Raw genomic sequence first — 144,179 nt, 5'->3', positions numbered from 1 at the left:
CAGTGTGAAAAAGTTCCCAGAAGCACCTTCCCTACTTTTGCACCACATGCTGTTTGCCTTACTGTAAGCTATTCCACAGTGCACTATTCTGAGGGAAATGCAATATAGCAGCAACCTTATGCTCTTGGAGGATTCTGTTGTGCCAGCCAGGGGCATGTTTAAGGAAATGAATAACCACCTCCTCGACAAACTAGTTCTGGGACTTGCCCCCCTCACCTCCCCACTAGACTGGTGCCAAGCAGGCCTTACATTTGTCCCTTTTCACATACCTCATACACAGGCCTTCCTTCAAAAAAGGCCTAAGTCATTGTTTCTTCTTTGGGAGCATCTTATTAGGAGAAAGCACTGCCAGAAAACAGCCGCTGGCAGGCTAATGTTAATTCGCCTACTGAAGGGTCATGCAGACAAAGTCTAACTTTTAAAAGTGACTTTTCCTAAATGTTTATCAAGAAATCCAACTTCACCATTTAATTAGATTTTTAATAAATAATGAAACAATGGTTTGATCATCTCTGTAGCTTACCCAAACCATAGTTAGCAGAAATAGTATATTATCTGAACTTTATGTTTCGTTTTAGGAGCAGCTAAATTCCTGTACAGTTAAATAGATTTTGGGTGCTAGTAACCGTAGAAACATGGCAACACTAAACTGCTGCATTCACCACATATATTTGTTTTCTTTTATTGAGGAGGTTAAAAAAAACAACCAATCATATTTCATAATTAACAGCAGAAAAACGACTTTTTAGTTCATTACATAATCTAAGAGTGCCAAACAATATGTTACAGTCTATTACCATACATTAAAAGAAGATATTTGTGGTGAGTTAAAGCGATGTCCACACATTAGAGATGTTCAAATAAGGATTTATTTCAACAGCACAACCTAGCGTCCAACCATGCTAGAGGGAAGCCGGTAACTGCCACCTCCAGAATGTCAGGACACGTACATTCTCTAGAACACGACATCAGAACAAAACACAACATATCCTCTTCTCTTCACATTGATAAGATGAAATAGAAATTAACCATGAAACATAAAAAAATGAAATTAAAAATGAACTTTACCCCATAACATAATCATCCAAGTAATTAGGAAGTTTGTGTATCCTTACAGGATGTTTACGTGTGACCGTCTCCAACTCAAGTGCATCCTGCAACCCATCCTCCCCAGACACCTCATGAGCACCCCCACTTGTGTCAGCATCAAATGTTCCAGCATCAACGTTTACCTTCTTCTCATCACTCATAAAAAGGGCACCAGAACATCCTTCCTCCTCCCTCCCAGCACACACACCACCTGTCTGATACAGTGCTACATTTCTAATATTCCACTTCTCTCCTCCTTCCACTTCAATCTGGAACTTACCAACCTTCACCACACAGAGAGGCCCCCTAAATTTTGAAACACCCCCCTTGACCATACCAGACCTGACTTCGACCCAGTCTCCTCCATTTAATTTATTAGAGTCTTGTGAGACCACAGCCTTCTCACCACGAGAGGCAACCCATTCCTGAAGCCGTGAGGGAATCAACTTCGAACCAACTGATCGCCCCCTCATCAATTGAAAAGGACACTTTTTGATAACACTGTGAATTGTTGAACGATAAGCCCACACCATATCAGAAAACATTTTCCTCACACATCAATGATTAGCAAGAGCTAACTGTACTGTGCCCTTAATCAATCTATTAATGCTCCCCACAAGTCCATTGCCTTGAGGATAATACAAAGAGGTCCTTGAATGTCTCACTCCACAATTCTTAAAAAATGAGCACACTTCATTTGAAGTTAATTGAGTACCATTGTCAGTAATTAGAACCACGGGAAAACCCTCCTTCAAGAAAATCTCATCCAAGACCTTTATCGTCGTATTTGTGGTCACATCACGCACAAATTTGACCACTAACCATCTTGAATGCACATTCACCACAACTACTGCAAATCGCATCTGAAGCGGGAGTTCAGACAAAGGACCAATGAAATCCAAACAGATGGTATACCAAGGCCTCCCAGGATCCTCAATGTGTCCATCAACCTTGCCTACACCAACCTTCAACCTTTGTTCACTCTCCTTACACAGTCCACACTGTTTCACCCAATATTTAACTTGGGCATCCAACCCTGGCCACCAAAAAAACTCCTTCAACCTTCTGCTTGTCATCCCTTGAACCAAATGACCTTCATGTGCTAAGGAAAACAATTTGAACCTCAAACCACAGGGTGGAATAAAACGCTCTCCACGCATCAATACAGTGTCCCCACAAAAAGACAACTCATCCAAAACACCAAGAAACGGTCTTACCGACAACGGAAGAGAACTTTCTCTCCTAGCTCTCTCACAGACCAATTTAAAAACCTGCTTGACACAAGTATCCTCAGCCATCTCAGTCACCCATTCTTCTTGTGTAAATGTACCCAAACCCTATTCAGCCACATCAAGGACAGTCGCAACTGCATCCCCAGTATCACTATTCTTCACTGACTGAGCGTCAACTCTTTCCCAGTCAAGGGATAATCTAGATGAACAATCAGCCTGGACATTCTTCCAACCTTGAACATAATCCACACGATAAATATACTCTTGCAGCCTTGCAGAAAGTCTAGCTAACCTTGATGACCCTTTTCCTGCACCTCCAGAAGACAAGATCTTTAACAGAGGCTTATGATCACTCCGCAACACAAACTCCAAACCCCACAACTACGTCCTAAAATACTCTGCACCCCTAACAGCAGCCAAAGCCTCACGTTCGATCACTGAATAATTGCGTTCGGTCTGAGTAAAAGTTTGCAAAGCAAATGCAACAGTCTTTTCTTGACTCCCATGTATCTGCGACAACACAGCACCTAAAACCATCACAAATTTCATTCTTGATATTGTCAAAACAACGTGATTGTTCAGTTTTCCAAAGGAACTTACTCCCCTTCCTCAACAATTTTCGTAGCTCCTCAGTCTTGTCTGCAAACTTGTCCACAAACTTAGAATAGTACTCAACCAAACCCCCAGAAAATACCTCAATTGGTCCATATCTGCAGGTGCTGGGGCTAATCTAATGGCTTCCAAAAGACTCTTATTAGGTTTGATGTTCCCCTTTGAAAGAGTATGCCCCAAATAATCAATTTCTTCCACCAAGAAGGTGCACTTCTCCCAATTCAAACTTCACCCTGTCTCCCCAATGGCCTTGAGAACATTCCTTAGTGTGAGATTATGTTCAGCAACAGTTTCACCCAAAACCAGAATGTCATCCTGAAAGAATAAATCCTTAAGATTATTAAAAATCTTCGCCATCATACATTGAAATACACTCACAGCAGATGCAAGACCAAAAGGCATGCGGGTAAACTGAAAGGTGCCTCCGGGAGTCACAAATACTGTAACAGGCTTGGACTCAGGATGAAGTCTGATCTGATGATAGGCATTCCTCAAATCCAATTTAGAGGGTATGTGTCCACCACAATGTTTTGATTTACAGACCTCAAGTCAACACATAACCTCACCCTTCCATCAGATGTCCGTGTGATGACCACCAGAGCAATCCAAGGAGATACCTCAATGGGTTCAATAGTACCCTTAGACAACAAATTGCTGATCAAATTTTTTACTTCATCCCTCACAACAAACGGTATCTTACGTACTTTGTGTTGTTTTGAAAGGGCATCATCTTTGAAAACTATTTTATGCACATAGCCTTTTAAACATGCTAACGTTTTTTTTAAATACATCTTTGGCTCCCTCCAAAATATCCTGTAACTGCACATGCTCTACCACAAGAATTTGATTGGATGCTCTTGGACTAATGACTATGTTGAGATCAAATTGATGCATCCATCCCAAAAGGTGGACCTTCAACCACTACATACATTTTTCCCATGACCTTCCTTCCCTCAAATTGAATTCCCTTAAGCATGTAACCCACCAAATGAATTTTCACACCTTGATACCCACCCGAAGAGATATCTTTAGGAAACAACTTCTCATTCTTCCAATGTTGTCTAAACAGGCTCTCAGGAATTATGGTGTACAATGAACCAGAATCCACCATAAGACTAACCTGAACCTTACCTATAGAGAAAAGAGCTGTAAGTCTAGAATATCTACGCTCACTTCCATTCTCCATCATGCTTTGTTCATCCCTCACCACAAGTATTCTGTCTTCACAAGGAGACTCAGAGTACTCTCCCACAACATTTATTTTCGTCTTGACATCCTTAGAGGATTTCACACTCTCTTTACACATACAAGCATAATGTCCCCTGCGGCCACACTTGCAACACTCTTTATTAATGGCAAAGCACTTCTTGGAGTCAGCCAAATGATAAGTACTCCCACAACAAGAGCACTCTTTCCCTTTAACTTTGGCAGGAAACACTTTCTTTGATACCATCCCAATTTCCTGCTGAGACCCCATAGAGTCCCCAGACAAAACCATAACCTCCACAAGTTTCTCTTTTTTCTCCAATTCCTTTATGCAGCGTTGGGACACTTCAATCATTTTTGCTAAGTCAATCGCCTCTTGTGAAGTAGGATTCTTTGGGTCCCATAACCTCTCCTGAATCTTTCTATCTCGGCACTGAACAAGGAGTTGATCTCGTATCAATTCTTCTGTCATGGTCTCAAACCTACACTTGACAGATAACTCTCTCAAACTTGACACAAAATCATCAATGGACTCATGATAAAATGTATATCTGGCTAAGACTAAATTGGTCTCTTTGGCAAATCTATTTTCCAACCTCTTAATAGTTTCCTTGCATACATCATCCATAGGTTGACCATTAGGCCCTAAAACAGGAGGTAAGTATTTAAAAATTCATTGACCTTCACACCCCAAAGTGCTCAAGAGAATGGCCTTTTTCCTTTGTGAAAAAAAAATGTGTCCATCAAAAGCAATAATATAGTTATCAAGCACCTCTACCCAATCTTCCCAAGGAAGAACAGGTGCCCCAGGAAGAGGTAGAAATGAAGGCGGTGGAGAAATGTTGGTCTGAGCAGCCATCTCAACTGCACCGTAAAAATCACTGTAGAGATATAAATTACCGAGAAATAAAGTCTACTAGGACTGTGACTATTAACAAGTTAACAACAGTTCCAGCGAGTAGACGGCAAGAAGAAAAATAAATGGACCAGTTTGAAGTTGCATGCAGATTAGCCAGAAAATGTCAAACTTTGTTGCACCACTCAAAACTGCTTCAGGAGAAGAGTAATCCGCCACAGAAAGTGTCAAATTAACTCACAGAACAGAGTGTGAATCCGCCCCCTTTTTTGCCTTTTATTTGGTTGCTCCGAGACACAGCACGTAAGCATCAGGTTAACGCCCCTCCTTTCCCTCCAGGGAAGAAATTACAGGAGGGTGAGCGTCACGTCAGGTCAACGCCCTGACGTTGTGTACACTGTAACGTTCATACTCTGCGGATCGCACCGCCCCTTCCTCCTTCCACAGAGAAAGGCACACACGATACTCAGTGCGTGCCCACCAAAATGACGGCTCCTCTCTACACTTCCTTAGGAACCAGTCAATGGCGTCGTTCAGCTCGTCCAACAGTTGTCGTGTCCGGGCATCCAGCCAGGAAACCAGTGGTGAACAGCGTTGCTCGCTCACTCTGACAGCTGGGAGGTCCGTCACCGATCTGATCCGCCCCGCCACCGCTGAAGGATGCCAACTGTCAGTTGCTCCAGGTTGACTTAGGGCGTGCTCCCGTGCACTCGTCGCCAAAATGTGGTGAGTTAAAGCGATGTCCACACAGTAGAGATGTTCAACTAAGGGTGTATTTCAACAGCACGACCTAGCGTCCAACCATGCTAGAGAGAAGCCGGTAACCGCCACCTCCAGAATGTCTGGACACGTACATTCTCTAGAATGTTACATCAGAACAAAACACATCAATATTTAATACTGAATCTGTCATCATAATTAGGAGGACCATAGTTATAATGCGTTCAAAAGTTTATCACAGCCATCTTTTAAGACAGAGGTGTCCATATCTTTTCCCCTAGCCCTTACTCTTTTACCTTTAATATGTATAGAGGCTTTCCTCAAGATAGTTAATTGATAGATATCAAGATAACAATTGACTATAAAATAGTGACTCAAGATTCAAATTAATCACTCCATTGCAATGCATATTTGAGCCACAATCAAGGCCACGAACAGTGGATAACACTCAGCTGGATAACACTCAGCTGTCTCCTAGATGGTTTGGCCGCCTATGGTGAATAACATGAATTGCCGATTATTTTAAACTGCAAAAACAATTTTTGCCCATATATGTTTCCATTTTGTGCATGAAGCAAACATGTGAAAAATCCCTATTAGAACAAAAATATTGATTAACGTTTGGGTGTGCCCAGCCGCTTCTTTCTAATAACAGCCACAAATACTTTAAGGCTGTCCTCGTCCTTCTATATTCCCAAAGGAAAATATCACAAATAGAGTCCAGTTTCATAAAACAATTAATTTCTATTACAAGAGGGTTTGCTCTAAACAAATCTAACACTCTTGGAAAAAAATGCAATCTTACTTATACTACAATGACCAAACATTATTATATGTAAATTATGCATATATTTCAAGTCTTTATGTATCTTTTGTAATAATGGATCATAATTTAATGTCACTATTTTGTCCACCTTATCACTTACTTTAACCCCCAAATAAGTAGCGTTGTCAGTCTTCCTCCGGTCTAAAAGCTGGGTGATATGAATGCAAACTACATGAGCCTTCCCATTACTGAGAAAATATCCTGAAAAATCAGAAAGTTTGAGGCTTGTAGTTCAACTTTCAGCAGAGAAGTTTCAGCATCTGTCATCATAAATGTGATGTAATCAGCATATGCCAATAATTGTGGTACAGCCATTGGCGACCAAAAGTCTGGTCTAATTGTTACTCACTAGTCTTTGTAGGAAAGGTTGCAGGTATAACGCTAATAAGGGGAGGGAGCAAGAATAGCCCCGCCTTGCTCCCCGAATTATAATGATGTTACCAGACCCCAGGCCCATTATCTGCAATTTAGCTATGGGGTTGCTATATAAACTCCGTACAGCTGTCTTAAAACATGGCCCAAATCCCATCATATCCAAAATCCCCCAAAGATAAAACAAAGTGACACGAGTAACTATTTTTCTGCATTGGGCAGGATCATTGCAAAAGTGCTAATGTATGTCTCCACTATTTCAAATTAAACACTCAAGTGATATGGTCCTCTGTTCCTCTTTCTGGCACACAACCATGCTACAATGCGGAAAACAATCTGGTATTGATCCTGCTCGGATGCGTAACCTTGATTTTGAAATACCTTTTAGAATCACCATTTATTGACGAGGTTGGCCTGCATGAGCTGGGTTTGTCGTGGGTTTACCTTCTTAAGAAAAACACTACACTAGTAGCTGTCCAAAAGTCAGGTGCAAAGTTGGACTTCACTGAAAAGTGCTTTCGATAAAAAATGATAAAAAAGCATGCCAATACAATTGCAAATGATTCTTATCAGTTTATACCGCAATCCCCAGCTCTGCCAATCTAGTTATTCCCTGTGTTCATCAGTAAGTGCTTCCATCCTTATTTAATCAAGAAATGTCTTAATCATACCCTGAGAGGGGAACTATCTTCTTAATGCGCTGACTGATACAATTCCTTAAAGACTTGTACAGTACCAAATGGAGAATGTACACACTGCCCATCCTTGTCCTTAATTGCGGCTATAACAATGTTCACCTCTTTCTGACACATTTTTAAAACAAGTATTTTCCCTATGTTGTCAGTGTATTGATAACTGTCTGCTCTTTGTGTTTGGAAACTTTGAGCAAGGTTTTGTGCATCAAGACTGCTCATTTTGGTTTTAGCTGCTGCTATTTGCTGAAGAACTACTTATCTTCTTGAGCCAACTCAGCTGAAAGAGCTAGCTCATTGTAACATTCCTGGGCTTGATTTAACTGACATTTCCAGCGTTTAAGAGTAAAGCTCAGGGTGTCTTCCCCAAAACTGGTTTTGAATGTAAGCCATATAATCCCACATGAAACACTACCTTTATTCCAAGTAATAAATTCTGGGATCCAGTTTTTCATATGTGTTATGAAATCAGAATCCAATAATAGACTGTTTTCAAATGTCTATTTGGAGTGGAGGCTTGGATCTTGTGACACACCACATTGCAATACCAGAGGGTTATGATCAGAGCATACACTAGGTTATTTTTCTACCCGGGCATCACATAAGAGGCTCGATAAAACCAGGAAAGAATCTTATCTGGTATATTTCCTATGGACTATGAGAAAAATGTAAAGCCAGGATCCAGGCTGTTCAGTTGAGCCTATGGATGGGTTTGCCCAGGTACTTTCAGAGGGTTACAAAAAACCTTATAAACCTTAGGTTTCTGCACCACATAAGGAAGGATGTGACACTGTTTGAGCAACATTTATATGAAAGTTTAAGGTGTCAGAGATAACCAATGGTCGTTGCTTCAGTTCTACAGCCAAGAACTCAAAACTTAAAGCATCATCCATATTGGATCGATACACTGAGCACACTGTAAATTTTTGTGTTAAAACTTAATACTCCACAATGGTGCTTCTGCTCAGATTATTGGAGGTTCTTCTGTTGATGGGGCAAGGATTTCCTTTAGTTACGATGGCCTCCCTACTCATAATAGTGCTCTCCATTGTATATATGTACATTCAATATCCTATGATTTCAAGCAAGCATTTTTTTTAACATACAGTACATGCGTCTCTTGAAGACATATTAACTCTGCCCTGAGCATTTTTATAATCTAACAGATATTGCTTCTTTTTGCCCCATCATTGTTCCCCTGGACATTGACTGAATCTATTTGCATTTTATTCATGATTCATGCACATACATATTTCTACGTGTATTTCTATATATCATACAGTGTCTCTTCTCACCACTAAGTCCTCATTGCAGGTTTACTACATCTTTTGTGGTCTCTCTTACCACCCTCGGTATTCTTCTATCCGCATCAGCTACATGTATTAGCTCATGTACCCCCCTCAATTTACCACTTTCAAATAACACCCCCTCCCTCTCTCCTTGTCTCCCTTACGCTTCCCCAATCACAAAAACTCTCCTAATCATTATCTTCTTCACAGTCAGTGCCACCCTTTGTCCCTCCTCCCCTATAATACGAAGCCAAAATGACATAGACAGAGACGTGGCAGATCTGTAAGATGAAAATGCTACTTACTCCCCCCATTGAACTCTATATAGCTATACAGCTTTAAGTAGACATTGCAGTAGTAGATGCTGCCAAAGGAAGAGAAAAAACCCTAGGAAGGATTAAACATTATTGTTGAAGTCTGACGACAGTGTCCAAAAACTTTTTTGCCTTAATCTCAGAATGGAAAATATGTATCTTGTCTTTACTGATAATATTTAACTTTGAGGGGCTCAACAAAAACACTTGTCAAACTTTGCTCTGGTTCAAATTGTTGTGACTTCCAGTGATGCTCTCTTGTTGTGTGGCAAAAATCTGGTCTCACGAAAAAGACATGGCCTTTAGCCTCCCTCTTTGTTTCTAGTTGTGCTTTCTCAAAGTCTTTTCGTCTCAGTAAACAATTTCTAAAAAAAGACCAGCAGAGCCCTCAGATTTTGAACGTCCTCCGGCTCACTGTTTCAACATAACCGGAAATCTGTGTGCGCACTGAACTTCCTGTCTCCAAATCCAGCTCATTAACTCAGTGAATGCAGTCTGAAGTAGCTTTATCACATGAGTGCTGGCTTGTTCTCTCACAAATGCAATGTTAGGTTATAGGACCCCTGTATGTGCCTCTGTCTCTGGGATTCTTTTAAAAATATCAGTACATGTCTTAGATGTTTTCTGGATTACCCCGTGCAACTCCCTTGTGGCATCTCTACCTGATGCGTCATGATCCCCTGATAGACTGCCTCAAGAGTGTGAATGTCACCTTTCTCTCATATATTCTCTGGGTCTGAAGACGTTACAGGGGAGGAACCTCAGTTAGCAGACTGAACCATAATATAACCCTACTTCAACTCACTCATCAACTTGTTTTCCTGACTGTGCTTGCAGAGTGTTTGAGCACTGTGGCCAGAGTCCTCCTCACTTCAAGAAGCAGAGTCACGGTCAACACCTGTTGAATCACTATGAATATCCATTTCAGATACACATCTGAAAGCAAAAGAAAATTGTTCTCCATTTTCATATATACTAAAGATTTATCAATTTTCTGCTTTCTATTTTTTAAGGCTATCAACTTGCTGGATCATGCCTTCTTTCATTTTTATTGTCTTTGCTTAACCATCCTGTAGATGCTTCATGACTCTATTCAGGCGCCTGACTAGATATTAACAATTTAGACAACTTATTTAATATCATAGTAGTTTCTATTAGTACCACCATCTCCTCAGTTCCAGCCTGCCTGTATCTCCCAAATCACAAGAACCATCATGCACTTGAGGGATCACAGTCTCCCCTGAAGCGTCAAATTGTCCATGAGAATCATTTTGATTTAAAGTGGAGCTGCATGGATGATCCCACTCCTCTCCAGAGTTGGACTGCTATCCAGAAGATGGGCTTTAGTAGTTTCCTATTACAATATCTGGGCTCTGATATACGAGCTAGGGCCAAGATGACACCAGACTGCCTGTAGTCGTAGCCGCCGTCTCGAGCTTGGGAGGCTTGGGCGGTTTCTGAATTATTTTGAAGCTATGGCATTGCAGTCCAACACAGCTCCTGATGAACCTCGTTGCTGCAAAAGGGAGCAGCCGCAAAAATGAAAGAGCTTGAAAGCTGGAGAACAAGTAGGAGTCTTTGTCTTCTGAGATATAGCCAGATAAAAAAATATCTCATGTCAGTAATCTGGGCCATGGCAGATTTTTTTTTCACATCAAAATTTTAGTTCACAGCAGGAGAGAAGTAAACTCGAATGGCTGAGGGAAGCTACCTCCATTTTCCCTCCCATTCACCATTATATCGTTTCATGCATGCACCATTTTGAAATACTAGGCACCATACCTTGTGGGCCTTTGTAGAGGGTGATCTATTTGATTTTAAAAGGAGAGCTTTTGTCTTTCAATAAAGGCTATTTTGACAGGTTCAGCTGCAGGTTCAAAAGCTGCAGCATTCAGGCTGCACAGGTAGGCCTGAAGCCATGTTTCTATGTCAGCCTAGTGGATGGCAAAACATGTCCTAAGCCCAAAGGTGATTTTAACTTTCCATGCATTGGTGTATTTTCCTGCACAGTGACGTTACTAGAAAGTTAAGTATGCCATTTTGAGATTAGCCAATTTTTCTATACTCTAGAAGTCGGAGCAGATGCACTGTGGAGAGGACAGCAGAATCACAGTGTGCCTAGTTTAAAAAAATCTACAATACCAGTCAGCAAAAAATAGAGGTGGGGTGATCACTTACAAAAAGAGTGATTTTTGACGCTTATCTCATTCTAGATGATCAGTGTATTATCAGTCCATTCATGCCCCATGGCTTAACCTTTTACACTGTTAAGATATGCAACGCTCCAGTTAGCTTGTCATAAATAAAATACACATCAGTTTTGCAGTTTCCCCAACATGTTACTCGTGCACAGTTCTGTCACACCATATCACAGTGGGCAGAGTCTTCACCAAGCACCTAACTCCTGTTCTGTGGGGACAACACCAATTTTGTGGGCCATGTGGCTTGCACCTCTCTCCTGAAGAATGTGTTCTGCCCCCTCACCTAAAACATGTATATTGCAAAACATCATAGTGTATGTGGACTGCCCTCCTTTCTCTTGCATGTGCCCTGCCCCACTCTCCTGATGTATGTAGCCTGGCCCCTATATTGTTTTTATTAAATCTGCTCTCTCTCCTGAAGTATGCAGTTTGCACACTTCTATTGCATGCAGCCTGCACCCCTCTTCTGTGTCATGCATACTGCCCACATCTCCCTGTGAATCTGGACTTCTCTTTTTTGATATATGTGACCTCTCCCGATGCACATGGATTGCACTCTTTTACTGTTAGATGTGGTCCGCATCCCTCTTCTCTTGCATGTAGACTGTGATGTTCTGGGGATGGGGAAGAGAGAGGGGAATGAGCACCGCTCACAAGTTTAACAGCTTCTGGCCTCTCTTGAAGCGCAGCAGAACCAGTTTCTAAACCCAAATAAATCTTGACAGCAATTGAATGAGCAACCGACAACTGCTTTGTGTAAAACAGAACTATTGTTTCTTGGCCCAATGCCATGCCCAATAATATTGTTTGCAGCACTGTGCAATCAACTTATTTGCAGATGTAGCTACATAGCAGAGTGTATATTTTTTTGTCTAGATAGCTCATCATAGTTTCCAAGTTTTTGTGGTAAATTAGAAATATACTCATTTAAATTCTTCAACCCGTGAGGCTGCCCAAAGCATAGACACTGCTGAAAAATGAAGTGTTTTTTTGTTTGTTTAATGCTATTTGATCTCTTAGGTATACCCCAATGCTGCTTGTACCATAATTAAAATGTCCTTCCTCAAAGGTGTGGATTTAATAAAATATCTACTTGTCCATGGGACAGGTTGCTTCATAAATCCACTTGTTCTGTAAAATCAAATCCACTTGTCCCTTTGGTGCCACGTAGTGTGCCGACAAAGTATGGCATAAATTTAATTATATAAGATGTCTGAATATAGACTCTCTGAATATGCCAGGGCTCATTCTATAGTAGGGTTTGGATACTAGCAATTTCCTTATATTGTCATCTTTCTGCAGATTTACATGCGTGGGCTGGAGGTAGGAGTAACTAATAGTTCCAGGCATGGAATGCCCTTCTGAGTCTGTGTAAGGCTCCCTAAAACTCCCGAAATCCCCTAAAACTTGCATGTTTTAGGGAGTTTCACCAGCTCCGCTTTAATTTTTCCCATACTGCGAAAGGTTGGAAATGTACTCCTCACAAGGGTAGAAATAACATTTTCTTCAGGGTTGAGAAAAAAGTAGTTCATGGGAAGTGAACTTGTAAATGCTCAACAGATTTCACATGGGGAAATCTACACTTGCATGTTTGCTCATTTTAAAATGCAGTACACAAATATTTTGTAGGATTATGATTTCCTGGCCTACTTATGTAAATTCTTGTGAATTCATGCAAGTCATAAATCTGCACTAATGCAAGGACATATACCATGGGTGCACTTTTGAGACTTTTTTGAAGAAATGGGTCCCTACTTAGGTCCCAATGTTAACCAAGACCTTTTGTTTTTATTATAAATGTGTCTATCTATCTGTTGACTGGCTTCACTGTGAGTGACAGCATTGTGCTGTTTCCCAAGGAACATATCAGCAATCAAAGTGGTTTATTCAGTGCCAGGAACGTTGTGGCATTGTGTGCATTTTGAGAACAAAATCTATTTTTTATTTTTACAAATGTTTGTTATAATGGTGGGGGCCTGGCAGCTCCCACCGCTATAAAATAGCACAAAAACCATGTCAAAACAAGATATGCATTGACAAAACCAAAAGGCTGACCACCAATGTTAGACCTTTTGACTTTGCCAATGCTTGTTTATTTTCATGTCTTCTATAATTCTGTTGAAACTTGTAACCCAGATTACCCCTTATGAACATTTTTTTAGAAATACTAGCATGCATCAACATGTTTTACTAAATGATTCTTAAAAGAAATAGTACCTAAAATTTCACAGGTTAGCAAAACAGTTTTTCCCTGGTTGCATTATTTATGAACAATGTACTTTGAAAGCAAAGAATCATCAGTCTTGCTTTCGAGATTCTGCTAATATTTGCATCCAATCTGAGAGCATTATGGGAGCATCATATGTAGCCTCTTATTGTTAAATTTTGCAAACGTGTGTACACATTATTATACTGGATCCACTGTCAGTAGGGCACACTGGGACTTACAACCAGGGGTGCAGCTTGGCCAACAGGATTTGGAGGGGGTGAGCTTCAAATTTCTCAACACTTACAGTGGCATATCATGGTAAATGCATTATTTGAAAAGCACGAAATGAGGAGGGCTTAAGAAGCAGTGGGAAGGGAGAGCGGATTGTTAGCGGAACTTAAAACAAAATATTTTGTAAGATAACCAACATTTTTAAGAACTACAAAAAAACACACAGGTGGCAAGTAAAGCTTTATGAACCTATTGATTGATTGTGTGTGTTTTAGACTATGTATGGGCATAAAAATACTAGATGAACTCTGACAGGTTCCTCACCATATCCGACTGAAAGTACCTGTACCCAACTATTTATTGCAGAATATTTATTAGGAGAGTGTAACACCCCAACACCCCCTGAAGCAACATGCCTGCTTAAAACATTTCCTTGGAGTGCTCACCTTAATAGTAAAGGCTTGCATTAATGACCCATAAACAAAAGTCAGAACAGCATTAACATATGAACACAAATGATAGCTTAACTGTAGACTATGCCCTTCCCTGATCCATAATTTAATGTAAACTGGCAGCCAAAGGATTTGTGTTGCAGGGGGTTGGACCTACTTTTCTCAAGGACAAACTAAACATGAAAACTTTTTGTCCTTGACTGCAAACAATATGCCCTGGGCATCATGCTATAGAAATTCCACATTCCTGCTTACTTGTGGATCCCCAGTTACAGGCTTAGCCTCACAGCAAGGGTGACTCCAGTCTAGAGCACGCAAAAAGAGGTGTGAGGTCTTTGCAATTGTCTACGATCAAGAAAGACAAAAGGCCGGGCCTCACATAAAGGGCTCCCTTCAGCATGCACAAATAGCCTCTGCAAAAAGCCCTCCCTTACCATCTATCAAAGGCAGTGCTTCAGGAAGTGTAATCAGCAACTCCTTTCTAACAAAATATTGATTTAACTTCTAAAGGAAGCCCTGTCATCATCCTGCTCACCTATGTGTATAGATTTCCACTCTTCAGCCACAGGAATGAAGGTAATATACTTCCACTGTCTGGAGAATCTGCGTTCACCCACCGTCTTGTGCCATGTCACTATTAGGGCCATCCAAAATGGATCCATCTTTGCTTTCGTAATTTCATAATTTATACTGTAAGCTAAAAATGAGGGCGAACGTCACCAGACATCCACTAGAGCATTTGCACAATCTCCTTCTCCATGTTTGTTTTATTTATCAACATGTTGTTTAACATTGCTATGGACCTAGCATTACTGGTTCCACCAAGCACACCCTAAAGCTCTTCACATTTCTCTATAATTGCGGTCAGTCATTCATACTTCAGTCTTCATGCTTACAACCCCTGAGACGATTAGCTGACCTTGCTGAACCAGTGGTCTAGTGGTAACCTCACAGAGGCCACAATGTTTGCCTGATTATGAGATAAGAGAAAAAGAAAAGAAGAATAACAAACTCCTCTAGTTAATATTAGCCACTTCTGGTTTAAATATGCAATGTTTGTGAAGCTCTAAAACACAAAGGCCAATTGACAAAGCGTTATGCACCCTTGTGTACCAAATAACTGCTTTGTGCGTGTCAATTCCCAATTCCAATTCATAGAATCGGGTTTGAATTTTAGGAGTTGAAATTACATTTGTGAAAGTGGTAGATGAATCACCACATTCAAAAATATATGATAAGGGGATGTCTGTAGGTATTCCTGCAGAAATTCGGGTAAACACTCACAAATTGTTAGTATTCATTTACCTCTTACATGTAGTTTCAAACCTGGAAACACCCACAAATTGGAGGCTATCATGGTCAGGATTAGGAGTTTTTCCAAGATGAATGAATAAATGAATGCTATACATGTACACTGTAACGTTACACATGCAAGGTGCCTTGTTGCAAGTTAGGAACAAAAGTTAAATGCTCTCATTTCTTATTCTGAAGATACTAATAAACTGCATTTTCTATGCAAGTGCATTCACTGCACAGCCTTTCCTTATTGGGGACGTGATACATGTGGAGGATTTACTCAAAAATCAAATTTCATGTAATTTTGCATATCTTTAGTAAATTTGTGACATTTGTGGAAAAAAATCATACTCAACAATAAAACGACTTTAGTAATTGCCAGAAGCATGCCCCTCTACCCTAGAAAAGATCTAAAATCTAATAAAATACATTCTCCCACTCTATATAATAATTAAAACTTAATAAAATATATATATGTACACTCGTAAAGAGAATGCTAGTAAAAACACAGTTATAGACTTTTTAAAGAGGTTATACATTAATGCTCATGGATTTATGTCTTATATGCCAAATTGCTTCTAGAAACTTAGCAAACGCGCATGTCTGAGTCCCGTGCGGGCAACTTTAGAAAAGATGATAATTTGGCATGGTTCGATGGCACTCATGGGTTCCTAGAAGTATCCTGTGTTGGTGCAATAGTGTGAAACTGGTGTCCCAGGGTCACAACACCAATGCATTCTAGTTGAAAAGACAAGTTACTCTCGTTGGTAATTGATTCTCTCATGATGGGACTGAATAGTCAAAGCTTACTCATGAAGGTGGAATGGGTTAGAAACTCAGGTTCAATATAACACAGTAAAGAATAATAAGAATAATAACATTAGTGCCCAGCCAGTGTTTCACTTAAATGAAGGAAATATCTTTATAAGTAAAATGGAGCTATACACAAAACAGAAAGTGCTAGCCCAGTATGGCTCAGATTTTAATCCATGTATTATTATTGCTCATTATTGCAAGGTGCTAGATTTTATTTAATATTTGCCCAGTGTTCTTGGGGCTATTTTTAGCCTGTCTAAGGGGAACTTTGCTCTTGGGTCTCTAATTCTTAGCGAGTGCTAAACTCCCACTAAAGGGCTCTGCAGATGGGCAGCAAGTGAAACAAATTAAAGAAATGTGAACCCAACTATGGGTTTCTGAGGGCCAGGATAAATGTGTTTGACCCTACAAACATTCTAAGGACCGAATAAATGGCACCTACAAAAACGTAAACTTTGAGAACTCACCACTTGGAATAAAGGTTTCACCCACAAAATTAGTCTGGAGCCAGAACAGAAGATGTCACCCCAAAAAGTGTGGATCCCAAATTGTATAAAAACCCACTCAAGCATATAGGATACCACCCTAAAAATCCTTTACAAAAGTCTTAGAGTTGGTGATATTCTCATGAATTGGTGTCCCGTTACTGCTCTCCAGGCAGTTGGTGTGTTGCAAACTTAACAGCTTTACTGTCTATGGCCCTCATTACAACTTTCTTGCCGCCCACCAAGTTGTATCTGCTGCGCGGCCGCCAATGCGGCCGCACTCCTGCGGTGGCCATTTGGAGATCCCCGCTGGGCCGCAACACGGGAGCCGGCTCCAAATGGAGCCGGCGGTGTTGCGGCGGTGCGACGGGTGCAGTTGCACCCGTTGCGCTTTTCACTGTCTGCTATGCAGACAGTGAAAAGCTCCATGGGGCCCCCAGGTGTCCCACGACTCCCCTTTCCAACAGCCTTTTCATGGCGGTTCATACCGATTTTTGCCACACTTCCCAGGAAGTGGTCATCACAGGGGGAAGAACCCTGTACCTGAGTGGAGAACCAGGACCTTCCTGTTTTTCACCCAGGAGCAAGGATAAATATGGCAGAGCTGCACCCACACCTCAGATCCCTACCAGATTCCAACAAGGAAGAAGTACAGGAGAATAAGGGCTGCCCTACTGGACCCCTGCCCTGCACCTGGACACTGCACTCTAGAGGACTGCACCAGCTGCACACTTGGGCTTCACCACAAGAATGACTTTGCCTGACTTCAACTGGTTCAAGGAGGGACTCCCTATTTGTTACAGGTGAAAAATTGCTAACCAGAGTCCCCTGCACCAACTCCTGAAGAAACTGACCAGCTGACCACTGTCCAGTGGCCAATTTGGAGTTTGCACCAGGTGTATTCTGGGAGTTGTAGTCTGCAACCTCAAGGAGCAACTCAGAGCTTCTGGATCCTTGGGGTGAGCTGTGGACCTCAAAAGAACTTTAAAAGAACATCTGGAAGAAGATCCAGAAGTTTGGAGAAGTTTGGAGAACGTTTGGAAAAAAAGCTCCATAAAGGGACCAACCTTCTGCGGCAACTCTAGCCAGCTTGCCTCAACCGCGACCCGGCCTGACTTGCAGGTTCGTCCCAGTGAAGAAAACCTCTGAAAATGTGACTAAGTACGAATGTAGAAAGTTGACCGGGACCTCCCAGGCAGTGTATCCAAAGAGGGCTCTAGGGACGTCGGACTGAGATTCACGTTTGCCCTGGTCGAAGGATTTTCATCTTGAAAAAACGACTAAGTCCGAATTATCTGAGAAAGAGTTCCAGGAGGTCGGATTGCACCGGCAACTTGGTCCCGCTAAAGAAAATCTTCAAGAAAACGACTAAGCCGGAAGGTAAACTTTTGACCGAGGCCTCCCTCAGGGCTCCATTGTGGACGGCCTCAAACTTTGACTTTTGTCCCGGTCGCGGTGCAACCAGATGACCAGATTGGCACTATTCGTTTCTAAGCGCTAAAAAGCATTAATTCTTTAATAATTCATATCTCCGGTTCCCCGTATCCGATTTGATTTGTTTTGGTGTCATTTTAAAGATAATAATATGATCTATTTTTATAAATTGGTGTTGGATTTTTATTCTGTTGTGCGTTTTACTTATTTACTGTTTTGTGATTTTAAAGTTGTTTACACATAAGTCTCCTAAGTTAAGCCTTGTCGCTTGTTGCCAAGCTACCAAGGTTGAGTTGGGTTTAATTTATTGAGACCTAGCTGGACCTAAGTGGAGGCTAGTGGCCTATTGCTAAGTATAGGTACTTACCTGCCCTCACCAATAATCCATTTTCCAACAGATATGTACTGCCGAAATGTCCTAATATTATTCTGAATGATTTGTTTTATCTTATCTTTCATATACAGTAGCTCATCAGAACCTGTATTCTGCTTAAGAAGGACTCCATGTTTCATGCTCTTACATCTTGTTCTGTTCCACCATTTCACCTTTCTTCTGGTGGGTTGGATCAACTTAGTCTTGGCTAATTGTTTAGCTGATTAGGGAGGCAACAGTTCGTGCAGCGGTTTAGGTTTTTATCCCAATTACCCAGGATAGCACAACCTGACAACTATTTGTTAAAAGACAGTACTTTGGCATCAGGTAAAACTAGAGTTTACTCCAAATATGGGTATTTAGTAACCTTGAAAATCAACCTCTCTACACAACATTATACTTTTGTTTATGTGTAGCTAGCATCATCATGTTTTTTTAAGTTCAGAAGGTCCAGTAGAACACACAGATTTTAACTTCTTACAAGATGTAATTCCCACAAAGGGATGTTATCAGTAAAGAAAATACATTGAACAAGCACAAATGTAAATGTTCTACAATACATATTGGCCCTCATTTCAACCCTGGCGGTGGCGAAAGTGCCGCCAACAGGCTGGCGGTACTCGTCACCTTATTTTGACCATGGCGGTCCCAGCGGTCGTAATCTGCCAGGGCAGCGCTGCAAGCAGCGCTGCCCTGGGGATTTTGACTCCCCTTACCGCCAGCCTGTCCGTGGAGGTAAACACCCCCATGGAAAGGCTGGCGGTAAGGGGACTCGGGGGCCCCTGGGGTCCCTGCACTGCCCATGCACCTGGTATGGGCAGTGGCGGGGCCCACAGGCACAGCCCCACCGGGCACTTCACTGCCCGAATTTAGGGCAGTGAAGTAAGCAACCCTGCACATCAGCATTGCCGCCGGCTCTATTAAGAGCCGGCGGCAATGTTGATGTGACTTTTCCGCTGGGCCAGCGGACGGTAAGACTGTTATCGTCCTCTGGCCCAGCGGAAAAGTCCAAATAGGGATCTAGTGATACTGCCAACACTAACGGTATACTGGCGCCCGCAGCCTCGGCAGTCTTTGGGAAAGACCGCTGAGGTTGTAATGAGGCCCATTGTGTTTACTAGAACTCATAACCTTTTTTTTTACTGATGGCTGGCACTGTTAGTGCCTGCGTCTGTGATGCTTCTTGTGCCCTGCTACCAATTATGTTAGAATCCAATCCCTATACACCATATTAGGTTATGGACTGTAGTGCTTTTTTTTTACAAGCAAGGAGGTGCCTATATACGGCTAGCACATCCAACTCACTTCTGTCAGAGACATTTTTTGAGGCAATTTGTAAGTGAAAGTGGAACTAAGGATCTCATGTACAAAGGCATTTTGTGTTAGCAAGCCCTAAGATTCGATAAACCAGTGGGTTTGCAAATGCTTAGACCTTTTTTTTAAATGTACTAAACCCATTTAATAATTCGGAATCATTAAATGGATTTAGAAAACATTAAAGAATCACTATTTGGAATGGGCATTTTAAGGGTGCCCCATCCAAATGGCAATTCCTGAATGTATGTATTAAAGTTTTGGCACCAAAATATTAATATTTTATGACCAACTCAAAAGAGGTGGTAACCAATTCGCAGACAGGACAGTGTCCCCAAAGGATGCTTTCGCCTTATGAATAGTGAACTTTTTAATTTTTGTTGAGAATATGCAGTGATCGGATCACTGTCTAGTCTTATAAAAAGTTTGTGAATATTTTCATTTCCTTTTTAAATACATTCCTTTTTCTTTTTAGAAAAACAGGGTGAATTAAAAAAAAGATTGCTTTATTTAGAACTAATCAAAAACACAGAAGTCTGCTGATCCCAGCAGGCCACCATGCCTGTGATTGTATCCAAAGGTAATTGGTTTGCGACTTATCTCATTAATATTTATGAGGCTGGTCGATTTGCGAACCACTACTATTTGGTATTTTGTGAACCAACTTATTAATACATGGGTTGGTTTGCAAAATATCAATGCATTCGGTAGAACTGGGTGCCAAATTGCGAGCACTTATTCAGAATCCAAAATCGCAATCTTTCTTTTTTTTATTGTTTGCAATTCACGATATCTTATCTGGAATATTAGTGCCTTTTAGGACCTTTTTTTCTCTTTTTCCGTATGGCATTATTTAATGACTTCAGCTCATTTTCCGGTTTGTATGCAACCAGAATTGTGCGTGACAAATACACCAAGGCTGTTTTTTCGCGTATTGTTTCCTGATGTCATCACTATCTGGTGGCATTTTTCTGCTCAACATGTGTGATTAACTTATTTATGCATGCTTAATACAGACAGGGCTGTATTTTTAGAACGGTGCTGAAGTTTGGTTTGTACGAAAATGTTTTGCAAACTAGCAGTGACTATGTAACACACAGAACCACACACAAAAACACACATATGCATGCACTAAAACAATTTAACTGTTCAAACACATATACTCAGGTATACATCCATGTGCAAAAACACTTTAAATTAGCACAGTCACAACCACGTAATACGTGCATGCTTACCCTAAGTCTTTTAATGTTTGTACAGCCTTCCTTTCCAGTACAGTATAACACGCCCTTTCCAAAAAAAGAGGTTTGTGTCGGTCAGCAAAAAGACATGTCTGGGCATATTGCATTTTGTTTTAAAATCATCTGCCATGAGGATCACTTTTTACGACATCACTCTCTACGGTCCCTGAATGATGTCACGTCTTGGTCAGGCTATAGTTTAAGTGACTTCCAGATAAGGTTTATTGGGTGACAACACTTTAGGGTCCGGTTCCATACGTTACATCACTTCCAGGAAAGGGTACATGGGAGAGGTCACTTCCGTGAACTCTGGTGCCTGTTTCATTATGCAAACCTCTCCCTCTTGAGAGTTTGACCGAAGGCATACGTTGATACAACTAATATCTTCTCAGAGTAAAAGATACTAGGAAACATTTTGGATCTAGTCCAGTGAATGTGACTCTGAATCAGTGCTTAATTTGAGTCAGTGGTTTCTGGGACTTATTTTTGAGGGCTGGCACTTATTCTTGTGTCTCAAGCATTTACTGCGAGCAAAAGACACATATGGGAACGACAGAGGAAGAGAAAAACGAAAAGCGGCATAAGGGGAGGAAGCAGAAAGCTGTGGGAGTGAGCTGAAAGGGCAGGGAGCGGCTGTAAATGAATTAAAGAGGCCTGAAAGGGCTTCAGGATTACGCTACCTGAGTATTCCATGTTTGCACATGTATTGGCAGCAGCCGCATGTTTCAGAGGAGAGCTTTGGGCAGTAGCACTTTTTTATTTACAAATTAAATACTGCTCTGAATCATGAAACCATAGGCGGTTCGCACCGCGGCAGAACAAACAGGCACCCCTGAAAGTAGCTAACACCACATTGACTAGTTCAAATATCCCACAACTGATAACCATACACACACCACGCAACCCTGACCACGCCACCATATAACGCCCCCAACAAGCTGTTGCAACAAATACGAGCAGCCACAGCCACCTCAGTCTGAGCACACACTAAACACAGCAAACATTGCACAAAGCAACACCACAGCTCACCAGCTCACCAGCACACACAGCCAAACACCCCCACATCACCACACACCCCGTACTCCACCCGACACACACAACACATTCCCACCCCATAACATGTCACGCCAGAAGCACCCACGGTTCACCGACAATGAGTTGCAGATCATGGTGGACAAGATCATCAGAGTCCAGCCACAGCTCATGGGTGTCCAGGTACAATGAACATCAATAGCCAAAAAGACGGAGTTGTGGCAGAGGATTGTTGACAGAGTCAACGCAGTTGGCACATACCCAAGCACAAGGGTGAACATCAGAAAGAGGTGGAACTACCTCAGGGGGAAAGTCCGTTCCATGGCGTCCAGGCAGAGGATAGCCCGTAATAAGACCAGCGGTGGTCCCCCACTACCTCCTCTCTAGCTGACAACCTGGGAGGAGAAGGTCCTGGACATCATGTATCTGGAGGGCCTGACTGGCATCAGTGGAGGGCTTGATACTGGTAAGTCAGCAATACCCCCCAAGCACCAACCACCCATGCCCAGCATGCCACCCCACCACTCTCCAATCCACTGCAACCCACCCCACTGACCCCGCCCCAAACACCCCACACCCCTTCTCTGCATGCCACGCCACCCCACACCCACCATCCCTACTCACACACCCCGAATGCACATATGTCAACCACAATGTGAAGAACCACAGCTCCCACAATCCAATCTAAACCAATGTCTGCAGTGCAGCAGCTGTCATTGCTATCACTGGGAAACAAGTTGAGCCACTGCATGCTTTCACAACAGGGACACAACAACAACAGTCACACAACTAACATCTACCGTATCCACCCCCAGGTGCCCCTGCCACTGACACCCTGAAGAGGATTCTAGGCTCAGACAGCCCTCCCCAGGATGAAGGCCCCTCTACATGTCTGGATGAGGATGACTTTCCTGGGCCATCTGGGGCCACTGGGCAGTCCACCAATGGTAACCCACCCTGGACACACTGGAAGACCCTACCCATGTGGCAACAACACCACAACCAGACCCAGAACTCCAAACCTGTGCCCCAGGGACCCATCAATCAGAGTTGTGCTCCATAGCACAGCGGCCAGAGTCAAGGGCGCCTACCCAAGACAATGACGGCCCTACTGCTACTGGGAGTGGGCACACTGTGCCAAGGGCACAGTAACAGGGGGGCAGGGGTAGTGGGAGGGTAACCGTGACCCAAGGGAAGCCACACCAACTGACGGCCCAGGAGGGCCTCAACCAAGTCCTGGGTGTGTACCAGCACACCCAGGACAGAGTGGCCTAGATCCTCGCCACTGTGCAGGAGACCCAGCGTCTGCAGGGGCAATACCATCAGGAGTCCATGCAACAGTGCCAGGCCCACAATGCCACCATGGCCTCCATTGTAGGGGTGCTCAAGGACCTGACCACTGCCATGCATGTGTCCACCACCCACCAGCAGGACCCTACCACTGGCCACATCCCATCACAGCCCTCCACGTCAGTGGCAGCCAGTGGCATGGAGGCTCGCCACAGGTCTTGCAGGACACCAGCACCCCTACCCCTGTAGCTGAGGAACCCCTACGTAAGTGAGGACATCCAACTAGACATCCAGCCGGACATGGTGCCCAGACCACGACCACCGCCAGGAAGTGACCCTCTCCTGAACATTCTCCATTGTGTGTGACACCCTGTCGACTGTCCACTCCCACATCTCCGTCTACCCATGGCCAGCAGACTGGACCTGGACTACCTACAGCTGGCCTTAACATTCTGATGATCTCAGATGCCATGACCCCAATCATCACCTCTCACACTTGTACATCACAAATAAACTACAACTGAGCCCAGTCCGTGTCTACATGTTTATATGCCACGAGTATGTATGGAACTGCCAATATGTGTACAAGTGGCAACCCATCAGCCAGCACATTCATGGGAGGGTGACAGTGGGGGCAGCAAAATGCCGGGGGGTTGATCGTGGAGCAGGCAGTGGCTGGACATATGTGTCAATGGAGGCAACAGCCCAGGCAGGGAGCACAGAACACCACAACATTGTCCTGAAAGCAGAGCAAGGCAGGGACAATAATCACTGTAGGAGTCACAGATGCCAACTCCACACAAATGCAATGTAGGAACTGGTATCCAGGGAAGAACTGCCAGGCAGGTCCACAACCATATGGCCAGTACCAACACACATACACAACCCATACCAACCCAATCGTCACACCCTCACATTACCCAGCGCCAGACCTGGCCCCATACCCATTGCCACCAAAAACAATGTTGCACTGCCACCCAATGTCGACTCCCAGGAAGGATGCTGCACAGAAGAAACAATCCTGTGTGGCACACACATAGCACCTGCAGTGGCAACTCAGGTAACATTCCACATACACATTGATGACACCAGTGCACTAGCACAATACCTGCCTGACCATAGGCCTCACCTGCACACTGTGACTACCTCAGTCACGGGCACATGTGACACATCCCCCTCAACCAACCCAGAGTCAGTTCTGCAATCATTACCGTCAGTGGTCACAGACAACAGGTGGCATCAGGGACAATTGTAGTGGACACTTATCACACAGTTTGCACATTCATACATCTCAGCCGAAGTAATGTCGAATCAGCTCTGCCCTGGAGTCAGCTGCATCCTCATCATTCCCTTTTTCATCACTACCCATGTCCCCTTCATCAGCCACTGGCACAGCTGTCCCCTCTTCTGCATCCAGCAATGGGATATGACACCTCAGGGCCAGATTCTGCAGCATGCAGCAGGCCACAATGATCTGGCACACCTTCTGTGGGTTGTACAGCAGGGCACCCCCGGAGACATGCAAACACCAGAACTTGGCCTCCGGCAGACCAAATCATCTCTCAATGACTCATCTGGTACAACCGTGGGTCTCATCGTAATGGTACTCTGCAGCTGAGGTTGGGCGCCTCACGGGTGCCAGGAGCCAGGGCAAGTTGAGATACCCAGAGTCACCTGTGTGCATAGAGGGAAGAGGCATATCAGGACTGGGAGATCAATAGGGCAGGGACACAAGGGTGCAGTGAGCTGAGGAACACACATATGCAGGGGTACTTACCGATGAGCCAGGCCCGGTCCCTCTGGAGTGGTCCCATCATGTGTGGGACGCTGCTCTTCCACACAGAGCCTGGGTACTTGCCTGTCACCTGGGAGATGTACTGATCTGCGAGACAAACCACCTGCACATTGACCGAATGAAAGTTTTTGCAATTTCTGCTCACCTGTTCATTCATCCTAGGTGGCAACAGGGCAATGTGGGTGCCGTCAATGGCACCTATGACACGTGTGACGTGTGCCACAGCGTAGAACGCAGCCTTGACAGTGGGCAAATCTACACAGCAGGGTAACCGGATGTGGCTGGCCATATTTTTAATCAGGGCACACAGAACATTACTCAGGACGTTGCTGTCCATGGGCTGCGACATCCCACTTGCGAGGCCTACTGTGATCTAAAAGGAGCTTGAGGCAAGGTAGTGAAGGTATGACACCTGCACTGTGGGAGGTATGGCATTGGGATTGCGTATGGCAGGCAACAGATCCGGCTCCAACTGGGCCACTAGTTCAATTATAGTCACATGGTACAGGCGATCGGTCTGTATGATGTGACGCTTCCCCAGTGTGGCAAGGTCTACTAGGGACCTGTGCACCGGTACATTCCTCATCCTCAACCGTACACAGTACCTGGGAGCAGGGGAAAGGTGTTAACATGTCATGCAGCATAGACGTATGATGCACTAAATTCCATACACATCACACATTCTAAATGTGAAATGGTTGCTGTAGGAAGTTGGCTCTGTATATACTATTTCAAAGCAAGAAATAGTGTACACAGAGTCTAAGGGTTCCCCTTAGAGGTAAGATAGTGGCAAAAAGAGATAATTCTACTGCTCTATTTTGTGGTAGTGTGGTCGAGCAGTAGGCTTATCAGAAGGTAGTGTTAAGCATTTGTTGTACACACACAGGCAATAAATGAGGAACACACACTCAAAGACAAATTCCAGGCCAATAGGTTTTTATTTAGAAAAATATATTTTCTTAGTTTATTTTAGGAACCACAGGTTTGAGATTTACAAACAATACTTTAAATGAAAGGTATTTCAATCAGGTATCTTAGGAACTTTGACTTATCACAATAGCATGTACAGTTTTGACAAAAATGGCAATAAGCTATTTTAAAAGTGGACACTGCAAAAATCAACAGTTCGTGGCAGAGGTAAGTAAATGTTAAGTTCACAGGTAATTAAAACACTTACAGGGTTCAAAGTTGGGTCCAAGGTAGCCCACCGTTGGGGGTTCAAGGCAACCCCAAAGTTACCACACCAGCAGCTCAGGGCCGGTCAGGCGCAGAGGTCAAAGAGGTGCCCAAAACACATAGGCTTCAATGGAGAACAGGGGTGCCCCGGTTCCAGTCTGCCAGCAGGAAAGTACCCGTGACTTCGGAGGGCAGACCAGGGGGGTTTTGTAGGGCACCGGGAGGGGACACAAGCAGGCACAGAAAGTACACCCTCAGCGGCACAGGGGCGGCCGGGTGCAGAATGCAAACAGGCGTCGGGTTTTCAATAGGAATCAATGGGGAGACCCAGGGGTCTCTTCAACGATGCAGGCAGGCACAGGGGGGGCTCCACGGGGTAGCCACCACCTGGGCTAGGCAGAGGGTCACCTGGGGGTTGCTCCTGCACTGGAGTTTGGTTCCTTCAGGTCCTGGGGGCTGCGGGTGCAGTGTGTTTTCCAGGCGTCGGGTTCCTTGAAGCAGGCAGTCGCGGTCAGGGGGAGCCTCTGGATTTCCTCTGCAGGCGTTGCTGTGGGGGCTCAGGAGGGTCAACTCTGGCTACTCACGGGCTCTCAGTCGCCGGGGAGTCCTCCCTGTAGTGTTAGTTTTCCACAGGTCGAGCCGGGGGCGTCGGGTGCAGAGTGGAAAGTCTCACGTTTCCGGCGGGAAACGTGTGGTCTTTAAAAGTTGCTTCTTTGTTTCCAAAAGTTGCAGTTCGCTGTTCTCAGGAGCTTCTTGGTCCTTTAGATGCAGGGTAGTCCTCTGAGGCTTCAGAGGTCGCTGGACTTTGTTGGATGCGTCGTTGTTGCAGTTTTTTTCGAAGTAGGGAGACAGGCCAGTGGTGCTTGGGCCAAATCAGTTGTCGTCTCCGTCTTCACTACAGGGCTTCAGGACAGCAGTCCTTCTTCTTCTTTAGGTTGCAGGAATCTATCTTCTTCGGTTCTGGGAGCCCCTAAATACTCAATTTAAGGGGGGTGTTTAGGTCTGGGAGGATAGTAGCCAATGGCTAATAGCCCTGAGGGTGGCTACACCCTCTTTGTGCCTCCTCCCTGTGGGGAGAGGGCACATCCCTAATCCTATTGGGGGACTCCTCCATCTGCAAGTTGGAGGATTTCTAAAAGTAAGGGTCACCTCAGCTCAGGACACCTTAGGGGCTGTCCTGACTGGGGAGTGACTCCTCCTTGATTTTCTCATTATCTCCTCCAGCCTTGTCGCCAAAAGTGGGGGCAGTGGCCAGAGGGGCGGGCATCTCCACTAGCTGGGATGCCCTGTGGCGCTGTAACAAAGGGGGTGAGCCTTTGAGGCTCACCGCCAGGTGTTACAGTTCCTGCAGGGGGAGGTGAGAAGCACCTCCACCCAGTACAGGCTTTGTTCCTGGCCACAGAGTGACAAAGGCACTCTCCCCATGTGGCCAGCAACATGTCTTGGTGTGTGGCAGGCTGGCAAAAACTAGTCAGCCCACACTGGAAGTCGGGTATGTTTTCAGGGGGCATCTCTAAGATGCCCTCTGGGTGTATTTCACAGTAAAGTGCACACTGGCATCAGTGTGCATTTATCGTGCTGAGAAGTTTGATACCAAACTTCCCAGTTTTCAGTGTAGCCATTATGGTGCTGTGGAGTTCATGTATGACAGACTCCAAGACCATATACTCTTATGGCTACCCTGCACTTACAATGACTAAGGTTTTGCTTAGACACTGTAGGGGCATAGTGCTCATGCACCTATACCCTCACCTGTGGTATAGAGCACCCTGACTTAGGGCTGTAAGGCCTGCTAGAGGGGTGACTTAGCTATGCCATAGGCAGTGTGAGGTTGGCATGGCACTCTGAGGGGAGTGCCATGTCGACTTAGTCATTTTCTCCCCACCAGCACACACAAGCTGGCAAGCAGTGTGCATGTGCTGAGTGAGGGGTCCCCAGGGTGGCATAAGACATGCTGCAGCTCTTAGAGACCTTACCTGGCATCAGGGCCCTTGGTACCAGGGGTACCAGTTACAAGGGACTTACCTGGGTGCCAGGGCTGTGCCAATTATGGAGACAAAGGTACAGTTTAGGGAAAAAACACTGGTGCTGGGGCCGGGTTAGCAGGGTCCCAGCACACTTTCAAATCATAACTTGGCATCAGCAAAGGCAAAAAGTCAGGGGGTAACCATGCCAAGGAGGCATTTCCTTACAGTTGCCATCTGTCTGCATGCATGCGACAGGTGGAAGTGAGATCATCTTGCCGCGTAACATGTCATGACAGTAGGTGGTGACAACCGCCAAGCTACTCACCATTAGTTAACACTGTTACCTATGGGAGGCAGGAGCCAATGGTGATTGCCGACGGCGGTGACAGTGGTGTCCTCCTCAGCCTTGACCACCATTTCATGTGCTCATGCTAACTTGACTCCTGAATCTCGTGCACTGAAGATCTCCACTGCATGTGCTGCTGTTTCCTGATTCTGGTAGCCAAGATGTTGCGTCTAGCAGGAGACAGGGCCCCAGCCTTCACCCAGGAGGAATTGGAGCGGCTTCTGGACTGGGTCCTGCCGTTGTATGGACAGTTGCATGGGGCACCAGAGCAGCAGGTGAGTCCATTGTCATTGTCATGTATGTGAGTTGTGCGCATGGGGATAGGGACCTTGGTAGGTGGCAGTGTGAATGGAGCATGGACAAGGGTGAGGGGCCGAGGGCTATGTTGGCAGACGACTTGTGGGTGTGGAAGTGTGATGTGTGCTGTCCACTACTGTCCCAGGAATGCCACCCCACATGACTGTGTTCTTCCGTCTGTGTCATCCATGCAGGTCAGCACCCATCAGAAGAAGAGGATTTGGCGTGCCATTGCCAAGCAAGTGCAGATGCTGGTGGTCCATGCCTGGTGGAGCACCCACTGCAGAAAGTGGTGGAGGATATGCGACGCTGGGCCCGGAAAACCGCGGAGGCTCAGCTGGGGACGTCCTCCCAATGAGGGAGAGGTGCCCGTCGGCCCTGACCCTCCTAATGGCCCGCATATTGTGGGTGGCCCACCCTGAGGTGGATGGGCGCTTGAGGGCAGCACAGCAGCCACATGTCGGTGAGTACTAACTCTCACTTGTGACATGTGTTGACATGGTGGCTCTGGGTGGGCACCATTGGGTAGCTGTGGCGTGGATGCTAGGTACACCGATGTCCACCATGGGTTGTGTCCATCTGGGCAGGATTGACATCACAGGTGTAAGTAATGCCATGCAGTCAGTGGTAGCGGGGCAGACTCCTTCAACGAAAAACTGTGTGGCCATCTACTTGCTAGACCTGCTTACCAGCACATGGCAATTGGATCTTCAGAGCTGGGGTGCAAGGGCATTGTGAACAACCACTATGCCAGCGGTGTATCCATGACCTCAATCAGCTGGCAGGCACTGCATGTATGGTGGGGTGGGTGCACAAAGTGGTGACAGTGCCAAGGGGGCATGCCAACTAGCCGTGAAGGATCATCTTGGGTGTCCAGTCCTTTGTTTGCTTGTCTCATCAGCCATGGGTAGTGGGCAGGTACTGGACTTATCTGGGACCACCCTAGCATCATCCTTGTCTGCCACCCCATACCAGCACCGCCCTCCCTGTAGCTTTACACCCAGTTGCCCGTGCCTGCTCACCCAAGAGGGTGGGCATCTCCTTCGCCTCAGGCACCTCTGCCAGTGCCCTAGTCAGCCCTGCTGCCCTCAATGAGGAGGCTATTGACCACCTGAGGTCTATCTCTGTGGTACAGACAACTAATGTGAATGCCATCCAAGGACTGGCATCCCAAATGCAACAGTGCAATGCGTTCCTGGAAGGCAATAACTGTGCCTTGTCTGGTCTACAGAGATAGTTTCAGTCTCTGGCCTCCTCATTGATGGCAGCCAGTTTACCTTCTACTTCCGTCCCCCCTCCAGCTACCTGTTCTCAATCCCACATCCCTTTCCCCTCATCCATCCAAGGCACACCTACTGACCCACATGCATCCACATCAACAGACACGGTACACAAGGACAAACATAGGCACCACAGACGCCACCACCGCCATGCACACACTCAACACACACATGCAGACATGTCAACATCCACACCCTGCACCGACTCCCCAACCACCTCCTCCCTCACAGTCGACACAACACTCACACCTGCAGTCAGCATCACATCAGTCACTGTTCCTGCCACATGTGCCCTCACTGCCACCGTCACCACATCCTCTGACCCCCATTCATGCACCCCATACACCACTAGCGCAGACACCACAACTATCAACATACCCACATGCAGCACATCCACCCTACTTGCAGACACCACCCCAACTTACACTCACACTTACCTCCTGCCATCTCCCTGCATCTCTTCCCCACCTCCTACCCAGTACATATAAATGTGCACACTCATCCACCCACATCCACGTATATACCTCACAACCATACCCACTCCCTCCACTCCCAAACGTCTTTCCAGTGACCTCCCATTTGTTTCCAAAAAACATTTCCTACAAGAGTTTTCCCTGTTCTCCACCACTGACCAAGTTCCTGTTTCCCCAAGCGCCCTGCTACCCTTCCTCTGCCCCAGCCTTTTGCATCACAGTCTGCCACTGCCCATGCCCCTATACCACCTGTGACTTCCGCCCTGTCACATCCACTGCTCCTGCTGCCAAATCCAAGCCCACATCCTCCTTTTCCCAGGCCAAGCCCACTCCTTCCACTTCCAAGGTCAAGCCCATACCCCACCCCCCTTACTAAGCCCCCATCCTAGGGCAAGCCCAGGGGCCCCCCCATCTAAGGGTACCCCTAGGGGGCACCCCTCCAGGCCCAGACTGAAGGACCCCCCTCCTAGCCCATGGACCCCCCCATCACCCCTGAGGTGCCTGCATTCCCCTTTGATGCCCCTGCCTCGTGGAGGTCTGCACTTTGCAGTCAGGAGTCGAGTTGTGTCATCATCTTGTGCCCAGTGGGCTTGGGGCACTATGGAGTTTGGACTGACCCTTGGACCTGTATGTACATTTGTTGTTGCACATTTTTGCAATATATGGTTCTCATGCGACACCACACCATTGGTGTCATTGTTACCTACCTAGTCCCGGCTTTCATTCACCTTGTATGTGTGGTGGTGGTGGGTATTGGTGTGTGTGAGTGTTGGTGCAGGTGTTTGTTTGCTTGTGTGTGTGGGCATGGCTTCCCGTGTTGTGTGTGTGTGTTGTGTGTGTGTGTGTATTAACATTGTTCACTCCAGTGTGTGCTAGGCTTGTGGCTTGTGTACTTACGGATGGTGTTGTGGTCGCTGTCATTGGTCCAGGAGTTGCAGGGCCAGGTAGAGGATTGGAAGCAGTTGCAATTTGCATGCCATGGTGCTTACGGACGTGCCTGTGTTCCCCAAGGTGGGTGTTCCCTTTATATTGTTTGTTTCCGCCAGGCTTTTGGTGGTGGTGGTTCTGCCCTGGAAATCCTGGTGTAATATGGTCGTGGGATGCTGCCTGACCGCCAAGCTGGAGATGGCTGCTACCTGGTGCTCTAGCAGTTCTGCCTGCTGTGGTGGGCCGAACGGTGACTTGACTGTGATATGGAGGTACCTTTCCTGGACTTCTAATATGGCGGTCTTCAATGCTGGGCCCGTGGTGGTGCGGCCGCCAAGTTCACTGCGATGGTACGCTGAATGCCAAACTCGTAATGAGAGCCTTGGAGTCATTGAGATTTCTCTCTGCAAGTATCTGCTTCCAGCTTTTAAAATTCATGGTAGGCTTTTTTCACTCAGGCCCTGCCTTTAAAAATGTTATTAAAACAGGCTCAGATTTCTGCTTTTGGCACTGGGCTACAAGTACTACTCAGTCTGTAAATGGTCTGGCTAGGGGGCAATTAGAGGCGAGTTACTTCTTACTATAATATTTTGTTTAACATCTCAATGTCAAACCTATCACAAATCAATAATGCACATAGCGTACACACACTCTTTGTACACCTTGTAATGAGGAATACCATGTGCTGCTACTGCATTACCCTGCACTCTGAAATGTGAAAATAGAAAAGAGGTCCAAATTTCACACCCTATGAATACCAAAAGCTATGTAATAGTTATTTACCAAATGTCCAAATTTCACCTAACAGGCTGGAAAGTTTGCTTCACTTGCATAATGTAGACCTTAGTGGATTAAGGGACTGTGAGTGCCATGTGAGTGGTACATGCTGGTAGGATGGCTCACTGAACTGAATGCTCAATACAAAAGAATGCATTGATCTACACGTCACAAGTACAAATGACAAAAAAGCTGACTTAGCCTCCCATTGTTTTGAGGTTTGTAACTTCAGTACCAATGACAACACTTGTTATATGTAACACTTAAAAATTGCATAAGTACAGCATGAAGCCTTGTAAGCACAAGTGTGTACATGATCACAGTCTCTTCATTAATGGTCTTGTTTCAGGATGAAGGCATTATGGCCAGAGTATCAATTTGGCATAATGAACAGCAATATTACAGACAAGCAAGACCATCACCTTTTCAGTGTCATGGGGCAGCCTGCTTTAAAAATGACCATGAGATATTTTATTACTGATGCCCGGTGCTTAGTTTGTAAAAGAATAAGTGCTGGGTGTAGGAGAGTAGCATCTTTCTGGCATAGTTACCCCCACTTTGTGCCATGTGTCAGTGTGTTTAAACTGTAGTACACTGGGATTCTGATAATCAGGACCACAGTGTCTGTGCTCTCTCCTCCAAATTTGGTTGCTGGTAAACTTTTGAACCCCACAATTGGCATGCTGATGCACCCATGTAAGTCCCTAGTATATGTTACTTAGGTACCCAGGGCACTGGTGTACCAGGGGTCTCCCATGGGCTACATTATGTATTATGCCACCCTTGGGAGCCCTTGCAAACTGTGTCTCCAGACCTGCTATTGCAGCCTGCATGAAATGGTGCATGCACCTTTCACTTATGATATAAGGCTTGCCTTATATCGCTGTCACTGCACTTGGACACTGTAAGTCACCCCTTGGTTAGGCCCTTCAGCCAAGGGCAGGCTGCATGTTTTTAAGTGTGAGGGTACCCCTGCATGAGAAGAGGTACCCCTACAAACCTCAGATCCCAATACCTGGTCTTTGTAAGTGTGGGGATGCCATCTTAAGGTATGTAGTGGGCACTGGTCAATACGAATAGTCCAACTACATAATAGCTTCTCCGAACCTAGGCATGTTTGGTATCAAACATGTTGGAACCATGAAACTACACCGATTCCAGTGCTAGTTGCTTGATACCATGTACTCTGGGGGTTCCTTAGAGGATCCCCCAGTCCTGCCTGTACAGCCTCATAGGGTCTGCCTGCCAGCCCATGCAGCTGCAGACCCCAGAGATGGTTTTGCCCTCCTGCTGCTGAGCCTAACTCAAGCAGGGCAAGGCAGAACAAAGGGTTTCATGTAGAAGGGAGGTGTGACCTCCTCTCTTTAGAACTAGGGGGGAGATATAAGGAAAGTGGCGCTGCGCTGCACCCAGTGCAGCACCACTTTCCTAGCGCCCCTTAGCACCCTCCTACTGCCTCCATGTGTGCGCCGTATCTAAGATATGGTGCCACATGGCGCAGGGTAGGGGCAATAGCAGCAACATTTGTAACGCTATTGATGAACTGTTCAGGGTTAGCACCAAAATGTTGTCGCTAACCCTGAACAGTACATTAGGGCACATTGTAAACAATGGCGTGCCTCCTTTTAACACCTGCTCTGAGCAAATGTTAAAAGTGCCAAACAAAATGACACAAAGAAATCTCTTAGATTTATTTGCGCCATTTTTTCTGCCCCTCTAATGATGGAAAGGCCTCATTGCATACAATATGCCTGGTGCAGGCATAATGTAGCGCAAAGGGTTACAAAGTGGAGCAATGCATGCATTGCGCCACTTTGTAAATATGGCACAGGGAGAAGGCCACCATTGGACAAGGGTCACTCCCCTGGTGGTGGAAATTGTTTTTGGGCCATTTCTGCCCCCTTTGGGGGCATATTGGCCTATTTTTATTAGGCCAATCTGCCCCCAAGGGGGACAGAAACCACTAGACACCAGGGATTTAAAACAAAAATGTTTTACAGATGGGGAGTGACCCCTTAGGCAAGGGTTGCTCCCTCGGGGAAATTTTATATCAGGCCATTTCTGCCCACCTTGGGGGCAGATCGGCCTATTTTTATTAGGCCGATCTGCCCCTAGGCGGGGCAGAAACCACTTAGACACCAGGGATTGGTGTGTGTGTATTTTGTTTGGGGGGCAGCCCCTTGGGCAAGGGTCGCTTTCAATGGGTGCACCTTACTGTTGCCCATTTCTGCCCCCTTGGGGCACATTGGCCTATTGTTTGAAGGCCCATCTGCCCCGAGGGGGCAGAAAGCTCATCAGAGACCAGGGAAGGATTTTTTTTTAAAAAAGAGGGTGGGCGTGTGGCCATACCCCCACCCCAAATAAATAGGGACAAAGTTGTTCTGCCCACTGGTGGGCAGATAGGGCAATTACCCCCAATCCATTCCCTGGGGGGCCGTAAAGCCTGACAGATGCCAGAGAATAAAAAAAAAAAAAAATTGTGGGGTGGTGGCTACCAACCAGTATGGGCATGGTTATGCCCCCATCCCAACTGTAGGGGGTAACAGTCTTTCAGCTCTCCCCGCACATTAAAAGATTTGATCCCGAAGGCAAGTAAGAGGACATTCGATTATTTTGGGTTTTGATTTCACATTTGGCCGTGAGAGCTTGGCTAACTCTCAAAATCGGGTCATTTGGAATGATGAGGGCTGTCTTTTTTGGACTATAAGATGCTGCCATGTAGAAAAATCTACAAGACCTTGACACATCTGAAAACTAAACATCTGGGTGAGTCCAGGGTGGTGTGCTTCACATGCACCCCGCACCATTTTCTTACACACAATGCCCTGCAAACCTCAATTTTTTCTTGAAATCACATATTTTCCCCACATGTTTGTGATGGAACCTTCCAGAATCTGCAGGAGTCCACAACATTCTTACCACACAGCATTGTCTCATCTATACCGATAAACATTCTGCCCCACTTGTCAGCATTGATAATTTTTATGTGTCCACGTAGTGTTTTGGGGACATTTCCTGGTTTGCTTAGGATTTTGGGTAACAAAACCTGGTGAGAGCCCACAAGTCACCCTATATTGGATTACCATACGTGTCTAATTTTAAAAAATGCATAGCTTTGGTAGGGTTCCCTAGGTGCCGGCTTAGCTAGAGGCCAAAATCCACAGCTAGGCACTTTGCAAAAAACAGGCCAGTTTTCTTTGGGAAAATTTGATGGGTCCATGTTGTGTTTTGGGGCATTTCCTGTTGCGGGCACTAGGCCTACCCACACAAGTGAGGTACCATTTTTATTGGGAGACTTGGGGGAATGCTGGGTTAAAGGAAATTTGTGGCTCCTCTCAGATTCCAGAACGTTCTGTCACCGAAATGTGAGGAAAAGGTGATTTTTGCCATATTTTGAGGGTTGCAAATGATTCAGGGTAACAGAACCTGGTGAGAGCCCCACAAGTCACCCCATCCTGGATTCCCATAGGTGTCTAGTTTTCAAAAATGCACAGGTTTGGTAGGTTTTCCTAGGAGCTGGCTGAACTAGAGGCCAAAACCCTCAGCTAGGCACTTTTCAAAAACACGTCAGATTTCAATGTAAAAATGTGATGTGTCCATGTTGTGTTTCCTGTCACAGGCATTAGGCCTACCCATGTGAGTGAGGTAACATTTTTATTGGGAGACTTGGGGGAACACAGAATAGAACAAGTGTTATTACCCCTTGTCTTTCTCTACATTTTTTCCTTCCAAATGTCAGACAGTGTGTAAAAATGACGATTATTTGAGAAATGCCCTGTAATTCACATGCTAGTATGGGGACCCCGGAATTCAGAGATGTGCAAATAACCACTGCTTCTCAACACCTTATCCTGTGCTCATTTTGGAAATACAAAGGTTTTCTTGATATCTATTTTTCACTCTTTAATTTCACCAAATGAATTGCTGTATACTCGGTAGACAATGAAAACCCATTGTAAGGTGCAGCTCCTTTATTGGCTCTGGGTACACACGGTTCTTGATGTACCTTCAAGCCGCAACCAGAAGAGTCCAGCAGACGTAACGGTATATTGCTTTTAAGAATCTGACATCGTAGGAAAAAGTTATAGAGTAAAACGTCGAGAGAAATGGCTGTTTTTTTCACCTCAATTTAAATATTTTTTATTTCTGCTGTTATTTTCTGTAGGAAAACCTTGTAGGATATACACAAATGACCCCTGGCTGAATTCAGAATTCTGTCTACTTTTCCAAAATTATTAGCTGTCCGGGATCCAGCATTGGTTTCACACCCATTTCTGTCCCTAACTAGAAGGAAGCTAAAAGCACAAAAAATAGTAAAAATGGGGTATATCCCATCAAAATGCCAAAATGAGTAGTATCTCTAGGTCCACACTTGGGACGGATCTCTGCCCCGAGTGCATACCTAAAGATACTACTCGTAAATGATCTTTGTGAATTCCCAAAGTCATAAACTTAGACATTTTGTCTAAGTTTAGACCTAACATCTAAGTTTAGCTTTGTGAATCGGGTCCTCTGGTGGCAGGGGTCGAGCAGGGTCATCATTGGATCCCTCAGCCACTCCTCTACTGGCTAATCAGAGCAATCATTCTCTTGCGCATGCCCCTCAGGCAGTCCCTAGGTCATAGGCTTTGCTATCTTTAGCACTGAATCGCATGAAAAGGGACCCATCTCAGGTGGCGTTCATGCTACTGGTCCAGGTCTAAGAACCCAATGACCACCTCATACCACAAGTCAATCAACGGACATCTGTCTATCCCTCTGTAGGCTTCGGCACGTACCGCCTCCCTATCAGCATCTTAACATTACTTTTGCAAGATGTAATGATAAAAGAGCGTTTTTTACCCTGTCCTTAGGTACAGAGTATGGAGACTCCGGGTTATGAAATTAGTCCGGCACACCTATCTTAAAGTAGTCCGCTTAACCTACGTGCACCATGGAAACTCAGCCATGTTAGCTAAGGCGAGACATTCCCTAGGAATTAATCTAGAGAATCCTGTATTCGGTGTTTGCCAGCTCTTGCACCATACCGTAATTGGAGCCACAGAATGAGAGTCACACCTATAACATTCCCTAAATAGCTCTTCCCAGTCTCATAATTGCATATGAGCGTTGCTGTGTCCTGGAGAACTGAAAGTAACTTACGTAGAAGCTATTTTCAGCTCTTGGAAGAGTTTCACATTCGTATAACCTCAGACTCCTCCTGCACATACATGCTTATCAGGATATATTTGGTCATATACATATAATGTATATATTTATATATATAATAATATATATATATATATATATATGTAGATATAATGTCCCCAGTTTAGAAAATCATCAAAAGGGATACCCAAATAATTACAGTTTTTTACCCTAACGATCATGCCCCCTATTGAGTGATGCTTAGATTTGGTCTTTTAAGGGCTGCTTGGCATAGTGAAAAACTTGGCAATATTAACTTTTAAATCTAAGTCATCCATAAACTGAACAAAACCATCCAGCAAGATTTGCCGTCTGTTTGCTGTTCTCGCTATGAGAACAGCATCGTCCACTTAAAGAAAGAATGAGATAGGGCGCTTCCCTATTTATGGCATATCTTTCCCTCAGAGGAAAAGATAGTCCTCCAGACCATTTATCTAAATAAGAAATAGAAAGGGTGCCACAGCCATGTCTGGCCCCTCGTTTCGAACCGATCAGGGGCGTACACTATCCATCCTGTCTATAACAAACTTTAACAGACATGTCCCAGTCCAAAGCACTAATCAAATGGGCCAAAGCCTTCTATACCCCTATGTTCCCTAGCATAGTCAAGAATGTTGCACAATTTACAGCGTCAATAGAACAGGAGCGGTCCATAAATGAATGGCACGATTGGCTTTGACATACCCAAAATAAGAGACAAATTGAGGCATTTGTCGGCGTATCTGTGCTTGGCAGAAACCAAATTGGGTGTCAGACAGAATATTATTTTCTTGATCCAAAGCCTCCAGTCTAACGAGAAGTACTCAACCCAGAATTTTAGTAGTTGTTTCCAGTAGTGAGATGGGCTGATAAAAATGTTCACAAATCAGAACTTTTACAGCCTCCTTCCATGGCCCTGTGAGTAGGGCCACTATGGAAGCTCAGAATGTTAGTTATAAGTGCGCCCACAGTGCAACATTCTCTAAATATGCCATTTGGGACACCATTGGGGCCTGGTGCCTTCTCCTTGGAGCTCTTATTGACAGCCATTATGACCTCATTAATACCAATTGATTGACGTAAAAACGAGGCTGTGTCGATGTTGGGTATGAGGGCCCGCCCTCATCTACTATGGTAAAGTTGCTACAACTGCCTGCATTAAAAACCTTTGTCAAATGTTGTACCCTTACATCTGTTACATGACAGACAGTTGCAGCTGCGTCTCATTGCTTACCTCTTGCTACCCCTGGTGACTCCTTAAATCACCTGGTGTGTGTAGCATGCTGACATGTTGTGACCCAGACCTGAAAAGAAACAAAATAACAACTTATTCGTTTCTCCTTCAAGCAGAGCTTTTGGTATAGGCTTAAGGCAAGGAGAGGACGGGGCCTTTAAGAGAGTGTGCAGTGAGAGTCACGAGACAAGTAATGACTGGAGTGGTGAAAAGAAGCATATAGCTCGAGAAGTAATCACTGTTTGGAGGTGGTGGAACTAAACAGTCCTCCAGACTATAATAAGGTTGGTGGTATACTTATGGCATATAATGAGCAGTGGCGGCTGGCATGTGTTTAGAGAGGTCAGGTTTGCAAAATATGGGTGACATTACAATAATTTAAAAGCTCAAACCCAGGAAACTGCACTACATAACCCTGGTTCTGCTCTCATGCTGTGAAACAGCATGAGAGAAACATCAGGATTGGAGGGAGCGGCCTCTCTCAGCTGTGCTTTCTCTAACCCAGCTGTGTAAGAGAGCTAGGTTAGAGAAGTTTAAATTGCGCATGTCTGGCTGGCTGTTGCAAGACGGCTGGCTAAAGGGACATGTGCACTTTAACATAAATACACAGCTCTCTGCTGCCACTCAGCAGCATTTGCCCCGCCCTGTCCTGACACTCAGTTCAGGACAGGTTGCTGAAAAATAAAATGGTATTAAATAAACTTTATTACCATTTTATTTTGAAGCTGGTCTGGGGAATTTTTTTAGCGGGGCAATGCCTGTCCGCTCTCACGGAGGAGCCTCTCCTGATGAAGAGAACAAAGAATGGATGGTAATTAGGGCCAGATGTAGCAAAATAACATTTTGCGACTTGCAAATTGCGAGTACTGGCGACTCGCAATTTGCAAGTCGCAAAATGTTATGCAGAAAGGTGTCTCAGACACCTTCTGCGAGTCGGTATGGGGTCGCAAAGACCCACCTCATTAATATTAATGAGGTGGGTCGCAAATTGCGGCCCCATACCGAGTCTAGGCACTCGCAAACATGGAGGCCTGCTGTCATCAGCAGACCTCCATGTTCGTGACTGCTTTCAATAAAGCAGTTTTTTTTTTTTTAAGTGTAGCCCGTCTTCCTTAAAGGAAAACGAGCTGCACTTAAAAAAAAAAGCGAAACCTTTAGTTTCGGTTTTTTTTCAGGGCAGGTAGTGGTCCCTTGGACCACTACCTACCCTGAAAAAATATTTGTGGGTCCATTCACAAAGTGGAAGGGGTCCCATGGGGACCCCTTCCAATTTGCGAGTGGGTTACCATCCACTTGAAGTGGATGGTAACTGCGACACCATTTGCGACCGCATATGCGGTCGCATATGGTATTGCATACCACTGAGAATCGCAAATAGGAAGGGAACACCCGTTCCTATTTGCGATTCTGAAATGCATATTGCGAGTCGGTCCCGACTCGCAATATGCATTTCTGCATAGCAAAGAGTCATTTGCGCCTCGCAAACGGCGATTTTCATCTGGCCCATAATGCGTAGGCGTGACTAGACATGGCACAGAAAAGTTCATGCCGTTCTTTGCAAGTATTAAGAAAGTGGGTCGATGAAACAGCGCCCCACACTGACCATCTTATGCAAATGACAAGCAAAGTTGTGCCTTGGTCAGGGAGCTTTGACTTTTAAAGGTCTGCTGGAAGAAGTCAGAGATCAGATGTACTCAGTTAAGCTGTTAAGACAAGATCACAGCTGTAGGTATAGTTCTCTGCCTATTTGGTAAACTGAGAGAGATGGTCGGTGGATACATGAGGGTGAATTAATGTTAATTATCAATGCAATGCAAGGATATCAGTATATATTCACAATGTTCGGGAGCACCTGAATAGTTTTTTATGTTTATCATTTGCAAACGCTAGTTACCCCTGCTGCACACATCTAAATCATAGTTTCTCTGGGTTTTTATTACAATTGATTTCCAAAAAGGCTGTAGCACAGCCTTCCACTCAAAATTGATCAAAGAGAAAGTAATTGTCAGCACAAGATAGAGAGTGCTTGTCTCCAATGCTTCCTTATTGAAGACTTGCAGAGATGAATTAGTGCTGGAAACAGCCAGGGGCTCCACCCGTGTGACCACGCAGTGCCAGACCCAGGGCACACTGCTAGAACAGCCAGGTTTCATGCGAGATGTCCTTAGAGGCCATCAGATCAGAGAAGTCAACAAGATACAAAGACACACAATTAAACCATCCATCCTCTATCAAAATAATCAAATTACAAACCCTAAACATAGTTGCCAATGATTTCTTGGAAGACTTGAACTCTGCATCACTAGTGTAATGATGTTTGCTGTTTGCTATTGTTCATATCCCTGTGATTTATGAAATGTAACTTGAAGTATTGAAGGTTTTCTAAAATATTGTGCATTGCTCAGTCGGATAACCCTTATTTAGCCCCCAGCATGAGTGTTTGCAGTAATGCTGTCCATGTGTTAGATTGGATATTTGAGGTAAAGCTTGCACATTCAAGGTGTAGGATACGCTCTCCTGATCCACCTGTTTCATCATGAGTCGATATCTATGTACTCGCTGGATATCATGTTCCCAGTTCCAGCCCTCGGGTTCTGGGAAGGAACCTTGAAGCAAGTTAATCATGACTCTCCTAACATCATAGCCCTCTGCACCTTCCCCTGTACATCCACTAGCTGTGCATCATGAGCAGCAGTCTGTTCTCTCACAGATGCAATGTCTGCTTCCAGCATTGCAGCCCGGCCCTCCACCGCCAAAATTCTCTCAGATTTTCCTGAGCAAGTATTGAAGATTTTATGCAGTGGCGGCTCCTCTGTGTGGGCAGAAGAGCGTCGCCCCCACCTGCAGTGGCAGCTGCAAAACCTTTTAAAGAAAACGATAATAAACTAAGTTTATTATTTTTTTCTTTGAAAGGGGGGCCACAGGGGTGATGTGCACTGAGGGGGAGTGCTTAGCGCTCCCCCTTCACAGCGCATGTGTGTTTGGCCAGCTGTCTCAGGCTGTCCAAGCAAACATGTGTACACAGGCTCCCAGTCTGCCTGGAAGCACCCTGGCTGGGCGCTCACAGCCAATCCTGATGCTGCTCTGAGCAGCGTCAGGATAGACGCAGGGCAGGCTGGCAGCCTGTGCCTACAGAGGCAGAGGAGCGTTGAGGGACAAGGAGTGGCGGAGGAGGTAAGTGTTTTTTTTTTTTTAATTAAATTTAAAGTTTCTTCCCTCCCCTCTCCCCCACCTCCCCGCCCCTTCCACAGCCCGCGAGCCGCTACTGATTTTACGTATCGTCCCCTGCAGCTTCCTGGTGGCTGCCTGGGCTTTCCAAGTTTCTTACCAATGTAGCATTAGTCCCTGATAGATGGTCTCAAGGGTAGGGAGCTAGACCATCCAGGGATCCGGTTAGGCACTCGAAGGCATGCTGTGTGGTTGATAGGCCCACTTTAGCCACCAGTGCCAACCCTCCTGCTTGCCTTTGCCTTTCCTGATAACTTTCGTACTGTGAACCAGGAGCTTCCATCCCCAGTTTTTGCCCCCTGGGCTGAGTTACACACACGCTTAGCAGACTGCTCGCAGAATCATCTTCAGGGAGGTCGGAATCATTACCTGACCTATCCGATCTATCTGACATTGAGAAAAAACACTCCAGGATTGGCAATAGTCGCATCTTCCCTCCTCTGATTTTCCCCTGATGCCTTGCCCCTGCAAGTTCTGTCCTTTGTAGGGGCACTGTCTTTCTCCTGGACTCCCCTTGAACAGTTTTATGGATCCCATCTGACTTGGTCCACAGCCCGGACGTTTCCGCTATATTGAGGGGCACAGTCTCAAGAGCCTGCTGGGGCAGGGTGGTGTTAGATGTGGATTGTGAGCCTCCCTCATTCTAAGCTCAACGGAGCATCTTAACAGAATGAGCTACACTCCCACTGGTAGACTTCCCAGCAGTCTTTTTTATGGGCGTCTCCCCCTTCCCACCAGAATCAGGGTCTTGACCCCTCCAGGCCCACACTGCCAATGCATAAACTACACCTTTGTGTCTTCCACCAACCTGGGTTCCAGCTAACGTGGTGAGGGGTGGCCGATTTAGGAAAGGAGTGGAAAGATAAGCTATCTGTTTATCCTCCAACTGGCTAAGCATGGTGCCTTTTTGGTTCAGAACTGCCAATCTCCAAGCAGAACGTGATATCGTAGCGAGAAGTACCTCCTAGAGGTAACCTAACACCTCCCGTTCTGGGATGGTTTATCCATCAGATGCTCTGGTTCCTGTCTTGCTGGTGGGGTGTTCGCACAATAAGACTCATCCCTCTGCCCCCCACTGCTTGACACTGTCCTTCTAGGCATGGCTTTCTGAGCAATGGTTAGTTTGTGCACAGCATGTCGTGCTGTGAGGCTAGTGGTGGTGTCTAATATAGTGCCTGTGTCCACCAATGGTCCTGACCACTCCCACTCCAGTGGATCTGGTTTGGCCCCTGCTGAGACGCCACAGTGTTTGCATCCAGGCAGCTTTCTTCGGCCTCCTCCTGACCCAGTGCTAATAGCCATACCACCTCCGACCTCAGCGGCTCTCATAGATTTTAGGGCCACCCCACCATGGGCTAAAAACTGCTGGCATCTTTTTACGCCACTGCAGCTGATGCAAAGGATTTGCAGCACCCAACAGATTTACCTGACTAGCATCCATGCTGAGACAGACCTGATTGCCAAACAAGCTTGTCTACAGAGCCACAGCAAGTAAAAGCAACTTCCAGGGCTCCTATCGAGAGCGGCGCCACCAGGGATAATCTACTATAATGCATTGTTGCTGCCACTCGAGGTTCAGCTCAGGAGAGAAGAAACATCTCGCACCGAGCTGCTTCAAGCGGGTACCATCTTGCTTTTCATCAGCTCCTCCACAATGCTGGCACATTTAAGGCTGTGCTTGAGCATTTGGGCTATGGCTAGACATTTCCAGCTGTGTCTAATTATTGTACTTTATACATGTGCATCTTGGGTTGTTTATGTGCCTTCAGGACACCTGTGACTGTGCATAGGCATTTAGGGGGATATTTACGAGAACGTTGCATCATGTTTGCACCAAGCAAAGTGGTATATGCATTGATGCAAGGCTGTAAGTCAGACTTATGAAGCCACGCAAAAACACTGTGTGTGACTTTGAGTAGCCTCATAAATCTGGAGTAGCACAATCCAGCACATGTCACTGCGCTGCGCCACTCCGTCCTCGGTAGGCATTCGATGGGCGTTGAAGTGGGTATTCCAATGCAACATCTTCGGATTTTGATGCATCCCCAGATTTACAAGACCATGTAAACCTGGGGATGCTCCAACACCTTATGCCCTCGCAGGGCAGGTGCAACAAAGAAGAATATCACTATTTCTCCTTGTTTTTTCCTTTCTCTATGTTGCTGTTTTCTGCAGCACACATAGAAAGAGGAAAAAGCCTATCAGGATTGTTTTTGTGCAGTAAGGTGTCCCTAAAAATCCCATAATGATGGAATGAAACTCACGTTTAGTCTGAACACCAAATAACGTTGTCAGAAATTTAAATATTCTGTCCCAAAATGCAGCAACAGCACTACATAGGAAGATCAGATAGTTCCTTTATTAAATTTCCAGCAAGTAGAGTCATTTTTAAGGCCAGCTTTATAAAATCATTGGGGGGGTGGTAAAAAATTCTATTGAGGAGCCAAAATTTGGTCTGGAAAAGCACAGATATAATTTTGGGGGGATAACCGATTTCCATATTGATTTCCAGTTCTCTTGGAATATGGATTTATGTTTGTCCCATTTGTCTTATACAGCTAGGGCTAGTTGTGTGGAGAATAGTTGCAAGAGCTTATACTATCTGAAGTTTTGGTGTTCAGATCTGTTGGTTACACTGATGATGCTAGGCAGGGAGGGATCTTGAAAAGTTTGGCTTTAGATATGCAGGTTTTAATTTTAAAACATAGGAATCCATATTTTCTAGATTAGATTGCTTCTGAAGATCTTTAAGAGTGAGTGGTTAGTTTTTTGTAGCCTCGTTGGATCAAAAATTGGATGCCCTTTGGAGGACCAGGATTTCCAATACAGTGGGGTGCCATCAATCTTAAATATTGTTTTATTCCAAAGAGAGATCAGGTTGGAGGACTTTATCAGGCATTCAAGTCGATTATCTAGTTTTAGTACAGCCAACTTAGTGTTTTGAAATATTTGTTTGGCTGGTGGGAAGGTTTAATTTTGGTGGATAAAAGCATGATAGGGTGAAAATCTTCCAGGATTGCTCGTTCTACTAGTAGCCAGGCTGGGTTGTAATCAAGTATTGGAGAGAACAACATGGAACCCTGTTTTTCCAGGAAAGCAGATTAATACTTACTAAAGTTTCCCAGGTTTACCCCACTAAAGTCTGCAAGGAGTCGAAGTTTCTTGATTGAGGTTCTGGGTTGTTTATTTTGCCAAATAAAATTACAAAGTAGTTTGTTTAGTTCAGGTGTTTCCAACCACTCGATCACAAGCTACCGGTAGCTTGATGACACCTTCAGAGTAGCTCAGACCCTTGAGTTCATTTTTAAATAAGCACAGGGTCACATTGCCCTTTTGAAGTTAAGGGAATGCTGTGTTTATTTTACAGTATTATTTTCAGGCTGCAGGTAGCAGGGCCTAATAAGAGCAGTGCTGGAGTCAGATTTATGGCCTAAGAGACAAAGGTGAAGAACTGTAGTACTGTGGTGTTGTGTAACCATTTTAGTTATCGCTCCATGCAGGTTATTTGAACAAAAACAGGCCTGAAGCTGTGCACTTTAACCTAGATATATTTTATTCAGTTTTGTTTATTATTTTAACAATAGCCACATTTGCAGTCTTGTTTTATTTCTCTCTATCTAGCTGTACTTTGTCTAGGCTGCGTTCTTAAACAAGACATTTCTTTCACTCTGTGCTTTTCTCAAGGCTGCAGTAAGATAGGTTGCCAGTAAACGTGGTAACGCTTTGTCTCTGGTATTCATAGAAACATACATATCCTTACGTAGGGACATTTTCTCAGAACATCAGCTGTTCTATTATAAAAACACTTGTAGGAGGTTGGCCTGGTCTGTAGTTGGTATCTTGGGTACTTACATCTTATACCAGGCCCAGTTATCCCTTACTAGTGAAATGTAGTAGTGTTCTAGTAGCTGAGGCTGATAGAGGTAGCTATAGCAGAGCAGCCTAGGCTGAACTAGGAGACATGCAATGCTCCTGCAATACCACTTATAGTTACACAGCACTTATACTCAAGTAAAGACAATACTCAGTGTTACCAAAAATAAAGGTGCTTATTTGGATGACACAGTACCAAAACCATCTTAGAGACAATACTCCTTCTGGAGCTAACTATCATACACAATATATACACTAGACACCAAAATTAGACAAGTAAATAGTCATAGAACAATGCAAACAATAGGAAATGCTATAGATTGCAATGGGAGAAAATAGGTCTAGGAGCAACACAAACCATATACTAAGAAAGTGGAATGCGAATCACAAATTCCCCCTAGACAAGTGTGCAGAATCGCTGGGAGAGTAAGAATACAATAAAGGTAAGTAAATTACCCCACCCCAGAGCCCAGAAAAGCAGGAGTAAAGTACTGCAAGTTTCCCTTGGACACACTACACCTCGTGATTGGGATTTTGCAGCAGCCAACCAAGTTTGCAAAGAACAACTTCTAGATTCCTGGACCTGAAGACCTGCAAAGGAAGGGGAACAAGTCCTGAAGTCAAAAGAAGTTCCAGGAAGGACTGGAGCCCCTACCAACCCAGAAGAGGGTGCAAAAGAAGAGTCTATGGTTAGTTGAAGACTGCAGAAATGCACTCTAGGAAGATGCCAGCGGGTTCCTGCATGATGCTAAAGATGTCCACGGTGTGCAGGTCGTTGCAGATGAGATTTTGTGTTGGAAGTCACCAACAAGCCTTGGCTATGACAAAAGTGTGTTTTACATCAAAAGGGTGCTGGATGGACCCAGGAGGGACCTGGGGGCCTCAACTTTGTGTGAAGAGGAAGGGGGGCTCTCAGCACTTTAGAGAGCCCTCAGGATGCCAGTCAGCACCCCCAGGAGTCACAGGATCTGGGGACAAAGGAGGTGCAAAACACCACTGATGCAGCACAACAAAAAAAGGTCCCACGCCACCGGGGAACAACTCAGCGAGTTGAGCGTCACAGGATGGAGTGCTGGGGACCTGGGCCAGGCTGTGCATGAAGGAAGTTTGCAAAGAAGAAAACCACAGCACATCGCAGGATCATAGTGAAAGCCATTTATTCCTTTGTGCTGTATCAGGAAAGCAGGTCCCTTGATCACATGAAACACACTAGGGAAGTGGTTTGAAAGCCAATACAATTTTCATGGTTGTAAGAGAACAGCCGACACATTTGCAAAGAGTGCACAGAGGTCTCAGGAGGTGAAGAAGACGCAGTACACAGGGGCTCAGTTGCTCTCGGGGAAGGCAACGTCTTACCTCCTCCAAATTGTGTCAGTAGGACCTCAGGACAGTCTATGTCGATGATGTCCACCCTCTGTGTCCTTAAGAGCACGCTCGTCACTGTGAGAGGAGTCCCAGGATACCGGTCGTCGTCTTGGAAGGTGCCTGCTTGGAACAGGGGAGTGACTCTGTCACTCCACAGGAGATTTCTTTGGTCCTTCTGGTGCAGGATGAAGACAGGGAGTCCCCAGAGCGTGCACACCATGGAAAGTGTTGCAGTTGCAGAATTGGAGCTGAGGTTGCTGAAAAAAAGTGTCTATTGTAGACACTTTGTTGCAGTTACAGCGTTTCTTGGAGCAGGCTGCAGTTGATCCGAGGTCAGAAGAGTCTGATTCCTGAAGGAAACTTGCAAGCAGAATCTGAAGAGAACCCACAGGAGAGACCCTAAATAGCCCTGAGAGGGGGATTGGCTACCTTATCAGGTATGGACCTATCAGGAGGGGTCGCTGACGTCACCTGCTGGCACTGGCCACTCAGAGGCCTCCAGAGTGCCCCCACACCTTGCAAATCATGATGGCTGAAGTTTGGGACACACAGGAGGAGCTCTGGGCACCACCCCTGGGGTGTTGATGGACAGGGGAGTGGTCACTCCCCTTTCCTTTGTTCACTTTCGCGCTAGAGCAGGGGACAAAGGGTCCCTGAACCAGTGTAGACTGGTTTATGCAAGGAGGGCACCATCCGTACCCTTCAAAGCATTTCCAGAGGCTGGAGGAGGCTACCACTCCCCAGCCTGTAACACCTATTTCCAAAGGGAGAGGGTGTAACACCCTGCTCTCAGAGGAAATTCTTTGTTCTGCCTTACTGGGACTCGGCTGCCCAGACCCCAGGAGGGCAGAACCCTGTCTGTGAGGTGGCAGCAGCTGTAGCTGCAGTGCAAGTCTCAGAGAGCTGGTTTGGCAGTACTGGGGGTACATGGTGGAGCCCCCAGGATGCATGAGATTGGCTCCCCAATACCAGATTTGGAATGGAGGACAATTCCATGATATTAGACATGTTACATGGCCATATTCAGAGTTACCATTGTGAAGCTACACATAGGTATTGACCTATATGTAGTGCACGTGTGTAATGGCATCCCCGCACTCACAAAGTCCAGGGAAATGGCCCTGAACTAAGTGGGGGCCCCTTTGCTAGTGAAAGGGTGCCCTCACACTTACTAACTTTGCACCTAACCTTCAGCAAGTGAAGGTTAGACATATAGGTGACTTATAAGTTACTTAAGTGCAGTGAAAATGGCTGTGAAATAACGTGTGCGTTATTTCACGCGGGCTGCAATGGCAGTCCTGTGAAAGGGTTTGTCAGAGCTCCCTATGGGTGGCAAAAGAAATGCTGCAGCCCATATGGATCTCCAGGAAACCCAATGCCCTGGGTACCTAGGTACCATATCCTGGGGACTTATAAGGGGGGTCCAGTGTGCCAATTGAAACTGGTAAGTCAAGTCACTGGCATACAGTGCCAAATTTAAAAGCAAAGAGAGCATAAGCACTGAGGTTCTCGTTAGCAGAGCCTCAGTGACACAGTTAGGCACTACACAGGCATACACATTAGACCATAAATTATGAGCACCAGGATCCCAGTGAGACAGGCAAAAACATACTGACATACAGGTAAAAATGGGGGTAACATGCCAAGGAAGATGGTACTTTCTTACAACACTTTACTGTCCCATATTATAGGGAGATTCCGGCCAGATGACCACGACTGTATACTGATTGCTGAACGCTTCTCTACAGCTGCTTATGCAGACTTCAGGCTCTTGCTCACGTATGGGGGATGATGTCTTCCCAAGGGAACCTGAAGGGCAGAACAAGAGCTTATCATGCCGTGCTCTAATATAGTCTGGTAGCAATTAGTCTATTGACTCTAGCGACAATATGCTAGCGTTATTTCTATGCTTCACTCTCCTTGTCACAATTTTAATCCTGTCATGCTTTATCGTCCTGGTTATTGCAGTACATGCTTTATTATCTAAGATGCAGTTGGTTCATTAAAACCTTATTGAAAAATATACTGCCTCCGCTTTTCCTTGTACATGTGAGACAAATGTAACTGAGAGAAACGGATGCGATCTGAGTGACCACGATTTCCCTGAGGAGTCAATTGTGTCATGTGCTCTGCTGCCCAATCATCCCTGCTCTTGGGTAGAGATGAGGCACTGCTAGTTAGCCAGAGCAAATCCCGGATTGGGGCAACAGGTGTCACCTGTAGTGTCTCAGTCTCCCACACTGCAGACGATCATGCCGCTCAAATCCAGTAGTCTCATTAGAATAATGAGAGCCTACGCGACATGGCGCCGCCAACGTTTGGTCAGGCTCTGATTTTCGGGTCCTCCTGAGTATCTCTGTTTCACTACATACAAAGACACCTCAGTACTATATACGGAGACGTCCGTGGTATTGAGGATTTCCTCCTCAGCCAAGTAGGGAGTACCTAACTAACACTGTAGGTTGTTCAAGCTTGAACCATTAAGAGGAAAATCCACATGTGGTGTGCTTATCTCTGAACAAAACTTACCATTTATTATGGCAAATTCACAACAGGTAGCAATTGCAGTCAATATGCGACCACCCCTTACTGCACTTTTACTGGCACATGGCCTAACGGCCCAGGGGGGTCCAATCATATTTGTTGTTCAGTCTCACCCAGCCTATAGAACAGAACTTTCCACATTTCCAGCAGTTGATGGGAACACAAATACATTTAATCACTATACACCTGGAAATGTACCTGCACAATACAGAGCATATACATATCTAGATATACCTCTATCTTATCAAGAACATAATAATTGTCTTGATGGCGCCCTACCCCACACAATTTTACACATTAGGTTAGGTCCTCTAAGTAATGGTGGTCCTACCTGGCCTTTATTGGCCACTTATACACCTCACCCTGCTGCAGCGAACCTAACGGTAGCTGCTCTGACTGCAATATACAGATGATTAGGTCAGTATGTAATACAAACATTAAACACAAACCCAGCACGAGCTGCACCAGCACAACCACAGGCAGTAATGCCAGGTATTAATCCTGCGACTGCTCATTCGATCATGGGTAAAGTACCTGCCAAACGAGAAGAAATTCAATTTTGGTTAGCTCAAAAAATAAATGTGCTAGAACCAGTACTTCCCCATATGGGACCTCAGGATAAACACAGGATATTAACTATGTTCTTGCCATTTGGGATGGTCCCCAGATTAGACAATTGTAAATCATGGGGCATGGTATTTGCCATGCTCTATACTACCTCAAACGGTACACTGACACTTGCCAATTTACCAGAAGTGTTGAAACAAATTCAAGATGAATACGGGGCTGACCTGGACTTGGGGATGCAACTTTGCCACAGTATCCTCAATTATATTAAGTAACCTTAAAGGGGAAGTGGTCGCACTAGCAGGGGGCATGCAGCTCCGGGATGTCCCTCTCCAGGATCAAGAACGTGAGCTGCCAAAGATTCTCGCAGAGACCTACTCTAGTATTGATTGAGATAGTCTGGGGGCCAGACCAACGAAACCACAATTCCAAGGTAAATCTAATAAAGATTCTACCAAGCAAGCTCCTGAGGGTACTAAAATACGCCGGGATAAAAAAAAAACACCTAAAAAAGAAAGGGGAGAATCTTCGCTTGCAGAGACCCCACAGAATAGATATAATCGCAGAAATAGAGATAACATAAAAATGTCTGACAGATATCAATATACTGATACACGCCCATCCCGTTCCTTACAGGACTCACCGGAAAAACGCAGTGAGAGAGATGTCCGGTCAGAGCGAAGAACTGAGTACGTGAAACCAAGATAGGAATCACAATTCTCTACAGAAGTTTCTGTTAAAAAAGAAAATTAACTTCCCCAACAAAAACCCCAATTTAAAAAGAAAATGGTGGCAGCAGTTGCAGTCCGACATGCCACTCAAGAAGAGGGCCCTATTGAAGAACAAGAAGTGGGCAATAGCGCTATTAGACAGTGTGGCAGAGGTCACAATAGTTCACTGAAATCTTCTAGAGCATCTTGAGGTGAAAGCAACTGATGTCTTCCTACAAGTAGAAACTGCGGACATGTGTTTCCATGCTTGATAGGGTATACAAAGTAACACTGCAGTTAGAAGGAGACATTGAGCGCACAATGAACGCAATCTTTTGGGACCACGTCGTAAACATCTATGATATTATACTGGCCGAAAGGGATTGGCCACCTGAATTTGTCCGTACCTGCCCATATGGGGAAGAAGTTATCAAACCTTCTTTCTCGTCTCTTGTGCCCGAGGAGCTCGTAGAATCCTATGCCATCGATTGGGCATTGGCGCAGGCACCCGGGTTATATCACAACCACGTAGGATGGGATAAAGATTCCTCCTATCATGTAATCCCTATTAAAAATCAACCCCAATCTCAACCCCAATATCCAATAAAACATGATGCTAGAGCACCCGTGAGGGAAATCCTCACACAACTTGAGTACCAGGGCGTAATCGAACCCTGTGTCTCACCCATGAATAATCCGCTATTCCCAGTAGCTAAACCAGACCATTCGTACAGAATAGTCTTATACTACAGATACTTAAACAGTCATACACGCATATATACTATACAAAACTCACAAAGCACAGCACTCATGAACAACATAGTGTGTAAAAAATACAAAACAACACTGGACATTTCCAATAGTTTCTTCTGCCAAAATATAGCGCCTAAGAGTAGAGACTTAACAATTTTCAGCGCACTAGGCTCCCAGAAACAATTCTGTTGTTTACCCCAGGGGTACAAGAACATTCAAGGACTGTTCGCAGCTCGTGTAACTTAAATATTGGACGACATAGACCCTGAAGCATTGTCCTATGCAGATGATATTTACCTCACAGATGATGAACTGCTGCAACATTTAAGATGGATAGCCCACATTGTTGTGGGATTTACCGAGTTCGGCTACACATTCAATTAAAAAAAAACTAAAATAGCCTTCCTTACCGTCCTGTTTCCAAGATATGAGCTATCAAGTGAAGAAAAGAGCCTAGTGCCACAATTCTTGGAAAAACGCGCACTATTACAAACTCCAAATACTATAAAAAAGCTCCAAATGTTGGCAGAATTTACATTCCTGATTATGCATCACACATAAAACCTTTATATGACTTAATACGTCCTGACTTTTCAAGTAAATGTTGGACAGTTGAACACACACGTATTCTCAGAGCTTTGCAAACAGACATGCTTGCAGCACAACACTTACACACAAGGGACAACAAAAAACATCTGGTCATCAGAGTAATTGCTGGTGCCATTGGTTTCACCTATGTAACTTTCAATGAGGGTGTGACAATCCTGATTGCATAGAAATCATATTTGTATTCAGCAGCAGGACAATGCTTTGCTCCCACTGAGAAAATTCTCACTGCTGTTCAGATGGCCGTCATTAAGGAAAAACCTCTAGCCCAAGGCAAACACATTATTGTTGTCTCTCCAATCCTAGCCCTTGAGGCTGTTACTAAAGCCAGCATTCCAAATGCTAAAGCATTACATCCACGTTGGATTCAATGGGCAATGTCTTTGACAGCCACTGATGTTGACAACATCTTGGACCCAAAACTACAAACTCAAGAATTTTTGCAATATGAACTAGAATACCCAGTTCCAGCAAATACACTGCCTATTGATCAATATCAAAGAGTCATATATACTGGTGGCTCAGCGCAACCTGCAATTGCTGCAAAACATCAATACTCCGTTGCTTGCGCAGTCGTAAGCGGCTATGTGAGGGTTAATAAATTTTGTCCACAACATACATTCACACAAACCCTAGGGGACTGCACAGCACAATTAGCAGAGCTAAAGGCTCTGGCGATGGCACTAGAACATACGGATCCTGCACAGCTAACACTGATTTCTTGTGATTCGTACTACTGTGTCTAGTCCTTCAATGAATACCTGCATTACTGGCACCAGAATGGGTTCAAAGATTCTAAAGGCAACACCATCAACCACAGACTTCTGTGGGGGAAAGTAGCGGATCTGAAGGAAACGTTACCAAATGTTCATGTTGTACATACACTAGGACACCAGCGCTTTGGAATATACGTTGCTGGAAATACACTGGCTGCTGAAGCTGCAAAATCAACAGTAGCTACAGCTGCTGTTGCTGCAGTAACCCATTCAGGAACGAAACCGGATGATGACATATGGGCTGCCGTGAAAACCACAGCTGAAGGCACGCCCTATCCAAAAGCATTTCGTGCTAAATATTCCTACCGAATTGGAGGCTGCCTAGACGCCGTAGTAAAGATACCAGGCATGGGGGTTCGAGTAATTCCCAACAAAGACATAAGATCAGAGTTGATTAAAGCAGCGCATGAGGGGGTAGCTTCTGCCCATGCTGGTGTGGCGGCTACAATATCATTGTTGCAAGCACTTTATTGGTGGCCAGACCTATACAAACAGGCCAAGCAGTATGTTCTTTGTTGTGACATCTGCCAACAAATTAAGGGTTCAGCCGTCAAACGCCCACCACAGACACCCCTCTTAATTTCCAACAAACCGTTGCAATGTGTGTACTTGGACGAATGTGGTCCCCTAACACAGGATAGTGCATACAAATACATTCCAGTCTCCTGCTCCAGATTTCTATGGGTGTGGTCCCAACGCTCGGCTGACGGTCGGACTGTTATTGAAGATTTGACAGTCTTTATCTGTACATATGCAGTTACGTCTTTCCACTCGGACCAGGGACATGCTTTCACCTCCAGGGCATTCAGGGACACCATGGCTTCATTAGAGGTCCAGCTCCATTAGTCGCCTCCATTTCATTCCGAGGGAAATAGTGTTGTGAAGCAAGGAAATTGTGATTTAAAGCAGTCCTTAACAGCCAGAGTCTTAGGTACGGGTCGTAGTTGGCTTAACCACCTGTATGGAGTCCAGAGAGCACTTAACAATCTGCCTAGAAGGTCCCTGGGGGTCGTACCTCATACGAGCGCCTGTTCGGAACTCAAATGTATGTTCGAGATCTTGATGGTCCTGGCGTGGAGGCGGCAGAAACACCTTTTGACATAAATGAACGTGCCACTGTCTTGCAGGAATTAAAACAGTTCCATGATGGCAACTCTTCTGCCAATGCTGCCTCCACAGGAATTAAGAATGTACCAATAACACCCACCGGCTGGATTCCTAAGGTTGGAGATCTAGTACATGAAAAGGTTGCTGTGCAAATGGAGTTCAGTTCTTCCAATCATGCACTGGTCCCAGTCTTGGGAATACACAGTAACAGAACTGTCATTTTACCACCGTTGGCTGGTGCTAAAGAAAACCGCTAGGTATCTATTGACAATGTCAAATTACACCATATGGCCTATCCTGCACAGCAGACCAAGAGGAACAGCCAGTAGTTCCCGAATCCCTCTCACTACTGGTAAAGAAGTCCCTCTACAAGTTTTCAGCAGCGACGCTGACATCTTTCCGAGCTTGGGGAGGGTGGAAAATGCATTAGTTCCATTAACATCTGTTACAACAAACAATACAGAAATCACTGATCAATTTTACACAACTTCAACACAAATGGATGGCGTCATTAACTATGAACCACCGCAGGAGACCCCTACCAGTTCTCCTCCTACAAATACAGCTCCAGCTCTTACACGAACTGCTTCTGGATACTTCGCCATCGTCAATGACACTTTCTCGGACTCATTCGCCTCTTCTACATCTAAACTGCCAAAAACACGTAAGCTGATAAACTGGCTTAAAACAAATTACTTTATTTTTCCATGGAACTACCTATGCCTTTCTTTGACTGTATTAACTTTCCTCCTTTGGATTGACTTTGTCATAACATTGTTTTTATTAATAAATGGTCATTTTCTTCCTGAAAGATCAACAGTTGAACTGGTGGATGAGGTCCTAAACCCCCATTTTTCTTCTCACAAGGTCCGCAGAGAATTGTCTTTCGTGAACATTTTCGCTATACCAATTCCTGATGAGATTGTTTGGGATAAAGTTACATTTGATATATAATGCCCGACAGGGGTCATTCAAATACCATATGTGTTTAAGCTTTCAATGAACGATGTAATAATAGCCGGAGTTGTTTCTGATGAGTGGGATGTGAAAACAGTTGATTCCATGAAGTCTGAATTGCAGTATTATACTGTATTTGAAAGTGTTTATCAATCTAAAGAGAATTATGGTGATATGTTTTGCTATAATTAATATGGACACCATTTCATTCACAGAGCAAGTACCCCAAAGATTATTTTTAATTATGCACAATGGGAACATTGTCCAACTTCACCAGTAGGAGTTCTAAAAAGTATTCTGAAAAGTTTGCATATTTTTCTGGGCACAATGTTAAAAATGCTGAGTCATATTATTTCAAATTGCCATTAATGGAAAATGTGCATATATTATTGTGCATAAACACAAAATTCATTTTTTCAGATTCCTTTGTTTACCAGTTGGCTATAGAAGGCTATGAATATTGACTGAAGTCGATTGACTTAAAAAGTGTGTAGGGAACTAGAAATTGGCAAATAAGTGGGAAGGAAGCTTTATTTAGAGCATTCCTGATACCTGTTCAAATGATATTTATAAATGAAACTTTACAACAAACAAGTTGTTTAGGCTTAGCAAAGATTAAGGAACTGAATGTGCCCAGTATTCCTGCCCCTGCAAATTTTTACAAATGGCAAAAGTATATAAATGTAACAGAAGATCAGCTCGATGAATGGGTCTAGAATGGTACGTTTAATGCTTCACTGACACGTCCTGGTGGGTGGTTATTGTGGCCAATAGATACCAATGGGTGTCATAAACGTTTTATAAACTCCATGGGGCATTTAGAACTAGTAGGCTGGACTCTCACTATGTGTCATCCGAACGTGCCGATATAGTAACAACAGAAAGTGTAGGAAAACTATGCCAGCAATAGTTGAAGAGTTCCTCACTAGATGCTGCTAGGGAACACCTCAGTCTCCTGTCTAGTACCACTGATTTACAGGACTTCCTGTTAGGCACCAGAAAACAACACAGAAAGCGCTTCTTATGCGCAGTATATAATGAAATTTAGAAGCTTTCCCAACAAGAAGCTGCTGCCCGGTTAAGGCAAATAGACCTGGAAAACTTACAGAAGGCATTAGCTGTTGTAGATAATGGGATTAATACCCTGTCCGGCCAGATATACACCTTAAACAACATTGGGGGTTATTACAACTTTGGAGGAGGTGTTAATCCGTCCCAAAAGTGACGGTAAAGTGACGGATATACCACCACCCGTATTACGAGTTCCATAGGATATAATGGACTAGTAATACAGCTGGTGGTATATCCGTCACTTTACCGTCACTTTTGGGACGGATTAACACCTCCTCCAAAGTTGTAATAACCCCCATTGTCTCTTCTGCAATAGACATAATACAAAGTGATATATTTTTTTACGCCATGGACAGACCGAACAAAGGTTCATTATGCAGTTTGGTTGGACACTACAAACGTTGAAGGCAGGTCGCATTCCCTTGCAACACGTTGGCGCAAGGGATATAATTTATACCTTTAATTTAACTCTGCAACAATGGCTAACGGCTAAAAAAGAAGCAACATGTTATGTTAAATATTGAAAAGTTAGAAAAGTTGCCTTTTACTGTGGCTGAAATACCCTCTGCTGAGTGGTTAATACACGGGGTCATTAATCTGCCTATTTCAACACTCCAATTCACGTCCTGTTTAAAACACATTCCAGGAGGCAGATATGAAAGGTTGGGGGATAGTTACATCTATGAGGTGTGGGAGCTGCCCTTCTTGTACAAATGTCTCAGTGGCATGAAAGAGGTCTTTCTTAGTGGTAGTGAATGCGAGACTTCAGTCAGCCCTTCAATGGTTTGTAAACAGCTGTCCTTGCACCGGGTGTGGAACGCTTCGGCAGCAAACTTGGCTTGTTATCATAAGGGAGTTCTAGTCCCCTTAATTAGACCTGCATTCCAGGTGCTTTCAAATGGCAGCTAAGTCCTCCTCAATAGTGAAAACTGTTGTGGGATGCGAGCTGGAATAGTTTATGTTGTTTCGGTCTCTAAGATTGTTACATGCTGTGGGAATGTACTTTTTCCTCCCACAAGACAGAGGTAAGTAGCTGAGATTTGGCCCCATATTGCTACTTCTAATGTGAATTATGACAAGTTGAGCAGAGTCAAGGCTTCATTGTTCCAAAAACATGTGGCACTTACATCTGCACGCAAGACCTATGCACTTCATGTGGCAAGGTCATCAACAGAGATACAGTCCCTTTTAAGTACTACCTTTCTGAGACACTTTGGTGAGCTCATAGGACGAATATTTAACGCATCCAGTAATACTGGAATCGCAAATTCCTTTAAGGCTGTTGGTTCTGGTTTTGTTCACACCTTCTCCTCTATATTCGGTTTAGTACCATCAGCCATCCATTCAATATTCTCCAGTATTTTCGGGGGATTTCCGATAACTGTGGCTGTAATAGGTGGCATTTTGCTGTTGCTACTTTTTCTGCGCAATGGCTGTCCCACCACAACAAGGAGGAATGAAAGCCCTCCCACCAGCGCAGCTGTGTCGAGAACGCATGATGCAGTACTTCTGAGCAACCCTCCTGGAGCAATTGGAGTGTGACTGGTCTCTGTCATTCAGACCGGTTTTGCATTGTGTGCAGCGCATGTTTCGGTGCCTCTGGAGCTCGTTCAAACATGCACTGAAAGTTTGCCTTTCTACACAGCCCTTGCTTTCAATGGATGCTGATCTGTTGATGTTCTTGCTGAGGGCTCATTACCAGACAGGCGCGTTGAGGGTGCGTTTGCTACGGGAAGCTGCTTATGAGTTGCCCTTCATGGAGGATGCAGCTCTGAACTCATTATTGGGCATACCACGGAATGCTGCTGCTTTGGCTGATGCTCAGGCTATGGAACACGAATGCTCCTTGGTTCTTCTTGGCAATGAGTTTCTTACTTTACCACCTGCCGAAGTGGAAGATTTCCTGTCTTCAATTGTCCCAGATTCGATTGTCAACTTCCAAAATGACCCTGACTCTTGAAATTCATTGTTTTTTTCACACCACAAGTTAATATTTTAAAATTTTCCTTTTAAAAATGCTCAAGTGTCTTTTTAACTTGCCATTATTTACATTTTTATATATATCTTAGGTTGAATTTTAGTAGCTTTTATACTTAATTAGGGTTTGAACAACCTTTAAGCCGGCAAGGGGAGGGTGTTGTGTAGCCATTTTAGTTATAGCTCCATGCACGTTATTTTAGCGAAATCAGGCCTGCAGATGTGCACTTTAACCTAGATATATTCTATTCAGTTTTGTTTATTATTTTAACAATAGCCACATTTGTGGTCTCGTTTTATTTCTCTCTATCTAGCTGTTCTTTGTCTAGGCCAGCACTGCGTTCTTAAACAAGACATTTCTTTCACTCTGTAGTTTTCTGAAGGCTGCAGTAAAATAGGTTGCCAGTGTATTCATAGAAACATACACATGCTTACGTAGGGACATTTTCTTAGAACATCAGCTGTTTTATTATTAAAACACTTCACTGTACTATACACGTTAGAGGGAGATCCCAGCCAGATGACTACGACTGTATGCTGATTGCTGAACGCTTCGCTACAGCTGCTTATGCAGACTTCAGGCTATTGCTCAGGTATGGGTGATGATGTCTTCCTAGGGGAACCTGAGGGGCAGAACTAGAGTTTAACATGCCATGCTCTAATATAGCCTAGGTAGAAATTAGTCTATTGACTCTAGTGACAATATGGTAGCGTTATTTCTATGCTTCACTCTCCTGGTCACAATTTTAATCCTGTCATGCTTTATCGACCTGGTTATTGTAGTACACGCTTTATTATCTAAGATGCAGTTGATTCATTAAAACCTTATTGACACATATATTGCCTCTGCTTGTCCTTGTACATGTGAGACAAATGTAACTGAGAGAAGCGGATGCGATCTGAGTGACCATGATTTCCCTGAGGAGTCAATTGTGTCATGTGCTCGGCTGCCCAATCATCTCTGCTCTTGGGTAGAGATGAAGCACTGCTAGTTAGCCAGAGCAAACCCCAGATTGGGGCGACAGGTGTCACCAGTAGTGGATTAGACTCAGTCTCCCACATCATAGGAGATTCTGCTACTCAGATCCAGTAGTCTCATTAGAATAATGAGATCCTACGTGACAGAGGCATTTAAATCTTAACTAAACGTTCTTGTCTACTAGTGTGAGAACAAAATGATGTTTCTGAATTCTTTTAAACAGGAGAAAATTAAAATGAAGTGTTAAAATAATGATTACGTTTATGTTTCATTTTAATTTTGTCCCATTTTAAAGTGTCACATTTACAAACAGCAGGCCTCTTGATCCCAGTTCCCAGTAGATACTGTGCTATTTATACAGCTCAAAAGTACAGTCATTTTAAAAAAAATTGAGACATTTAAACTGAAGAAAAATATTTATATGAAATATTGAGTCAATTATGTCTTAATATTTTGTGAACCGTGTTCCTTCACTCTAAATTCCTCCCATTTAAATAAATGGCTGTATTGTTCTGTTATAAATGTGGTACCCTGTCTACAGGCCACTGGGTGGAAGATGTCTGATGTTTGTAAATACAATACTTTGAAATTTGTAAAGTGCAGAAAAAGGTTCCATATTATAAATATTTTTGCAGAATATTATTATGCACTTTAAAATTCTCCCATAAAAAAAAAAAATTGCTGTATGTTTATGTTATACATATAACGGCTCTGCATATGGGGAAAGGTGTGTCCTGTGCCAGAAGTACATATGACACAGGCTCTCTTTCACCTATTCAGATAAATCCTTTTCATACGCACACAAGATCACGCTCTCACTGGCACACATGACAGCCCTGTCATAGCTCCCCTAGTCAAAAAGTATTTTGTTCAAACCATAGTTTCTGGCTGTATGGACATTAGACTTAGTCAATTAGCTGTGGGGGGAGTGTCTAGTAATACTGCACGAGTGCCTTGGCCTTCTGTAGCTCACAGTGATTTTCACTGATCAGAAGTAGCTCTCACTGCAAAAAAGGTTGGAGACCCTAGGTTTAGTTTGTGGTTGAAATTATATGAGAAAGTGAGTGGGAGCATGCATATGAAGCAAGCTACTATAGGCGTGACCATCATCTTTATTGTCTCAATGGGTTACCATGTAATGGATTTGGGGTTTCAACTGTCCAGAAGATTTTGTACTTTCTGTAGAGTCCTTTTTCATTATGTTTTAAGGTATCTATTAGGTCTGATCCAAATTCTATTCCTAAGTAATTATGGTAACTAGTTTGCCATACTAGTCTAGAATCATCTAGTAGGTCTTCAGGGCAGATGGTATTTCAGCCTTTGACTTCAGATTTATCTCTATTGAGGCTGTGGCCAGCAACCAGAGCATAGTTATCTTTAGTATTATTAAGTGATTTAATGGAGGGGCGGGCATTATATTGTCATGTAGGCTCTCATTATTCTAAATGAGACTACTGGATTTTGAGCAGCAGAATCACCTGCGGTGTGGGAGACTGAGTCTAACCCACTGCAGATGACACCTGTCGCTCCAATCTGGGTTTTGCTCCGGCCAACTAGCAGTGCCTCATCTCTACCAAAGGATAGAGATGCTTGGGCAGCCGAGCGCATGACATACTGGGCATCTCAGGGAAGTCGTGGTCACTCAGGTCGCATCCGGTTGTCTCATTTACAATTTATTCTCACATACAAATGACAAACAGAAGCAGTATATGTTTCAATAATGAGTTTAATAAAAACAACTGCATCTTAGATAGCAAAGCGTGAGCTGCAATAACCAGGACCACACAACATGACAGTATTAAAATTGTGACGAGAAGAGTGAAGCATAGAAACAATACTATCATATTGTCACTATAATCGATGGACTATTTCCTATCTAGGTTGTAATTTGAGCACAGCATGTTAAGCTCTAATTCTGCCCTTCCAGTTCCCCTGGAAAGACATCAACCCCTGTACCTGAGCAAAGGCCTGTGGTCTGCGTTTAGCATCTGTAGTAAAGCATTCAGCAATCAGCATACAGTTGTGGTTCCCTGGCTGGAATCTCCCTCTACCGTGTAAGGGACAAGGAAGTGTTTATATAATAACACTGATGATGTTCTGAGAATATGTCCCTACGTAAGGACGTGTATTTTCTACGAATGTTGGAGACTAAACTTCCACCACGTTCACCGGCAATGTACCGAGCTGCAGCCTTGAATGAAGCACAGAGTGATCAAGAATGCCTTGTTTGTTAGGCAAAAAACAGTTAGATAGATGAAAATAAAACAAGACCGTAAAAATGGTTATTGTAATAATAATAAAGAAGCTGAATAAAATATACAGGGAGTGCAGAATTATTAGGCAAATGAGTATTTTGACCACATCATCCTCTTTATGCATGTTGTCTTACTCCAAGCTGTATAGGCTCGAAAGCCTACTACCAATTAAGCATATTAGGTGATGTGCATCTCTGTAATGAGAAGGGGTGTGGTCTAATGACATCAACACCCTATATCAGGTGTGCATAATTATTAGGCAACTTCCTTTCCTTTGGCAAAATGGGTCAAAAGAAGGACTTGACAGGCTCAGAAAAGTCAAAAATAGTGAGATATCTTGCAGAGGGATGCAGCACTCTTAAAATTGCAAAGCTTCTGAAGCGTGATCATCGAACAATAAAGCGTTTCATTCAAAATAGTCAACAGGGTCGCAAGAAGCGTGTGGAAAAACCAAGGCGCAAAATAACTGCCCATGAACTGAGAAAAGTCAAGCGTGCAGCTGCCACGATGCCACTTGCCACCAGTTTGGCCATATTTCAGAGCTGCAACATCACTGGAGTGCCCAAAAGCACAAGGTGTGCAATACTCAGAGACATGGCCAAGGTAAGAAAGGCTGAAAGACGACCACCACTGAACAAGACACACAAGCTGAAACGTCAAGACTGGGCCAAGAAATATCTCAAGACTGATTTTTCTAAGGTTTTATGGACTGATGAAATGAGAGTGAGTCTTGATGGGCCAGATGGATGGGCCCGTGGCTGGATTGGTAAAGGGCAGAGAGCTCCAGTCCGACTCAGACGCCAGCAAGGTGGAGGTGGAGTACTGGTTTGGGCTGGTATCATCAAAGATGAGCTTGTGGGGCCTTTTCGGGTTGAGGATGGAGTCAAGCTCAACTCCCAGTCCTACTGCCAGTTCCTGGAAGACACCTTCTTCAAGCAGTGGTACAGGAAGAAGTCTGCATCCTTCAAGAAAAACATGATTTTCATGCAGGACAATGCTCCATCACACGCGTCCAAGTACTCCACAGCGTGGCTGGCAAGAAAGGGTATAAAAGAAGGAAATCTAATGACATGGCCTCCTTGTTCACCTGATCTGAACCCCATTGAGAACCTGTGGTCCATCATCAAATGTGAGATTTACAAGGAGGGAAAACAGTACACCTCTCTGAACAGTGTCTGGGAGGCTGTGGTTGCTGCTGCACGCAATGTTGATGGTGAACAGATCAAAACACTGACAGAATCCATGGATGGCAGGCTTTTGAGTGTCCTTGCAAAGAAAGGTGGCTATATTGGTCACTGATTTGTTTTTGTTTTGTATTTGAATGTCAGAAATGTATATTTGTGAATGTTGAGATGTTATATTGGTTTCACTGGTAATAATAAATAATTGAAATGGGTATATATATTTTTTTGTTAAGTTGCCTAATAATTATGCACAGTAATAGTCACCTGCACACACAGATATCCCCCTCACATAGCTAAAACTAAAAACAAACTAAAAACTACTTCCAAATATATTCAGCTTTGATATTAATGAGTTTTTTTGGTTCATTGAGAACATGGTTGTTGTTCAATAATAAAATTAATCCTCAAAAATACAACTTGCCTAATAATTCTGCACTCCCTGTATCTAGGTTAGAGTGCACGGCGGCCTAGTGTGTTAAAATAACATGCATGGAGCTATGACTAAAATGGCTACACAACAATATGTGACAATCAGGATATCATCCCTATATGCTGCTACTTTTATTACAAAGTCGTTACAGTTGACACCGGAGATTAGATTGTTATTCTGGATGCTCTAGAGAATTGGTTGTAAGGTGAGGATAAACAGGGCAGGGGAGAAAGGGCATCCCTGTCTCGTACAATTTTCCAACTTAAAGGATGATGAAACAAGGCTACCTGCTCTCACTCTAGTGCTGGGATTGCTGTAGAGAGCCATAACCATTTAGATAAAGTCTTTGCCAAGATTGAATTTTATCAGGGTTTCTTTGAGAAAATTCCACAAGACTTTATCAAATGCCTCTTCAGCATCTAATGTGATGGCCACAGTTTCAGAGGGTGTATTCATGGCTTTTTCTAGTACATCGTATAGCAAACAAATAATATTGTTGGATATGCAGCCTTTCATAAAGCCTACTTGTGCGCCACTGATTAGTTTAGGTAGAGGGATTCTAATTGTTTAGATAAGATTTGGGCATATATCTTGCCATCCAGAATAATTAGGCAAATTGGCCTGTAGTTTTTTGCTAAGTTTAGGTTCTTTCCTTCTTTTGGAAAAAAAACACTATGGTGCCTTCACTTGTCATTCCAATAACAGAGCCAGTTTCTGCATACTGTTGAAAAAGGTCTACGATTGTAGGGTCTAGCGAGAGTGCAAATGTTTTGTAGAAATTTGTGGTAGAGCCGTCTGGGCCTGCAGCTTTATGTGACTTGAGAGATTCAATTGCTAGCTGTATTTCTTTCATGCAAGGACAGTTGTGGTAGGTTCAGTTTATCAAGATAGGCCTTACAGGCAACGGCTGAGATTTGTGAATTATCCTGGTATAATGACTCACATAATTCTTTGAAGATGTCTAGAATACTTTGGGGGGTCGTTTGTATGTTGTTCAGTTTATCTTTGATTTAATTAATACATTTTTGTTAATGTTACTTGTGTTTCAAATAGGACCCAAGCATATTCCCTGATTTGTTCGCTTCACAGAGTTTCAGACTTTTGAATTTCTTGATCCAGACCCCTACCTTCTCACTTAGTAGTTTATTGTATTAATACTTTTTGTTTGTTAAAAGTGTCAGGGTAGTGGGGTCGTGATTCAAGATGTGGAGTGTTTCGAGTCTCTTAATTTCGGCTTCTATGGCACATATCTTGTTGTGTTCTTTGTTTAGTTTTGCCTCAATGTCTATTAGGGTGTGCCTGTTAGCTGCTTTCAATGCATCCCAAAAGGTGGGTACTGAGTATAAGGTGTTTTATTATCACTAATGTAGCTAAGAATAATTAAGAATAGTCGTATCTATGCATGATCTGGAAGACAAGAGTCCATACTGAATTTTCAAAGTATGGGAAGGAGAAGTTTAGGCACTTTATGGAGAAACACATAAAGGATGAGGTGTAGAGGGCCGAGGCCAAGTCAGCAATGGAGTGAGACACGTAGTCCGTAGCTCCAGAGGTCGTCGCCTGGAAAAAGGGTGCAAACATCCTTAAATGAGACCCTCTGAGGCCAGAGATGTGATCTCAGTCCCCAGTTAGGTCCCATGGGAAGATAGGGGCAGGCGCAGGAGCATGCATAAAGCCGCACTGAGGCCACAGTGGATGCCCAGTGACTGAGCGGCATGGCAGCAGAGCGACAACAGGAGGACTTCTTCCTGCCGGGGCCAGAGCCCAGGGAGCGCATCGGAGGAGAGTGAATCCGAGGCAGCATGCGTGACGGGCAGCAGCTTGGCCGAGGCATGCAGAAAGCAATGGCGCAGTCGGACATTGGTAGGCGGTGGCAGCCATCATCCTGTCGGCGCAGCCCAGCCCAGCAGAGAGATGCCAGGACTGTTCGGAGGCCCCGAGAAAGACCAGGAGGTAGTGTGTGCATGCCTTTCCCCCCCCCCCGTTTCAATGGAGGTTACCGATGGCTGTCCTCTCTCCTGTTCCCCTTCCTAGGCCCCCCCTCAAAGTCCCACCTGGACTGGTATACACCCTGCAGGGCTATAGTGGTGACTACCCTGTGGGCATGACTGAGGCTGGATAGGGGAATGGGGGTCCACAGTGACCCACTGGGTGCCGCTAGGACCTTCTACACCCCCCCCCTTACTGGGAGTGAGAGCCTTGACCCAGCAAGACGGTGGGGATCCGCTGGGGCCTGGAGGAGACTGGCTGGCAGTGAGGAGGAAAAGGCAAAGCTGGTGGATATTGGCACAGAAGATGTGTGGACGGACAGACAGTACAAAGAATTACTGAGGGGGAGACCCTTAGTATGGGGACCTCTTGACAACCCACCCTCCCCCCGCCTGGCTGAATTGATCAAATCTCACTCACCCGCTGCAGAGCTGGTTAGGGCCCGTTCAGAGGTGACGCTGGTGGGAGACCATGGGGGAACAACGGGCCGATATGAAAACACCCGCAGAGAGTGCCCCCCAGGGTGCCTCATGAGACGATGAAGGAAGAAACAGGGCCATGGCACAGCATAGCACAACGATTTTAGCGGCCATACAGGATATCAAGTTGGCCCTAGAGACTCAGATTGCAACACTCATGGGGGAGGTGGGCTTTCTGCGAGAAAAAAACATGGAAAATTAAAGGATCATATCAAAGAAACGGAAGATACTCTGGGGACAACCATCCCACAGGTGGAGGAGCTCACTCAGACACTCATGAATAATGAGCTGAAGATGATGGCGAGTAAGCTGAAGGAGGCTGAAAGTAGGTCCCAAAGACATAATATCTGTCTGGTGGGGATCCGGAGGGGGGGGGGTGAAAGGCCCATCACTGGACTCATATATAGAGACTTGGCTGAGCGGTGGAGTGTTGGGAAGAATGCCCTCCAGGTTTTTCCCGGTGGAGCGGGCCCACATGATCCCGGCGGTCGATCCACCATGGGTAGCAAATCCGCGGATGATAATAGTGAGTTCAGAGATAGAGACATGATCCTTCAGATGGCGAGGAAGAGGGGTCTTTGGAAAATTGAAGAACAGGAGATTAATATCTATCCAGACTACACAGACCTTGTTCAGAAGCAAAGGGGAGCTTTTGCCCCAGTTTAGAAGGTCTTGCAAGAGCTAAACTTAAAATACGCACTGATGTACCCATCGAAACTTAGGAATGAACAAAAGGGGGGGTGCACACTTCCTAATGTCACCACAGGAGGCATGGGAATGGCTGTAGAAGCACAGACTTCACCACAACAACAGACCCGGAGAGGATGGCAACATCAAATGGACAAAGCGAAAGGTGAAACAAAGGGCATAAAGAGCCCAAAAGGGGTCTGCCACTGCTCCAACACAGGAGCAAATCAAGGCTGCAGGGGGCTCACCCCAGACACAGGCGGAAGTGGCATTCAACAGTCGGGATCGGAGCTGGGATCGGAGGAAGAACAGCATCTGCAGGTGACCCCGATGACTGCTGACTTGTTGGGCTGACAAACAGAGGTCTAATAATGCTTGAAACGGATATGGCCAAACTGGACTGGACATGGGGGCTGGATGGGGGTTCTACATAGGGCCCCCCTTATTTTTCTACAGGGTCAAGACTGAGGAACTTGAACACAGACAACTGGAAGGTTTTCCACAGCTATGACACCTGGTCATGCCTCAGAGAAATCTACTACAGGTGAGGAGGTCTTCCTGTTTGAGGTTAGGGTTGATACATGCTGTGAATTGCAGGGGTGGTTTGTTCAAAAATCACTGCATGGTAAAGTAGTGAGGGGGGCAGTTGGGGGCTTCGGTTGATTGTTCTATTAAATTTACTGTTTGAAGGGAGAACTTACAATGGTACAATGGACATATAGCAAGACTATTGACTTTTGAACCACTACGATGTCTGCTGAGAAGTTGTCTCTCTTGACATGGAATGTGAACAGGTTGGGGCACAAACTCAAATGGGGTCTAGTATACAAGGCACTCTCTAGGTATCAGTCTGACATAATTTACTTAGAAAAGACCCACCTCATGGATATGCAATATAGGGCCTAGGAAAGGGGGAAATATAAGTTAGTGGGACACATGCAATATACGTCGGGATCTAGGTGAGTCATGGTGCTTATACGAAAATCCCTCCCATCTCACACTACCCGAACCTGGCTGTTAAGTAGCAATACTGAAGGAATATGATAACACCTCTGTATTTTTATTCAATGTATCCCTACCCCCAGGATTACAGGGTGAGGTGCTCCAAAAAATAGGTACAATACTTATGGCAACCCCACCAGCTCATATACTAATAGGTGGAGATTTTAACCTAGTAATGGATTTGGGGTTGGATAGAACCAGTAGATTTCAGAAAAGATACTCAGCCACTGATAAACTGGAAGGGTTCACATACGCAATGGGCCTTAGTGATGTGTGGAGAGTCTTGCATGGACAGGAAAGAAGATATTCATATTATCCAGCTGCTCACTATGTCCATTCGAGAATAGACTACTTTTTCAGCACTGCAGATCTATTACATTGAATTAAAGAGGCAGCATACCTGGCCCGGGGAATTAGTGATCATGCTCCGTTGCATATCCTTGGGAGTCCGACAACCAGGGTGGGTGAAGGATGGAAAACTAGTGACTCTAAAACACAAAAGTGGTGGAACATCTAGGACAAGCATCCCAACACTATTTTACAGAGAATGCGGGCTCAGTACAGAGCAAGGTGACCTTGTGGGAGGTGAACAAGGCTACCATCCTAGGGGTGGCCATGGGGGGGGTAGTGGGGAATAGAAGGGATAAACAGAAAAGGTTACTCACATTAGAAAATGAACTCATAGCATTAGAGTATAGAAATGCGATGTCCCCAGATCAGGAAACAAAGAAAGAGATGGTGCAAACATGGGAGCAATATAGTGTAGTAGCTAAAGATGAAGTAAAACACCAATATCTTTTGAAAAGTAAACACCTCTACGAGACAGGTGACAAGACAGGCAAATTATTAGCCTGAATAGGCAAGAAAGAAAGGAGTGAAGTGACTCATTCGTCAGAGAATTACGGACAATTAAGGGGGAGATAATTAGGAGCCTAAAATTATAATAGAGGAATTGACTGCCCGATTGGCGGAATTCTATGAATTTCGCATAACCATACTGGAGGAGGACGTAGACAACTTCATCATTGATTGTCCCATGGCACAACCATCCGCCCTTCAGAGCACTGAGTTGGAGGAGGATATTACTGAGGAACAATTGATTGAGGTGATGGGGGAAACCCTGGGACCCAATGGGTTTCTGATTGAGTTCTTTCGAAAACTCAGTAAGTGGACGATACCACACTTGCACACAGCTTTACTTAAAACCTTTGAAGTTGGGGAACCCCCCAGAGATCTGAGGTTGGCAACGATTGTCCAGCTGCCTAAACTGGGCAAGCCCCGGGGCCGGAGCGATTCTTATAGCCTGATCTCACTAATATTATAGTATTAAGGTTTCACAACGCACACCTTACGCCCATCACTTTGATTTGTTTGTGTGCTTGCCTTTTCAAATCCCTGAATGTTGTTGGTAACTGCTTTATGTTTGTCCCGCCCTGGGCCAGTTCTGTCACTGTCTTTGGGACCGACCCTGCTAAATGGATAATTACACGATTACTGATATGTTTGACTGCGAGCGAACTACTTTCTTTATATATTTTGTCTCTCTTGTTCGTTCTGATGCTTATAGAGGACATGGTGCTTATATGATTAATGCAGCGTGATCCTGAACAGTGGTATTCGAGCGCTTAGTATGACTCCCAGGTAGTCATATTGTTTATTTTGTCTCTCTGTGGCGGACATGCCGCATTGAAGTTTTATAAATTGTGAACTAGCTTTGTTGTTGCGTTACATTCCACTTTGTGCAGTGGCCATCACTCCCACCACCTAACTACCCATGTATTCCTCTTCTCTGTTTGTTGCTTTTTATTCGAAGCTTACCTTGTTTTGTGCATTAAAAGTATTTTTTTGCCTGTTTTAAAACGAACACGTTTGATTGCATGCCGTTAATTCAACAGTATTTGTAGTGTTATTATTTTGAAATGCCTGATTTCAGAAGTTTATAGTAACTAATAAACAGTGTCATGAAACAATAGCACCAGGACACAAAAAGGTAAGTAAACAAGGTACCACCTACAGTAGCGCTTTGAAACAGTGTGTTTGCTGCACTATATGTAATAATGTGTGCTACAAATTAGAAGTATATTTCATATTTCTACTTTGTTTACTTTGTTGCAATATAAGTAACTAATTTTTTGAGGGCATTTTTACTACTACAAGGTGCTAATACATTTTACGGTGACTTGCTATTGGGCAGTCCTTTTTATCATTTATGCCACAGGAGTTTGACTTCTAATACTATTCATGTATTACAGTAGTTTTATGCAGCAGGGATACAATAACCACGGATTGGGGTGGCCATCCCTACGTTATAAAATTAACATGTTTAATTGGATACTGTTAATCCGACACTTTTTTTTACATTGAAGAGGCTTTATCAATGATGTTTGCTATAGGATGTAAGTTGTGAACATGTTCTCAGAGCCAAGCCGCACCCTCATTTATAAAGTTATTGTCTCCATAAAATACAATAATAACGTTCTTGTTCTCTTTACTCTTTGTCTCTTCCTAAATTTCTTTCTCTATTTATTTCTCAACTTCCTCCAAATCTCCTTCCTCTGTCTCTCTTTCTTTCTATTCTCTCTCTCTCCCTTTTTATTTATCTCTTTTTCATCCCCTTACTCTATCTCTCTTTTTTCTCACTTGTTCTTTCTTTATATTATTCTTTCTCTATCTTTAGCTTTCTATCAATCTCTTTATATTTTTCATTCAGGCTTTTTTCCTCTCTCTCTAACTCTCTCCTTCCACTCTCTTTATCACTATCTCTCCCTACTCTCGCTCTTCCTCCTCTCTCTCTCTTTATCTCTATCTCATTCATTCACTTTCTTTCTCTCACTCTCTATATCTTTAAAAGTTTCTATTTTTTACTCTTTCTTTGTCTATCTCTCTCTATTTCAATCTGTCCCTCTTCTCTCTCTTTATATTTCCCTAACTCATCTAATTCTCTCTCTGCTCCTACTTTCTTTCTCTCTCTCTGCTGCTGTATCGCTATGTCCCTCTCTCTCGCTAACTCCCACTTTCTCTCCCTCTCTCTTTATCTATCGTTCTCTCTCTTTATTAAGCTCTGTCTCTCTCTATTTCTTTCACTCACTATCTCCTTCTTGACTATCACTCTTTCGCTCTCATTCTTTCTCATTATCTGTTTCTTTCTATCTCTCTATTTCTTTCTCTTTTCTCACTCTCTTCCTCTATCTCTTTCTCTCTTACGCCCTCCCATTTATCTATCTCTCTACCTCCTCTATCTCTCTCCTTTCTTCTTCTATTCCTCTTTCTCCATATCTCTCTTCCGCCTCTCGTTCTATTTTCTCTCTATATTGCTCTCTTTCTCTCTATATTTCTGTTTCTTTCCCTGTCTCTTTCTCTTTCTTTCAAACCCTCTCTTTTTTTCTATCTTTTCCACTTTCTTAACATCTCTTTCTCTCTTCCTCTATTTATCTCTAGTTCTGTATCTCTCACCCTCTTCTCTCTCAATTTTACTCCTCTCTATCTCTTTTACTCTACTTTCTCTCTCACTCTCTCTCTTTATCCCTTCTTTCTATTTCTCTCTCTATTTAACTCTGTTTCTCTTTATTTCTCTCTTTTATTCTTTCTTTCCCCCTCTTTGCCTAGTTATCTATATCACTATCTTAATCTCCTTTTCTCTCTCTATCTCTAGCTTTCCCTCTCTTCCACTCTTTTTCTTTCTTTCTCTCCTCATTCTTTCTAGCTCTCTATTTCTCTTTTTCATTCTATCTCTATTTTTCTCTCTTTCTCTATTTTTCTCTCTTTCTCTCTCTTTCTCCCTCCTCTCTCACTATCTCTCTCCCTCATCTAACTCTTTCTCTCCCTCTATGCACTATCTTCTTTCTCTTATATTCTCTCTCTCCTTTCTCTCTTCCTCATCTCTCTCTTTCTCTATCACTCTTGCTCTCTCGTTTTATCTCTTTCTTTCTTTCTCTTTTTTCTTTCACTTTCTCACTTTCTCTGTTTGTCTCTCTCTTTATTTCTCTATTTCTACCCCTCTCACTCTCTCTCTCTCTCTATGTCTTTCTTTCTCTTTTCCTAGCCCTCTCTTTCTCTATATCTTCCTCTCTCACTGTATTTCTTTCTTTCTCTTTCTTTATCTCTTTTTCTCTTCTCTTCTTTCTTTTTTCTATCTCTTTCTGTTTCTCGTCCTCTTTGTTTTTATCTATTTCCTCTGTTTATCTTTCTCATTCTCTTTCTATATATATATATAAAAAGCTTCTACTACTGTTATACTATATTTGCTATTTGTGCTGCCTCTAATGCCCTCCTTCCTATTACACTTTCTCCCTCATTCTCATTCTTTTTCTCCTTCTATCTTTTTTCTATAAATGTTTCTGTTTCTCTCTCTTCCTCTATCTCTTTCTTTCTCTTTCTGTTTCTCTCTCCATCTATCTATCTCTCCCCCTCCTCTAACTCTCTCTCTTTCCTCTCTCTTCATGTATTCCTCCCTTCCCATATCTGTTTCTCTCCTCTTACTCTAGTTTCTCTCTTTCCCACTCTATATTGCTCTCTTTCTCTCTCTATTTCTCTTTTGCTCCCTCTCTTCTTCTTTCTTTCTCTCTCTTCCTTTAACTCTCTAGTTATCTCACTCTCACACTTTTCTTAATATCTTTTTCTCTCTCTTTCTATATTTCTCTCCCTCTTCTCACTCTATTTTACTCGCCTCTATCTCTTTTACTCTACTATCTCTCTCACACTTTCTCACTTTTCTCTATTTCTCTTTCTTTGATTATTTCTTTCTCTTCATTTACCTATATATCTATATCACTCTCTCAATTTCTTTCTCTCTGTCTCTCTTTTTCTTCCTTTCTTTCTTTCTTTCTTTCTTTCTTTCTTTCTTTCTTTCTTTCTTTCTCACTTTCTTTCTATCTCTTTATTTCTTGCTCTCTTTTTTCTCTATTCCTCTCTTTCTCTCTCTTTTCCTCCTCTCTTTCTTTTGCTCACCCTCCTCGAAATCTTTCTCTCTTTCTGCTCTATCTTCTTCTCTTCATCTCTCTCTTAAATTCTCTCCCTTCTCTCTCTTTTCTGTCTCTTTCACTCTTTCTTTCTTTCCTTCTTTCGTTCTTTCTTTCTTTCTTTCTTTCTATCTTTCTCTTTATCTATTTCTTTTTTCCCTTTCACTCTCTTACTTTCTCTTTTTCTCTGTATCTCTCTTTCTTTCTCTATCTCCATCTCTAGCACTTTCTCTATTTCTTAATTTCTCTTTCTCTATCTCTGTCTATCTTTCTCTCTCTTTTCTCTCTTTCTCTACCTCTCTCAATCTCTCTATTTCTTTCTTTTTCTCTATCTTTCTATCTCTTCTCTTGTTCTTTTTCTCTCTCTCTCTATTTCTCTTCTATTTTTCTATTTCTCTCTCTCTGTCACTCGCTCTCTCCTCTGTTTATCTTACTCTGCCTTGGCACTATGCACTCTAGGGAATAATTATATCATTACACTTCATCACTTTCTGCCATTATCTTTTCTCTCAGGACTGTTACATAACTATATTTTTTCAAAAAACTAGCATTAGTATGGTGATCTCTAAGGACTATTTTCATCATTACAATCTAATATCAAAAGTATATTTCTACTAAAGGTTTTTTAAGAAACTTACATAATAAATGCATATATTTTAATAATCTATCCTTATTACAATGACAACCATAATTCAAGGCAACATAACTTCATTGTTCCACTATAACTTTAAAACACTCTTAATACTGTAGGGAACCTTCTAGTTTATTTCTCTCGTCACTCCTCCATAGCTGTATTCTGTCTTTTTTTAAAAATATATATTAGCCAGCCATCAACTCTAATAAAAGAGTGGTTAAAGTGTAATTCTATTTTCAGTAACATAACAGTTTAAATTAGAATGTAAAATAGCAACATTTTCATATTTTGCTGAAGATAGAAAAACATGCTTAAATTATATGCAAAGCCACTGGAATTATATAGCTGGAAAGGACAAAATTAATTACAAAGGAGACCTATTTACATGCAAAAAAGTCAACTCAATCATTTACAATAGCTCAGACTCTTACAAATGCAAGACCTATTGTATTGAAAATGCTTGTTTCAGTCCTGCCTTAGGTAGGTAGACACCTCTCAAACATAGGCCCTCATTCTGACCTTGGCGGGCGGCGGAGGCCGCCCGCCAAAGTCCCGCCGTCAGATTACCGTTCCGCGGTCGAAAGACCGCCGCGGTAATTCTGACTTTCCCGCTGGGCTGGCGGGCGGTCGCCTTCAGACCGCCCGCCAGCCCAGCGGGAAAGAGGCTTCCACGATGAAGCCGGCTCGGAATCGAGCCGGCGGAGTGGAAGCTGTGCGACGGGTGCAGTTGCACCCGTCGCGTATTTCACTGTCTGCGCAGCAGACAGTGAAATACATGTAGGGGCCCTCTTACGGGGGCCCCTGCAATGCCCATGCCAGTGGCATGGGCACTGCAGGGGCCCCCAGGGGCCCCGTGCCCCCCCCTACCGCCATCCGGATCCCGGCGGTCGGACCGCCGGGATCTGGATGGCGGTAGGGGGGGTCGGAATCCCCGCGGCGGTGCAGCAAGCTGCGCCGCCGTGGAGGATTCAATGGGGCCGCGGTACACTGGCGGGAGCCCGCCAGTGGTGCCGGTCCGACCGCGGCTTTACCGCCGCGGTCGGAATCCCCATTGGAGCACCGCCGGCCTGTCGGCGGTGCTCCCGCGGTCCTCCGCCCTGGCGGTCAAAGACCGCCAGGGTCAGAATGACCCCCATAGTTACTTAACCTGAGTTTTTCACTGAGTCTGTTCATGTATTACAGCCGGGAATTAATACTAATTGGAATAACATTTAACAACCTTAAAACATAAATTAGGTTTTTGTATGCGTTTATTTTGTCTAATCCTGAACGTGTTCTTAAGATGTGGATAATGCTCTATGATAATCAATAAAATTATAATTATAAAAATAAAAAAGAGCATAACAGTATAAGAGTCTACACACCCTCACAGTCACTAAATTAACAACACACACAGCAAGGTTGTTAAAAACTATTACTAATCAAACATTATGCATAATTGAAAAAGACTGTCACTAGAAACATATTTATGGTATCAATAACTAAAAAAATAAAATAGTTATTCATATAAAAATGTAGTTTACCACGTCAATATATAACAGAAAAAACATAGGGGGTCATTCCAACCGATGACCACGGAAGCACCGCCAACAGGCTGGCGGTCCCCGGCTGGGAGAATCCTCCATGGCGGCGCTGCAAGCAGCACCGCCATGGGGATTCCGACCCCCTTCCCGCCAGCCTGATTCTGGCGGTTTTCACCGCCAGAAACAGGATGGCGGGAACGGGTGTCGTGGGGCCCCTGGGGGCCCCTGCACTGCCCATGCCAGTGGCATGGGCAGTGCAGGGGCCCCCTAACAGGGCCCCAGCAGGATTTTCACTGTCTGCAACTGCACCCGTCGCACCCCTGCAACACCGCCGGCTCCATTCGGAGCCAGCTTCTATGTTGCAGGGCCTTTCCCGCTGGGCCGGCGGGCGCTCTCTTGGCGGGCACCCGCCGGCCCAGCGGGAAAGTCGGAATGTCCTCCGTGGTCTTCTGACTGCGGAGCGGCCATTTGGCGGTTCCCGCCAGGCGGGCGGCGTCCGCCGCCCGCCAGGGTCAGAATGACCCCCTTAGTCACAAATATGATCACACTGCAAAATGTATACATATTGTACATATGTGAAGCAGAAAATGCATATTTCACAACACTTACACACACACAAACAAGCACACTCTTGGGGACTCCACAAGGGGGTGGCTTATTGACAACACCTCCAACACACACCTGTACATTTACTAATAATTAACCTACCAATAAATCACACACAGGTCAGAAGCCATCATAAGCTAGCCAAAGGTTACAACTTCGGTGTCATTATTTGTTGTGTTACTCCTGAGACTGAGGAACAACTACTTCTACATGAGAGAAATGATATACAAAGCATTGCTCTCTTTGACAGGCAAGAAGAAAGGGTATTGGAAAGATACTGTTTCCTCCAGATGCCACTCAGTGTCACATGGCTTGCATGCTGTTGGCATTTTAGGTTCAGCTCCTTAAGTTGACATCTCCTTCCCGCAGTAACCTTTGTCACACTTTAATGGGTGAATGTGCTGTATGTGCATTTTTTAAACCCTGTACAGCTTGTTCCAGGTTTGTACATTTTAGTCCATTTGTTTGCTCTCTTTGTGTGATCATTAGGAGATAACTCATTTCAGCTAGATGATATACATGTAAATGAGCTGCTCTGTGTTTCTCTCAAAGTGTGATAAGAACACTAATTAATTAAATGAGCAGCTTCTGTGCTATGATACAGCAAGAGAAACACTTCTATGCTGGGACTATCACAGAACCTCTGCAATCTATGACTGAGATGCAGCCCGCTCACTGTGACCTCCATCCTGCCAAGGAAGATAATGTGTACTGGCTTCCAGACACCTAACACCAAGGAATGCAGTTTGGACTATCCCTACTAATCTGGCAGATGATACTCACACTATGTTCTCTTTAGTATAAAATTAGATATAGATAGAAGTACGCAAATATTAGCAACAATTGCCATGGTTGAAGTGTTTATACTGTTCACCATTTTAAAAATGTTGATTACTGTAGTCATCTCTCTCATGATTGCCGCACATGCTTTTTCTACAAGAATACGGTCATTTCAATAAATGTTTTAAAATACTTCTCACAACTTTCTTGTGTTTGCCTTTGGTGTACAAGAGTAACTAACAAAAAGGTCAAATCTGTTTCCACTGATTCCTTGGGAATCAGGGTTATGTTTGAGGTTGCCAACAACATCTTTCCCTGGTCTTCTTGGGGGTTGGATATGGTACTGTAAGCTAGCTGAGATACAAGATTTACTGGCGGTATATGTGGTCTGAGTCTCCAGATTATGAAGTTCGTGTTGGTCTCTGTTAGAAATGGGGTCTTTGGTTGGCAGTCTGGTTACCCCGTGTCCAAGCAAGGACACTCACTCTAGTCAGAGCAAAGGAGAAACACACCTGGTTAACCCCCTCTCACCTCCTTGGTAGCTTGGCACGAGCAGAAAGGCTTAACTCAGAAGCAATGTGTAAAGTATTTGTACCAACACACACAGTAATACACTGAAAACACTACAAAATGGACACCACACCAGTTTAGAAACATAGGTAATATTTATTTAAATCAAACAAGACCAAAACAAAACAAATCCAACATACACAAGTCAAGATATGAATTTTCAAAAGAATAAGAGTATTACTCCATAGAAAACAATGGAAAGTTGTTGTTACACAAAGTACCTGGTTTGCAGCAAAAATAAAGCCACATGGGCGAGCGTGTGTTGGAAAAGTCAGCAATGCATCGATTCCTTACTCCCAAGTGAGGCCGTGTGTCGTTTCTTCTCCAGTCAGGTCGGGATGTGTAATTTTTCTCCCTCGCAAGAGAGCGCTGTATCGATTTCCAGACAGGGCACCTTGGATCTGCACAGTTTCACGATGACTTTGACTCCCAGGGATGATGTGTGGGAAATCTAGTTGCACGGTGTTAGAAAACCACGCTGCATGGGGTTTGCGTCGTTATTAGCAGCCACAAGCAGGTGTTGCGTCGTTTCTCCAACCGGGATGCGCCAATCTCCCAGCCACGAGGAGATGCAGGTGGAGTGTCGATTTCAGCTGCGAAGCAGGTGGTGCATCGTTTATCAGCCACGTTGCAGATGGTGCGTTGATTTCAGCTCTTGTTTTGCCAACTTTCAAGAGCCCAGGGACTGGATAGGGCACAACTTGGCAGGAGTCTCAGCAGAGAGTCCAGGTGCTGGTAGACGAAGTCTTTGATGGCCCTGAGACTTCAAAACAGGAGGCAAGCTCAGTTCAAGCCCTCGGAATTTCTTCCTCAAGCAGGAATGCACAACAAAGTCCAGTCTTTGTCCCCTTTCACAGGCAGAAGCAGCAACTGCAGGATAGCCCAACAAAGTGCTGCTACAGGTAGGGGCAGCACTTCTCCTCATCTCTTCAGATCTTCTCCTTGGCAGAGGTTCCTCTTGGTTCCAGAAGAGATCTAAAAATCTGAGGTTAGTCCGCTACTAATATCCCTTTCTGCCTTTGAAGTAGGCAAAATTCAAAGGAAAGTCTCTGTTGTTCACAAGATCTTGGCTTGCCCAGGCCTGGCTCCAGACTCACACCAGGGGGCTGGAGACTGAATTGTGTGAGGGCAGGCACAGCCCATTCAGGTGTAAGTGATCACTCCTCCCTCCACTCTAGCTCAGATGGCCCATCAGGATATGTAGGCTACACCCGAGCTCCATGTGTTTCACTGCCTAGAGGGGATTCCCAAATAACCCAACTATCGGTCTGACCCAGACAGGGAATACACAAGCAGGCTGAGTCACAGAATGGTTTAAGCAAGAAAATGCCCACTTTCTAAAAGTGGTATTTTCAAACTGACAATCTAAAAACCAACTTTACCAAAAGATGTATTTTTAAATTGTGAGTTCTGAGACACCAATCTCCAGATTTCTATCTGCTCTCAAAGGGGAAATTACACTTAAAAGAGATTTAAAGGCAGCCCACAGGTTAACCTATGAGAGAGATAGGCCTTGTAACAGTGAAAAACACGTTTGGCACTATTTCACTGTTGGACATAAATAACACAGCAGTACATGTCCCACCTTTAACATACACTGCACCCTGCCCATGGGGCTTCCTCAGGCCTACCTTAGGGGTGTCTTACATGTATAAAAAGGGTAGGTTTAGGCCTGGCAAGTGGGTGCCAGGTTGAATTGGTAGTTTAAAACTACACACACAGACACTGCAGTGGAAGATCTGAGCCAGGCCTACAGGGCTGCTAATGTAGGTGGCACAGCAGTGCTGCAGACCCACTAGTAGCATGTAATTTACAGGCCCTGGGCACCTCTAGTGAACTTTACTAGGGACTAACTAGTAAATCAAATAGGCCAATCAGGAAGCCAATTACATATACACTTTACACAGGAGCACTTGCACTTTTGCAGTAGTCAGCATGGTAAAGTGCCCAGAGTACCAAAAACATTAAAAATAGAGCCCAGCACACAGCCAAAACATGGGAAACAGAGGCAAAAAAGACCGGGGAGACCACACCAAGAATGCCAGGTCTAACAGTCTCAAACACAGTTATGCTATGTTTGTAGGAAACATATAAGACCAGAATATGGTTGCATAAAGAATACAAGGGTTAACTTTGCCTACAGCCCTCTGCCCCTGCCCATTTCAATGTACTGGCAACACTTCACCTTCTCACTTCCAGATATGTTCTGAGGACCAATGTGGTCATGGCTGAAAACTCACAGGCAATCCAATCCTGGTGCTCTCAACAGGTGCACCACCAATGGAGAGCAGCCATACATCACCTTGGCACAGTCATTGCAGGAAATAGCAACTTCTGGTATGATAATTCTATATCATAGCTCATCAAGGAGCCATCAACTATACATGTGGCAGCTCAGCTAACCTGGTATATGGCATATAATTTTTTTTAAATCAACACTGGTGGCACTCCATCAATGTGTAAGCTGTCTGAGATTCCAGGGACTGCTTCATACATGTGTATGCTGGCTTTCCTTGTTTAAAGCATGACAGTTTCATCTTCTGTCAGTCAGCAATCACATATTTTATTTTCAATGATTACAGAGACATGGAGCACTTTGGTGAGTACAACGAATAAGGGGTGTGCACATTCCCCTGGGGCATGAGAACAAGGGGTCTTGCACACCACACAACATTCTTCCGTACATAACCACTGATATAAGTTAAGAATGTTTACATGAGTGAATTGTAACAGAATGTGAAAGAAGAGCAACTGTAATCCATTTGCAACCTTCAATATAATTGAACCCAGAAGGCTCATCTTCAGTATAGACCAGCACACAGGCTTCACGGGCAAAGTACTGAAGAGGTTCACCTCTTTCCTTAAAGATATTGCTATTATTAGAGGGCACCCGTCATAAGTGGCAAAATTGAGTTGTGTGGTACCTCTAGGCTTGATTCTAGCTCCAACCTATTCAGCAACTACATGGAGCCTCTTAGTCTGGAAATTATAAATTCTGATGTCAGCTTACTCCAATATCCAGACAATACAAATTAGTATCTAAAAACCTCTAATATTCAATATACCCTTATCTTTTTTTTGTAATTCTGTTTATTGAAATTTTTGCGGTATAAAAAAATAAAAGGGGAGCCAGCACAGAAAAGCTCATACAAGTACATGGGGTACAGAGAAATGCAGTTTAACGAATAAAGCAGTCCACAGGAGGAATGCAAAAAGAAGGTACAGAGGAGGAAGTCACCGCAGTGGTATCAATTAAGGTGATGAGGCGATGGCACTCTCTGGTTGCAAAGGAGAGGGCGAGGGATCTGTGTTGTGGCATAAGTACGCCCAGAAAGATGCACAAATGTTCAAGGGATGAGAGGAAGGATGAGCAATCTTAGCATATTGATCTGTCATTTCCTGGCATTACGTTGCATCTTTTGGCCAACCTGAGTCTAACAAGGCTGTGTTCTACAACCAGATCATGGCAACACATCGCTTAGCTAATACCAATAAAATAGAAGCAAGGCACGAACAGTAGGTGGGTAGGTGGGTAACACTGAGATGTCACCTGGCAAGGCAACCTGGGGGGATGGGGCAACTTAAATGTTAAGGATCTCGGACATTGATAGGGATATATCATGCCAGAAAGAAGTGAGAACGAGGCAGTGCAATGCCATATGTATGAAGTCAGCACTAATGAAACCATATCAGCAACATTTACTAGTGGTATTTTTGCTAAACTGTCATAATCTAGCTGGTGTGTAGTAGTTTTGGTGTAGATGCTTAAAATGTATCAATTTATGTTTATAATTGAAAGGAATGTTTTTGACTTGCGAGCAGCACTATGTCTATGTCTTATCTGGGAGCCGCTATCCTAGACAGGTTTCCCACCTGCATCTAGCCTCAGCACATCCATCGTGTAGGTGAGGTAGTTAATGTACAAGTAAGAAATAGAGTGCCCCATCTCAGCCCCCAAATGTAAGCCATGAGGAGAGTTGCTCAGGTGGTGTGGCAGGGAAGTTGTGGGCCGCCCGCACTATGGACTGCAGTTTGGGGTAGAAAAATGGCACAAGGGGAGTCACACCGTGATCGGTGCAAAAGACGTGCTGCAAGATAAATACGTTGTTAACAAAGATGTCTCCCATTGAAAGTAGACACATCTGAGGAAGAAGGCTCTTTGTGGCTCTTTCATTAGTGTAGAGGGAGCATAGGACTGTCTGCAAGGGCAGCACTGTGAGTATGGGTGCGACTGTTTCAAACCTATGTGTGTGACAAACCAGGTGCATCTGGTGATGGTAAGTACATCATATAAACAAAAGGTACACTGTTCCAAAGCTACTCTAACATACTAGGGGACCTAATGTCTCAGGAGCAAGAGCCCTCAAGCATCACAATGGATGACTGGCATCATCATTGGGAATGCTCCATGCCAGGCCGGAGCTGCAACGCCTGACAGGCTCCCTGATAAGGGGGCTCTAAGCCGTGCTGTTCTGATAGTGACTGGTGTGTTCAAACTATACTGACAGAAATGCCTGTATCCAGGCACCAGCATAGGTTGGAGAGAACAGAAAATATTTTAATTAAAATTGGTTATTCATCCCACAATACACATCATAATTTTAATCAGTTCAAAAGAGGATGAAGACCAAGATTAAAAACAAACATGAAAGTAACAAATTGATTTATAATGCTCAATTACTCTCAAAGAGCAAAAATAAACACAGAGGACTACAACTATTATGGTACCTCTAAACTAGGGTCAACATGTTTCGCGTCTTACGGTCCAACCGGATCCATTGATGCTTCATCAGGACCAAAAATAATCACCTCTTCTCCAAATAATACAAGAAAATCAAAAAATGAAAAAACCTAATTTAGGATTGAAAAGCAGTCACTTACGTAAAGAAAACTGGCTAAGTCAAAGGAAGGTCGCCCAACCCCAAAATTGAGATCAGGCTCCTTGGGAAGCGCATTCCAAGGACTCGAATAGACTAATTAAGTTGACGGTCCTTAGCCATAGACCTACCCTCTGGACTGCGCTCCTGTAAGTACATCCACACCCCCGCGCAATGTGTGGTGGAATATAGATGCGAACCAGCAGCTAGTATGTAGGGGCTAAGGCCTGTTCCACCCTGACATGTGTAGGCATGGTCTGCATCAAGTCCAGTATTTTAAATAACGAGCCTGTGCCACCAGGTGACAGGTGCGGAAATTGGGCAATGTGAGGCCACCGGACTGCAGCTGGTGTAAGTAGTTCTGCTTCAACTGATCAAACAAGTGCTGCAGAAGGTGGATAGAGCGATTAGAACATAGATAAGAAATGTGGGAAGCACCACCATCTTAACTAACAAAATCCTCCCCAGTAGTGATAATGTCAACCATATCCATCAATCTATGCAAACAGACACCTATCTAGGGTACAGACAAAGTTGCTGAGGATCAGAGGATCATGATCATGGAAACCCACACCCAAGGTACCAAAATGCCAGCAGGGATAAGTTTAGAGAATATTCAAGGGAGGGGGCTGGGCAATCAATAGTGAGTGGAAATATCTCTAACTTCAACCAGTTGATTTGTAACCCAAAGTATCCACCAAAGGAAATAACTTCTCCAATGATGGGAGCGAGATTTGCATCTTTGTGCTGAACATATAAAATTATTTTATCCTCATGTTGTGAACCACTAGGGGACTGACTGGCAAGACACAGCCTACGGTGCAAGTGGAATTCCTGAATAAGCAGGCCAAAGTCTCCATAGCTAGGGAAACAATTATGGGAGAGAGGGGACATCCTTGATGTGTGCCTCTGCTCACTTCAAGTGTGGTTGAAGAAAGGTTGCCTCTAGCCTTTGGGGCAGTATACAGAAGGTTTGTGAGTGATCGATATATTTACCAACCAAGCCTGTGGAGGACCTCCAGCATAAATGGCCAATCTAGGGAATCAAATGCTTTCATCAAGCAGAACGGAGACTGATGGAAGCTGTGGATCAACCCTATGGGGAACAGTCATTAATGTATGAAGATTGAAGTAGGTAGAATGTTGCAGAAAAAAACAGATTGATCCTACAGCACCAAGAATTGTATTAAGGGCATTTGAGTGAGGATTTTGGCAAATATCTCATTATCCTTATTGAGTGGCGATAACGGGCTGTAGGAAGCAATCTCAGCAGGGCCCTTCTTAGGTTTAAGAAGAACTGTGATGATGGTTGCCATGGTTGAGTGGGGAAAGAACCCCCCTAGTGATCTCCTCACTCTACATATTGAGAAGTTTCAGAGTTGGGGTAGCGCTAAAGGTTTTATAAAAAGTCAACTGGAAGACAATCAGCACCACCGGCTTTACCACTAGGGAGACTATTGATGGTGCATTTAATATCTGTGAACATTATTGTGGAATTGAAGATTTCCCTGACCTCACCATCTAGCCAGGTCAGTGCAATCTGATCCAGATACACTGAAATATCTGAAAAAGCACTGAGAGGTCTGTAAGCAGAGTAAGAGGGCATCAATAGTGATACAACCATCATTGTGTTTGATTGCAGCAACATCTGTGTGCCCATAGTCACAGCTATTGATCCAAGTAAGGGCCCTGACCGGCCTGTCACCCTCACTGAAGGCCCAAACCTGAGCACTGTGGCCCAAGTACAGAACCCACCAGTCTGCCTCCTCCGGGTAGTATTGAAGTGTTTTGTGAAACTGTGCTGGGAGAGCCCGATCTTTAGTGGTAGTGTAATCAGTTTCCAGGCATATAAGTAAGGATTCCAGTCACGAGAGGAGAGCATGCATTGATTTAGGGAGCCCAGCACTCTTGAAACTGCAAATACCTTGAATGTGGGACTTAATGGGCTTCGAAAGTGTAGCTTTTGACAGTATTTTCTTTCAGCTTAAAATATTCAATGATAGCGGCGCTGACTTCACTATGGAAGACCACATCCTTTAACCCAGTGCAATTGTAGACTCCATGAGTAGAACTGCAGTGCGGGGATGGGCTGTCAGAGAGACAATTTCACAGTTGAGTGATCAGATATGGTGTGGGGAAGGATTTCTATGCTTCTCACACTATGCTTGAGGTTGTTTGAGACTAATTACGTCTAGACGAGGCAGAGTATGATGTAATGGTGAGGGGAAGGTCTATCAGCTTTGTTGGGACAAAGTGCCCTCCACACTTCTGCCAGGTCTGCCAGGTCATGTAGCTGCATCATATGGGTAAAGGCCAAACTGGTGTACAGGTGGGCGGACGACTTCTGACGATCTATTGTATATAATAATAGGGAAGGTAAGATTGAAGTTGCCCCCTCAGACAGTAGATCAGTTGCGATACTTAGAGCATAATTGTATGACCTTTTCTTAGAACCGAAGTTTGGGCCATAGGTGTTAACTAATAATAAACAATTTTCATTTAGAATGCTGGTGAGAGAAACCAGTCTGCCCACTGGGTTGGTAATTCATTTTTTTAGAGAAAGATTGACTGACTTCCGAATCAAGGTGTGTGTCCCTGGAGTAAGTGGAATAGGAGGAGAAATAATGATGAATGCCCCACGAGGAGGCAAATGCTGGTGTGCCCAGAGGGTAGCAGTGAGTCTCCTTAATCAAGGCAATGTTAATTTTGTGCTGATCCAGGTAAGCTGACACATGCCTGACTTATGCAGACTATTAATACCCTGCACATTCCATACCAGAAAACTAACCACTGGGGAACGTGGCCTGCAGGATCCCACTGTAGGAGCTGTGAACTGTACCCCAGAAAAGCCATTGTATAATGTGAGTCATAGAACATATGGCTAAGTGTGTATGATTTACTTCATAAACACAGAAGAAACGTAAAAATAACCAAGAACAAGAAACATCCGGAACTCCAAGTCCCTTCCAGCCCCAAACATCAGCAAATTCCCCCTGTATAGCAACAAAACAAGAAGACAGAGAAAAAGGGTAACACACAGCTAAGGGAAGCACATAACCCACAGATAAGAAGTGTGCTCCATGCAGAAGGGCTGCACAGAGGGCACAGCATTGGGCTGAGCGAATCAGTAGGATAGTCATTTCTGTGATATTTAATGTAACTCATGCTGATAGTACGGCATATAGTTGGGAATCCAACCAGAGGCAACACAATGGGGCACCGTGCTGCATGGGGTGTCAAACAGCATGCTGTGGTGATGTACGTGGGTCGCAGACAAAAAAGAGCTAGGAGCATCATAGACGCTGAAGCAAATGAGTGACGGTTTAGGAGGCCATGTACCAACTAGTCTTGAACATGGATGTCATCAAGTAAATAGAAATGCAGAAGACGGCAGTTAGTCATTGTAACTGAGCGTGGAGGTGTCACACCACCCGCACCACGGAAGGATGTAGGACTGGAGGGGTGAGAAGATCTGGTCCTGCCTGGAAAAATGTGATGCTTAATGAATTCAAAGGTAGGTGTTGGTTAAAAATAGAAAGTGACCTTTACTTCTGTATTTGTAAGAAAGCCTGGCTGGGAAAAGCATAATGTACTTAATCTCTTGTGATCTCAGGACCTTTTTAACCTCCTGGAAGGAGCAGCGGGTCTCCTGCACAGCTGGGGTAAAGTCTGGATAGAAGGAGATTCTCATTTTGAAGGTCAGAGTTATTCCTGTTCAGCCGCATGATCAGGTCTCTATCTCTGTAGTTTAGTAAAGGGGCTATAATTGGACGTGGGTTTTGTACCGGTTTAGGTTTGGGAGTGAGTGCACTGTGTGCCTGTTCATTTACAAAGACATTGAAAAATTGGTTTCTGACAATCAGAGTGCCCAGAAGGGTTTCCACACAGCTCTCCATGTTGGAGCTGCTCGCAAATTCGGGCAAACTCAGGATTCTTACATTGTTTCAGCGGTGTCTGCCCTCTAGGTCTTCATTTTTAGCTTTAGTGAATTTGAGCTCCCACACAGACTCTATGAGACTACGATCCACTTCCCACTGAGAGTCTTCCAGTTCAGAAATTTGAGCCTCGACTTGTGTGAGCCTTCAGTCTTGCCCGTCTCGACGCTCTTTAATTCTATTGAGACGTGCAGTTAGTAAGTCTATTTTGCCATCAATAGATTGTAAGCCCTCACTAAAGTTCCTGGAATTTGGCTGTTACATGAGCATCATCTGGGCTATGGGAGACCACCCTTCGAAGGGTCTTTGTGTGCCCTGGGTTGGTGCTTATAAAATTGGAACTTAGATTGTTCTTGTTCAGCTTTGCCCATTATGGAGAACGCCTGACCGGGAGGGGCTGGAAGTAACACAGTACCTTGGGCTGTCGCAATAAGTAAGTATAAGGATTCAGATAGGGACGACTTCTGGGCATTGAGATAGGGACCGTGGAGAATCTCAGATATAGAACAACAGGACAGATGACAGAGACCAGCCATTGTGCCTGTACACAGAAGATGGCTCAAGGTCTGCCCAGGGTGCGATTATTCCATGGGGGACAATATGGTCCCAATGTAGGAGCGATCAGCAGTTGCAATGGTTTATATGTTATGGGGAACCACATAGATCCCAATCACTGGCCCAAAGGCGAACCCCTTCATAATCCAAGGGGCCCAGTGAAGACTGACCCCACCACAAATATTGAAGGATTGGTTGGGTAGTTGTCAATTCCCAGATGCCGCAGGCCAGCCTCGTGACAGCCGAGGGCAACTCCGATAAGCCCCAGCTCTGCCAAGGAGTGCAGTGCAACGTCACGATTCCCCCAAGGCCAGGTAGCTGAAGCCAGTGCAAGGGGGAAGCAGCCCGTTAACCTTGGGACAATGGACCCCCCTGGCGCCCACAAAAGGGAACAAGGGGCCAGATGCATGACTGTAGTACAAAGTCCCGACGTCCCTCGGGTTCCAACAAGAGCCCCAGTGGGCTGCATGGCACCAGACCGGCCAGCCACAAGACAGCTGCTAGTGGCCCCAATAGGTCCTGGACTGGGTGGTATGACAGGATTGTGCATGCCGCAAAGGCACAGCCCAGCCCCAGCAGGGAGTGGCAACAGTTGTCAGACTGCAGCTAAACCCCTGGCTGCCACTAACAAGAATTCACCGGAGGGTGACCGGCACTCAGTCCAAATGGGCCTCCATGAAAAGGTGGCCAGATGAGGTTCCAAGAACGTGACTGCTGTGGGCGACATGGCATGGAAGGCGGAGGACACCCTAGGAGTACTGGAGGCACATAGCCACCAGGGCACAGGTGAGTCGGGTGCAGGCGCAGGCAGGGGTAGGCTGCAAAGTGAAGAGATGTTCCAGCTAGCTCCAATCCAGTAAGTCACAGTCCCGTCTCAATTAGAGGGTCCCCCGGCCCACACACTGGTCATCAGCGCATGCCACCCCGCAGCCGTGTTACAGCGGGAAGAGTGATTTGTGGCGTGAGGGTGGCAAATATGCTCAGGGTTGCCAGAGCTCTACAATAAGGCTGCCATCTTCGTCACCAGCTCTCTGGCGCACCCCAATATACCCTAATCTTGAAAAATTGTTTCTTTCACCCGCATGACTGGATGAAAGAAAATGTCTTCCTCCTGAGGGCAGAGAAAACTAATTTTCTATTACTATCCAAATCTGTAAGAAACATCGACCCATCACTTGTTAACTCGTTAAATCTAGCTGCCTTCTCTCTTTCTCCAGTCCAAGCCACTAAAACCCTAAAATTAACAATAGATTCAGTGCTCACATTCCTGCCACACACTATTAGCAAAACAAATTCAGCATTCTTCCAGCTTCATAGTCTAAAAAAACTTAGATATCTGATCACTACCGAACAACTCAAATCAGTGATCCGTGCCCTGCCATCCAGATCAGCTGTTGGAAACGCAATTTGGGCAGATGTCCCACTCTTTCATCTAATCCCACTGAAAGCTATTCTATGCTCAGGAGCAGGACTGATATATGGAGCTAAAAATATTATTACTTCACAGTTATTCTCGACGACAGACACTGGCTGTCTATCCCAGCCAAAATTAATTTTACATTGTGCATCATTGTTTTCAAAGTGCTGCACAACAAGAATCGTCCATACATCGTAGAATTACTTACTATCTCATGGTGCTTAAGCCGCCTGAGTAGCAATTACTCCTTTGCATGTTCCAAAATTCAAGACAGCCACTGTCAGCAAGCAATCCTTCCCAGAAGTCGCTGTATTAGCATAGAACTCATTGCTACCATTCTTGAACACTGACCGCTATCCAGCTTTCCAGAAAACCTCTTCAAGCACTTTCTGAAATTCTGGTTGCTCCTTACGATCTTTGATCCTTGCTTTCTATCACCTTCATTCTAACAGAAATGTATATGATGTTTGCATCTAATTTCCTTTAGGTCTCTCAATTCTGCTTAAACATGTGTTCATTAACTTGTTCGTCCACTTTGTTCCCAACTTCCATGATGTAACCACACGCTTCTTTGTTTCAACGTGAAGGGCCTTTATACTTATTGTTCTTGAATACACGATGTAAGTTATTAAATAAATACATAAATAAACTGTGTATTCCCACAAAGATGTGTGCAAAATGACCCTTGCCTCTTGCATTACATTGCCTTGCAATAGTCATACATATAGACCAGACTCTGGCCCCACCCAGGTCCCTGAGCTGGCCCATTGTCTAAAGAACAGGATCTGATTGTATGCAGCCAAGTCAAGCCACATCGTTCATCTGATCCACATATCTAGGTATTGTATCCCAGTTGTGTCTCAGGGAAAGACTGCATTCAGTCAGTGACATGACTCCATCCACATCTACCATCCTGAGATACCATTTTCCAGTTCAGCACAATGCAGCAGTCATACATGGCCGTTTGAACTCCAAACTAAAAACCCCTATAGTACATGCTACATCCAAATTCTTCTTTGCGTAGTGGAAGACCTGTGTGGTGTATGTGTATAATTTCATCCATTCCCCATTTGTCCTGTACAGAATGCTACACCTGCTGTGCATATACATAAATCTACCACATGTAGTATTCTGAGCATAGTTAATCAGTAAATGTGACAAATGTTGAAGTTCACAAGAGTGGATAGCATCTTATGTCATTTCTGTGTGCATCGTGGATTTTTGTGCCTTCTCCATCTTCCTGTCACCTATTTTGTTGCCTTTTTAGAGTCGAGGGCGCAAAGCGCTCTGTCCCTGTTGTTATCTCTCTATGGGCTTGTAACCACGCCCATCGCTTTGGTTGGTTCGTGGGCTTGCCTTTTAAAATTCGCCTGATTTGATTAGTGAAAGGCATGCATACGTCATGTCTTTTCCCGATGTTTAGCCCTCCTCAAGCGCACCGGCCAACTACTGAAATAATGCATGGCTCCATGTTTTCGGCATGGTTTCTGGACTACTTTTTCTCTTTGTTTCATAGGTAGCACGATCTTGCTGGGCAGTAGTTGCGCGCTTTGCATGACAGCGATCCTGTTTCATAAATAATAGCACTTTTGCCGGTAACATGGATAATTGCACTTTTCAGGGTAACGCTCGCTTATGTGAAATTGTTTATCTTTTAATTTTCAGTTTCTGTGGCAAGAAAAGTCCTGTTAGGAATTTACAATGCTAATAGCTCAAACTCGAGGAAAGGCGAGGCCCATTACATTGTAAATGCTTGTTTCATATTATATGCAGCATATGGATGTGCACTATGTGTGATTATTCTAACAATTGTGCATACTCAGAAGTGTACAAAGCAAAATTACAAATTCAGCATCCTCTTTACTGCTGTCCAGCTTTTGCTCCATCACATATTGCTCCCAAAATGGCTGAGAAAAGTTTTGAGAGGGCTCTCAACTTTATCCAAGATGAAGTGGTGATAGCTGCACGGAGGGTCCTCAACAGCTTACCTCAACGGCAGTGGAGTATGACATCAACTGAGGCACAGTGCACACCAGGCATCTATTGCCAAGAAGTCCTCTATGGTGGATGTTCCCACCCAAAGAGTCCAGGAAATCTGTAAGCACTGGGATGATCTCCACTCCTTGCCGGTGATAAAGACCTTGGATCACCCAGTGCTGAACCAAACATCAGTTCTGGTTCAACTGACTGCCGAGGATGGTCCTCAAGAGGGTCTGACCAGACCAACTTGCTCAACTAGAGGTGAAAGAGCAACACTATATTGCTGTGTTTATTTGCTTTTATTGCCAAGTGTACCAAAGTAAGGTCATGCACTGTGATGTCATATTATGCCTCAAATTTATATCATGTTTTTATATTTTAACATCATGCAGTCAAATAGGCAGACACTCCCAGCTATACCAACATGAACTACTTCAAAACGAAACTGATACGCTGACACAAGCACGCCATCTTACGTTTTATCTTTAAGCATCAGTTGTACCTATTGATATTGTTACATGCTGATGCAGAAGGGAAGACATCATGTTCTGAGTCAGGCTAGAGTAAGTCATCCAGTAGGCTCCATGACCCCTATGACAGTGGGATGATTGGCATTCATCTTTTCAATGTTGTCTGATAGGCACATGTTGAAGTGTAATGTCAGATGAATTTGCTATTCATTTGTTTGCCCTGCGTCATTTATATTGCATGCTAACATATTATCATTTGTTTTGCATGATAACATACACAACAGAACTGATAGAGCTTTCTCTCTCGCTTTCTCATTCACTGCAGCATGTGGACATGGGAAAGCAGGGAGACATGGGAAAGAGACAAGGACCTCAGATGCGAGACGGGCACCCTGCAGCACTGCCAAAGAGAAAAGAGAAGAAGGAGAACAGGAAGGAGGAAAGAGAGTCCTCTTCTGCAGGATAGTCGGTGCTCCCTTCCGGAAATGTACAAGATCATCATACAGAGGATAGAAGAGGGAGAGATGGTGATTCTGGAGACCACAGCATGCCTAGAGGAAGGTGGTCCTCCTGGCTAGGAAGCTTCAGTGGTGAGATCAGGCAACTCCAGGAGCACAGCCTTGAGTTCTCCACTCCTATTCCTCCCGCATACCTTATGAGCAAAGCCCACCCAGATTCAGGCCAGAGGCCAATGGTGCATTATGCCCAGGCACTGCTGAGGCCTTTGGTGTTTCCCCTTCCCCATTCCAGCCTACCTCCCCAAGCCAGTACTGAACTTGAGGAGACATGTGTTGGCTTGGTAGAAAGCCACCCTACAGGTCATTAAAATTTACTTTTAGGATGTCAAGGATGTCCCGCACAGGGAGCTGACTAGTCTCCCCACCGCATGGACTGCCTCTGTCTTCTCTCTCAGACCATCACTGCTTTGTTAGACCCACCATTTTTATTACCGTTGTCCCTGCCCCTGTGTTTGATACCTCTAAAAAGGTCCTAAACCTGCTCCCCTTGCCAAGGTTCTTGTGTCCGAGGAAGTGCTTGGACCATGAGCAGGATTGCCAAGAACGTCTTCCAACCCAAATCAGCCAAAACAGAACCATATCCGGTTTGGAGGAGTGAGTTTGTTTTCATTTATATTTATATGTCTGTTGGGTCCAAACTGCAAAGGCATGGCTAAAATAAAATGGTTCAAACCCAGATCTGTGACTGGGGGTGAATGTCTGATTGGTTCAGCATTCCGTTCATTATCTGTTCTTTTTGCATTTGTCGCCCTATGTAGGATGGGTAAGCCTAGTCGTGGGTTCCATTTCTCGCTATGCCACCGGATTCAAGCTAGCCTTGCTGATGAGGGTGATACCCTGAAACCAGTCCCAGGATGCTTGTTACAGTACGGTACAGTGAGAATCTGGCCTGGCCGTTCAGGCTGGACTCTTCATATGGAGAGAAGGGTCAAGACTGATTTGCATATGGCTAGATCCAAACAGGAATGGCATGGCATGCAAAAAAACAAATAGATGAAACCTAGATCTGTGCCTAGGGGTGAATGTTTGTTTTGTTAAGCATTCCATCCATCTTCTGTTCTTTTTGCATTTGTCACCATAACTGGGAGAGTAATGCCCAGATGTGGGTCCCATGATTGCTATGTCACCAGATTCAGGCTAGCCTGGTTGATGAGAGGTGATACACCAAAACTGGTCCCAGGATGCTTGTTCCCAGTCCAGGGAGTACCTCACCTGGCAGTTCGGGCTGGACTGATCCCATGGGGAGCAGGGTCAAGACAGATTTCCAAATGTCTCAGTCCAATCTAGAAAGGCGTGGCCTGCTAGAAAATATGTTTTAAACCCTGATCTGTGACTGGGGATAAACGTTTGATTGGTTCTGCAATCTGCCCATTATCTTTTTGCATTTGTCACTCTAAATGGGAAGAATATGTCCAGACGTGGGTCCGGTGCTTGCTATGCCACCAAATTCAATCTAGCCGGGCTGATGAAGGGTGATACCCCAAAACAAGTCCCAGGATGGACTGTTCTCATCGGGAGTAGGGTCAAGGCTAATTTTCCTATGGCTGGCTCCAAACTGAGAAGGCATGACATGCAATAAAAAATTGATTAAACGTAGATCTGGGGTGAATGTTTAATTTGCTCAGCATTCCATCCATCATCTATTCTTTTTGTATTTGTCACCCTGAGTGAGAAGGGCATGCCCAGATGTCGGTCCCATGCTAGCTATGTCACTGGATTCAAGCTAGCTTGGCTGATGAAGGGTGATATCCCGAAACTGGCCCCAGGATGCTTGTTTCCATTCAAGAGAGGACCTGGCCTGGCAGTTGTAGCTGGTCTATTCATGTAGGGAGCAGGGTCAAGACTGATTTGCATATGGCTGTGTCCAAACTGGAAAGGCGCGGCATGCAAGAAGACAATGGATTAAACCCAGATCTGTGACTGGGGGTGAATGTTTGATTGGTTCAGCATTCTGTCCATCATTTGATCTTTTTTTATTTGTCACCCCAAGTGCTAAGGGCATGCCCAGACATGGGTCTTGTGATCATTAGGCCTCTGTGATCAAGTTAGCCTGGCTGATGAGGAATGATACTTCTGAAACCAGCCCCAGAAGTCTCATTTTCAGTCCAGGGAGTACTTGGCTTGGCAGCTGAGGCCGGACTGTTCCCATGGGGAGAAGAGTCCAGATTGATATGCATATGGCTGGGTCAAAACTGGAAAGGCATGGCGTGCAAAAAAAAATATGGATTAAACACATATCTGTGACTGGGGGTGAATGTTTGATTTGTTCAGTATTCCGTCCATTGTCTGTTCTTTTTTGCATTTGTCATCTTAAGTGAGAAGGGTATGCCCAGACATAGGTCCCATGTTTGCTATGCCACCTGACTCAACCAGTCCCAGGATGCTTGTTTCTGGGCCAGGAAGGACCTTGCCTAGGAGTTCGGGCTGGACTGTTCCCATGGGAGCAGGGTCAAGATTGATTTACATATGGCTGGGTCCAAACTGGAAAAGCATGGTGTGTCAACTGACTGGGGGTGAATGTTTGATTTGTTCAGCATTCCGATCATCATCTGTTCTTTTTGCATTGGATGGGCTATCCTAGGAGGATGGGATGGAGGAGCTGTGCACAGCCTCACTTACAACTGAGTAGGCTGTGTCCTGGCCCCACACAAAGGACTGCATAGCCCCGTAGTTAACTTGCAGCCAGGCAAGGAGGGCAGGACATCTGTGCAATTACACTTCAAAGGCATGTCTCTGAAGTTACCCCCACTTTTAAGGTGCCACTGGGTATAAGAACTGGACCTCAGACACCACCACATCAGTACACTTCTGGGCCTGTGGATACTCTGCCAGGAAGAAACACTGCTGTGCTGCTGAAGTACTTCCACTCCTCAGGACTGCTGCGTTGCTGTGCTGACCTCTTACCTGGGTGAGAAGAACTGGACCGGCATCTACTGTGAACCCAGAACCCGAAGTGACTCTATGGACCAGTTGGCAGGCCTGCTGACCTAAAGTCTCAGGGTCATAAAAGACTTCCAACCACCCTGTTTCTGCACCTGGACTCATCCATCTATCAGCCTATCCTGCCAAGTGGTGCCACCCATGTCCTGGGCCCTTGGGCCTAAGGTGCTTGCCAGTGGAACCAACGCATAGCCTCTGCTGAGCAGCACATCCTTTATCAGAATCGACGCATGTTCTCTACGGATCGGCACAACCTCTAACAGAATGGGTGCATCACTGCTACTGCGTGGATTGGATGTGTCACAAATGAATCACATTGTGCAGCAACCTGTATCTTGGGGCCAATGCCTCACGTTTGAAACCTCTACTGTGCAACACTCTCCCCAGTGCAGCTCCTCACACCCATAATGGACACCAGCCTCGATGACTGCGTCAAAACATCGCCTTGACTATGCAACACATCCCTGACACCGGCCTTCACATCGCAAGACCCATCAACGGGATCCTCAAAGTTGACTCAACTGTCCTCGCACCGTAGCCTTTCTGCATCTCGTAACTGACGCATTACCTTGTCTGTGCAACGCATCTTTGACCCGTATACACGCAGTACTCTTCAACCAGGGTTCAAGTTACTTTGTTCAGCAAGCCTAACTGGGCCTCTATACTGTAGCTAGTTTGTGCTCCATTGTAGTCAATTTGAACTTTTGACCTTGTCCCTGTCTAGTACGACCAGATATCCCCAATTGAGCTTTGTGCTTCTTGGTGCTATTTTTACTTAAACATTTAAATTGTAATATCTCCTGTTCTACAAATAGATTTTTTTTGTTTTGGTCTTGATTTATTATTATAATCCACTCTATAGTTGTAACTCTCTTGTGGGTTCCTTTTGTGGTGTATTGTCACTATTTTACTGGTTGGAGTGATGCGCAAATACTTTACACATTGCCTCTAAGTTGAGGCTGACTGATCTGTGTGAAGCTACCAGGGGTTGAGCACAGGTTAATTTGGAGTTTGTTTCTCGCGTCACCCTGACAAGGATTGTGACTGCTGCTTATCCCACCTATTGGGAGATAAGCAGCTCTAACACAAAGTGTAGGGAGTAAGTCAGGGATGGTTGACAAATGGCCCTCTCACAGCATCTTTTCAATTGAGCAGGGGAACTCACCCACCATGTAAGCTCAGTGAAGGGTTAATGAATCATTACACAAGGACCCAGCTTTTTAGTAACATTTCAAGTGATTATCAGAGACTTCTTAATAATGACAGAGGTGACATGTCCAGGTGCATCCTTTGGGATGTTCTCAAAGTAGTGTCACCTGATTGCAAAACGAGCTAAAGTCACAAAATCAACTGGGGCCACAGCTAGTTCCCTGAGATAGGACCCACTGACAGCAGAGGCTAAATAAAAAGCAACACAATCACAGCAGGTGTAGAAGAACATCAGGACCTGCTTTGTAGTAACTATTTTAGATGTCTGATACTGGGTGGTAAAGAAACAGACTGATTATTGGAAGTGAAATTAAGGGCCAAACTAACCTGGGCCTAATTTGTGGAGGTTTGTGACAAAGCTGATGAATGGATCACACAGGAGAAGTGACAGAGTTTTCAATGATAATTTATGGAGCTGTATGCTGCTCAAAACATGACAGAAGCTGCTAGAACACACTACTTAGCTGGCATCTGTTACACCCCAAACATTTTGTCTTCACCAGTGCTGAAGTGCTTGTGCTCTCTCCTTTAAACACAGTAAAACAGGCTCATATGGCATATGTAATTTACTTGTGAGTCCCTAATAAAGTGGTGCACCATTTACCCGTGGCTGGCAAATAAAAAAAATGCAGCTAGTGGGCCTGCAGCACCTAATGTTCCACCCTATTCAATATCCCCTTAATCATGTTTAAGGCCTGCCAGTGCACAATCTGCTGGCAGCTTCAAACTGCCAATTTGAATTTGCAAAATAACCCCTTTGCCAAGCCTTAAACTCCCCTCTTATTACATATAAGTCACCCCTATGGTAGGCCCTAGGCAGCCTACAGGACAGGATGCATTGCATCTAAAAGGTTGGACATGTACATTTAAATTTTACATGTCCTGGTAGTGAAAAACTCCTAAATTTCTTTTTCACTTCTGTGAGACCTACCTCTCAAACAGGATAACATTGGGTTACCTTATAACATTTAATAAGTGTTAACTTTTGATTGGGAACAGTTCAGAAATTCCTGTTTGGTGTCTGAGCAATTTTAATCTAAACTTTTCTTTAACGGCATTCCCCCCCCTAATTATATGGAGTCTCCAGCCTGATCCTGGGTCACATGACTGGGTGTAGTTGATAGTTGTATATTCCTTCTAGGCAGCCACATATTATTAGAGGGATAAGGTGTGTCTGAATTGGCTATCACTGGCAGGATGGGGTGGAGCTAGGCACAGCTCCTCTTGTAAGTCAATAGTTTGTGCCCTACATTCACACAAAGCCCATTGTGCCCGCAGCCAGGCTAGTGACAGAGCAGGGAGGCAGGAAATCTAAGCAATTCAGAAGGAATCTCTAGAAACCTCTCTTTCAAAGAAGGCACCAAGTATAAAACTTGGACCCTCAGACCCACTCTTCAGTTCACTTTCTGGATCTGCGAAAGGACTCTGAGGGGACTATCTGCTGCTGTGGCCTGCTTTGTACTTTGGAAGACTGCTTTGCTGCACCTGGAAGGACTGGTCTGTGCCTGAAGCCTGCCTTGAACCTCCAGAGGCATGCCCTGCTGCTTGCGCACTGTTCCAGTTCTTGAACCCAGGACTACCAGTGTGACTCCAAGGGCTAGTTGGCTGACCTCATGATCAGAGCCTCGAGGATGGAAAAGGCTGCAAACATCTTAAACCAGCACCCAGAAACAGACTGAGTGAGTCCTGACCTTCCAAGTGGTGCCTCCCCTGTCCTGAACCCTTGGAAGAGGTACTAAGGGTGCCCAGGTGGTCAAAATCCAAACTTTGCTTAAAACCGCTCTGAGAACCGAGAGGAGACCTGGAGCTCCCTGCTGATAGACCCACCCAATGTGCATCGCTAATCGGCCTGACTTAGCGGCAGCTCCCACTATGTTCTTCTCTGCAGCAGACAAAAATTGCTTAGCAGCTCCTCCGTGAGGGGGTATCTGGCCTCGTGGAGTCCTCATCAGCTACAGCCTGCAGCTTTGTCCCACTGGACATTTTCAGCCTACAAAAAAGAAACTAAGGGCTATAGTTATGGCCCTTGTTGCGTCACGCTTGCACCACACTGCACTGCACACTGTATCCAACCCGCAAGCTATCGCAGTCGGCCTTAACTTTTGACTTTGCCCCAGTAGGCATTTTGACCTTTTAAGTGCTAGATTTCACTTTAAACTTTAAAAGTTAATAACTCTGGTGTCTAGTTCTACTAATTGGATTTTTGTTTTCTTGGTGTCAATTAACTTATTAAAAATTGCTTCCCATTTTTTTAAAGTGGTGTGGGATTTTTGTTGTGTGGTTTTTAGCACTATATTACTATTTGTGTGCCACATAACTACTTTACACATTGCCTCTAAGTTAAGCCTGACTGCTTATGTGGCTAACTACCAGAGGGCTAAGCATAGGTTAATTTAGTGTCTTTAGTGCATGATCAGAGTTCTCATCCCACTCAACCAACAACCCAGTTTCTCACAGCATCACATTGCCAAGAATATCAGACATGGACACATAGGCACTAGGTATTTGGAGGATGAAATCCTGCTAGCAATCAGAAGCCTTAACCCCACCAAAGGTCTGGGTTTGGATGGATTCCCAGCTGTCTTCACAGTGTATAATCAGGATGCTTTGCAAGATGCACTTCCCTTACCACACCAGTCCCACATGGTGTGCTATTTTGAGGCCCCTGAATGCACATGGCTTCAGGAGCTGAGGATGGAAGGATGCACTGAAGGAGAGTACTGACAGAAGCCTTATTCATAAGAGAGGCATGCCCTGTGATACATCTGAGAAAAAGGCAAGGATGAGTACATGTACCATGGTCCCACATGACTCTCAGAAGACTTATCAATGGTGGCTGCCATCCGGAATGCCTTGTGGCCCATGGCATCTTTGCTAGACAATTGTGATGCATAGGTGCTGCTAAAAGGACTGTTTTTTGGAATCCTTGATATCTGTTCTGTCATGAGTATATTGCATTATGCTCACAAGGATATATAGATGTACTTCTCAAAGAGTCCATCACTCTACTGAATATATGAATTTCATTAAAAGTAATGTATTAGCCCTTGTTTATTCCACAGGGAGTTCTGTGTGATTACAAACTAATCACTGTTGTGGAATCATGTTGGCACAGAATTAATGTTGTATGGTATGCTGATGTAAGTAATAACTAATGTATGATTACTAGATGTGTATCAGATATATTCAGTACTAATGAATGACTTTCATGTCACATTTCTTGACGTGTTGCGTTGAATGTAAACAGAATAACAGGAACCTATTTCCTAACATTGAATTTGCAAACAACATGATGTACCCTGTTATTCCCAGTTACTAAATCAACTTTAATTGCATTTCAGGTAAGAGGAAATGCAGAAGGTAATTTCCACTGAAAGTGGAAAATACACAGTGTCAACAGGTATGTCATATACAGAATCAAAAGCCAAACTTGAAGTTCCACTCTATAGCCATACTAAGGATTTTCTTTTGTTTGTAGATATCAATGCTCTCGGAGTGCAGAATCAGCACAGATATACAACTAGTCAGTCAGACGATATCCACTGTCTTCGTTCCTCACATTTGGTTATTTATTCCATTCTGTCCATCAGTGTAGATATTCAGGGATAGCATAGGCTTTTAGCAAGTCTGCAACTGCGTAACCTGTCTCATTGCTCTGGGCCTCCTACAAAGCCAATTGGAGATAGTGTAAACATTCAGGATATAAAACTAGGATACAGAATCATTAAATTAACAAGCTTTCCTGATGACATTATTCTCTCCCCCACAAGCTCCCTCCTCATTGCGAGCCCAACTACCAAACTGTAACACTAGTAGGATGTATCTGAGCTGAAGACCAACTTGTTCAACTCCAATGGATTACGTGTCACAGCCTGCAAGCAAACAATCCCAGATCTGATGACTCTGTCCCAGTTCCAAGGAGTGGACAATGAGGAAGAATAGTTATCCATTATTATAACAAGGCAAACAGTTGACATGAATAAAAATATAACCAGGGTGACCTATTCAGTCAGCTCCAAACCACCCTACTGGCACAAGCACAACATATCCAGTTTTTTTTTCTCCAAATAATCTTTAGTGATGCTTCAACAGTATTACCAACAGGATTGAGTCGTCGCAATATGAGCATGGTATGCGATTCATCAATAATCAATAAGATCTAAACAACTTGAAGAACACCCACCCCCACACCACCTGCTCCTGAGAAAGCATCTTGCAAATATACAAAGTGTCATAAAACACAACAATTGGTACAGTGGAACTTCAAGAAACAGTATTAGTGTGAGTCCGATCATTGGAATGTCCAGAGTCATCCTCAGCATTACAGTCTTTGAGGGGGGCCTGATTTACGACACGTTACTGCCACCTTTGCGTCATTTTTTTAAGCAAAAGCAGCGCAAACTTACAAAATATATTTTTTTACATAAAAGCGGTGCAAAGTTACAAAATAAAATTATATTTTGTAAGTTTGCACCGATTTTGCATCAAAAAATAACGCAAAGTCAGTGCTAACTTTTCATAAATCAGGCCCATGGTTTCACATGCAATCAGGTCATCTGCAAGTTTATCGTCTGTGCGAACATATCTCCTACTGAGTTACCTATTTGACGGGGAAGAGAGGAGGCCTAGAAGTGTGTGCTTCATGCCAGGTGGTATGGTCCAGCCCGTAGCCTTACGAAGGCTGTCTAGTATTTTGGTCCAGTAAGGGGAAAGGGCATTACATTTCACAGCATGTGCATAAAGTGCGCCTTCGGAGTCTGGCAATGAGGGCACCTGTCTGGGCATGTGGGGTAAATCCTACTCAACATGTTGGGGAAGCGATAGGTTTGGTGAATGAAGTTATATTGCGTGAGTTTAAAGCAGGCGTTAGTGCTGGCTGTGCGGGCCCCCTCATGTATACGTTTCCAGTCCTTGGCTGTCAAGTCCTCAGGTAGTGATTCCTCCCATCTGGCTTCAATTCGAAGTGGGCGGAGGGGGAGATCTTCACACAAGGTTCGGTAGAAGTGTGTAATTAGCTGTCTTCCCCCATCATTTGAAGCATCGTAGTGAGGGTGTTTGTCATAGGTGTGGCATTGGGGAATGTAGACCATATTGCATGGGACATGGCTGAAATATTTTTATATTGTAGAAATTGTCCCGGACCTTGGGTGAAGGTGTGTATCACCTCTGCATAGGAGACAAAATGACCCCCAGGGTACAGATCACCCAATAATAAACATCCCTCTACTTCCAGCATTGCACCGACATGGAATCCTCCTTTTTATTAAAGGGTTGTAGTATCCATATAGGGAGGTCTGTGGCATGGGGGCTTTCTGAATCACCTTTTTGACTACATCTTCCCATATCTCGGCCACCAGACGGATTATGTAGGGTGTACCCAGAGGAAGTCTTGAGCCGACCATCAACAGGTCAGTGAGTGGTGTGTCCCCGTAAGTACCCTCCAGGAGTTGTGACTCCCACGAGTCTTCCTCATCAACAGTAAATGGTGTGTTGCAGATGTGCAGCCATACAGTACAGTTCCAAATGCGGGACTTCAACCCCACCTCAAGCCCAGGGCCTTTTAAGGGTAGAGAGGCTGACAGATCTACGTCTATCCGGGCTCTCGAGGGTAGCCCTGTTCTCTGCAGACAAGGTAGGCAGTGGTGTAGCAAGCAGATAGTCTGCTATGCTATTGGATTGGGGCTGGTCCCGGGCCGTATACAGCTCACTTAGGTGAGAGCAGAAAACGTTGTTGATTGCTTTTTGGGTATAGACAGGGTGACTCGTCAGGGTGACCTGCCTTGGTGTGGAGGGTCAGGATCGGTGCTCTGTGTGCCCATAGCCAAGGTATAGCAAGATAATTTTTGAGCGTCAGGATTGCGGACAGGCGAGAGGTCACATAAATGTAACTCTCTCATGAGGTCATGTATTGCTTCTTGCATGTGAGGTTTGGTATGTTGTCGTGGGGGATGATGATCTCTATTACTGTCTAGTACACAATTATAGCTACCGTAGTGTAAAATTCCAGAGAATCAGTGTTGGGGGCATAAATGTCAGTAAGGTAACCCAGAGCCCCATGTGGGATGATGTAGTGTCCCTCTGGGTCCAGGACATGGTGGCGATGTGCCCACCCAGATCAGAACCCCTCGGGCATAACTGGAAAAGAATGTAGTATAAAGCTGCCTCCTCCATTGTTTACGAAGAGGTGGTATACAAGTGCCTCAAATGAGGGTCACCTGTCGGAGGGCGAAAGATACTTTATATCTCTGAAGTATGAATACACCCACCTCCTTTTTTCCAGTTGGGCTATACTGGTGACATTCGAGGACATCAATTTAGTCATCTGCACCGCCATACAGGTAATGTGGTATGTCTATCATGGATTCCACCCACCCCCCCATGACATGTAAATTAGAACTTTCCTCATTCCCTATCTACAGGGTAGGACTGTCGGTGTTGCTAATTGCTACCACAATACACAAGAGCAGAGTAAAACCAATCAAACCTGAAAACTCTAGTCAATCGCATGAAAAAAAAACACACCCAACCCCCGGGGGAGTAGTGCTACATCCACCCCAGCTGTGGTCCTGGTTGGGGGATGAGAACATGAGCCCCATTTCCCACTTCCACAGATCAATACACACACTGTAATGGAAACAAACAGTTGCTTTGCTAGCTAGAATCGTGGGCAAGAGCTGGGGTAATAGGGTATAAAGATCTCAAGTACCTCCCCCCTCCCACATTACTCTCTCCTAGAGCTTTTCAACATAGGAGTTTGAAAAACAGGATACACAGTTCACCAATATTTCAACACCACAATTCAGCCATGTATGTGAGCAAATAAGACATTCAAGTGTATTCTGCAACCCCCAAGACCTATCAATACTGGCAGGAATGAACATAATGGAAACAGGGCTAAACCCCAACTGTCAGCAGTAAGGACTTTCAGAGCAGGGGAGCAGACAATGTGTTCTGTAACATAGTTTCTCAGTACTAAGGAAGCATGTCCAGCCAGTCACTCGCCTCCAAAGGTTGAAAGAAAAACTTAGTTGTGTCTTTATATTGAATCTGGAGCTTCGCGGGGAAGAGGAGGCTGTATTTCAGACCAAGACCATGGAACTGTTTTTTTGACTGACATAAAGGTCTTTCACTGCTCCTGCACACGTTAAGTGCAATCAGGAAAGATGGCGATGGGATCACCCTGATACATTGGGGTTTTGGAGGCCCATATACTCTGCACTATAGAGTCCTGATCTTGAAAGTTGAAAAGATGGGCTATTATGGCCCTTGGAGGAGCCCCAGGTCTTGGGGGTGGCACTAACGCTCTGTGGGCACGTTCTATGGTAAAGAATTTAGAAAGGCATTTAGTTTTAAGGGTCGTTGTGATCCAGTCCTTTAAGAAGAACTCCATGGAAGGCCGTTCCACCTTTTCAGAGAACCCAACAAATTGGAGATTGTTCCTCCTGGATCTGCCCTCGGCCTCTTCTGCATGTTCATCAAGACAGGCTGTAGGATTTAGATGTCATGTCACAGTAGTGTGCAAAACACAAACTTCCTGGTGCAGCTCCTCCACATTGCTTTCCGTCTGAGTCACTCTATTGGAAACTTTCCTGAGATCTGCTCGTAAAAGGGTGACGTTCACTACCACTTCATCAATCTTGTTGACCACTTTGGTCTTAGAGTCCCGGATTGCCCTCATTAAATCCAACAGCGAGGGGCCCGGAATTGCCGGGTCTGTGTAGGGCCTGTCAGCACTGCGGCACGCCCCGTCCTTCACATGATCAGAAGATGGGAGCGATTGAGTGTATTTACTTATTTTATATGCCTGGGCAGCTTTTGAGTGCTTACCCGTTCCCACGATAAGTAGTATGTGTTTCAGGAAATCCCGTGTCCAAAGCTGAGCAATGTCCAAGGAAGGACTCCCGGGGAGAAGGCGAACTGACCCTTCGAGTAAATAACGTGGAATGTCACATCAGGGGTCTTGAGAAGATGACACCGAGTGATCGAAGCAAGGGAGGGTCCAATGTGGGGGATGATACCCTGGTCCCAGGAAGGACGAATATGGGGCACAGAACAAAGGAGAAGGGCCCCATTCACAAGCCCCATAAGAGTGCCTCAAAACAGTTCCAGCACTCCTGTTGGTCCTAGGTACATCTTCTGTGCAGGGGGCATGAGGGGTCAAAGGGATTAAAAGATATCACTCTGTTTAGTGCACTGCGATGCTCGTGGTCCCCTAGCCCCCACACCATCCTCACAGGGCCTGGCACCCAACATGGTGCGCACACTCACTTAGGAGATCCAAAAGAATGTCTTGCGAACTGGCATCACTCAAAGGGGTGGCTGCAGAGGAGGTTGAGTCCAAGCACAACTCCCCCAGACCCCACAAACAGACCCCAGACATGCTTGGCACCGATGTCCTTCCTCCTGGTGCACTGCGGTGTGAAGTACGGCTGCCACCTCCTTCTGTCTCCTCTAGGCCACCCACTCCACCCCTCCTGGGTTCCAGGGGTAGAGCAGAAGGAAAGGGGCTCCAGAAACACTCTGGCCACAGCACTCCAACACAGGCCGGAGGTGGCGATCGAGCGCGCAGGGTCCAGGAAAGCAAGATGGCAGCTGGACCCGGGGCAGAGCAGGCCACTCACCCTATCAGCAGTCTTGCCAACCGCCGCAAGTATGGTCCCTCCCCGATCCTGTCCAGGGCAGACAGGGTTAACCGGGGTCACCACAGGCCCGGCCAACCCTTTTGTTCACCTCATGATGGAGCAGCCGTGCCGTATCTGGCTCTGTGTGCGGCCGCTTGAGCTCCGGATTGTTGCTACCGGAGTGCAGGCAACCGTGTAAACACACTTGGAGTCATAAGGGAGTACTCTGAAGCTGGGGGGGCAGAAATGAGTGTAGATGGCTGGATTGTGGGCAGGATTAGGGCAGGATAATCATAGTTTGTGCTGGAGCTCACAAGGGAACATCTAGTCAGCCATCTTACTTGGTTCCCCCTCCCAACATATCCAAGGTTGGGCATATAACTGCTGTGTGAATGATGCCCTCCCTAGGGTCCTGTACCTCTTCCAGGTACTCTCGCTCACAAGCTCAAAGGCTTAGCTTTAGAGATTTTAAACCTTATGCTTGGCCTGCTTTTGGCAGGGGGAACAAGCATGGCAAACAAAAGCCAAAAGAGAGGGACATGGGTATCCCACACCTTCTCTATAACTAGGACAATCAAGATTCCTAAAAGGTCGGTCCCATGTGGAGACACAAACGGAGTGGTGTTACATCAACCATGTGAAGTCGAGGAGATAGGAGAAAGTGTGGCTGCCTGAGGTCCAGCGGGACATGCAACTATAGACTTTACAAGGCCTACACTTGGGTGTGGGATGAGCTGTGAGGCAAGAAGGGGCTTTCCTCATATCATATCCACCTCTTTTTATACCACTGCAGGAAAACAGACTTCTCACCCCAAATGGACAAAAGGGCATTTTGGGCTGGGAAGAAGGGTGTCTGTTCCACAATTGCAGATCTTTTGGAAAATGAAACAATCAAACCCTTAACAAAGACTACTGAGAAACTTGACCTTGAGGAGGGAGAACAATTTACTTACAAATGTGACAATGGATGATGAAGCCTTGGAATAGGAAGGAGTCCAGATCACCGATGCCTTGGTTATTAAGCACCTTGCCTCAGTCCATCCATGGCGAAAACGCTGACTGAGGCTGAGACCGTCTGTGCCCTCTTCCCTGACCTATGCAAGGGTGACATAGTTGTCATATCAAAACACAATACAGTGTCCTAAATAAAAAAAGAGGGGTTATTAAATATACTACTATCCTACTGTGTTACCATAAGACCACACTCATTCTTTATTTTTCAGTAAGATCGTCACACACCCCAATTGAGTCATGCTTCATCATCAGCTCTCATCCTGGTCCCTAAAAACCAGGATGAGCTTGACCATATTCCAGGGAACACTTAGAAGAATTCCCAGTCAGGTTCTGCTAAGAATGCCTTCGGACACCTATGTATCCCTTTATTAATGGTGTTACTGGTATGATTAAAAAGGTTGAGGGGTGGGCCTATGGAGCTAATGTTCCTACACTATGTAAAAGTCAACATTTCTCAGCCCTATAGGCCTAGGGGTCCAAGGCAGTTTTCAGGGCTAAATAGATATTATATGCCCCGGTGTAATGTTATATATACTGTATATATAAACAAATATATCCACAGAAGACTGAAGTCAACCAAATTTGCTCAAGTTGAAGAAACAGCACAGCAAGTGTGCAGTTCTACAAAGTGATTTATTTATTTTGGGATGACTATAAATACCAGAGTGCCGCAGCCTGAAACATCATGGCGAAATTTACCAGGCAGGCGAGCAGGTTTCACGGACTTTAGTTGGGGAAGCACAGAGGCTGTCGGGACAATTGCAACGTATGTGTACCTTTGATACCGGAGGAGTGCCTCGTTTGTGAAAGATACCGTGAATTATTGCTGATGAAATGCTGCCTCCTTTATGAAAGCAGAAACCACTTTGAAAAAGACGGAAGAGTTGAAACGCGTTAGTGGTGCTGGATTGAGTACTGTCTGGCATGGAGATGACATTAATTAAGATGAATAAATGAAGAGCCTATTTTACAGTCTCTGGGAGTGCAGCGTAATTCCTTATATGTTACATATAGGGCTTGGTCCTTGCCCTGACGCAGCACCAGCAGTTAGGCAAGTCGCTGTTCAGGACCACATCTTTGTAATATATATATATATATATATATATATATATATATATATATATATATATATATATATATATATATATATAAACAAATATATGTGTATATATCCACTGAAGACTGAAGTCCAACCAAATTTACTCAAGTTGAAGAAACAGCACAGCAAGTGCGAAGTTCTACAAAGTGATTTAATAACATGCCGAACATTTTATGTGCAAGAAATGATGGCCATATACTATAAATCGTGCCCTAAGGTAACTATAACTCGCGGCCCTGCCATGCACAGAATTTTGGTCAAAAATCTTACTGCAAATACTACATTGATATTATCAATGATGTTATCAAAGATGTAGTGAGTGCTGTAATTTGTGGGAAAATTAGCAGTGCATGGTGAGGCTGCAAGTTATAGTTACCTTAGGGCAAGAGTTATAGTTACTTGAGATTACTATAATAGCTGAATTTCTATGGTTTTGAATTTTTAAAATGTGAGCCTAACTATAAGTTCCCTGTAACCTTTGGATTTTTAAGGGAATTTCTATGTTTTTTTAATTCTATTTCCTAACTATTAAGTCCCTGTAACCTTTGTTTTTTTGGTGTGAATTTCTATGTTTTTTAAACATAAAGTAATTTTCATTACTGTACGTTAATCCAACCAACGCTGAGCACAACCTTCAGCTGTGCGTGGCAGTGGTTGGCTGCAGGACATGGCCTATAACCAGGCCCTACAGCCAACCCTTATAACAACCCAACCCAGGCTGCGCATGGCCTTTGAGTGCACAGCAGGAGTTGGCAGCAGGACCTGGCCTGTGGCCAGACCCGAGCAAGCCAACCCCTACAACCACCCAACCCCATGCCGTGCACAGCCTGCGGCCAGGCCCTGTTGCCAACCCCCATAACCACCCAACCCTGCACAATGCACAGCTGAGCAGCCTGTCTCTCTTCGTGTGAGAAAAGGTGTGAGAGGGTGTCTCGGGTGTGAAAGTGTCTGCCTGGGTGTGAAAATGGGTGCATGATGGTCTGAGTGGTTCTGTGAGTGGGAGCATGAGGGTCTGTGTGGGTCTGTGAGTGGGGGCATGAGGGTCTGAGTGGGTCTGTGAGTGGGTTTGTGAGTGACTGAGTGGGTCTATGAGTGGGAGCGTGAGGGACGGAGTGGGTCTGTGAGTGGGTGCATCAGTGTCTGAGTGGGTCTGTGAGTGGGCGTGTCAGTGTCTGAGTGGGTCTGTGAGTGGGTGCATCAGTGTCTGTGTGGGTCTGTGAGTGGGTGCATGAGGGTCTGAGTGGGTCTGTGAGTGGGTTTGTGAGTGTCTGAGTGGGTCTATGAGTGGGAGCGTGAGGGACTGAGTGGGTCTGTGAGTGGGTGCATCAGTGTCTGAGTGGGTCTGTGAGTGGGTGCATCAGTGTCTGAGTGGGTCTGTGAGTGGGTGCATCAGTGTTCGAGTGGGTCTGTGAGTGGTGCGTGAGGGTCTAAGTGGGTCTGTGAGCGGGTGCTTTAGTGTCTGAGTGGGTCTGTGAGTGGGTGCATGAGGGTCTGAGTGGGTTTGTTAATGGGTGTGCCAGTGTCTGAGTGGATCTGTGAGTGGGTGTGTGAGTGTCTGAGTAGGTCTGTGAGTGGGTGCATGAGGGTCCGAGTGGGTCTGTGAGTGGGTGCATGAGTGCCTGAGTGGGTGCATGAGTGTCTGAGTGGATGTCTGAGGGGGCGCATGAGCCTCTGAGTGCATGTATGAGTGAATGAATTAGTGTATGAATACGTGGGAATTTTTTTAAAACTTTTTTTGTTTCTTCCCGATCAATCTCGATTATTCACAAATTTTGCTGGGGTGAAGCAAAATCATTTAAAATCCATAGTTTGACTCTCAAACACCCCTGTCAATCTGTTGCCTCCTATGACACGCTATTTCAATAGTACCACCCACATAGGAGGAGTTGCAATGGTTCATCTCTTTTGCACTTACTGCATTAACCTCAGGTTCCATGTGATTGCAGCAGAGCTATGTCACAGGTGTGCCACGTGCCAGCATATAAACGCAAGACGGGGAAATGTAGCCCTTGCAAGTCACATAAGGAGATCAGGTGATCCTTTTAACAGTATGCATCTCGATGTTGTTGAGATGCCTGTGTGTAACTGCCTCCACTACATTTTTGTAGTAGTTTGCCTCTTTGCCCGATGGTTTGAGAATTATGGAGAAATGGCAGTCTTACTGTGGCAAAACTGTTGCTAAGGGAATCAAGTCCTCATTTTGGGACCCCAGTTTCTATGTAATCAGATCGTGGAAGTCACTTCAAGAATGAGTGTTGAAACTTTTGTGTGTAGGTTTGCAGACTGATTAGAGGTTCCACAGTAGTTACACCACAAAGAGTGGGAACTGATTTTCAGGGTCACTGCTGAGTCCAATCAGGATAAAGCTTCCGAATATTGTGTAGTTCAGGTTCTTCATGCTTTCATTACATGTTGTTTTGCTTCAGGGATAGTGGAACAGGTGAATGGCACACTGAAGTCCAGTCTTGCTAAAGTGTGTGCATCCACATCTTTGAAATGCCCTGATGCCGTTCCATTGGTTTTGAGTCTGAGAAGCATCCTGCATCCGAAGACAGGCCTATCCCTTCATGTGATTCTCATGAGACTTCCTGCTGTGCCTGCAATTGCTGCTTGTAAATTTTACAAATGATATGATTCTTCACTATTGCCAAGGCCTCGTTGATGTGGTGCATTCTGTCTCTCACCAGTTTGAGTTGACAACCCCCTTTCAAGGTAACAACAGTGCTGGAGACTGGGTTTTGATGAAGAAGTGTGGGAGGAAGTTGTGCCTCAATACCCGGAGGCATGACCCCATACATTTATCTTGGTCATTGTAAGAAAACCAGGCTTTTTGCAGATGTCCCCCACTTTTTTGCCCCCAGAAGGACTATTAGATGCTGTGCTTTTACTCTGTGATTGCACTGGAATCTGCTAACTAGGTCCCAGTGCCTGTGTTCTCTCCCTAAATTGATTGCCAACTTGGTAATCCTCTGATTGGCAAAAGGTTTACCCCCTTATATTTTCCTAGTGGATGGTGCCCAGGGCAAACGTGGTAAAGGTGTCCCCAGGGCTGCAGCATGAGTTTGTGCCACCCTGAGTGACCCATGCAAACTACTGAAATCAGGCCTGAGATTGCAGATGGCAAGAGCAGTGCAAACTGCTTGAGATGGATGGTGCCCTCAAAATGAGTGGCACAGTCCTATGCACTGCCTTACATATGTCAGATATCCCTAAGGAAGGTCTCTCCAGCTCAGGAGTCAGGGTGCATTATATTTAAGGTACAGGCATGTCAGCATAAGCCCATGTGTCTCTGTAGAGGGAAACTCTGTCCCCGAGGCAACAGACTGGGAACTGTGTTAACGACCTTCGTCCTTCGTCCTTGGCATAAACTTGGCACTCCTGACCACAGGAACCCCTGTGGAAGCCAGAAGCACCCTCAGACTACCTTGGACTAGTGGCACTAGTCCCCTGCAAACTGCAGGTAAAAATGCTGCAGGATCCGAAGATTCACCGGCCATCAGGCCTGCCATGGGATCGACAAAAGCCAGTTGATCCAGTGTCTTCTGGGAGTTGTAGTCTTGCCTGCCCAGACGTTTCAGGCCGCTACATTGCTTTCTGGGACCCCATGAAGTTCACAAAGCTTTTCTGCACTTTTACTGCTGCCAAGGCTTGTTGATTGCCAGTCCAGTAACTGAACCCCACACTCGATGCTCCAACTGAAGAGCACATCGTGCAGCCTGCATCTGGTGTCTACAATGCAGCCCCAGCTGAATTTTTGCATCCCTTTGCCACCACCGTCATGGAAGAGGTATGATCAGCACCAGCATGAGTCATGTTCAGCATCACGGACAGCCAGGGCAACTCTGCACCCGGAAGCCACAGGTCAGGTAAAACTGCACTGACTGTTGTGAAGTGGTCCTAGGGACTGCACAACCTTAACCCTGCAAGGTTTCCAAGTAACTTGTCTCTAAGTACTGTTTTGCTACAGTGGTATTTCTCCATTGACATCAATGCAACATTTAGATCCCATTTTTGCTCTAATTTAATTTTGCTTCTAAAATTTATAGCTCCGGTTGTACTTATGCAATTCTGTTTATTTTGGTGTCTGAATTAAGATAATAATAAGCACTATTTTTATACATTGGTGTCAGATTTCTTTCGAGTTGTGTCAATTAATTATCATCCATGTTGGTAATCTGAAATGCTTAGCACATGTTCGTCTAAGTAAATCCTGACTGCTCTTTCCCACACTACCATGACTGAGTTAAGGATTTACTATTGTGAAAACAAAGGTCCGTCTTTGGGGTATTGTGAGAGTATTACATGGTGAGGACTAACCCCCACACCACGTAACTCCACTTTCCACGAACACTGCTGTTAAATATGGAGACCTTCTGAATTTGATTCATGTCTCACACACCCGAAGTGCGAAACAAGATGGAGAAGGTGGGTTGACCACTACTACTGCATCGCAGAGCCCAACTCCAGTGCAACCTGAGAACTCAAAGGGAGAAGAAGGTTGCCTCAAGTGTCTCAAAGTCACACCAAGACAAGTGCAGGGTCTGTGGCAAATGAGTCGAGATTTGCTACAAGGACCCGAGCTGAAGACATTATAAGTCCCTGGAGAAGAGACATGCAGTGCAAATAGACAGTTGCCAAGAAGGGGAGAGAGGCTAAATGTTTTCATGTCTGAAGAATGCATCCCAAACACAATCAACTAAGAGACAGAGATAAGTGAATGAAGTGACAGTGAATAACCAGTAGTCAGGTGATCAGGAAGAAAACGGGTACCCAGGCGAAAGGTACTCAGCTCCTGAATTAACCTACTTTGCTGAAAGAGAAGCTGACTTTAGAATACATAAGGTTGAGGGGTGATTGTTTTTGAAAAACCTCCACGATTAAAGATTCCACATTTTAACTTTGAATGAATCTTTGATTTGAAAGGATCTAAAGTCAACTGACATTTCTGAATGATTTAACTTTTAGGCTGAACTTTATGATGAACTTTAGGGCCAAGGCTCTAGTACAAGATTAGGGGTGTCATTTTAGAAGATTGTTACAGGGTTAGTGATTGACTTTGAAGGAGCTAAACTTGATATTCATTGAGAACAACAGTTTTCTCCTGATTCGCACAACTAGAACTAATCAGTAGAAATCTTTGTTTTTTGTGGTTGTTGTGTCTTGCCTTTCTCCTTTATGATTCATGAGAAACAATTTTGATCCTTTCAATAGTCATAGTATCAATCATTTCTATCATTCTACTGACCTGCTTTATAATAGGTTTGAGTTCCCCTGAGACCGATTTTCTCCTAAAGCTTGCCCCGAAAGAAGAGCAGCCTAGTTTTGATTTGAAACTACTACACTGAGAAAGTTTTGAGGGAAATTTTCCCAAAAGTATTTTCAAACTTTTGCAAAAGTATTCCTGTTTGAATGCAAAGGATCGCTCTGTTTGCACCCATCTGCCTGCATATGTGGCAGAGGATATGACCTGCCATCATTTTCCACTCACTTACGGTACATCTTGAAGGATAATTTTGTGGCTTGTGTATTATCAGGGTTATTATGAATGTTATTTTGGGAATTATGGTTTGGTTCTTTCGGAGAAGCCAATTTATAAATTTTTGAATTCTCACTCTAATGCTAAGAATATGGATACTGTGTGGCACTTCTTTAAGTCCCAAGCAGAGCTTGACAATGCCCGAGTCCAGAGACAAAATTTGACCTGTAATTTGAGTTGGGTCGAAAAGGATTTTATTGACAATTTAGAAGAGAGGAGGGAAGACATTGGATTAAATGTAAAAGAAGGGAGGGGATGAGTCGAAAGGTGCGTGGGGTAAAGAAGAGGAGAAATAGAAAACACTTGAAAAACAGCCAAAACTGAATCCAGATTGGGAGCAGCATGGAAAACTATGTTTCATGAAAAAAAAGAATGTTTGAAATTTCGAGATGATGGGTTGAAGTGAATGCCTACAGAATCAAAATTTTAGGCTATACATAACCGATATTTGGTGGAAATTGTCCTGTTATTCCTGGAGTTTACTATGTATGTGGAAAAATAAATATTTCAAGCTTTCTGATAATTGGGTTGGGTGTTACGATTTAGCTTCAGTGTTCCCCAAGTGTACCACATGTAAAAATTAGATGAACAAAGAATTAGGGTTCCTGGAAGAGCTAAGCTTAGTGCTTCACAAATAGTTGGTGATATTTGGGGATTGTAATCCCCTCTGTAGGAGTGGTTTTGAATGATATGAAGATTAGAAGACTGTCTACCTTAGTAGATAAACTTGCAACCAGCATAGCTGATGCACTCTTAGCTATTAATACAGAATTAGTATTAGTTTCCATTAGACCTATGATTTTGCATAATAGGCTTGCTTTAGACATTTTGCTTGTGAAAGAAGAAGCAGCCTTTAAAATGCTACACATCTAAAAATGCATTACATAGGGGCGAGATAAGAGCAGGGAGATCCAGTAAGTATGTGAAGAATATTACAAGTCTATCTAAAGAATTAAAAGAGCTGAAAGAGGCCAGTGCTTGGGAAACAATTGGATTTTTTTTTCTGCTGTAAGGAAATGGCTTAGTTGTATTTGTAGTGGGCTTTGAGGTACTATAAGTAGACCCTTATTAATTATTGGAGTTTGTGTGATCTGTCTGTTTTTGATGGTAAAGAAGTTCAGACTGATGGTAGGAGAGAAAGCTGTTGAGAATAGAGGAACCCAAAGGAAGATGGTAAATGAAAAAGAAGAGAGAGGAAATAGAGATGGAAGAGTGGCAGTACTGTGTTGAAGAAGTTAAAATAATCTAGACAGAAGGCAGCAATTGGTTTCCGAATGTCATGAAGGAAAATGGTGATTTTTTGTGTGTTTGCTCTGTGAGCCATCAAAGGGGAAAACTGGTGACACAGTGTCACTATTTTTTGTTTTGTATAAAATGGCATGCTAATGCTTATAATCATTGCTTACATGTGTGTACATATATTGTTGTATTTAGGTTGATTATATTCAGTGATTTTTACATAAACAGTTAATTATAGTTACAGCATGTTCACATTAATGTGACATGAGTCAGTGTAGGCCTTGGACGTCACGCTCTATTTTAAATGAAATGTTGTTTTTCTACTTGCTCTGCTTAACTTTTTCTGTTCCAGGCACCAAGTTTTGCCGTGATCTTGTTAATTGTATTATTGGTAGCCTATTGTGTGAAGGTCATTATTGTTTCATTTTAACACGCTGTACGATGATTCTCAGTGCCTGTGAGGGAAGGGAGACAAAGGAGGAGAATATTCCCTTGTGTAATATTTATGAAGGCCAAGGTGATGGAACATTCTGCATTGTACTAACCATGAGAACATGAGAAGGAGGCTGACACCAGGCACATCATGGATGCTAATTTTCTATTAGTTCCTGCTTCTGTGGGGACCATAGGAGTTGCATCTTTCCTCTGTTTTTCATGTTTTATTTATGACTTACAGACCTTATTTAGTTAGACTTTCTTCTGTTCAGCTTTAGAAGAGGAATTCTAGTTCCCTGCTCTTGAATTCCCATGCTCCTTTTAGCACTGCTCATAAAGATAGCTTCTTGAGTTAATAAAATTCTTCTTTTCTTGATTACATCCCTTAATTAATTCTATTTGAGATTGTGTATTTGCTGAAACCTGCTGCTCATTAATTCCCCTACCCTGTCCACAACTTTAGCTTAGGATTAGGGAGTTTCCCTTCAGGGGAAAAGAATCTTTCCAATTTTGCTTATTCTGTCTCAAGGGCTTTACTATTTGATTTTCCTGGGTACATTCATATATGCTGAATTCAGGTGATTATCGATTTATGACTAAACTGATTTAGTTTACTAACGTGTTACTAAGCCTTTATAGTTTGCAAATGTACTCCACTCTATCATTATTGAAAGTCAAAATCTGCTTCATTGTCATTGACATATTGCTGAATTGATGATTTGAAGCCTCAGTTTGAGATCAAGTTCCATCCAAGAAGGTGCAGCGGAGTTTCGAGTTTGCATGTTGCAAATCATCTTCCTTTCCTCCTGCTATCAGCAGCCCAACCAAAAACTATTTTGTTCATCATTATACAATTAACAGGGCTGGCAGGGACACAAGATTCACATGGACAAAGCGGACTGTAACTATCATTCGCCTTACCTGGGCTAAGCTTATAAACATAAATTAACCTATCACATATATTTTCAGCATGTTTACATACTTCTGCACAATCAAATTGAAAGTTATCTCAGCTAACCAGCCTTCCAGCAATATTTGTATTCATTGCCCAGCTGCCGGGCACAAAAGGAGCACTTCAAGACAATATTTGATCTTTTTGACGTTATATGTAAGCAAACTAATATGCTTCATGTCAACAGAACAGTAGATTAAAGTGGAAAGCACACGCTTAAAAGAATATTGTTGTAGGGAATTAAGGAGAAACACGGCCATCTATTAACATGTCAATTACTAAGTCGCATGATTTTATTGGCTCACAGCATGAAACTTTATTAAAAGACTTATCAGGTGTTCATTTACGCAACTTTTCTGATGGATACAACTACCTGTGGATTCCTCACCTAATGAATTCTCCCAATGCGCCAGCATTCAATGGAAATTTTCTTCCCAGCTATGCACGTCGACGAGTACGTCACAATTGCCCAACTCCCACGCAACGCCGTCTGACGTCATCGAGGCAATAAGAGGTCCTCGCCGGCGTGCTGACGTCAGTTCCCTTTTTTCCGTACCTTCGAGTAACAGTTTTTCCTCTTGGCTCTTGGGGAGCTTATGTTTTTCAGAAGAGATACTTTCTAGTTAAAATGTCTCCACCTCGGAAGTCCAGCTTCAAGCCTTGTAGGGAGTGCGGGGGCCGTATGTCGGTGACGGACCCGCATAATGACTGTTAATGGTGCTTGAGCTCAGAGCACGATGTAGAAGAGTGTGGTTCGTGTCAACAGATGAACCCAAAGGCGTTAAAAGAGCGTGAAGCCAAGCTGTTTCTCGGTAAATCAAAGAAGCAGGAAAAGCACTGACATCAGAGATCTTCTTTGAAATCTTCATATAAAAGACAGCATCATGACTCTCGGTGTCGGAATGATTCCCGACGTTGTTCAGGGAAAGATCGACCGCGCTCGAGATCTCCATCTGCTCGGCGTCGTACGACGTGGGAGGTCAGCCCGACAGTGATGCCACAGCCTCAAAGTCCTCAGGCTTCTCCGGCATCGTCGGTTTTTGAAGTGGACGAGCCTCGACAGAGTCCTGCCTTCTCGCCTGCACAATCAGACGTCCAGTGCGGATGTCGCAGTCAGCGCCCACGCCGCAGGGGTATCCTGCTTTCCCAGCTCCAGGTGCGGATCCGGCGGCCTTCTTAAAAGCGATGTACAGCATCTTCAGGTCTATGGCTCCTGGCCATGGTCCCTCAGGTCCAGTAGCTTTTGGTCTGGGCGTTCCAGCCCCATACAAGCCGCGCCTTTTATGCCCTTCTGCCCTGTAGAAGATGTTGGTCTGGTGCCGGTGCTTTTGACGTCACCGAGAAGACCTTCGAAGCTGGTGGTTTCAACTGATCCGGTGGCGCCGTTGCCTTTGCCATGACTCCAATCGACACCGGCAAAGAAGGCTTGCCTTCCCATGGTGCCGATGGATCCGGCGTCGGAAGAATCTGAAGATCAGTGTCAGGTGAGGTCATCGGCGTTGACTAATTCTTTATTGACGCCGAGGATAGAGGCCAGGTTGTGCTCGAGGAGGAAGGCTCTCAGTCTATTGGAGAAGCAGGAGTATCAGAGACAGCTCCTAGAGGAAGGCGAGATTGTAGAGCCCCTGGGGGACTTTCAGGGTTTGGACTCTGTCAGTGGTCTCAATACTTCCCCAGAGGGGGACTTGGCTTCTCCAGGCGAGTTCACTGAAGAAGCTGCTTCATTCCACTCAGTGGTGAGGAAGGCAGCGGACTTTTTAGATCTCCCGTTACCTGCAGCTGAGGTGAAGACCAATATCCTCACAGAGGTGTTACATCCGGCTTCGGCTGCTGCAGAGCCGCTCCTGCCTTTTAATGAGGCTCTCACTGAACCGATTCTTGGGGTTTGAAGGAAACCAGTGTCTTCAACTGCAGTTAACAGATCAGTGGCGAGGACATACAGAGTGACTCCTGGGGACCCGGGCTTCCTCTCTAAGCATCTGACTCCAGAGAGTCTCATGGTTCAGGCATCCTGCTCCTCGCGCTCAGCTCCTGGTTCGTTCCCTGGGGCTCCATCAGACAGGGAGTCGAAAAGGATGGAGCAGTCGGCCAAGAAGATCTTTTCATCTTGCAGTATGGTCCTGAAGTCGGCTAACGCCACTTGTGTGTTAGGAAAGTTATATCTATGCCTTGATGGATGCGGCTAAGGCTGAGATGCCAGATTTTTCCCAGGACCTGCGTGGTCTTTTGGCTGATACACAAGCGGCAGCGACTCCGGTCATTCAGTCAGGGTTAGATACTGCGGATTCGCTGGCCAGAGCGATGGGGACATCCATTGCAACAAGGAGACATGCTTGGTTGAGATTGTCTAGTTTTTTATCTGATGTGCAAACAACTCTTTTAGACTTGCTATTTGATGGAGACAAGCTATTTGGTTCGAAAGCTGACTCTGCCTTAGAGCGCTTCAAGGAGAGTAGGGCTACGGCTAAGTCCCCAGGCTTGCAGGCTTCAACTACCACCCCGTTCAGGTTATTCAGAAGGTTCAGGGGGTTTGGACGAGGCTCTTCCTTTCGGGGGAGACTCCAGCCTGCAGGCCAACAACCATCTATGCTTCCCTATAGGTCATTTAGAGGGAGGGGTAGAGTTTGAATCAGAGGAGCCACCCAGCAGCACCCTGCCTCTTTCTCTTCCTCCGGGGGGGGTACAACAGGGAAAACAGCATTAGTCCTCCGTCCATTCCTTCCCATACTTCTCCTGTAGGGGGGAGGTTGTTTCATTTTCTCTGCATGTGGAAGCTGATCACATCGGATTCCTGGGTCATCAAGATTGTGGAGAAAGGTTATGCACTTCCCTTTTGGGAGTTTCCTCCTTCCATCCCTCCCCATCCCTCCTTTTGCACAGAAGACCATCTCCTGTTGTTGCAACAGGAAGTTCAGACCCTATTATCAAAAGGTGCAGTGGAGTTGGTTCCAGAGCAGGAAAGGGCTCAGGGTTGTTATTCGAGATATTTCCTGATCCCCAAGAAGGATGGTCGATCGAGGCCTATCCTGGACCTGAGGGTTTTGAACTGGTTCCTCAAGCAAGAGAAGTTCAAAATGCTGACCCTCGCGCAGGTGCTTTTGGCGTTGAACGAAGAAGATTGGATTGTGTCTGTTGACTTGCAGGATGCTTACTTTCACATCACTATTCCCAAGTCGCACAGGAAGTATCTCCGGTTTGTGGTGGGGTTGCAACACTATCAGTTTGCGGTCCTTCCTTTTGGTCTTACTTCTGTGCCTCGAGTCTTCACGAAGGTGATGGCGGTGGTTGCAGCGCATCTATGGAGGAAGGGGATAGCGGTATTCCCTTACCTGGATGATTGGTTGATCAAAGCCAAGTTCCCAGAGCTCGTGTTTCTTCATCTGCAGATGACAACCCGGTTGTTGATCGATCTGAGCTTTTCGGTAAACGTGCCCAAATCTCACCTGGAGCCCTCTCAACGTCTCCTGTTCATAGGGGCTGTAATGGACACAACATTTAATCGGGTCCTTCCTCCGCCTCAGCAGATTTAGGACATTCAGGTATTGATTCCAATGTTTTGAAGTGGAGCGGTTGTTCCAGTCCTCAAGGTCCTTCGTCTGCTCGGTCTGTTCGCCTCATGCATTCTGTTGGTTACTCATGCATGCTGGCACATGAGGGCTCTTCAGTGGTGCCTCCGCAGGCAGTGGTTTCAACACAAAGGGGATCTTGAGGAGTCGATAAAGATCTCCAGAGACACTGCAGCGGATCTATGATGGTGGGCTGTGGACGGCAATCTTTCCAAAGGAAGGCCATTTTCACTGCTGCCTCCGGTGACCATGGTGATAACGGATGCTTCCACTTTAGGGTGGGGAGCTCATCTGGGGGGACCTGGAGATCAAAGGTCATTGGCCTCCAGTGGAACAGATGTTTCACATCAATCTGTTGGAATTGCGGGTGATACGTTTAGCTCTCAATGCCTTCCTCCCCTCCCTTCACGGTCAGTCGGTCCAGGTTCTGATGGACAACACTACCGCGATGTGGTACATCAACAAGCAGGGAGGAGTAGGGCCGTACCTTCTCTGCAGAGAAGCTCAACGGCTTTGGTCCTGGCCACAGGACCATCAGGTTTGCATGGTAGCAAACCATCTGGCCGGAGTTCAAAACGTGCATGTGGACAGTCTCAGTCAACACTTCTCAGTCGATCACAAGTGGCGTCTCCATCCGGATCTGATCCTTTGCATCTTCTGGATGTGGGGATTTCCTCAGGTAGACCTCTGTGCCACTCAGGAGAACATGCACTGCCTGTCGTTCTGCAGCCTCCAGTATCCGGTGCAAGGGGCGTTGGGGGACACGTTTCAGATGCCCAGGCACGGCCAATTGCTTTACGCGTTTCCCCCCATACCCTTGATTCATTAGGTTCTGAGGAAGATTCGCCAAGACCGGGCACAAGTCATTTTAATAGCTCCGGACTGGCCACGAAGGGTGTGGTACTCAGATCTTCTCCAACTCTCACTATGCCTCCGCTCTGTGTCCCTCTTAGGGCAGACCTCCTCTCGCAGTCGCAGGGGCAGATTCTACACCCCCACCTCCAGAGTCTGCACCTGCATGCCTGGAGATTGAACGGGGCAGTCTGAGTTCCTTTTCTCTCCCGCCAGAAGTGGTGGACATTATTTTATCAGCCAGGCGACACTCCACCAAATCAATCTATGCTGGCAGATGGGCAAAATTTGTGGCTTGGTGTGGAGAGAACCAAATTGTTCTCTTACGTGCCAATTTGTCAGACATTTTATTATTTGCGTTGTCCTTGGCGCAGAGGGGTTGTGCAGTTGCGACTGTTAAGGGCTATTTGTCAGCTATGTCGGCCTTTCTGTGCCTTCCTGATCAACCCTCTTTGTTTAAATCCCCTATAGTTGTAAGGTTCTTGAAAGGTTTTACTAATAAGTTCCCTCCCTCTCCTTTCATTATGCCTCAATGGGATCTGAATTTAGTACTCACATTCTTGATGGGTTCACTGTTTGAGCCTTTACATTCATGCCCCTTAAGGTTTTTAGTGTTAAAAACTGTTTTTCTTGTAGCCATCACATCAGCTAGGCGAGTAAGTGAACTTCAAGCGCTTAGCGTTAAACCCCCTTTCACTTCTTTTCATGCGGACAAAGTGGTACTGAGGACCAGGCGGCTTTCCTACCAAAGGTTGTTACACCCTTCCATTTAGGGCAGTCTATTATGCTCTCATCCTTTTATCCTCCTCCCCATCCATCGAAAGAGGAGGAGAGACTTCATTGGCTTGACCCTAAAAGAGCTTTAAACTTCTACGTTGACAGAACGAGGGAGTTCCGAGTGGAAGATCAGCTCTTCATCGGCTACGTGGGGAAGAGGAAGGGCAAGGTGGTCCACAATAGAACACTATCCAGGTGGATCATCCTTTGCATAAAAATGTGTTATTCTTTGGCAAAGAAGGTTCCTCCTGTTGGAATTAGAGCCCATTCCACTAGGGCTAAGTCAACCTCTTCGGCTTTGGCTAGAGGTGTTCCTGTGGCTGATATTTGTAAGGCCGCAACTTGGGCTTCCCTCCTTACTTTTGCGAAGCATTATTGCTTGGATTCAGAGGTTAGGAGGGATGGCCATTTTGCACAGTCCGTGCTGCAGGATTTCTTGGTATGACCATTCAGGCACCCGCCACTGAGTGCACTACTGCTTTGGGACTCTATTCATTAGATGAGGAATCACAGGTAGTTGTATCCATCAGAAGAACAAGTTACTTACCTTCGGTAATGCCTTTTCTGGTGGATACACTAGCTACCTGTGGATTCCTCACGGTATCACCCACCTCCCCGTTGCCTGGTTGGTCTTACCAAGATATCCTAGGGTGTGTATGTATATAAGGAGGTGTATATATGTTTGATGGTATATGTAGATACATGTACACATATGTGGTTTATATATATATATATATATATATATATATATATATATAGAGATAGATAGATAGATAGATAGATAGATAGATAGATAGATAGATAGATAGATAGATAGATAGATAGATATACGTTTATAAATATATTTGATATTTTGATGTTTATATTTGATTAAAGGTTTTGTTTTATATTTGACTGATGTATTCATGTCAGGTATGTATGGTCGGTAGTCCCCTGTTCACCTTGAAGCCATGTAAAAAATGGTGAAAACTGATGTCAGCACGCCGGCGAGGACCTCTTATTGCCTCGATTACGTCAGACGGCATCGGGTGGGAGTCGGGCAATTGTGACGTCCTCGTCGACGTGCAGATTTGGGAAGAAAATTTCCGTCGAATGCTGGCGCATTGAGAGAATTCATTAGGTGAGGAATCCACAGGTTATCCAAAGGCGTTAACGAAAGGTAAGTAACTTGTTTACTTGGGACTTTCACTTTGGGATTGCCTGTGAAGTGATAAATATATTTGTTGTGACTTGAATTGTTGCTAAGCATTCTCTCCTTAGTTACCAGTTCCCTGTTCCTCAGCCAGTGTGTGTGTGAGGTCACAGAATGTTGATGAGTGCCTGGTTGATAGGAATGGTCAGTTGGTGAGAGTGGGCTGAGCAGCAAGAATGCTGCTCCTGGTGGGACGTTACCTGTAACTTGTAACTAAGCTAAATTAACCTACATTTTATGATCTACAAAGGATCTAACTTTGATTACAACACTGGCAATACCAAGAGAAAGAATCTACGCTTGGGAGGGAATTGAAGAGAAACTGAATCTACCAAAGAAACTAAAAGGATGATTAAGAGAAAGAGAAATTTAAGCCTGAAGTGAAGGAAATGGATTGGAAGCCCCACCAGTGTCTTTCTCATCAGACAGCCTGCAGTTAACAGAAATCTTGAGCATTTGACTGGCTTAATTTTAAAAGTGTATACTGATTTATTGTTTCTTTGCTGTCCACATGGGTGGAGTTGGCATATACCGCATTTCATCGCTTTGGCAAGACATACCAGTGGAATGTGAACCAGCAGCGCAGATTAACAAAGAAAGCAGCATTTCTGATGTGGAGTCAAGGAACTGTGCGCATGTCCTTTGTGAATTGGGCAAGTTGACTCCAGCTATGCGCCGCATCGAATGCTCCGGTGGCATTGTGAAGGCATCAGGAAGTACGCATATGTTTTGATATTTCAACCAAACAGCTATCTAGGCAAATCAACAACACACTTAAAGAACTGTGAAGAGTCTCCAATTATCGGTAAGTTGAGGTAATTTTGGGTGAGAAATTGCTCACCGGGGACTTTTGTGTTATCAGTGGAGGTTGTCAATGCTATATTGAATTTGATGCCTGAGTAGATTTTCATTGCTACACTGAATATGCTGCCCTGCGTAGATTTTTAATTTTATACTGGATTTGTTTCCTCAGTATATTTTCCATGCTATTCTGTATTTGCTGCATATGTATAATTTTATAATTGACATCCTGAAACTTAGAGATGCTTTACAAGGCTGCATTCTAGAGTCTTATGTACAGTTGTGATTTAAGGGGGGTATGCTTGGTAGCCTGTTTATGTCAATGCCTTTTAGCATTGCCATGCTGACAGTTGGGGTGGGTTAGATGGGTATGTACCCTGGGTCCTCTTAAGTGTGCAGAATAGGATGTATGTGTGGTTTGCACCCTAGTATTGTGAGGTGTTCTTCCTCAGAGGTTAAGTATGTAAGGGTATATTGTGTTACACCCTAATGTTGAGTGGTGTGCCTAAGGGCTTAAGGAGAAATGTAAGGCAGTGTGTGTTGCACTCAAGTGACACCTTGTGCGTCTCTGGCAGGGGCCATGTGCCCTGGTGATATACTGTAGAGTTGTGTACTCTGGCAGGGGTTGTGTACCCTAGTGTTCCGCTGCAGCATTGTGTACCAAAGTGTAGTGTTGCAGGGTTGATAACCCTAGTGCTGCGTTGTAGGGATGTGTTAGTGTTGCATTGCAGGGTTATGAACCCTAGTTTTGCATTGCAGGGTTGAGTATCCTAGTATGGCATTGAAGGGTTGTGTAACCTAGTGTTGTGCTGCAGGGTCATGTACCCTTGTGTTGCATTGCAGGGTTGAATACCCTAATGTTGAGTTGCAGGGTTCGTACCCTAAAGTTGCGTTGCAGGGCTGTGTACCCTTGTGCTGCAGGACTGAGTACCCTAGTGTTGCATTGCAGGGCTGTGTACCCTAGTGTTACATTACACAGTAGAGTACCCTAGTTTGCGTTGCAGGGTTGTGTACCCTAGTGTTGCGTTGATGTTTGGTGTTGTGTTAATGAGTAGTTGCAACTCTTTTTATAGTGTGTAGCAGAAGGGGGTGAGTGTGGTGTTGTGTTAATGAGTATGTTGCACCTCTTTGTTTTACTGTGTGCAGAATGGGGTGAGTGCAACTGAATTGCATCATGTGCTTATTACTGTATCTGATATTTTAGAACTGTTTATCTTTTATTTCCATCTTTAGTCCTTTATATTTACTGATTTGTTTAGTTTAAATTTATATTACCATCTATTGGTCCTTATGTTAAAGGACAATGTTATTTCCATCATTTTCTCTAGGGAGAGGAGATGTGTTTTGACTTGCATTATTGCCTAGATACCAGTTCCCTATTGCTTAGGCAGTGTGTGAGTGTGAGGTCACAGAATGCTGATGAGTGCCTAGTTGGTATGAATGGTCAGTTGGTGAGAGTGGGCTGAGCAGCAAGGATGCTGCTCGTGGGGGTTGCTACCTATAACCTTTAAGTATGTTGAATAAAACAACATCATATAATCTACAAACGATCCATCATTAATTTAAACAATATTTACATCATAATTCAAGGTCAACTTAAAAACAGAAACTCAACTCAGCTTATTTAGAAAAGTAAGATGGTGTCACCAAAGTAATAGACAGAAGCTCTGTTTTTCTAACAAACGCAGTTTGTTTTGCATGCTTTGCATGCAAGTGTAAAATAGATCGAATATGAAAAATAATTGACTAGCCTCAGAATGTAGCAAATTGATTATAGCAGTTCCAGTCTAAGAGTTGTGCTATTCCCTATTTATCTACAAAAGGGAGGTTGCCCCTGAGTTACGATTCCAACTAGGGTATATAGTTCACACTTTAGTCCCTGTTTAAATTTTAACCCGTATTAGCTGGTGGATTGTATTTCGCAACATATCCCATGGTAAAACGTGCTACGTTACCACATTAGGCCCCATTCTGAGATTCAGAACTTGAAATGGGGATGTAAATCTGCACATGGTCAATACTGGACCCCGTTGGATCAGGGTTTACCGGGTGCTGTGTTACCTGTCGGAATACCAGAGCATTCGGGATGAAGCGCCAAGTGTGAAGATGTAAAGCTCAGATTCTATTCTATTCCTTAAACTCTCAAATGTAAGTGAAAGGGCAGTCATGGTCCCAATATAATTCTTATATAAAGCCGTCCTGGAGCATTGCAAAGTAGATTCTACACAATCATAGTGCTAATTCTTTGCATTAATAATGTAGCAAGCTGCAACTCTTAGGAATGTGTCCTGAGCTTCTGCTGTTTAAGCATTAGTTGGCAGGTTGCTTAACTTGGCCAAAAATGGCTCAACACCTTTCTTTCAGATATTTACGGAAGGATACATGGCAGGCGTAAACGCTTTAGCACTGCACAACTGTATTCCACAACTGCCTACAGTTACGCAGTAGGAAACCCCACACAAGTGGTACTGAGTGGAAGCATATTTTAACTTAAGAGTATGCAAACGCTTGTATACTTTGGAAATTGTTGGCATCTACCAACTCCTCGCACCTTTCTAACCCTGGATAAAGTCAGAGATATACTCCTTAAAGGGCTGCAGTAACTATCCTTCCAGGGTTGGAAGATGAACGGAACAAGCAGAGACTTCTTGGGTGTAAGGCAAGTGCATTTCTCAATACCCAGATTTTTTTTTTTTTTTTTGCTGGGTGAAAAATATAAAGAAAATAAAAGCGTCCTTTAGATCAGAATGCCTAGAGTGTAGGTTGTGCCTAGCAGAGTAGTCATATGACATTCCCAGTCATTTGCCTGGAAATCGCCAAGTGCCACAGCTTTCCATTCATACATTTTCAGGCGTACATTTGCATATGTGACATAGTAGTACCTGTACAGGTGTAAATGCATGATAGTTTTTGTGAATGAGATTCAGGAATTTGGTTGCTGTGTATTCAGGATTTTTTTTGTATGTCGCCTGGGTAATGCAAATAGGCACTCTACACAATGCAACAAATTTTGGATTTAGTTTTAGACACCACAGGGAGCAAATAGAAGGCTTTTAGGATAGTTTTGTGTGTTAAGTGAGACGAATTGCAAAAAATCGCTTTTACAGTAAGCTTCAGTCGTGCAATCTCTAGTAGTAACTATAGTAAAATTATAAAACAATTTTATTCTGGCCGGTGTTATTATGATGTCATTTGACCACAATACTGTATTATCAAGGATTTAAAGGGTGGTGGAGGGGGAAACCTTTTCAGACAACACAAGGAACAAGTTTCTTATTTTTTGATCTCAAAAGATTTTATTGCAGTTTGTTTACCCAAAGAGCAAAATACTTCATGTGGTCTTCTATACTGAGAGGTTACTATACTATTGAATAAAATAGTCAGATTTGTAACAGCATATTGATTGTATTTGTTTTTATTATATGTGTATCCTGAATATCTCATAACATGGTACATGTATAAAAGGAGGGTAAAAGAACAGGGGGAGGAGGAACAAAGAGAGAAGAGAAGATGAAGAAGAGCCTAGGGAAATGTATGAAGCTTGTACAAGAAGGCTCTTGAAATACCGGGGGACGGGTTAATCTTTTGTAAACATAGATCATTTATGTACCCCACACCCACTACGTGTGGTATGATATGTTGTTATAACTTTCCCAGTTTCCAAGGATTGTTTTAGATACCCATTGCAAGCAAAATTTCAATGAGGAAACAGCCCCAAGATGTCAGTGAGTTTAGAGTATTCAAGTCTGAAGTTGCATGTATACCCAGAGAGATTATGGCGCGAAGTGAAATTTGTTTGTTGACTATGTGAGTGTCGCTTAAGTAGATAGCCAGAAGGGAGTAATGTGTTTGCAGTTGAATAGCAGATGTTCAAGATCACCTGTGTGGTGTTGGCAATGCCAACAAACAGCTGAAGAAAGGAGACCACGTTTATACAGCCTTTCCAGAGTCCAGAATGCCCTACATGTTGTTTATAATTTGCATTGTAAGATGAGTGGGGAAACTTTATGCCTAAGCATTGATTTCCCTATATCCAGCCATTGCAATGGTGATATGGGGTCTATATCATGCTTAATGCATGATGCATCCCATGTTTTATGGATCTTGTCTATAGAAATAGGAGAGGTTTTCTTAATTATTTTATAGGTTATGGAGACTGTATGGCTTTTAGAATTTAGGGTATGGAGGAAGTTGAGACAGTCTGCTTTATGTGGTTTCTTAAAACTCTTGAGGACAACTTTGAAGGACAAGAAATTATAGAAATCAATTGGTTGGAGAGCAAATTTAGCTGCTAATGCAGCAAAAGTTAGTGGGTCTTCCTGGGGTACAATGTCCTTGACATATAGTACACCTATAAAGAGTCAATGTTCCAAGAATTCAATCAATCAATCAGTTTTTGTAAAGCGCAACTATTCACCCGTGAGGGTCTCAAGGTGCTGGTGTTGGGCCTCATTCAAAGAGCCATGTTTTGAGGTTCTTCCTGAAGATGGTAGGAGATGGGCTTTGTCTGAGGTGCGTGGGCAGGTTGTTCCAGTTCTTAGCTGCAAGGTATGTGAAAGATCTTCCTCTGGCAGTGGTTTTCCGGATGCGTGGAATGGTAGCTAGCGCCTGCTGGGCAGAGTGAAAGGGGCAGGCTGGGTTATGGAAGGAGATGCGCTGGTTCAGGTAGGCCAGTCCGATATTGTGCAGGGCCTTGTAGGTGTTGCTGAGTAGTTTGAAGTTGCTTCGCTTCTCTACTGGGAGCCAATAGAGGGTCCTGAGGATTTTGGAGATGTGTTCTTGGTGGGTGGAGGTTCAGGACGAGTCAAGAAAGAGGGGTTAATATCAAGTTTTATTGATTGGTTGAACAATAGAGTGGCAAATTCAGAGTCTTTGATCCTGTGAGGGAAGTATTTAACTTATCTTTTGACTGAATCTTTAATGATTTGGTAGGAATGAGGAACTTTAATGTGCTTTGTTGTTAGGATACTGATGGGTGAGAGAGAGGCGGTGGGCTCCAACTCTATGTCCTCCCAAAGAGGCAAAGAGGAGTCAATGGGTGTAGCCACCAAGTGACTAGTCTAAGAAGGCAGTTTGGTAAAAGAAGAAGTTGGGGAGGTTAATACCCCCTGTTGTTTGCTTGATTGCAGTTTACATAAAGAAATGCTTGCCTTTTTCCCTTTCCAAATGAATGTTGTGATTTGAGCATTGAGAGATTTGAAGAAAGAGTTGGAGAGGTGCAGAGGTAACATATTAAGGTAAAAGTTGACTTGAGGTGCAATTAGCATCTTAACTGTTTCAGCCCTCCCCACCATGTGATGAATTTTGGAGACCATTCCTCAGTAAGCTTTTTATTTTTTGCAAGGAGGGAGGTTTCTATATGGCTCCCAGTTCCAAAATAGACTTTGAAACCCCAATACCGAAGTATTTAAGTTTGCTTGGCTGCCATTTAAGATTTGTGGATGACGCCTTCAATGGAAAACATAAATTGTTAAGGGAAAGACTTCAGTTTTCTCCCTATTAAAGGAGTATCCAGCAACCTTAGCTTACTCTGATTACCTTTAAAATTTCAGGAATGGCACTCTGCCTCGGAGTTAAAGATTAGGATGTCATCCACATAAGCAGTCAGTTTCTGAAAGACACATTTGAAAGGGATACCTTTGATTATTTAATTAATACATATTGAATGTAGCAGAGGTTCAATTGATAGAAGAAATAGTAGAGGGGACACAGGAGAACCTTGCCTCTTCCTTGAGCAAAGACAAAAGCTTCCAAACTATGTCCACTCAATTTAATTCTGGCTACTGGCTTACAGTGGATAGCCATGGCCAAGTGAATAAATCTAGTCCCTAGATTAAATTTCTCTAAAGTGGCTTGTTGAAACAGCCAGAATACTTTGTTGAATACTTTTTCCGTGTCCAGATTCATCGCCATGGTCAGAGAGTGAAGACGTTTTGCTTTCTCTAAAACATGAGAGAAGGTCCAAATGTTATCAGCCGCAAGGCAGACTTTTAGAAAAACCTGTTTGGGGATGGTGTATAAGTAACTGAAGGACTTTGTCAAGTCATAATGCCAGAGTTTTAGTATAAATTTTGTAGTCTGTATTAAATGATGATGAGATTAGTCAAATTTTTTGCCTCCAAGGGGTCCTTCCCCCTTCGGGAATCACCACTATATGTGCCTCTGAGAAAGAACCTCCAAGTTTGCCCGTTGAGTTAAATTTATGAAATATGGTAAGAATATGAGGCTGTAATATTTGTTGTTAGGTGTGGTAAAAAGAAGCCGGAAGACCACCAGTGCAAGGAGCTCTGTTTGGTTTCAACTATTGAATACCTAAGCAAATGTCTTCCTGTGCAATAGGGTTGTTAATTTGAGGAAGGGCCTCCTGTGGGACTGTGGGCAGTGGGAGAGGGTCTAAAAAGGATTTACATACGGCTGCATAGTCATTATTACCTGGTTTCACAGGATTATACAATTGCGAATATAAGTTATGAAAAGTCTCCACAATTTTTTGTGAGGTCAGTTTGTAGGCATCCTAAATGATATTTAATGGCTAAAATGTTGATAGATTCTTTTAGTATTCTCGAAGGTAAGAGCCAGCAGTCGCCCAGCTTTATTTCACTTTAATAACTTCCGGATTTTAGTTTGATTGTCCACATGTAGGCTCTTTTGCTAAGAATCTTGTTGTATTTATATTTAAGTTGCTTGATTTTGGAAGAATTGTTAGACTTAAGGTATTTGATTCTCTACTGTTCCAAAACATGTATTTATTTCTCCAAGATATTTAGTTCAGAGTTCAGCTGCTTATTTTTATTCACCATGACGCCTAACATTACACCTCTAATGGTAGCTTTCATAGCATTCCATTAGGAACATCAGAGGCAATATTTTTATTAGTGTTTCTGCTACTGTATTTCTGGAGGTCAGATCCTCAATAATCTCTTCCCGCATTCTCCAAAATCTTGTTTTGGGAGGAGAATCAGTGCGATTTAGAGTACTGGAGATGCACACATTGTCCGAGACAATATTAGGGTCAGTGGTAGGCTGATAAACTGATTGAACCAGAGAGTTGCTGATAAAAAAGTAATCTATTCTGGATAAGGAGTTGTGAGTATGAGAGTAAAATGTAAAATCACTACCCGTTGTGTTATGAAGGTGCCATATGTTGGTAAGTTAGTTCTCTTCAGTAAGTTTCTGAACCAAAGCATGTGACTGGGTGACTCTATATCTAAACTGTGATCATCTTTTCAGGGTGCTGTCATAAGGTAAATTAAAATATCCTGCTAGGATAAGCTTTTTGTTGACGGGATTTCGAGATGTCTCTGGTTTGGAGACTATTGGATCATCCATTGTTGGGCATACATGTTTGCAATGTAAATGGAGGAGTTGTTTTGGGTGATTTTGGCAATAAGCCATCTACCTTGTTTGTTGTGGGCAATAGTATCAAGCTGGCGCTCTGCATGCTTTGAAATCAAGGTGAAAACCCTGTTTTTCTTGTTATGGGCAGGGGAACAAACATAGTCACATATCCAGTTGTGTTGCATGCCACAGGCTTAAGTTAAGCAGACTATTGTTTCTTGTAGTAGAAGAATATAACTTTTCAATTTATGGCAATAGTCTAGAATCTTTTTCCTTTTGATAGGATGGGTTAGCCCCTGGTATTAAGGGATACAATCTTAAGAGGGACCTGAGACATATCTAAAGCTTGGTCTAGATTGGGCATTCATTGTCTGTAAGGAGGGAGACTCCAAAAAAAGAGAGGGGAATAGAACAGGCAGAAGGGAAAGGTCACAGACATGCTTAGTCCTGTGTACACTTTGCATAATAATGTTTCATGACATATGTAATAATTTGTTTCTGATTTTCATTGTCATAAACAGTACCTCGATCATGCACAAATGAACCCTAACCAAACTCCCCCCACCTTCCCGGATAGCCTACCTCCACCCGCAAAGCAAGAACAGGAGCCATGAAGGCCTTGGAACAAAAAGACAGCAGCCGGATCATGAGACCGAACCTGAGCTGGAATCTGACAATATTATAAGCAACCTTAGTCCGATATGATCAGCATGCAAAAGATTGGCATGGATGAAGTATGATATAGCGCAAACATTTCTTTAGACGATTCACATAGAAGATTAACCGCAAAAGATTGGACATATAACCTTGATAACCTTGATAAGGAACATGGCTTGTTCATCTATCAAACATATATCAAACATTATTCCAACCAAAGTTTGGTACTATAGAGGACAAAAGTAAGACATATATGGTTAGCATTGAGATAACAGATCTAGAAAATTACAGCAATACTATAGAGTATGATAAGGTAACTTTACTGGTTTAACCATGCATGTTTAACCCTAAATGGGCCATCTCAGATGTGTATGTCTAAAATGATGACTATCATAGTCCTGGGATTTATTTAATACAGTATCATAATCTTGATAAGACCTAAAAGAGGAAAAACAAGGACTTAAATCTTTATTAAGAGCACAAACAGTGAGCGAAAACAAGCATCCAATAACAACTGAAAGTGAGTCTAGTAGCAGAACAACAAAGACTACAAGTCCACAAAAGTATTTCTGAGGTGAACTTGTGGGATACAAAGCCGAGGGTAGCAATGTAATATGCAATATGGCGTCTGCAGTCAATGTGACATCTGATTGTCGATGGTTTGGTGTATAAGAGTTTTTAGCTCTCTTGGTTCATCAAAGATACGTGAAGTACTTTCAAAAATGTTACACTGCTTAGCTGGTCCAATAAAGGAGAAAGGTATGTTTAGAGAGCGGAGATCTTGGCAAAGAGCTAGGAACTTTTTTCTACGCTCTACTGTAGGCTTTGCATAATCCTGTGAGATACTGATTTTTTGATCTTTCCAGCTGAGAAATGTCATGTGTTTCATATGGTCAAGGATCATTTCGGTAAGCTGGTACCTTAGAGGTCTGAAGATGAGGGCCCTTGGTTTATTTTGTTGATTTTTAGAGCTGTGCGTTGGAATCCTGTGGGCCTATTCGATCTCAAAAGTACAGTCAAAAGTGAGTTCCAGGACCAGAGGAATCCATGCTTCCAGGGAGGAGGCACAGGATTTGGTGAAGTTCTCTGATTTTCCAGGTAATCCAAATATTCTGAGGTTGCCTTTCCTGTTTCTATCTTCCAGGGCCAAAATCTTTCTCTCTCTAGAGAGGATATCTTCAGTGCTATTATATCCAATGATTATGAAGCAGAGCACTGTTTATCTTCAACCTTGCTGATGCAAGATTCGGCGTCTGCCAGTCTGTTAGTGCTCGTACATCCTGTCTAAGGTCACCCATTACTGATTGAAGGCATTCCGTGTTCACTTTGGTTGACAGAGTGGAATCATGAAGAGCATTGAGTTTTGTCGGTATAGTGTCCATCCCATTTGCAAAGTCCGTTTTTTTCTTTTACTTATGAATCCGGTGATGGAGGAACTTCTTTTGTTCTTTTTTGACCTGGTTTTTGATCCTTTGGATCTTTATGTTCTTTTGACCCACGTGTGTCAAGTCTGTGACCTTTCTCTCTTGTGTCTGCCATGGTTATACAGTTAAGAGTGTTATACAGTTTAAAATATGGAGGATGCAAAGGAAATGACCTTATCAGTGTTTAGCTGTAAAGCATTCCTGATGTAGAGGTACAAGGCACTACTCTCATTTCCGTAAGAGCTAAGTAACAAGATGTTGAATGTAGAAGTGGAGGAGTAAGCAGGACCACTGCTGAAATGTAGTATCAGACAAGATCCCCTGATTATAGTATGTTCACAATAGTTGAGCTTAGGATAAATGCAGGTGAGCTTTAGACACCTTGGCCTTTGGAAAAGAAGAGGATTTGTGTCAAGCTTAGGTAAACAAATGGTACCTATAGCGATACACAATTGTTTGTCTAAATTACTCTGTACCACTCACAGTCACATCCTGAGATGGTTGAAGGATAGAGTATACAGTGCAAGGGGTGACAAGCAAACACCCAGTGTAGTTTTCTAAAACAGCCTTGAATACACTTGCTGCCAATATTTGGTGGTATTAACCACTACGCTGCTGCTTGTCACTAGCTAGTTGCCCCCAGATGTTCAGCCACAGCAGACATCATTATCTGTCACCACATGAAGTAGCTTTACCGATATTTGTCAGTATTTGACAGTATTTGATAGTATTTGACAACTCTTCAGTGGAACAGAAAGAACAGTGGAACAGAAGCTGGGTGAATATAACCTGGGTTGTCGCTTAGGGATTACATTGGTCACCTATTCATTTCAATATTTATGTCAACCTTTACATTAAGTGTAATCAAATAGGGGTTATTGTTCTACATTTATATGGATGACACCCATGTAATTTTAAGTTAACTTATTCATCTGATGGGTGAATAATAATTGCCTGTGTTCAAATAAGAGGAAAGTTAAACACTGAAAAACTTGACAAAAATTAGGATTGACAATCAATCCTTTAAACATTATCCAGTCTCTGTTGCACCAAAGACTAAAATCAAAATCTTCCGGGCAATACTTGGTTCTACTTTCTCTATGGATTATCATTCAAATTCTGCCGTAGCATTGTCTCACTGCGAGACTCACATTGGCTAACTATGAGACTTGGAATGACTTTCCTGAATGAACATATGGGGCCATATTTATACTTTTTGACGCACCACTGCGCCAACGCAGTTGTGTCAAAAATGTTACAGCCGGCTAACGCCATTCCTACACGCCATGCGGGCGCCTTATTTAAGGAATGACATTAGCCGGCGCTGCGGACTGGTCTGAGTAAAAAAAATTACTCAAACCAGGCAACGCCGGCGTAGGGGAAAATGGGGGTTGTGTGTCAAAAAATGGTGCAAGTCAGGTCTGAGGCAAAAATCAGGCCTCAAACCGGACTTGCGTCATTTTTTGATGCACAACCCCCATTGAAATGACTCCTGTCTTAGTAAAGACAGGAGTCATGCCCCCTTGCCCAATGGCCATGCCCAGGGGACTTCTGTCCCCCGAGCATGGCCATTGGGCACAGTGGCATGTAGGGGGGGGCCCAAATTATGCCCCCCATGCCACTTAAAAAATAAATAAAAAACTTACCTCAACTTACCTGTACTTATCTGGGATGGGTCCCCCCATCCATTGGTGTCCTCCAGGGCTGGGCGAGGGTGGCAGGGGGTGTCCCTGGGGGCAGGGAAGGGCACCTCTGGACTGCTTCCGAGCCCAGAGGTCCCTTAATGCCTGCCCTGACCCAGGCGTTAAAAAACGGCACACATCAGGCTGTGCGCCGTTTTTTAAGTCCCACCCCCTCCTGTGCGTCAAAATGACGCTGGGGTATAAATAAGGCACATAGGCCTTAAAGTCATTTTTTGGCCGGGAACGCCTACCTTGCATATCATTAACGCAAGGCAGTTTCCCGCATCCAAAAAATACACAGTGGAATTTTGAAGTCCGCGGGGTCGGGTGTCAGAGTTTAAATATGAGACAAGGTTTGCGCTGAATGTGCGTCAAAATGTTTTTTTTTATTTTTATTTATTCAGCATTTTACATTATAGTAAATGCAACAAACAAACTTGCCAGATATCATCGTTAGTGTGTTACATATAGTATGCAATTAGGTGTCCTATAAAAAGAAACATATTACTATAGTCAACATGTCACATCAATTGAGATTGCAAGCACCTAAACTGGGCACAGGGACTCAAAAGGATCATAACATTCTACCTTAGTGCCCAGAGAGGGCGGCCGCGAAATAAAATAGGGGTATCGGTCAGGGTCATGCTAGTGTTAAGGTCATTTCCTCCATGGTGTGAGAAGCGAGGAGTGTGATAGAGCCCCATCGACACCTCCCTCCCAGGGAACATTTGCTCATGGTATCTCCTTCTTATTCCTGGCTCTGTTGTTCCCGGGCCCAGCACACAAACGGATCCCAGATGTCGCGGGGTCTAGATGCAGCTGGCATTAACTCCCAGAATGTGGTGAGCTGTGTATGCCCGTAAGTTACATCCGCCAGCCAATCTCTCACCGCGGGCACCCTCGGCCTACCCCAATGAATCGCCACCCGTCTCTTAGCAAACAGCAAAAGTAATGCATGCAGCCTGCGCATTTCTGGCGGAGTGTCTCTTACATATCCTAGTAGCCCAAGCAGGGGGGAAGGGACATCCGAGCGGCCCACTATCTGGTTTACCGATGCAAAAACCTGAGACCAATAATCTTTCAACCTCGGGCAGGACCACGCTATATGTAAAAAGGAGGCCAAGGCCGACCCACATCGCCAGCATTCATCCGTCTCTCTAAGCCTCATTCTTTTCAGGCTGATGGGGGTTCTGTAGAACCTATGTAGGTATTTAAAATGTATTAAGCGCAGCTTGTAATTTGTCGAAAGCTCAGCAAGCTGCCCACAGCAGAACTCCCACTGCTCCTCAGAAATCTCGGGCTGCAGCTCCTCGTTCCAATACAGCATAGATTTAGGCGCTACCTCTGGTGTCATGTTTTGCATATGGCGATAAATACGAGTTACTAGTTTACGGGGAGAAGGGGAACCCACCACCGCCTCCAAAGCTGTAAAGATCGGCGGTGAGTCAGGGAATCCCTCGCACAGTGTCCGGCACGCCGCACGTAGTTTATGGTACAGGAATAATTCGGAAAAGGGCACCTCACCCCCCTCCTCCGGCGCAGGGGGAGGCATAAACTTGCCATTGGGAAAAAGGTCAGCAAAGGTGCGGAGATTCATCTTGTCAATCAGGTGGCCAGCAATTACATCAGCCACACAAGGCAGCATCGGGTTATGCAGCAGAGGCAGCGATGGAGCATACAACAGCGGGACTCCGGCCCTCCTACGCAACTCCTCCCATACCCACTGCAGCATCCTAGCCGTATCTACATCTTCTCTTGGGCGCTTTGCTTTAGCGCATATCGCCACTCCAAGTGGAATGGGCGCCACCATATCACGCTCCACTGCCACGTGCGGCTGGAAAGGGACAGGGTGGGTCCAGAAATGTAGGAACTGAGCCTGAGCACCGAGGGCATACAGTTTTATATCTGGGGCCCCCAAACCTCCCCGCCGTAGAGACAGCACCAGCGTGTCCCACGCCACTCGGGCCTATCCACCCGCCCACACCAGCTCAACCAGGTATGACCTCAGAGTGGCACAGAAGTGTGCTGTAAGCGGTATAGGTATATTTACGAATAGATAAAGGAATTTGGGTAACACTATCATTTTTGTCAACGCGATCCGCCCAGTTAGCGATAGGGGCAGGGAGGCCCATGATTTCACTTTCTCGCTCAGCCACACCATAGCCCTGCCAAAGTTGAGGCCCCAAATCTCCTGAAGGTCCCGGCTAATCCATATCCCAAGATATTTGACTTTTTCCGCCTCCCAGGGGGTATTCAGTGCGTACCTCCGCGGTGCCGTCCGTGAGGGGAAAGATTACTGATTTAGACCAGTTGATGGAGATGCCCGCAACCCCCTCAAAGCGAACAAATTCCCGCAGGATGGGATCCAAGTTGTCCGCCGGATTTGTGAGATAGAGGGTCACATCGTCCGCGTATAGTGATATTAGAAGGTTTCTAGAGCTGAATCCTATGCCTCTTGCAGTATGATGTTGCCTAATCCTCGCTGCCAACGGCTCCATAGCTATGGCAAATAGCAGCGGGGAGAGAGGACAACCCTGCCTTGTACCCCGCAAGACAGGGAACAGTGCAGATACCAGACCATTCACCCGCACTCTGGCTGTAGGTAAAGTGTAAAGCAGGCAAATTTTTCTAAGCAGCAGCGTGCTGAAACCCATCCTTTTTAGTATATGGAATAAATATGGCCATTCAATAGTGTCAAAGGCCTTAGTTGCATCTAAAAATACTGCGGCAGCTTTAACTTCGGGGTGCAGGTAATGTAATGTAGCGAAGATTGTTTGCAGGTTGTGGGAGGTCGCCCTTCCTGGTATAAAACCGGATTGGTCTGGGAGTGCGACCATCAACAGCATTGGCTGCACTCGATTCGCAAGTAGTTTGGCCAAGATTTTCACATCTACATTAATCAGAGATAAGGGCCTATATGAGTTTAGATCGTCAGCAGGTTTATCCGGTTTCAACAGCGTGATAATCATTGCTTCGCGCATAGTGGCAGGCAACACCCCTCTCTCTAGGGCCTCCTCGTACACAGCCAACAACCGGGGAGATAGCTCATCTACGTATGCCTTATAAAAGGCTGTTGTAAGCCCATCAGGCCCCGGCGCCTTATCAGGCGGCAGGCTCCTGATAACTTGTGCCACATCACCGGCGTCTATTGGAAGGTCCATATATTCTCTGTGGTTATTATTGAGCCATACCAATGCAATGGAATCTAGATAGGATATAAGCCCTTCCGGACATTCATCTTGAGTGTTAGTGTATAAACGAGAATAGAACTTGGAGAATGCTCCTACAATGTTCTCCCTATCATGAAGCAGTTCGCCATCAGCCGTGCGTAGCTCATGAATATATGTCGCATGACGCAGCGGTCTAACCATATTTGCTAGGACCTTCCCCGGTCTCCCTCCTTCGCCGTAGCGCCTCGCCTCCGCATATTTCCCTAGAAACTTGACCTCCCTCAATGCCTCCTCTTCATATTCCAGTAATTTAGTTTTCAACAGCCCCGCCGTCTCTGACTCCCCATCCTCCAAAAAAGTGCGTTCGAGTCGTTTTATATCGGCTTCAAGTGCTACCAGAGTGCTCCGTATCGCCTTCAATACCCCAGCCTGCCGGGCTATACATTGGCCTCTAATAACGACCTTGAAGGCCTCCCACAGAGTCGCCTCCGTGTCCACCGACCCCGCATTACGCTCAAAGTAGTCCGCAATGTCGGTCCGTATCTCCTCCCTGAATGCGACATCAAGTAGTGCCTGGGGTGGGAGTCGCCAAGAGAATGCCGGGGAAGGACCCCCGGGGAGCAGCAACTTCAACATACAGGGCGCATGGTCGGACAGTGTACGGGGCATGTGCTCTACCTGCGACGTCCACAGTGCAACATCTCGCGACTCAAGCCAGAAGTCAAGACGGGACCACGCGCCTCTGTAGGACGATATACAGGTGCCCTCCCTCAGGTCCCTGTGTCTACCTCGCCAAACATCAACCAGCGCGCCATCCAGCATTATCTCTCGTAGGGCGGAACCCGCCAACGGGTTCAATGTGCGAGCTGCTCCTTTTCTATCTGCATTGTCATCAAGTACGGCATTGAAATCACCTCCCCATATAATTGTATCGCATCCAGTGGTTTTCACCTGCCCCCAGAGTTTATGGAAGAACCCTGGAGAATCTGTGTTAGGCCCATACACAGCCACAAATACAACCGAAACACCGCACACAATACCCTGTACCCAAACATATCTCCCCTCTGGGTCACATTGAACTGCACCCTCCCGCCAGTCCAGCCCGCGTCTTATGAGTATCGCCACCCCACGGGCATAGTTGGAGTAAATAGCTGAATAAACATGACCCCATCTAGTGTGACGCAGCCTTTGGGCAGGGGCAGTGTTCAAGTGCGTTTCCTGCAATAGGCAGACATCCACCCTATGTTGCACCAAATATGCATGTATCAACCTAGTCTTCCTGTGGTCGTTGAGCCCCCTAACATTCCAGGTAAGACAGTTCAAGGTTTTATCCGTTCTTGGCATTTCTCACAAACATCTTGTAAAGTTTAGTAAGACATGTTGACAATAACCAGGCTGTACGTTCAGGACACCACACAGGTAGCATATAATAGATATTGGCAATAAACAACAAGCTAACAGCCCCGACCAACCTCCCCCCACCCACTCCAACCCCCCAACCGGGTCGTAGATTAACCTTCCCATTCCTATCCCCAAAGAGACATTTTAATAAGCAAGGGAACATTCCCGAGGGGGTGTGGCAATGCCGGCTTCTCCCCCGCATGAAACGGGGTGGCCGGAAGATCTGCAGGGGATCCTCACCGCACAAAACCTAGTAATCAAATCTAACTAGAATAGCAGATGGCAAAATTGAACAACAAGCAACACAAGTGTGTCTCCATCTCTAGCAGGTAGAAGTCACTTATGACTAGGAGCAGTTCCCCACAGGGGATATTAAGTAGGATCGACGTTTACTCATTGTCGCAGAGCCTGCTGTCCTCTGACCTCACAGTGTCCCTGGAGCGTTGTGCGGATTTGCGCCCCACATGTTTAGCGAATTTCAACGCCTCCTTTGCATCAGTGAATATGTGGGCAGACCCCTCGAAGGACACTTTCAATTTAGCCGGGTAGAGGAGAGAGTACGGGACCTGCGCCTGCAGAAGAAGCCGCTTAGCAGGCAGAAACTCTCGGCGGGCAGCCTGGACCGCCGGGGTGAAGTCAGGGTAAAAGGAGATGTTATTTCCTTTGTGTGTGATGGATCCTCTCTCTCTTGCCATCTTAAGGATCAAATCTCTGTCTTGGTAGTTCAGGATCCTCGCAATTATGGGTTGGGTTGGGGCGGCGCACCCACGGGGGGCCTCTGACCCAACGACCTATGCGCCCTTTCCACCGCAAACACCGCTGAGAGGCTGGGATCAAATACTTCGCGTAGGAGTTCAGTGGTGTATGTTTCCATTTTATTTATGGCAGTGGTCTCCGGAATTCCTGTGATGCGTAGATTATTGCGCCGGGACCGTGCCTCCAAGTCTTCATTCTTTGCATGGATAATACCTAATAATTTGTCCATGTGCAGGAGCTGGTCCCTTGTTTCTACTTGAAACTCATGACATTCTGACTGGCGGGTCTCAAGCGTGTCCAACCTCGTCTCGTATGTGGCCACCTGGGTTTTTACAGAGTCTAACTGACTGGCGAGATTGTCTAGTTTAGTATCTATATTTCGGAGGCTGGAGCGCATCTCAAGCATCAGCGTGCGCAAATCTTCGCCCTGGTCGTCTGCGGCCAGGTCGCGCCCCTCTGTCGCCTGGGGCCCTTGCTCCAACTCTCCCTGGCGCGTGGAGCGCTTATGATCAAAGTTCAGCTTCGGCTGTTTAGCATCGTGCTTTCCCATGGCAGCGAGAGTTCCACCTACCACTGCCACTAGTTATTAGCTGAGTTCCACAGCCACCTCTGTTCCCACGTAGCCACAGTTGGGCACTCCTGCCTCTTTCGCCGCGCCCGCGCTGATCGATTTCGTTTTAACAAGACACTATGTCGCCGCTTGTACCTCCGCTGGGTTCCTTTAAATTGACTTTCTGCTACTAACCCAAACTGTTGCCAGGGTGCAAGCCAATGGCCATTATGGCGTTCACCAGCGCAGGTCGACGGAAGGTGGACCCCACGTTCGCACCACCGCACACACGAGGCAATCGGACAGGTCCTCGCAGCCCCTGTCCCTTCTATCAACTTTCCACCTTTTGCTCAGTTGTGTCTGCTCACATGCCCCCAGGTGCCTCACCTCTGCATCTTCGGAGCGCTCTATTCATGCTTCAGGATAGATCAAACACTTCCACCTTTTCAAACGCTCCCAGCTCCTCCACAGGGCACCCTCGGCATTTACGGGATTCTGTGCCGGTGCTCAGCTTCTCTCCAGTCCCCGCGCCACCTCATTCTGTTTTCGGCACTTTTGGCCCCAAAATGGCGGTTGCCACCTCTAAAGTCCGCCTCATCGACCCCCTCCACAGGCCCAGCGTCTCTGCCCGTCGGAACGCAGTCTAAATGTCACCTTTCTTGCCGGTCCCTGATCTTGTAGGCGTCGTCTGCACTCTTTAGCGTCGTCCCGCGCCCAGAGCTACCGCCAGCAGCGCGGCTCCGCGGGCCTACCTCCCAGGCAGCCCGGGGCTGCTCCAGCTTCACAGCTCCGGCGAGATCCCCAGGACGGCCCGACAATGCCGGGACCTCCCGCGCCCCGGCTTCGCCACCGCTCTAGCTCCGCCGTCGGCACACGTTCTCAGCCCAAGCCCAGGCTCCTCCAACAGAGGCTCCGCTAGACGACGACGCCGGTTCCGCTTTCAGGCCGCACTAGCCCCCAAGTCCACGCAGGCAATAAAATAAAACAATTCACATGCCGCCATCTGCCTCGCATCATCCTTCGCACATTAATACAGGTTTTGGCAGTTTGGGCTCTCCCCGATGTTAAGGATCATTCAAGGATTTCAATCCGTAGTAGGCAACGGTGTTGGTGTTGGTTACACTCTCTGACAAACTGTACGCATAGAAGATTTGTACTGTCTGAATCCTTGATAGGCCCTTTTATGAGTGCTAGTATTTTGTTTTGCCAACTGTAATATTGTATGCTATGTATTTTTTTTATAGTAAAACCTTCATTGGATTTTGACATATGTAACTTGGCCCATGACAAAAAAACATAGAGGACATATATTCTTTGAAAAGACACATCTCCCTCCACAGCCCTTTAAGGATCATGTCCCAGGAATTTGTGGTTGCCCTTATCTCCTTCACCCACTCAGGTTATGGGTAGCTCACCATTAACTCCAAACCTTGTCATACTTACGTGGGCAGCCATGTGCCTCATAGATTATTTCTTCTTGCTTAGAACACCAGCCCATGTCCCTCTTTCAACTCCTGAGGGATGGCTCATTGGGGGATCTCCAGTGTTTGCAGTGTCATGCTTGGCCAGAAGCTTGCCCAAACCCACCAGTGTCCTGTCCCAATGAGAGCTTCCCTATCCTCCAAAATCTCTTGGATAGCTATGCAGGATTTGACCTCAATATGTGAACCAACTACTATGGAAAGTACGGTGAATATTTGTGACCAATGCTGATGTCTGATAGACAGGCCCGCAACATCTTCTGGAATTGGTCTTCGAGCACCACAGACATTTAGGTGATGGATATGTCCTCGTCTTCCAGAGGCGAAGGGGTACAAGACATGCTCTTTGAAGATATTTGAATTGAATGAGCCACAGTCATGCAGGGGTAGGGTGTGGCGCTTCATACAGGTCAGTCCATGTTGTCCAGTGAACCCAAACATTCTTCCCATTTCACCTTCAGAGACCCAGGTGGTCAGTGGAGTCTATAACTAAAGTCCTGTAAATGTGTAAGATCCCGCCCTTCCCCAGGGGATCCATAAGTAGGTGAGCTTCCAATTGGCTTTATTCAGGGATGTCACATAGTGCCTCCTGGTATTCAGAGTGGTAATGCCTAACTTGCAAGTACAGAAAGAATTGGGATCTGCGCATGTGGAATTCTGTTTGGAGATCCTGGAAGGATTTTAAGTAGTCCCCCCCCCCCCCAGACATCTCCCAGGCACAAAATCCTGATTCGGTCTCATCCCTGAAAACCCTCTAGATGCACCACTGGGTCCAGCTGGCAGCCCACCCACAGAGGAGCCTCCATTGTGATTCTCTGATCCCAGCCAGTCCAATGATGCAATGCTCTCCATGCTTGGAATACCATTTTAGTCATCATTCGGAGCGACTCCAGGATGGGCAGCCCATAAAGGATTCATGTTATATTGTCCATCCCAATTAGGGCTGTTTGTCTTTGAGGCCCTGGATCTTCCCAGCTGCCATCTATGTATGTACAGCCCAGGAGCAGGAACGGCTCACGGTGCTAACAGGGGCAGGGGAGCATGCAGGGGGGGATTAATAAAAAAATAAAAAAACCTATCTTCATGGTCACCACTGTCACCGCTGAGCTGCTAATCTAATGCAGACGGGCTGCAGGCACAGGCTCCCAGCCTGCCCTGCGGCCAATCCTGACGCTGCTCAGAGCAGCATTAGGATTGGCTGGGGGCACCCAGCCAGGGCGCTCCCAGGCAGACTGTGGATGCTCTCTCCAGCCCGGCAACTGTGCTGCTGAGCTGGAGAGAGCCTACTGTGCATGTGTGTTTGGCTGGCCTGAGACGGCTGGCCAAACACATGTGCTCTGAGGGGGAGTGTTGTGCACTCCCCCTCAGGGCTTGCCACAGCCCGTCGCCCCGCCCCTTTTACTAAAAAACGATAATAAACATGGTCTATTATTGTTTTCTAGTAAAAGGTTTGCAGCAGCTGCTGCTGGCAGGGGGTGACGCTCTTCTGCCCTAGCGGAGAAGCCACGCCTGCTCAGTAGTAGAGGTGGATGCCCGACATGGTGAGCCTGTCATCATAAGTGAAGTGAATGCACTTCCCAAGTGCAACCCTGTGAGGTTTATGGACCGACAGGAACAGTTTTCTAGATGTCGCTAGGCTATTATACTGAGTCTGTGAGACAAGAAGGGGGACATTCTGAAGAGCATATAACAACCTGGAGAGTGATATTTTAAACAAGGCAGTTCTGCCCATAAGATTAAGGGGAAATCTATCCCATTGGGGTCTGTCTTCTCTGGCCCGTTGGACAAGTGGACGAAGATTCAGGCTGAATGTAAGTTCCGGTACCCATAATATGCAAACCCAGTTAAAAGAAGCTAAGGCAATGTATGGAGAATCTGGAGTGCCAGGTCTGTTCTTGTCGGTCTTTCCGTAGGGAAAACAGGAGAGATTTGTCCCAGTTGATGCATAGCCAGGATGGCAGGATCTGGAAGAACCAGGGCCCTGTGATGTGTTAAGATTAAAACAAAAGGACATCTTTCACATAAATGGCAATCCTGTCTTCTGTCACAACACCCCAGCCAAAACCCCATACCTGTGTATCACAGTATACCCAGACTGCCAGGAGCTCTATGGCCAGGGCAAATAAAAGGTGTTATGGGGGCAACTCTATCTGGTGCTCCTTTCCACAGAAAAATTGGGAGGCAGGGCTCTGTTGACTCTCATCTGGGCTTGAGGACTTACTTAGAGGACCTTAATGTAGGCTTGATAACGTGGGACGAGGTCCATTTTAAGTAAAATCCCTTCCAGAAAGGACCTATGCAAAGTGTCAAAAGCCTCCACAAAATCTATGAACATGAGAGCCATTGAACCACCCAGGGAGTGGAAGCGAGCCAATGGAAGATGAACCTGTCTAATACAGTGTTCCGTAATCCGTTGCAGGATGAAGCCTCACTGGTCCAAGTGGATCAGGTGGGTCAAACCTTTCAGAATGTGAATAGTCAGTACCTTACCATAGAGTCTGACCTCAGGATTAATGAGGAAGATAGGAATGTAAGGGGCACATCTGTCCCGGGGGTGACTACGTTTCGGCAGGACCACCGCCATTTCCAGGTCCATCTCTGGTGGGAAGCTCCCCTTGGCAGAGGACTCTGTGAATAGGTCCTGGATAGGGGGAAGGATATCAGAATGGAGCTGCAGTAGTAGTCCACTGGAAATCCATCTGGCCACAGAGTACTACCCATATTTAAGTCAGAGAGTACTCTGCCCACCTCCTCCAGTGTGATTAGTTGATCTAGTTCTTCATGATCGTCCTGAGTCAGTCAAGATAGAGGTATGTCTGCTACAAGCAGGGAGTCAGTCTCCTGTACTGGAAGGGATTTTTCAGCACAAACGGTCTTATAGTATTGTGGGAATGCAGTCTCCACCACCGATCCAGTTCCATCTATCAGCTTGAGCACCACCCCGGACTCTATGTCCTTAGTGGCCAATCAGTACAGTAATTTGCCAGATTTGTCCCCCCCATTCATAAATGCATCTGGTGGGGGCTGTCAAGCATCAACAGCCTCCTCCAGGCGCAGCTGTCACAGGGAGGCTTTATCGAGTGCCAAGTCGCATTGCATCCATTCTGTTTTGTGGCACCTGGCCTTCCGCTCTTGGTAGAGTATAAACATCTCCAGTTCTGCAATTGTCACACTTTTTTCATGGTCTTTGCCCCTGATGTAGGAGCAGGTGATCCCCAGCATGGTAGCCTTACAGGTCCACTAAAGCATGCCAAAGGAAGGCCCTTGGTCCTTGTTAATAGTAAGAAAGGCTTTAGGTTCTGTCATAAGTTAAGGGGGAAATTGTTCGTCCCTCAAGAACCAAGCATTAGGCAGCCACATGGGTCTCTACCCTGTCAGGGGGGTACCAAAGTGCACAGTCACTGGGGCATGGTAGGATATCCCTCATGGAAGGATCTGATAGGCAGTGGTGTATTGCAGGTCGGGCTGGGTGTAGCAAATAATCGATGAGGGACAATGAGCCATGTGCTGCCGACATGTGTGTGTGTAACGCCGAAAAACGAAATTCCGAATTCTCCAAATGTCACTGAGACCCAAGCCATTTGCTCAGTCAACTAGGCCTCTCCATTTCCTTTGTGGAGCTCTGGTAGGTCTCTGAGAGTCTTGGTTGGTCATACTACTTAAGAGGAAACCACAGCTCTCCAGGCAGTGCTAACGACTCGCCTACTTGCCACTCATGTCATCTGCAAGGCACCACATCCCACATGGGCAATTCTTCAAAACCACAAGACCATTATAGAATGCTTTTGCCCATAGTGTATCATTGTTTTACTATTCCAAGATGGGCAACAAATTTTTTCTAAATGTGGAGGCCACCCTTGAACCTTGAAACTCTGCAAGACAGACATCTGCTGATATGTTTAGTTTAGATATTGCAAGCATATACCTAATGTCATGTTTAGACAGCAGCATGTTCTCTTTCTTCTAGTTGCATTCTTTTAATTTATCCTGCATATGTTGTTGAGTTTGTGTGTGTTTTATTGCGGTTGCATCAGAGGGTGAATGCAAGAATGAGTCAGTGGATGGAGAAAGTAACGCATAAGTGAAAGATGAATGACAGAGTGCATGTATGATTACTTATTGAGTGCCTAAACCCGTTGATGACACGAAAAGCACTTTAATTCACAAGCCTGTCTTATTGGTATGCCCAACGCTAGTTTGAGAATGTTGCCCAAAAGCTAGGGTATGCACAAGCAAATCTTTACACCAACATATCCATATGCAATAATGTCATTCCATACCAAGCCTGTGGTGCACAGGCAATAGTGTTCTACTTCCTTGTATCTGTAGGACTAAGGCTTCACCTAACTTACTTACTTAACCTAATGAGAACTCTCCATTGACAAACAAATGTAGCACAGGTTCATTCCTGGTATTCTTTCTCCAGCAACCATTGGCATTGATTTATAATGTACTTATATGTCACTACTGCATTTACCAAAATAAGTCAAACTAAGTTTCATCTTGGAAAGTTGTGCAAAAAATGCTCAACGGGGAGGAAGATATGGAGTCCCTAAAACTACATTTATCATTAACATTTTCGAAGCTGGGCCCAGTGGCTATTGGCCAGACACTTGAGGCAGAACTTGTGGCCAATACCACTGTCCCCAGGATCCACTGGCCACTGTTTGCAGCTGTGTCCATCGGGTACTGCGAACAGGGCATTGCCGTGTGGAATCAGGAACATGTGGCCCACTTCCTGAAGCCCAGTGGGTAAATTGGGGACAAGTAATGGGCACAAAACATGGCTGAAGGTAACGCCAGGTATCCACTTTTTGGTGGCATGGCTTATGACCATTTTCAGTTGACACTAGAGCAGGGAACAGTAACCAGAGGGCTTGGTGACAGGTCAAGGCATGCAACCAATGACTGATAGGCATTGCTACTACCACTAGGAAGCGGGATGACTGGCAATAGTGTGACCAAAGACCATGCCCACCTCTGGACATTACTATGTAATGTGCCCACCAGGCACTATGGGCATGGTAAGTGGGAAAAGGGCCATATTGTTCTTAGTGCCCTCTCGGTACGCCAAAAAGCTGAAGTAGTCAGGTTTGACACAGGGG

The sequence above is a fragment of the Pleurodeles waltl genome, chromosome 8 (assembly GCF_031143425.1).
Source record: "Pleurodeles waltl isolate 20211129_DDA chromosome 8, aPleWal1.hap1.20221129, whole genome shotgun sequence".
NCBI classification, from domain to species: domain Eukaryota; kingdom Metazoa; phylum Chordata; class Amphibia; order Caudata; family Salamandridae; genus Pleurodeles; species Pleurodeles waltl.
Note: the sequence above shows the minus strand (reverse complement) of the source record.